The sequence below is a fragment of the Crocodylus siamensis genome, chromosome 14 (assembly GCF_052110815.1).
Source record: "Crocodylus siamensis isolate JL-2025a chromosome 14, ASM5211081v1, whole genome shotgun sequence".
Taxonomy (NCBI): domain Eukaryota; kingdom Metazoa; phylum Chordata; order Crocodylia; family Crocodylidae; genus Crocodylus; species Crocodylus siamensis.
Window position 1 is genome coordinate 2,432,508 of NC_143408.1, and position 109,873 is coordinate 2,542,380.

Here is a 109,873-nt window from a genome sequence, read left to right on the forward strand (position 1 = left end):
TGGCTTCCATCTTCTCCACCAGGGCCATGAGGTGGCAGTCGTCCCACACGGGGCCTTTCCCTTCAGGCCTTGCAGCTGGAGCCTCCATTGTCCGGATCTCAGGCTGGGCCTGTTTTGGCCTCTCCAGTACCGTGCATGGAAAATGGTCTAGGCCTCCCACCAGGCTTTGCAAACCACCCCTTGGATTCGTTTACACTTCTGAGCAAGTCCCATCACTAAGGCTTCAAAGGCAGCGAGGGTCTAAAGACATGGCAAGACCCATAGCTGGCACGCAGAACTCCCACTGGTATGGAGGAAACTCTCCTTACCCATGGAAAATTTGGCCCTCTTAGCATCCATCTAGCCTTGGCAGGGAAGGCTTTTTGGGTAGACTCAGTATCTCTTAGACCAGTTGGAAAAAAGTTCTTGCAAGCTTTTGGGCGCAATCACCCAATGTCACCTTGACCTGCCTGTGTCCTTAGACCAACGCGGCTATGACCAACGGCCCAGATCAATCCTTGGGAATTCATCTGGATTAAAACCGGACACAGGCTGAAGGCACAGCAGCTATTCCTCATGAGCACGCAAGCCCTTCACAATTCTGATTTAACTGGGAGGTTTGCTTTTGGGGCCCAAAAGCCAGTTCTACTTCAACACACTCTAAACTGCAGTTGCCATCAAAAATCAATATAGTTTTCATTAGGGACGTAGCACAGACAGCAGCTTGCTTTCAGGATGAAGCGCTGTACATGCTGTTTTAGAAAGGCTTAATCTTCAATAGGATTTAATCTGATTAGCAACTGCAGTCCCATAAGCAATTTCCTAAGCAGCATACAAGGAAAAAGCCAGGGTAAGATCATTAAATGCATTTTTGCTGATGATTAAGGGGAGGGGATGTTAACCTATTCGGGGGGGATAGTTTGAGAGGCTTAGAAATCTTTCTTCTTTCACTCATCACCTATGTAGAAACCCCTCCTGCCAGAAACTCTCTGTAACTGGAGTCAGTATGAGCTAGTTCCCAAAGAAATGAGCTAAATTTTATCAGCAGTAACAGGCAGCAGAGCCTTTCAAGCACCCACCCAAGCTTGCATGTACAAGGTGCTTAGCAACTCTAAAAATAATAAAATAGCCTATAGCTAATAAAGAACCTAGTGTCAGTAGAATCATTTTAATCTTAATTAATCCATTCTGGAGTATGGATACTGCGTGCCCAGAAGCTTCTGCTCAATGTAACTTGGTACACAGCAGTAACTAGCCAGCTCCAGCTCTTGTTGACAACCCGAAGCCCATAATGCTGGTGTAATGCATCCATGAAGGCAGACTTTGGGTTGAATTACAGACTGGAAACATTCATAGCAGGGTGTACAGTGTTGCAGGTGTTTGAAAGCCAAAGGCTGAGTCCCCCAGCCCTCATGAGGCAATTCTAGATAGTTGTGCACAGGATAATTGTGGATATAGCAAAAATAAACTAAAACTAGTAAAAGGGAATGAAGATTTAAGGAGCTGATTTTAGTTAACCACAACTGGACCAACAGGGAAGACCTGCAGTGAATGAAGTGCAAGAGCTAAGCCAGAGAAATAAAATAACAGAGGCAGCCAAGGCAGATTCTGGACTTGATTGCAAAATATTGCATGTTGACAGTAGACTTTTGCCCAGTTTCAAAGTGCTTGGCGTAAGTTTATGCACTGGGAAAAGATAAAAGGGAACTGTCATAAGGGAGTAGTGAAGTAACAAGGGAAGGTGAAAATGCCTCTAGTAAGCACTTTCATTTTGCAGTTAGCCTGAAGTCATCTGAGACAAGGTAGTTGATTATCAAGGTGCATGCAAGTCTCCCCCTTCTGCGTTATTCTAGAGGCAGCTCTACAAATGTTAGTAGTTGCTCAAGAGGTTGGTCATTTACTCTTTAGAAGGCACCACCCTCCTTCAAAGATTCCAAACATGAGGCACAGATTTGGGTAGTACCTGCACATGGCTGCAACCTCATTAAGTCTTAGAATGGTTATTTGAAAGCTCTCTTAAAATTTTGCTTCCTTCCTGCTCAACACCAAGCATTTACTTTCTCCCATCTGCAATGCATGCCTCCTTTGAACTTTGTGAAGCTACTCCTGTTTGAAGCTTCACTGTAATACCTTTTCAGCATCTTGTCCTATGTAAGGGGCCACTCCACCTGACAGTCCTGTTGCAGGACATCTCATTTTTCTGTATAGCCTGTGCACCACTGTAAAATACACTTAACAGGAGAGGTTGTATTGCTGAACCTAGCACTCCTAAAAAGCCAATGTATTTACAGTGTAAAAAAAAAAAAAAAAAATTGAAAACCCTCATTCAGCACAGCAAGCTACATAAGCTCCAGTATAAGACTGACAGAAGTCCATCCCCTTCTACAAATGTTTCTCCTAGAAATCTTGTTTGGAATGCTCAAGTGTTGGGGATGGGGGAGCCTTATTGTGCTACTTGAAGCTTCATTGTTAGTCTTAAGTCAACCTGACACAGGCTAATTTCCCTATTGCTTATCAGAAATCACGACTGGCAGAAAAGGCCTTCCTAAAAAAACAGCTCTATTATTAAATACCTTATGCAGCTGTCCTCACAGCAGTATAGCTTATTTTACTTTATTGGGCCACACTGGCCCAAAACAAAACACATTCCTCCCAAGTTCATATAGCAGTTTATCAAGTCTGCCAACTAGATGCTCTCTTCTTGCATAGAAAGCTTCTCGAAGTAACAAGCACCAAGTAGGAGACAAACTTTTTGGCCAGCTTGTATTAAAAGTTACTGGGGATTAGTTTTTGGATTTGGGGGGGGGGGGGGGGGGGGGGGGGGGGGGGGGGGGGGGGGGGGGGGGGGAGGAGAAGAGAGAGAAACATTTGTGGGATAAAAAAAAAAAAAAAAACAGCTTCTCATATGGAATAAGCTTCCAGAGAGCAGCTTTTGGATGCCAGACCACTTTGGGTGACAAGCTTTACTTTGTATTTTTTACCAAACTTGTTCAGTATTCAGAAAAACAGCAAAGAAAAATGCAAGTTACTCAGCAGCAAACTAAGCTCCAAGCCAATTTTTTTTTTTTTTTAATTTGGACAATAAAAAAGCAGCCCCAGCATTAGATGCGAAGTTTTCAGACCATATACTTGTCATCACTAAGCACTCAGCTGCTTATGTGGATCACAACTTTAAAAAAGTCAACAGTAATAATTCTGCATATATGAATCTGCAGCATTTTACCTGCCTTGCCCAAAAAACAAATAAAAATTGGTTAATTTGCCTTGCTTATGGTGTTGAGTTACAAACCCAGTACTTCTATCCAAGCACCAGTAGTTTTGGAAAAAAAAAAATAAAAATAAAAAGCAGCTTTCACCCCCTGCCCCAATCAAATCACAAAGCCTTCTTTAAAAAGAATGCATTGATGACTTCTGCTCAATCAGCCATTCCCTTGGAAACAAAGCCTTCTACTGTGCTGTTATTTCAGATAACGCCACACCTGCATTAAAATGCATCCATCACTCAAGGTATGTGTACAAAGTTACAAGGATTCAGTTTTTTCACATTCTAAATGTTTATTCTAGCCATCATTAAACCCATATAAGTAGTCAGACTGTTCAGTTGATCAACTATTACATTGCCCAAAACTCTTAACTCCACTTCGGTGAACAGCTGTCCTTGCTCTTCCTCAATGCAGTTCATTGCTGAAACAAAAAGAAACATCAACACTTAAGTACTGCTGATCCTCAATTCAAATACATGTATTGTACAAATGCTGCAAGTATTTTTAGTTAAGAGACTTGGTGTATAAGTGGCTATATATCTTATTGCACAGCAGCAGTTACAAATATGCAGTTATTGGGCAACTGCTTAAAGAGCGCCAAACCTAAAATACCAAGTTTCTCCAACAGCTTCCCCCCCCCACTTTATTTCAGTCATTTCCTGCATCATAAATCCTTACCTGCTATAGGGGAAAAAAAACAGATGGCCAATTCTGCTTTCACGGAATGCTCACTGCTCTGTAACGTCAGGCTCAAGCATTCATCTTCTCTTCAACCTGCCAAATAAAGCGTGCGTTACTAACCATATCCAAGCAGTGATTTTATACTGCCACCCACCTCCCAAAACACAAAAGTCACATCATATACGAGGGTTTCACAAGCCATTTGCTGAACCCATCACATCACAGAAGCAAAGTCTGGGAAAACTGTTCCAGGGCTGGCTGATGCCTTTGGTATACCAGCCAATATATCATTGGATCTCTAAGTAGAGACAATTAACCACTTTGACATGGTTGCTTAGGAATAGGTGTGGGCTATGGGAAAAAGTTAATGGCAACAAGTAGAATGGCAGAGAAAGCTACAATTAAGTGAGCAACTTAATGAAGTCTAGGAAGATTCTCAATAGATGAGCACAAAAATCAAAGTCAGGGAATTCTGTTCCTCATCTTGCTTCCATACCTACTAGCAAGACATGATTGCATGCCCAACTCTGATCTGTGGAACTGAAGTTGTGCCACAAGCCAAAGATTGCAAGAGGCATGGGTTCTTTTTTTTTTTAAAAAAAATTTCCGTCAGTTGACCAAAATTGTCAAAGGACTGTTTCACAGGTACATTAGACTTTCAAAATGGAGCTCTCAACAAGAGGAAGGATGCGGACATGAGCAAAAGGAGTTACCTCGAATTACAGGACTATTTCCACATATGAACTAGCCAAGAGAGCAGCTTTCGTCTCAGAGGTTTCTGTTGGAGGCACAACACTTCTTTTCTCCAAGGACACTGCAGTTTCCATATGCTAGCAGAGAATTCTTAGAACTTGTAAGGCAATGACAAAGCTAGCTAGTCATGTCAAATTTACCTACCTTGGAACACTGTGTTAAATTACTAACGAGTCAGTCCAATACTGAAGGACTTATTCTTAACAACTTTTCCATGTCTACATATTACATCTTCCCTGACTGAGCTAAAGCAGCTAAAAATTTCCCTCCTCTCTCACCTATCTTTTGCCCTTGAAGAATACCCTTGGGCTCACTTGCAGTAGTCTCCCTCTACAGAGGTTTGACTCTTATGTGAATTCTGTCAGCGTAATTGCACATGTCAAGACTGGTAAGATTACCTTCTTTCCACTGGACAATAAGACTGGCTTGGCTCTACTACTCCTCCTCCTCCTCCTATCACTAACTCTTCTCTGGTGTCCTCTCCATTACTTAAGCTTGTTCTGGATCTTCAAGGATTGTGTTGTGCAATGAAATGTAAATGTCAGGAGCAGAGTTCATTTCAGACGGTCTTTTAATAGGCTTCGTAAAGCCAAAGAAAACTGTATACAAGAATCCTTTACCACTTCAAATACAATATCAATGGAATATGCATATTTCTTCCAGTAAAAAAGGACAATATAAATAAACATTTTCAAGAACCTCTTTTTTATGGTAAGTTTTGCAAGTCTATTTCTGGGTAATTTACATCATACAGTAAAAATACCGTTATGCAGGTTGAACATACAAGCAAGTTCTCTTTAGATATATCAAGGTGGTTTGCCTTCCCATTTGTACCCAGGCTGCATTCCTACCTTGCTACACTAAAGGAATGTTACAAGAGACGAAGGTAATGCACTTTAAAAAAAGTCCACAGCTTGTTCAGCTTCTAGTGAACATTGAATTAAAGGTCCTTTCTAGCAAAAAGAAACTGAATTGGGGCCCCAACTTCACAACTTTATAAAAAAAAGTAACCTTGGCTCATCACAAAAGAAAATAAAATCTGAAGTGCTTTCAAAAAAAGATTAAAAACACTTGAAAGCAGAGCTTTCTTAAAGAAAAGTCTAATTAGACCATCTCATAGCAGAAGCTGTCAGGCTGTGTTTTGACAAGATCAGAACTGATAATACTACAAAAGTGGAAATACAAGTAGATGTACTACACAATAACGATTTCAGCGAAGCTCCAAAAATCTTTATAAATACAGCCATTGGAAGGACGATCTTGAGTCAGGAAGGATTTTTACTCGTTGTGTGTAGCTGAGGACAAGAAGCAGGCACAATTGTAAAGGCACTGAAGCATAGACAAGTTCCAGCAATTCACTCCCTTGTATTATTTCAGAGGCTAGTGCTACTTCATTATGGTTTTAAAGAGAATTTCCCCCACCCTTGATAATGCTTGTTAGGGCATTGGTTTTGCCGTTTTCTCCAGTTTGAGGAAGGTGAGCATTTAATACTTGCTTTGCCTTAGATCCTAGCAAGTCCTACACATGCATTACGATTAGGAACTTAAAATGGCACACCACATCCAAGGCCTGACAAATAGACTGGTTCTTATGGGCAAGAACAAAAATAGCGATATGCGCCGAACTGAGCCTTACAGTATTTCCAGACTTCAATATGAGGTCAAAAGGTCGAGTTCCTACAGCATTGTACTTTCCATTCCCTTTTGAACTAAGACTTACCATAACTGTCATAGCTGTCTCTATAGGAGCCTCCTGAAGATCTGTCACCATATCCACCTTGACTTCTGCTGATTGAAAAATAAGCACCTGTTTTTCAAGAGTCACCTGAACTGTTGCATATTAAAAACCTATGTTATTTTGTCTGGAATAAGTTTACATCCCCACTGAAGTTAATTTTACATGTGCTTAGGACAGTTGTGGCCTTCCACATGCACTTACCTGCTGCTGTAATAGTCTCTGGAGCCACTGTATCCCCCACTTCTGGAGTCAAATCTGCTTCCACCATAGCCTCTGTCTCCACCTCCTTGAAAACATGCAAAGAGTAGTATTAGTACCTTGAACTCGGCACTTAACAAAGTCAGTTGCTGCAAGTCAGCAATACTGACTCACCCCTAGAAAAACCACGGCCCCGACCTCTGCCTCCACGGAAAAAGCCTCTGCCTCCAGCTGAACCCCCTCTGTATCCTCGAGATCTGTTTTCAGATGATTTACCGGCCTGGTCCACTCTGATCTGGCGCCCATCAACGGACTGAAAATAGAAAGACCCCAAATCAGTACTTCAATGTCTTGCAACACACTTTGAAGGCATCAACTGCTAAATAATCTATTATTTTTATCAATAGATGGCTCTTTCACACAAAGTAACCAACCAACTGGTAATCAAATTAAAAAAAAAGCCAAGACACTTCTTGGAAAGCAAGCAGGACTCATGTACAATTTGCACATTTGTTTTCACACCTGCAGTAATATTTAGTTCTTCAAATCTAATTTAATTCCAAATTCACATCTTACAGGACAATTTAAAATATAAAATGGTTAATAGCTTAAAACAATAGAAAAAGCAGGAAAACAGATGCAGGCCTCCCAAATTTTGCCCCCACTCCATGTCAGGGAAAAAAAAAAAAAGACACAAATCTATTTACCTTCCCATTCATAGCCATCATCGCATCTTTAGCATCATCTATGTTCTCAAAGGTGACGAACCCAAAGCCTCTTGATCTTTGGGTTTCTCTGTCTTTCACCACCACAACTGAAAAAAGGGGGGGAAAAAAAATTACATTGCACAAACCCATTATACCATAGAAAAAAATTAAAGTTCTGAGCTGCAATTGAAGTTGCAGTTTTATAGTTTAATCTTACCTTCAGATATCTGTCCGTATTTGGAAAATACTTGTTCCAATGACTGTTCATTAGTGTCGAAACTCAGTCCACCAACGAAAAGCTTTCCCTCATCTGATGCCATTTTGATCTGCACAGAGAAAAAAAAAAAAGTGTCAATCAATCTTGGGAGGCATATCACAAGTTAAGTTCCGGCAGGCTCTACATGCCCTCCTCCCACAGAGATTAGCTCTCCTGAGAAAGTGAACACTGGCTCAAAGAAGCCTATTAAGTCTCCAGTGTAGATGGTCTAAAAGGTGCAACTTCTGCCTGATTTCAGTCTAAAACTAGATCTCTACCATGACCCCAGCATCAAGCCATTACCTCCGATTCATAAAGAACTAAAGCTGAACAAATCTAATCACAAGCTTTGTTGACAAGTGTTGTAAATGGGCAGTCATCCTGCCAAGTGCATAAATAGCAGTATTTCTATAACCATGTTTTTCTTAAAATAAAATTAAGAAGCCACCCAGGGCCAATCAAACCAGACATTATAACCACAGCCCCCGATTTTCTCCAATTAAAACAAATTGCCAGCTTTTGGATTTAAAAGAGGAACCCCAAATCCACATTTTCCTGCTATTAAAACAAAGCAGCATTAAAATATAGACAGATATATAGCAACATTTCCTTTTAATTGTGGAAAAAAAATTGTATGGGGGCAGCCGGTTTAGTTCAAAAATTGGGCTGGCTTTTTTTTTTTTTTAAAAACACATATTAGAGAAAGCCAGGATCCCCGATTTCCCAACCTATGCACTCCAAAAGCACACCTCTGATGGAGACAGGGATCCCAGAGATCCTCATGCCTCAGCAGTCCAAGCAGCTCCCAACTTCATCCCAAACTGTTCAGGCTTTAAGTCTAATTTAAAGGTGACAGAGCACTCCAGTCTTCCCTTCGCAGCACTTGACCCAACCATACCATGGCCCTAGGACCCAACCAGAATCCCAGCCCACGGGCACAGCATACCGTCTTGTGCGCGTGCGCAGCACCGCTCCCCCTCAGGCGCATGCGCCTTGTACGCAGCCAAGCCACGGTCCCACCCTCCTAGCCCCGCCCACTTGGCGCATGCACACTGCGGCGCGTGTCCCATCCGCCATTTTGCGCGAAGCGAGTGCAGCCGCCATTTTGTTTCTAGAACAAACCTTCTCCCCCACCCCCACCTCACCCCCACCGACGGTTGGGACTGCGCGGCTGGCACTGCGCGACTGCCGCACCGCCGCCACGGGGAGGGGAAAACTGAGGGCAGAACTTAGGCCCAAGGGCCCTCACAGATGAAACCAGTAGTTCGCACGATGCAACCTGCCTGCCTGCCTCCCCTCACCACCCCCCTGTCTCCCCTCCCCTCCCCCTACCTGTATCGGCGCAGACGCGGACTACTCGACACCTCCAAACCCCAGCGCGAAGTACGCCAAGGCAGATTGAGCCGCTGTTTATATATGCCCTTCCCTGACCCCGCCCCTCTCATGAATATGCAAACGAGTCCCGGCTGTGTTGCGAGGCAGCGGCACGCCCCGCCGCCCTGATTAGGCAGGGCTATATTAATATTCATCAAAAACCCGTACCCTCCCCACGTGGGGGCGGAGTGCGGCCGGGAAGCGCTGATTGGGTGGGAAGGGAGGAGGGCGGGGTCCCGTTGGAAGAGGGGAGGCGGGGAAAAGAGAGCGTTGAGTTGCGATTGGCTCCGACCGGCGCTGCAGTCCCCTCGAGGCGGGAAGGGGGGTGGGGCCGCGCTGGCCTAGTTTCGCGCCTCCTCAGCAATGCGGCTCCCGCCACTGCTGCAGACAAAGGGCCGGCTGAGGGGGCGGGCGCCATTTTGGATCCAGGCAGCGCCTGCCCGAGGGCCGTGCCCACCCCACCGGAGCCCCACACAACCACCCTGGACGTGTCCCCAAGCACCGTTCCCACCTCGCTGCCGTGGCCCCTCACACGAATCACGTTATGCACCCACCATGCTTCTCCCTGCGCCGCTGTCTCCTGTCCTCATGGCACCCCAGCTGCCCCATGTTCCCTCTGAAGAGACCCGCCCTGTTCCCCAATGTATCTCCCACACGAGACAAGACGCAAGGCGGGCCGGGCCCTCAGGCCTCGCTGGCCGAACCTTGTCCAGAGTCTCCCCCAAAACACAACTGTCCTCGTGGGTCCGATCCCCCCCATGGTGCCCCTTTAGGTGGCCATCGTGGAAGACGTTCCGGTTTCCTGCCGCTGCGTCCTCGATCAATACAGAAACGTCCTCCATTTTTTCAAATAAAGGCATCCGGTTTCGTATCAATCAAGGACAGAAGACAACCGGGCTGTCCACCACAATGGCTGTCCTAGGCCCCGTACATCGAAGGATGGTTTGCTGTGGCGGGGAAGAGGGCCGCCGAGGGATTCACTCGCCCTTCCAGCCTCCGCTCTCAGGCCCCTGCATGCTGTGAGCCTGGGCAAGATGGCAACAGCAATGCTCATGGCATTTGAACCTGCGACAGGCGAGGCAGGTTGGGAGGGGAACGGTCACTCGGGACGCCTCTGTAAAGCAGGCCTCCCCCTCCACGTGGGCCCAGCGGAGGGAGCTGATTTACAACGCAGTGCCGTGTCATGGCGGCGTTGCTCCGCCTGTAACGCTGGTTTGCGGTGGGTTTGCCGAGCCCAGGGAAGGGCCTGGTCCGAGCATTACGAAGCGACTGCGGCAGCACCAGAGCAAATCGTTCCTAAAGCCAGTCCCTTCCAGCAACTTGTGCGGCGGTAGCTCCACACCACGGCCCTTACACACGCATGTGCAAGCCCAGGCGGATGCCCCCCTTCCCTCTCCCCAGTGCACAGCGTAGGTAATGTGCTAACAATGTCGTCCTGGCTTCCAAACAGGTTTGCAAAGAAAGGATTTTTTTCCGCCAGGTTTTCAACGAGGCCTCTCAAAAAAAAAAAGCAAAAAAACCCCACTTTCTTGCTGAGAGGAGGAGTTTTGCATGGGAAAAATTCCCATATGCAAATTGTGGAAACCAGCTGTCCTACACACACACACACGCACACATATCCCCCATGGGAATGCACATGTATAACACACGAAATAATAAATAGCTTGATGTTGTACTCTCTCCTACAGCGTCCTCTGTTCAAAACGCAGCAGTGCAATGCGAAGCCGCGGAGACGTCTCGCAGCCAAGGGGGAGACGGTGCCTTCAGATGAGGTTTGCAATTCAATGGAGATGGCTATTGCGAAAGAAACCTCAACCTCGTTGCCTTCACAGTTCAGATCACTCTCTCTGTCTCTCTTCCTCCTCCACCCTCGGCTTGTTATATTCAAAGCCGTTAGGGGTCAAAACTGGAGGGGAGAAAAACAACTGAGGGCTTCCCTATGCACTTTCAACGTGTTTATTCTCAAATGTCAGAGCTGGCTTCCTAAAGGGTACTGAAACAAAAGCAGCAAAAGGAACTGTAGGCATATTCAAATAAGTCTTCTGCCCACAGCTGTTATCTAAAATAACGGGCATTCATTTTCTGTATTCATCACGGGAGGGAAATTGGTCTTTTCTTCCTTGATTTGACATTGTGCATGTGTGATCTACAAGCAAAAACCCCCCCAAAAACGGGGGATGGGGCGGAAATTCCTCTCTGCAAACTTTCTCCGTCTTACATGCTTGCGAGCGGCTTCTCCATGTAGGTACGGTAGCAAAACGCTGGAGAAACTCTTCCCCAAACCAGACGCGCAAACATGGTGGTTTCACTTCTTGACAAAACTTCCCCGTAGAAACCAATCTGCAGATCTCGTATCGTGGGTACCAAGGGATCGTTTCTCCTGACAAATGCACGGCCAAAAAAACCAACAACCCCTATTTGACAGTAAAGTAGTCTATAAAATAATTACAGCTGAAGCAGTTCTCTTAATAAACGAATAACAAATGTGGGGTGATGCCTGCTCATTATTGTGCATGTTTGCTTGCTGCTTCATTTGCAGAAGTCATTCATTTCCCTTCCCCCGCCGCCCCCCCCCTCCAGTCTTGAGTGCAAATTAGCAAGGGCATGTCATAAAAATAACACATTTTATACACATGCTGTTGGGACTTAAGTGTATCTGGGAAGTTTTGCAATAAAACAAAAGATTATACAATAAAAGGTCTTCACGCAGTGATTTAAAATGGCAAGCTACTGTTAAAGGGCAGCACGACATGGTGCACTGCTGCAAACAGTCCACTTGTTTGCTGCTGATTTTAAATGCCAGGTATATGTTTTTAACGGTGATATCAAATGTGGGCGCATCGTGGGTTATTTTTAATCCCCCCTGATACTGCAGCAGGTTTCATGGTCCATGGTTTTAAAAAAAAAGGACAGGGATATCCAGAGCTTGCTTGGAACTGAAGATCAATTTTTGTCCTTGAAGGAGGAACAGAAGGGGGAAAAAAAACCCAACCCAGCCACCCAGCCCTGAGCCTGAATCCCTAGCAGCCCTGCTTTGATTAAATTAGAGAGGCATTAACATAAGCATTTCTGGTTCACAATGAGGCCAGATAAAGTGACCTTGAAGTGTGGAGCCATTTTAGGAGCAAGGATAAAGAACAAGTCACTGGCTGGGAGTGCAGAGCCAGAGAGCTGTGCTGCATCTCTGGCCAGGGACAGGGGCAGTATGAAAAGGAAGAGGCAATTTTATTTTATTTTTAAAAACAACTTTTTTTTGTTGCTGTCGCTCCTGGTAGAAAACTGACCCGGATTCAATTCTTCTGACATGCCTGATGTTTACTTTACAACTACAGCTCATTGCCTGGCCTTCAAATATTTGCTTTGTCTCAGGTTGCAAGGGGTAGATCCTCAGTTTACATAGACTCATAGATGTTGGAAGGGACCTTACAAGATCACCGGGTCCAGCCCCCTGCTCTAAGGCAGGAAAGACCTCACTCCATGAGCATAGCTGGACATCCACACCTTGCCATGTGATTCCTCTCCTTTCAAAGCCAGTGCAAGGGGGGCTGCATCAAACCCCCAAAAATGAAGGACCTGATTCTGCTCTCCCTGATGTGCAAATGAAGACAGTTTCAGGGTCACGGTGCTAAAACCAGATCAGCCAGACCGCATCTTTCCAGGCCCCATCCTTGTCTTGCCCCTGTTCCTGTATTCCCAAGAGGCTTCATTTGTTCTACATCCTCTTATTCCCATCTAGCTGATCCAGGGCATTAGTAATAGCATATGTCTCCTGAGCTTGTAAACAAGTAGGTTGCAGCAGTCATATGCTCTGAGCCTTCACCTCCTCGGCACTGCAACGAGTTCATGTTTCACACAATTGGCACCTGGAGCTATTCGTTTCAGGAAGATCTCTTAATACATGTCAGGGCTGCATCACAAGACATTGATAGATCTCTGTGACATTAGAGCTGACAGCAGCACCGGGAAAGCATCTCAAACATTTGCCAGCCCCGCAAACTTCCCATAATGTCATGGAATTAGCTACCTGCTGAAAAGTAACATATGCGCCATTTATATGTAATTAGTTAATATTTCTATAATAGTGACTGACATTTACACAGCAGTTTTCAGCCCCAGATCACAAAATAGCTGACAAACTAAATGGCAAATACATAGTGCAAAGTTAACTTTACCAGCACTGCGATGCATCTGTCTGCGGTGGGCACTCTGTTAAATCTAACTACCAAACATTTTAGGGCTTGGAGGATATTTACCTTCCCCGGCTGAGATAAATTCTAATTACCAGTTGATTGCCCAATGAGAAATCACTGCAGCCACAAGACTTAACGCCGTGAAAGAGCCACTGGATCTGTCATGAATAGAAACAGCCTTCATAGCCTATCAGCGCTTCAGAGCAGAGACCATATCTTCCTATGTGGTTGCACAGCACCTGAGATGATACACCCTGATAATAAATCCACTGATAACACCACGATTGCATTTGCACCTAAAAACGTCACCCCTGATAGCACATCGGTCCTTAACACCACAGTGGGTGGGAGATGTCATAAAGGCGTGCTGGGATGATCTTTATTTCCTCACCTTTGTCACCTGCCCTGGACCACGGCTCCGCAAATCTCATGAATACCCCAGCGCCCACTGAAGCCAGGGGCTCCTTGTTATAAGGAAGAGCATGAACTATTGAATCATAAACCCAGATTCCTGCAGCACTGTAGCTTTCCTCAAGGTATCTCTCCTTTAGAAATATTTGCCATTTTACATGGGGGTACCTGCATATGAAGATACCAGGCATCATTCATGTCTATTTTACAGCTGATGGAAGCACGTGGCCATGTCTCGCTCAGTCAATCATTACTTCTTCCATTAGCCCATGCCGCATCCTCACTTAAGGGCTGTCTGTACTCGGTGTTTGGATTCAAGCTTTGGACAGCCAGAAGTTTTCACGGCTGTAGAGAGGTGGAAAACATAGTCAGCTGATACAGGTTTTCTCTACACTTTCAATCACAGCATCTCTCAGCCGTATGAATTAAACATGCCTAACTTTAACATCTCCCCCCCTGTAAATATAGCACGTGGGCTCACTCTTGGGATGGGAGACTAAGAAAAGTGCAGAAATATACCTTAACTGGGTAGTACATGAGAAACACGTGAATAATAATACAGCCTGTTTTCCCCTCTTGCTTGCCCATTAATGACATTTGACGGGCAAACCGGTAGCAGACCAATGATCCATGCATGCAGTCCCGTATCCTGCCTCTCACAGGGATCAGTACCCAATCCCCCTAATAGCTGGCCCCCCTGCACACTGGAGAAATTTGTCCCTGACCTCCATCTGCCAGAAGCTGGTTGCTGCTCTGAAGTATGAAAGCTTTCAACCCTTCTGCGGCCATTCTCCTTTCCAGCTTTGGATTCAGAAGCAAAGACATCACTATGGATTTGAGAGGCACAGATTCTTGTGAGTGCTATCTTTCATTGGCCCAGCTGCATATTAAATTAGGTATCAGGTTAGTTCTGGAGCTGGCTGGTCCTAAGCACTAAGAAATCTTGCTTTCCCCTCCTCCATCCGCTTAGGGATCTGCTTTGCCAGCCTCCAAAAGCCCTGACACAGCCTGAGCAGGAAACCTTGCTGCTGTATGTCCTCCGTGATTTACTGCGGTGCTTGACTAAGTTACAGCACAAAGCAGCAGTTCAGCAAAGGATGCAGTCCTTTAGCATCGCCTAGAAGAAAAAAAGGCTGCAAAAGAATGGGAATTGGACTTCCTGGTTTCAATTTTTAAAAAAGATACCATGCTTGCAACTTTCTCCCTAAGGATGGGAGAACAAAGAGCACAGGGCATTGGCATGCAGAGCAACATGAGCTCCAGCTTTCACAGAGGCCTACTGGGGATAGATGCACAAAGCCCCAGCCCTAGTCCATAAATATGTTTCCAATCAATCCCAAGATCCCGTTTCTTCTACCAATTTCTGGCTTCATGCTGATTTCCCCACTCTCCCTGTCACTGCAAGAGGCCTCCCCTGGCAATAAGGGATTTCAACTGGAATCCCAGCCCTGAGTTCTCCAGCAAGTCATATGCATCCAGGCAGGAGAAATCCAACGTGGGCATCAAGGCCTACGATCCTGATTAAGCAGTGTTTCCACTTACTTTGCACTGCTGTAAGCAGCTGTACAAGAGTTAGGTCGTGACAAAGTCAGAACCATAGATCTGAAGACAAAGATGATGTGTTATGAGTCTCTAGTGCAACAGTACTCAAACTTTTCCTTATGGTCGACAAACAAAACTACTTTTTTTTTTTAATATGCTTTTCCATTTCAACAACCCAGATATAACTGTCCCCAAAGAACTTTTCCACACTACTTAGCAAGGTACTTCCTTTGTGAATCACTGCACCTGCACAACTCTGGTTTCTCACAGCATTTGGGGCAGATATTCCCATGGGGCAATGTCTCACCAGGCTCTAGTAAATGTTCCAGACAGCTAGAGAGGGTGCCTGGATATGGTCCCACACCAGGAAGGATGGCATTAAAGAGTTCCTGTTGGCACAAGCAATGGCTACCCTGTACTGCAGTGATGCTCTGTGTGCCATCATCTTTAGCACTGGGTGCTATTGGGGGAGTGGTACCCCAGCCAAAGCTCGGTGCAACTGCAAATTGCTTGATGCCCCAAAACACAGTGGAAATGTTAACATGGATGGAACGGTGATCCTATGGGACACGTTTCTGTACTCCCCTGTACAGAAGCTGGTTGTACTCCTTGGTGAGAGCCCATCATCCGTTCTGCATCATTTCATAGTTGTTAGGGGCTGGAAGGGCCCTTACAGATCATCATAATACAAACCGAGGAGTCTCCCCCTGCCTCTGGGTCCCATGCTTGAGTCTCGCCTGGGGCTTTCTAAAGGGTGAAGGGCCAGTGCTCTTGGCTTTTGCCAGCACACTGCATTCAGACTTCAGATCCCCTTGGGATCCTTGGAAACATCTGGCCGGCTCGAAGCTTCATGCCAAGCCTGATGTCCTCTTACATCATCTCAGTAATGAACCCTCGCTCTTTTTCTCCAGAGCTGCAGGCGCAGTAGTCACTGATGCTTTGCAACACACGCAAGCTCTGGTGCGAAGACATCACCATGCGTTGCATCTGTCAGTCACTCTGTTAGAAGTGCCAAGGTGTATCCTCGGCTGCTATACCTCCTGGGCTTGCGTTGCCTGCGCAACAGTGCCCTGCATTTATATACACAGCACCTATAAGCTCGAAGGAGTCTTTGTGGCTATACACAGAGCTCCCGCTGAAATGCAGCTACCTCTGGTGTGACGGGGAGCAGTCAACCAGAGCCAGGCATGGCCGCTAAGACAAAGAGACTTTGCCCGAGAGCAGCAGGCGCAAACTTTGCCATGAAAACCATCAGGGGGATTGTTTTTCTTGTTTGGGCAGAGCAAACAGGATTTAGGGTTTAGAAGGTCTTGTCTGAAATCCGCATGCACCAAAGTACAAGGGACAAAGCTTATCATTCTTGGAAAAATAAAGGGCTGGGGAAAAAAAGAGAGGCAGATTCCAGTGTCTCAGGCCCGCTTAGGGGTCTGCTTCCTAAGCCTTGCCCTGAGCAGTCACGTCCACCAGTGCAAAGCAGGTGTAGAGATCACAGGGCCGACGTTCCTGTTCTGATCTGGCAGCGTTGTACGTGCGTGTGGTCGCAGTGGGCCTAATTCCCCCTTGCCCTGCAAAGCCAGCACAGCATTGTCTCCGCACGGAATTGGGTCTCCAAGGTTTTTCAGGACGCTCGAGTTCTATTTCCAGCTTTGCTGCTGAGTAACCTTGGATGAGCTACTCATCTCTCTTATGATTCAGTTTCTTCATCTGTACAGCCAAGGTAATGAGATTTCCTTGCTCTGTAAAGCACTTGGAGATGAACAGATAAGAGACAGGTACCTTTATCGGGGTTTATTACTCAGGTCACGAGTATGAATGATGACCTGAGGTGCAAACTGAGCCCTGAGGTTCTGCAGAAAAGCACCGCCGTTGCAGAGGGGGCATTGGACTCCAGCGTCGCACCGTCCCAGTGCCCTTGCCATAGTGCAGTTGTTCCAGACATTATCTCAACCTGCACTGTCCCCATACCTGGCTCTCCTTGCTCTTCCGGGAGTCAGATTGCACCTTATCTCCCTGACTTCTCCTTCTTACACCAAAAAATAAATTAAAAACAGCAGAGGACCCCGTGCTGCGCTGCATGCCCTGTCCTAATGCCACCCATTGCTTCATGGCGTTGCACTAAACATCCTGCCCCCCATGCCTTTGAGGAATGAAGATGGGGGGGAAATGGGCAGGCACCCTTAGCCACCCCCACCCGCTTCCCAGGTGCTTAGCAGCTAGTCAGGGATGAATGGACACAAGCCACTTCAGCCCAGGAAACCACATGGCAACAAAAGCTACATCCTGATGCTGGGTTTGAAGGGGGGGCTGTTACATTGCATGGTGTCACTCCAGATGTGCTGCAGGGTGGAGAGCAGAATCCAGCCCTTCAGGCAGGGACAATCCTGGCTTGCTCTGGGCAGTAGGAGTAGCTCTGGACTGCCTGCTCTTGAAGCATTCCCCTTCCCCGGGGCCTGGTTGTCATTGCCTTGCACTGCCTTCACCGCTGCAAAGCCAGCGTCACCCATCAAGTCACACGTGCACCTGGCGTGGGACAAATCCAGCTTGTATACCTCCCGGGCTGGAACAAAAGCTTGCTGGTGCTGAGTGGTGTAGCACCTTAGCAAATGAACACTGCCTCCCCTTCTGAGTCGGTTTCTCCCCCCGCCCCGTTTCACTCTGGTGTCACAGGATCCCTCTGGATTATGGAGGCCGGCACTCTATCCTCCTCCCTGCAAAGTGTGAGCTAAATCCTAAAGAACCAGACGCTGCGCCCTGGGGATGCGCAGCCCCCCTCTTCCTGTGGCTGTTTCCATGGGAATCGCCCATGCACTTAATTCACCAGCGTGGAAATCCAGCTTTTGTCACCGCTGAGGACCCTGCAGATGAGCCGGGCCCCAAAAGCCCAGCGCTCCCTGGCTAGGGCAGCCCTGGCTCCCAGCCCTACGTGACCTGCATAACAATCCCCTTTGAATGGGCTTGGGGAAGTGGGGGGGAAATACCTGCAAAGGGTCCCCATTGGTTAGCACTGCTCTCTCCCCCCCTTCAGCAATGGTCACCCTGCCTGGAGGCTTCCCTGCCTGGATACAAGAACCAGCCGCTGAAAGGCAGATGGGAGGAAAAAGCTCTTCCAGCGAATGCCTTCCCTTCCCTGCCCCCATCCCAGGCTGCAGCTGAACAACCACACACACCAGTGATGAATGCAAGCCAGACCAGGCTCTAATTCCAGCTGCAAAGGGAGGGGGGGAACAAAGGTGGGGGAAGGAATGCATTTGATTTTGAAAGGCATTTTTGTAGCCAGCCTGCTCGGCTCCCCTCCTCCTCCACCCCTGCAATCCTGGGGTGGTTTTGCATGGATTAGGTTTGACTATATATGGCATTAAGTAGGTCGGCCATGAGCCAGTCCTGGAGCTGGGCGGATATGGGCTCTCAAGCTGTTTGCCTTTGCTGGAGATGTCTCTTGGCAGCAGGGAGGGCGGGTGTTGTTTCCCGAGACAAAGAGGGGCCCTGTTGCCTGGACAGGAAATCGAAGGTAGCAGGATCAGTGGGTAAATCTGCCCTGGGAGACAGGAAAATGAGCCGGGCTCCTGCACACATCGCTGTGCATCTCCTTCAGCCCCTTCCCCTGCAATTAATCCAAGCAAATCCCCCAGAATACAAAGGGGGGGGGGGAGGCTAAGGGCCCTGGTTGATGTCAGCCGCCAAGAATTTTTCAGCTGCAGGCAAAAGTAATAAAACCCGAACCATGGGCACGGCGGAGGGAGGAGAGCATCAGACACTGTGCAGCTTCAGTGTCAGCACTGTCGTGGAGGAGGGTGGCAGAAGGAGAGTTTGCACCCCCACCAGGTAGCTTTGCTGCTGGGTGAAGTGGCAGCAGCACGGTGCACCCATCCCATGCAGCCCAGTGCCCCGAGCTGTCCTTGGAGCCAGGGACTGGTCTGGATTTCCAGGCATGATTTAAATATTTCTGTGGATCATGGGGAAATGTCACTGCTACTGGGGACATGCGGGCACAAGCACCCACCGCGTGGGGCTTCAATCAACCGCTGCCTGGGGTTCAGAAGAAGTCTTCCCTAGAGGCAGGTTAGACCACCTGTTGCCTGCTATGGCTCTGGCCCTAGTCCCAGTGAGAGATCATAGACTCATAGAGAAGCAGGGTTGGAAGGGACCTCCAGGGATCATCTAGTCCAAACCCTCCACCAGAGGCAGGACCCGCCCTGTCCAAACCATCCTATACAAGTCCATTGCCCAACCGATTTGTAAAATGACACGATGCAACACGCGAAACTCCTACAAGTAAAGGAAAGGGGACTATGGTGGGCGATTCGGGGAGATGGGTCCTGCTGCAATATGGCCACGCGCAGCTGGAAGCTGGAGCGGCTTGCAGAAGTATTTGTAGGGGGAAGGACACGGCACAGGCCTTTTCTGTGCTGGCACGGGTGCAAGGGGAAGGGGTGGAGGTTTCCGAGGTCCCAGCAGGAAGAGCATCCACAGTGTCAGCACCATCTTGGCAACAGCCTGTCTGACCCATGGTCACTGGGGTGCAGCCAGTGCAGGGCAGGGCAGCTCATGGCCCAGTGTGGGGGGAAGTGGAGACCTGGCCATGGGAGACAGGGGCAGGGGGGAAAAGCACCACTTGACAGCCGGGAAACACGGCAGGGCAAGGGTAAGAGACAGCTGGCGGGATGAGTACAGGGCTTGTTGGGACACAGCAATGTGCGCGCTGCCTTTGCCCATCCTGTTGTCGGCTGCAGGATGGGTCAGAGACTCCTTGGAGCCTCCCTGGTGTTACAGGGAGCTCTGCCCCTAGCCTTGCCTTCATACTGGCAGGGGTCAGCCTTGGAGGGATGCTGCAGCAAGGGGCTTCCTCACTGCACATCCTCCCCCCCGTTCCCACTCCACCTCCCATCGCCCTGCTGAATATGCTGGGGCACCCCATTCCCTTTGCACTGGGCCCAGTCCCTGCCATCTACTGGGGTCCCATTTGCAATAACCAGGTGACACAGTGAAGGAAGGGGTAGGGGGGTCATCAGGACCTGGGCATGGAGCAGGTTAGTGCCTCCCAGTAAGATGAGACCACACTGGCACCTTCACCTTGGCTCTGCAGGATGGATGGGAGCAGAGTAGTGCTCCCTCCAGACATGGCCTCTGCAAAGCCGGGAGTGTGAATGAGGGGCTGCCAGGGTCGAGACATGTAAAACCAGCCTCCGTGAACTGTCAAACCAGCTGTAACCCAGCACTTCAGGCAATTAACCACTGCCGCTCTCCACAGACCTGCAAACAACCAGGAGAGCCCTCGCTCGCATCCCCGGCTTCAGCCCCCAACACTTCTGAGTCTGTAGGCAATGCAGCAGGACCCTGCTGAAACCTGCCTCACTCCTTGCACACAAGCCTAGTCCAGCTGACTCTGGGCCTGGCCAGAGCAGGGCCACAGCACGGATCCATCCCCAGCACCCAGGCAGTGCTGAGCCCAGCACCCCAGGGCCCAAGCAGGGGCTGTGCGTGGCAGGCAGGGTGGGTCTCCCAGAGAGGCAATGGCAGCCAGCAAGTGCCACCTGGTGGGCGAATGCCAGCATTGCCCTTGGTCTTGAGGGCACCCGGGGCTGAACACCAAATTTCTGGGGAGAGAGAGAAATAGCCAGGGCCCCGCTTGCACCCGAGAGCCTCGGAGATGCCACTGGGAGTCCCTGCAACAGGCCAAAGGGTGGCCCTGGCTCCAGAGGGTCCATATACCTCCCCCCTATCTTTCCTGCCATGTCTCAGTGCTCTTTGTCTCTTGATTAGGAGCTGTCCCTGAGCCCTGGAGTCATCTCCCTGGGGCCTGATAGACTTGAGGGCAGGCAAGGCTATAGACTCAACCAAGGTCTTGGTCTCCAAGCCCTCCATCGGCTAACAGAGCCTCTCCCATCCCCTGCAGGCAGCTCGTGCACCCTGCAGCTGTGGGGACAGCTCCTGCCCTGCTGGCACTACTCAGCCTCTGGTCACAGCTCATCACCCTAGTGACCCTAATTAAGCCTTAAGGGCTCTAATCATGGTCTCCAGTCCCCCTCACAGGTGTGACTTATCATCCACCTTTGTGTACAGGCTTCAGCCGCTTTGGCCATAGCCCCCTGGTTACTCTGACTGCAGCTTCTCGCCTGGCTCTAGCCCAGCTTCTCAGCCCCTCTGTCTCAGGGTACTGGGTCTGGCCATCTCGGTTGCAGCCTGCCCTTGTCTCCCTCCATCTTGGGCCCCTAGCCCCAGCAGGGCTCAAACCCTGACATGCCCCCCAGGCACTCCTGCATGGGCTCCTTAGCACCCCTACAGCCACAGCTCAGTCCTCTGGTAAAACTGGTCAGACCACACAAGCTAACTGCTTTCAGGAAAACACTCAAGACTCCCTCTAAGTCACCATATGGCTACAAAACCCCACTCGCTGGCCCTCCCTGAGCCCCTGGGATTTATCCCCTGGGCTCTTCCACCAGGTGCTCCCCTGACCTGGTACAGGTGGGTCCTCTCTAAGCATCAGCAGCCTGATGCTGTTTCTCTGCCTGAGCTTCACTTGTTCCCCTCCTGCCTACTAGGGGCTCCGTCCTGCTGTCCTATTGCTACCCTACTTGCCCCACAGTTGGCACCCACAGCCCTTTAGCCCCCTGGCTGCCCTTGTGCAGCTGCCTGTGGATATTCCTGCTGTAGTTTCTCTTAAAAGTAACAGGCCCCTCTTCCCCTCCAAACCGAAGCCCCTGGGAATGAAACCAGTTTCCTGAAATTCAAGCGCACATGTGCTCCCCACATCCCCTTTGTCTAGGTCCCTAGAGGGACATCCTCTGGTTACTGCAAGATCAAGTTGTTCCCCCAACACAGGGGCTGCTGTAATGTTAGGAATTGTACCTTTAAGTGGCAGGAATGGTGTAAAAGACCCTGGCCTGTTCTGCTCACTGAATAAGAAGGCTTCCCTCCAAGTACCTGGGGCTCAGAGTGATTCCTGAACACCAGGGGAGGTTGAGGAGTGGCTACTATCGCATATTTTCCAATGCAGGATGTGTCAACTGGTCCCTGCAGTACTTCCTGAGAGATGGGATGTGTCCTTGTCCAGAGCTTGGCACCCAAGTGTTCACCTGGGAAACGCAGTGCCTTTCTGGCAGTTCAAGCTGTCTGCGAAGGATGGTCTGATGCTGTGGAGGGGAAAGAGCAGAAGAGCAGGCCCAGGGCTGTGGGCAGCTCTGCAGAGAGCTGGAGTTGCAGGGTGAAAACAGAAGGCAGCGTGATCGGTGTCTCCCCTTCACCACCACGATGCAGCAAGCGTCTCGGGTGCAAATCGCTGGTGGCAGCTCGGTGATCTAGGATGTACCCCAGGAGCGGGAAGCTGCAGTTAGGGCACGGGCTGAGCCATTGAGCCCCCAGACCTCCCAGAGCCAGCACAAATGGACTCGCCACCCCCAGAGAGCAGCAGCACTAATATCACAGGGGAGCGGGGCAAGTCCAAGAAGCCCCAGGCAGGGCATCTCGGAGGTTAACGACCTGTGAAATGCCCTGTAGGAGTTGAGGGTGGCTGCGAAGGAGGGTGGCCTGTTGGGAACCACACCTTTGAATGGCTTTGCTGCATGGGATGCCCCCAGGGGGGCTGAACAGCTGCAGGGGGATGCAGCAGCTGGATTAAGGCCCAGAGCGATGGCTGCTGCAGGCAGAGCCTGTCTCCTGCTTTGTACAAAGCACCTTGCAGACCAGGACATGGCTCTGACACTAGGCCTGAGTCTCCACTCTGAGCAGACGGTGCGTAGCGAGTTGCTGGGGCCCACTGAGCTCAGCCCAGATGCCTGGTGGAGGTCGGGCTCAGCCCCTCCCTATGTGCATTTGTTGTGGAGCAAAGCAGGGGACAAGGAGGTGACCCACAGCTGGGCCCTGCTGCTGCCCTCCCCACCCCCTCCTTCCTCTCCTGTGCAGTGTTTTGGAAAAAAAAAATAACTAGTGCTCCGGGAAGCTGGTGCGGCGGTTTCTGCGCTGACGCCCACTGCTTCAGCAAGCAGCAACCCCCCACTGCCCCCGCTACCGGGGGGGAGGAGGGGAGCACTTCAGAGGAACTGGGAGCCCTCACGCCAGCAGAAATAGCGCCTAGCCAAGGGGCTTGCAGAGCCCAGGCTGTCTCTTGGGGCTGTCGTCCCTGTGTGTGCACCCTTTGTGGGGGGGGGGGAATGGCTGTTTGCCTGGCTGGTGCGAGTGTGCAACAAGATGCTTGTGGGCATGTGGGGGAGGGGTGTGAGTGGTGTACAGGTGTTTGAGCTGCGTGTGCTGCACATAGGTCTGTGCAGCATGGATCAGATCACGCATGGGGAGATGTGTGTCTGAGGGCATGTGCAGGGGTCTGGGTGTGTTATGTTTGCAGGGGATGTGTGCACACACCTGGCTTGGTGGACACAGGTGCATGGGTAGGAATAACCACACTCGTGTGCAGCATACTAGGGGCGCGTAGAAGAATGTGCTGATGCATTTCTGTGTGCACCGTGTCCCCGTCAGGGGCTGCCCAGGGAAGTGACATCTCCCTCCTGAGCCCCGAGAATGAGCAACTTCCCCCAGCTCTAGCCCCTTCCCTAACTCCTGGGTCCCAGGAGAATCCTACAGGGTCTGGACTGCTCCCTCGTACACTCAAAGGCAGAATAATCCCTCTCTGTGCGAGCTCAGTGGGCAGACCGCCGTGGTGCCAGCAGCTAGGGCTGCGGTGTCCAGAGGAGCGGCTGTGATCACCACCAGCCAGCACAGCTCCAGTGCACGGGGGCCTCCATCTGCTTCTGCTGCCCACACTCCCCTGACCTGGCCCTCACAGCGCTACGAGCCCCGTCGCCTGCCCGAGCCCCCACTCGCTGCACCCCGCCTCTGCAACCCACACGGCCTGCCACAAAGCCCCAGCTGGAGCCCAGACCTCCAGGACACCACTGGGGTGAGCAGCAGCTGGAGCTACTGGCTTGCAGTACAGTCTGCTGGGGGGTGGTAGCAGAGGGCAGTGGTCACAGCAGCAGCTGGCAGCATTGCTCCCCGGTGCAATTTCCAGCCCTGGCACTGGTTCAAGCGCTGGGCTGAGAACCATGAGAAGGTGGTTCCCCCCCACCCACGACTCCTGGCGGTAGAGGAGCCTGGTCTGGTGGTTACAGCAGCAGGTTCAGTCAAGATGCCGGGTTCCTCTCCTTGCCTTGGGTGGTGAAGGGCGCTAGCTCTGCGACAGCTCCCTCCACAGTCTCGCTTAGCCTCTGTCCATTTGCTTTTCCCCTCCATCCATCCCTCCAGACCCAGAGATGCAAGGCTGGTCTGGTCACTAATCCCGGCTCTGGGTCACCTACACTGCCGTGGCCTGGCCAGCAGGGCGCACCCGTGCATCACTCAAAGCCTTGGCTTCTTGCTGCACACACATGTACACACACACAGATGCACACACCCCCAGGCTCCAAGCAGCAAGAGGGGGGTGTCCACAGAGATGATGCTTCAGAGTGATCCCCCATGGTTAAAAAACAGGGTAAATCTGTCCTTCCTGTCAGCCCCAGCCTCATGGACAGCAACCGGCTGTCTCCCATCCGGTCCGGTGGAGGGGGCTCAAGGTTGGGGCGCTTGCTATGCACCCTCTCCTGCTGGGATGTGCCAAGTCCTCCCCTCTCCTGCCAGGACCCCTGCCCCAAGGGCCCTCAGTTTGGATCCAGCCTAGCAGACAGCCAGCTGGGGGATAGTTACCGACTGCCACAGAGAAAGGCCAGGGGAAGTCAGGGCTGGGCTCCATGCAGCCACAGCACTCGGCTACTTGCAGCTGGGCCGGCTTTGGCCCTTTGGGAAGGAGGCCGGCGGGTGCAACCGTGTGCACATGCAACTGTGTGCAGACACCTGGGTGCATGTGCATACCTGTGCTTGGGTCTAGTCATGCATGCAAGCCTCCTGGAGCTCATGGGTGAGAGCCAGCCCAGTGGGTGCTGGGGGCAGTGTGGGCGCAAAGGCAGGAGCTGACAGCTCCTCCCGATTGTGCAGCTGTAGATCAGTCCAGAGGCTGCTCTGTCTCCCCCAGTCCCAGGGTGCCCTATGCAGCCTCATTCATCCTGCATGGCTGCTCCAGCTTGGGCCAAAAGGAGCTGCTCCGAGCTGCCAGACTGGCCCAGGAGGTGGCAGGGGGTGTCCCCATAGAGATTAGCACCCCCATCCTCTCCCAAATCAGGCCCCAGCTACCTCCCCACGGCACCCCCACAACTATCCTTAGCAGCTAATACCCGCTGAGCAGCACCCCGTCCTCTCCAAACAACGTGCATATGTCTGCGGAGGGACCAGGCACTGGCAGCAGGAGGGTTAATGGGAGCAGCCTGCAGCAGACAGGAGGCAGGAGCCCCCCCACGTGAATCACTCATCATCATTCATAAAAACAGGTCCAGCTCCTGACAAAGGTGGCTGGGCTCCAGTGCGCCAGCGTGATCCTCGCTGCCGGGAGGGAGGCAGGCAGCGGACAGGGGAGAGCACATCCCAACTGCAGATGTGGGGGCAGGGGTGGAAGGGGGGGCAGCAGGACTCGTGGGTTCTGGACTGTGCAAATGGGGGTGGGGGTTGGAGCACACCCAGGGTAGAAGGGCAGCAGGCAGGTGGCTAGGCCAGAGCACCAACACGCATGTGCACACACACACGCATGTAGAATTCCAGGATTCTCAGCCCTGGGTGCAAGGTGAGCAAGTAAAGCAGGGTGGCGAGACTCATGCATGCGCACACGTGTGTGCACATGCAGGACCCCAGGCTCTGAAGGGTGCTGGCTAATGGTTAGACATGCATGGGGGGGGGGAGAGGCGGGGGAAGTAACCGGCGGGGTCCTGGGTCCCCTACCCAGGCCTGTGTGGGGTTGGGGAGCCCTCCCTGCCCCCATCCTGGCAGCTTGCAGCAGGGCTGGCGCTGGGGCCTCTGCAGCAGGAGGGGCTGTAATTACAGTGCAGTGGCTCCCTGCCCCACCCAGCCACGAGGCATTGGGAGGAGATTGGGGGTGGGAATCCAGCCCTGGGCTCTTGGCTTAGGCTGCAGAGGGGAAGTGCTGAGCCCTGCAGCTCTCTGACCAGCACCAGGACTTGGGGTCGGGGGACATCTAGTCCTGGCTTTGCCAGGAGGTAGGAACCAGCCCTGGGGGGAGCAGGAGCACCAGGACGCCTGGGTTCTCTTCCCAGCTCTGGGAGGGACGTGGTGTCCAGCGGTTACAGCGGGGCAGGGCTGGCATCAACACTCCTGCTGCTACCCCAGCTCTGCTCTTGTGTAGGCCAAGAGGGATCCCAGGCTCTGGTACCTCCTTGCACAGGGGGTCACCCCCACCAGCTCCGTGCAGCCCCTTCCCTCCTGGCCCCACTTCTGCAGAGCCCACCTGGACGAGCAGCACAGCACCCATGGGGATGCAGGGCCTGGCCCGGGCCCAGCCCCCTCAGCTCACGTACAAACCCTCAAGGACCCCTCCCCACCCCCATGCATCAGGCAGGGCCATGACAGCCACATGCACGCACCATCAGCCTTAGTCCTATCTATTGTGGGTGGAGGGGTTTGCTGTCCCCATGAGACGAGGGTGCTGCAAAGTCCCCCCTCCCCCCAATTTTACCTGTAGGCTGCTGAACACCCCTCCCCACACACACACACACACACACACACACACACACACACACTCTCTCTCTCTCTCTCTCTCTCTCTCTCTCTCTCTCTCTCTCTCTCTCTCTCTCTCTGCAGTCTGCTCTGCTCTGCCCCACGGGAGCCCGGCTGCCAGCGTGACCCGCTCCCCTGGGCTCTGCGTGGGCCGGCTTGTTTTTGCCTTTGGAGCCCAGCGCCGGTGGAGGAGCCGTTCCGCTCCAGAGAGAACAGGACGTCAGCAGGGGAACTCGCGGGTGTCAGCAGCTCGCCCAGCGCGCATGCACACGCACACATGCACGCACCCTCCCGCAGCAAGCCGGCTGCGGCCGCCTCGCTCTGCCCTCGCCGCGTAGCAACAGAAGGGGTGATCCGGGGTGAGAGCGCTGGAGAGGCAGGCGCACGCATGTGTGTGTGCACACGCACAATCACGTGCGTACATCTGCCCAGGTACTTGCAGGCCTAGGACTGGAACACCAGCTTGTCACCTGTGCCCTACACCTTCCCCACCCAGCCCGTGCTCTTGCATGCCAATAGGCGCATGCACAAATGCACACTCACCCTTGCACACACATCCACCCCTTCCCCCACCCCCACAGGCTGTCTTCCTGGCTGTCCCTGCAACCGGTCCCAGAAGAAACCGAGCAACCGAGACACCTGTAATGAAAATGCATCCATGAAAGTCAGCCCCTGTCCCCACTGCCACCCCAGCTGCCCTGCCCTGCCCAGCCCCTCCTGGGAGCCAAGTGGGCCCCTCTCTGGAGATGGGGCCTGTGCACAACCCCAGCTGGGAACCCCTGAGGCTCAGAGCAGTCTGCGTCTAGACCTACCTTGTCCCACGAGCCTCCCTTGGGTGCCACAGCTGCTCCCAGCCCTCGCGGGCACCTGCACCCATCTCGATACCACCTGTGCAATGGGGCATGTGCACAGGTTCCCCTGAATGCGTGCATGCAAAGCCACCCCCTCTCTGCCCCCCACCTTGCACATTCAGTCACGTGTGCATGCACTTCTGCACACCTCCGTGCCCACTCACCTGTGCACATACACATACACACAGATGCACCCCCTGCCTCCCTCCAGCCTTACCCCTTCCCCGGACTCTCCTCTCTGCCCAGGGCTGCTTGGCCCCAGTTCACTCTTCCAGGTCCTTGATCCACTTCCCCAGCCCGAGCCGCTTCATCTCCCCACCTGTTGTTCCCGAGACAGCTTATTCCTCCTCTCCTTCCCCTCCGGTTGCCAAGGAAAAAGGGGTCTCCATGGAGACAGCTCAGATTTATCAATGGAACCGCAGAAAAAGAGCGCTCCCCAGGCAGGAGGGGAGGAAGAGGAGGAGTCTGGCTGGTGACCGGGGTCTGGGGCTACATGTGCCCCAAGTGCTCGGTGCCAGCCGGGACCCTGCAGAGGGTGCAGGCTGACATCCTTCCCCCCAGGCCGGGTCCGTGTGGAGGTGGGCGGGGGCATCTGCCAGGCAGAGGAGGTGAGGCCAGGCCCAGGCGTTTGCCAAAGGGGGAACCACCCTGCCTGGGCTTCCTGCAAGCCAGATCTCGCAACCACAGCCAGGCAGGGTGTGGAGAGCAGTGGCCACCCCCTTCTGCTGCTGCTACCAACCGGCACGTGGCAGTCCTTGGGCAGGGCGTCATGGCATGCATGCCCCCCAAGCTCTGGGAGCAAAGCCGTCAATGGCACCAATCCCGGCAAGAAGCTCACAAGGCCCCGGGGCACAGGAAGGACGTGCGGTGGGGGTGGGGCACAGGTTTGCCTGGGGCGAGTGCATGCACACTCACAGCGGCATGGGCACAGGGAACGCTTGCCTGCCCCTGCAAGTCACACCGCCCCAGTCGAGTCACCCAGCGTGGAAGACTCATGTGCGCGCACACACCCTGAGAGTCACCCGGCGTGGCAGACTTATGCACCCCCGCTTCAAGAGAAGCACACCCTGTAGTCGCACACCCACACCTCAAGATACTCACACAGCCAGAGGCACATATATCCCGGGATATTCATACCCCACCAGACACTCACCGCTGCAGCCCCCAACATTCATATGCCCTGACACGGTGCACATCCGTACACACACTGAGACACTCATGCACCCCAGACTGCTCACCAGCACATGCATGTCCACACCCTGCAAAACACTCATGCCTTCACACACCATGGGACGCTGACACAAAAACACACACACACCCTGTGACCGGCTTAGCGCTCACTGTGAGCTGTGCCCACACCCCAAGCCCTGATGCACACCCCATGACAGAGACGGGGAGAAATCTGTGCGGGCACACTCGCACTGACATGGACACATGCACTGGCATGCCCCGAGACCCACACTGACTCACACGGGCCTCCACTGTGACAGTCCTGCCTGCACACACCAATTCACTTTGCATTTGCACACGTGTGCCCTCCCAGTCCTGCCTGCACATGTGCACCCTCCCAGCCCTGCCTGGCTGTACCTGCCTCCCCGCTGCACCTCTCCCGGCTGTTCAGCGCTTCCCTCTACCCCAGCCAGCACCTCCCCTGCCTGCGGCTGGGACAGCGGGGGTCTGTCCTGTGGGGCGGCGGGGGTGGCCACAGTCCCAGACACCCTGACCAAGGGTCCCAAGGGGGCCCAGGAGGCAGCTCTGAGAAGGTCTCTCTCTCCCCTGGAAATTCAGAGGTTAAAACTGTCCTGCCCCCCTCCCTGCAAACCCCAAGACCCACCCCCTTCTCCCCCCTGAAGGGTGGAGCATCCTGGTGAGACTAGCCAGGCTCTGTCTCCTGGAGCCAGAGGGACCCAGCACATCCCACATCCTGCTGCCCCCCCCAGCACACACCAGCTGCTTTTCCTCCAGGCCCCTGCAGACTTGCTCCAGCTTTCCCTACCGCCCCTGGTCCCTCCCCAGCTGCTGCTGCAGGCATCAAGCACAGCTCACCCCCACCCCCCCAACACTGCCAGTGCCAGCCAGTGCCCCCCCCACACACACACACGCAAGGTACTGCTGCAGCTGTGCAGCCAGCTGCAGCTCTGGCAGAGCTAGCCTGGGAGCAATCCTGCCTCTGGGCCCAGCACAGGCACTGCAAAGGGGCATCTCCTGGGGAGCAGGCCCAGCACCCATGTCTGGGCAGGGGGCACAGGACACACATGCAGGTTTCCAGCTGGCTCCTGCAGCATGCGCAGGATGGAGGGCAGCTCATGGGGGCATCAAATGCAGGGTGGCACCTCCCTACCATGTGTGGACAGGCTGGTAAGCTCCTGCGGCCCCTCCACTTCCCAGGACAAGTGCAAGAGGCATGTGTGGACAGCCCGGAAATGGCCCCCCTGCTGCCCAGGGGGATGCAAGAGGCACCAATACCCAGACACCCTGTTTGCTTGCGGGCAATCGCATCTCGCCAGCCTCGCAGGGGCCCTGCGGAAGCTGCCATCGCTGGTTCCTGTGACCTCCGTCCCAGCCCAGGGCTGGTGCAATGGAGCAGGATATGGTTGGGGCGGGGGGTGGTGGGAAGTGGGCTTCCTGCCCCAGGAGCTGCCCCCGCCCCAAAGCCCGAGTGCGGGGGCCTGGGAGCGGACGCGGGGGATTCCTCCAAGCAGGCAGGAAGCTGGTCCCTGACTCACAGCAGGCAGGTGTTCCTCTTCCTCCTCTGCAGTTCTGCTGCCTTGGGGGTTGGGGAGGAAGTCAGGACGCCTGGGCTCCATCTCCAGCACGAGGAGAGAGTGGTACTGAGTGGTTAGAGCAGGAGACTAGGAGCCCAGGACCCCCTGGGTTCTCCCTCTGGAGGCAGGTGCTGCCTCAGGTCTGCTCACGGGGCGAGGAGCCTGGACACCTGGGTTTCATGCCGTGCTCTGGGATGGAGCGGGGCGTACCAGCGCAGGCAGGAGACCGGGCACCCAGGACTCCCGGGTTCTTTCGCTGGAAGGAAGTGCTATCTAGTGGTCTGCCCACATGGGCTGAGTCAGGACGCCTGGGTTCCCTTCCAGGCTGTGCCACTGACTCATCCCCTACGTGCCAGGCAAGCCCAGGAGCTCCCCAGCAGCAGGACCAGCAGCAAGGAGAAAGGGAAGGGTGGCAGAGACATCCCTGCTGGCTGGGAGGGGTCCGTGTCAGCACACAGCATAGACAGATAGACCCAGCCTGGTCTCCGCCCCAGATTGCAAGCTTTTTGTATACTGTACCACTGCCCTCTACTGGCTGGGATCAGAACTTCAGGCTGTGTGTCCTGAGCCCTGTAGTGGCGATGGGGAGTCTCCTTCAGCCACAGCAGGTGGGTCCAACCTCCACCCCCAGGCAGTTCCCTGTGGCCCTTGAGTCACTGCAGGCTCTTGCCCTTTCCTCCAATGCTGCCCTGAGCTGCTGCCTTGCAGGGTCCCTCGTAGAGGTAACCAGGATCAGCTCTGCAGGGCTGGCAGAAGTGGTGCAGCCCACACACGGCCGTGGCACCGGGGGGCTCTGCTGACCTCCCAGCACCTGGCTGCAAAATCTAGCCCCTAGTAGCTGGGTACAACTGGCATGCACCCTGCCTCACAGCTGGAAAAACTCCCCGGCACAGCTGGATGATCACCCTGCCTTCCCTTTTGGGCAAGGTCTGCCCCGCAGCCCACCCGCCTGCACAGCTGGATTGCCATTAGGCCTTCCCCCCCCACCCCCTTGCTGCACAGCTGTAATCAGCTCCCCTCCAATGGCTCTGGCACAGCTGGAGCTCTCCTCCCCGCAGCAGACACAGGCAGCACCCAACAGGCCTTTTCCTCCCCATGACTCACCCCAAACAATTTGCACTATAGCAACCACACTTCAGCATCAGAGGAGCTTCCCACCTCAGCATGGGACGAGCCCCTGACAGCAGGTGACAGGGGCACTACAGGATGCGCTGCCCCATGGAGGATAACAGCCTACTACTACTGCCCTTGCCAAATGGAGCTGCTCCTTTAGCTCAACAAGCCAGGCCGGAGGGGGAAGGGCACCCGTCAGCTGGGAGGTGCCAAGCAGAGGTGGTTGGGGAGGTGGGGGGCACAGGTTAGCTTGGTGCTCACTGCATGATGTCATCCTCTTGCCATAGCAACGCTTGCTATTTAAAGTCCCCCCCCAGGAAACAACCCTGAGAGATGACAGCTGCTCGATGAGTCAGCGCAGCCCCAGCATCCCCGACCAACCGGCCCAGGTGCCTGTGGCTCGACAGGTCCTCCCAGGGTGGAGCTGGGTGCAGGGAATCCAGGTCCAGCCTAGGGGGCTTCAGAAGGGCAGAACTGGGTGCAGGGCACGAGCCTGGCAATCAGGACACCTGGGCTCCATTTCAGACTGCCACTGTCCTGCTGGGGGCATGTTGCTCCCCCTCAGCTCTGTGCCTCAGTTCCCCCCCACACCCCACGGTTGCCGAGCCGGCCAGGGCAGGGGCTGCCTCGTACCGTGTCAATGCCGCAGTACAGGCGGGATACTACAAGCTGGAGAGGCACGGTGTGTGGGTGTTGCACTGCCCCCCAGCCTGTTTGACTTAGTCCGTGCTGGTCCAGACCAAATCCAGCTCACAGAGAGGAAATGCCAGGTGGAAGGGCTAGAGCAAGGCCCCAGTTCTGCCTCCAGCTGCAGGCAGGCAAATGCACACCCTCTGCCATCTGGGACCCCGTACCGTCCCCCACCATCTCCCCCTCCCCAGCCTTGTCCCAGAAGAGCCTGAGGGGAGCAGGGCACATCTTCTGCCTCCATACAGCACGTGCTGGCCACACACCCTGGGGATGGCACCTCTGGGATGTGGCATGAGCTGAGCCCGGTAAGGGTTTGTAGGCAGATTTCCCCACTGCTTCCTTGCTGCCTGGTTCCAGCAAGGGCGGGAGCCTGGAAGAGGCAGCATTGGGGCATGTGGGGCTAGGGAGTCCCAGCAGCCCTGCTTGTGGCCTCAGGCACTTTGCAAACCTCACAAACACACTTAGTCACTGGCAACTGGTCACATGCTGCTTAGCGCACACGCACCCCACTCCTGGAACCTGGGCCAGACCACAGCACCAGGCACATCAGAAACCCTTTCCTGTCCTGCATCGCCACAAAGTGCGTCTGACACTTTGGGCTGGGAGCACAGCTGGCCATGCCCATGCTCCATCATGCACACACATGCCATCACACGCACACACACACACACACACAGATGTCTCAGGGCAAATGCTCCCATAAAGGGAACCTCCTCCAGGTAGGAATCCCAAACTCAGGTCTCCTCCTACCAGCCTTGCCCACATCCATCTCTCTGGCCAGGTTTCCTTTACACCAGTGCCCCCCAACTCCCACCACCTGGGACAAAGCCTGGCTGAGGCAGCAGAGGACCTGCTGCAGGAGCTGGAGCAGCTGAGGAGTCACCTGCAGACGGAAGCCAGGTCTAGGGAGAGCAGCGGGAGCCAGCGGCCTGCCTGGGAGCACAGTCAGTCTGGGCCTGCAGCGAAACCAGGGGGTGATGGCCCAGCTGCAATGGAGAGAGCTTTTCTAACAGCCCCCACCAGCTCCAGCCCTCCTGGAGCTACTCACAGTTCCCTCTCCAGGCCCTGGTTCTGCTTCATACACAAGGAGCTGCTCAGCCAGGGTCAATCTCCAGCCCCCCCCCCCCCCGTGCTGTGCTCACAACAGCACCAAACCCCTTATCCCAGCTGCACCCAAGTCAGACTGCCCTCTACCCCAGGTGCAGGGCTTATATAGCTCCTGGCTCCTCCTTCCACCCTGCAGGGCTCCAGCAGGCCATTATCTAATTAGCTGCCAGCTGTTCTTATTTGGGGCTTACCTCTTACTAATTTTACTAGGATGGCCCCATTAGCAGTGACAGGGCTCGGCTCCTGCGTGGCCTTGGCCAGCTCTTGTACAACTCTTGGATGTTGACAAACCCGCTGTCTTCTGGTGTTTCAACATCTCTGTTCTTGTTACAGCAGGAAGTATTTAATCACCCTCACATGACAGGAGCCCTCCCCCATCTCATCCTTAAGCAGGGATGAGGAATGCCTCACGAGTGCCCCAGCGCTGTCACTGACCTGGCCTCAAAGCAAGGGGATTGGCAGGGTCAGGATGGGTGGGGAACAGGGCAGGGGGCTTTAGGGTATTGGCCCTGATCCAGCCCCTGGAGGCAGCCTGGGCTCCTGCCAGCTCGATGGATACCCTGGGTCTGATCTGCAGCCCTCCGTCCATGCTAGCCCGGGCTCCACGCACACACAGTATGTTCCTCCTCTCGCTTGCGCTGCAGCAGGGCCCGGGATGAGTCAAGCTCGCTGCATCTCGGCTCAGAAGAAAACACTGTGGGCTCACATGTCCCTACCGTGGTGGAGCCAGGGGAGCCAGGGTCACAGCACGGGGTCCAGGCTGGCAGCTCTGGCACACTGCAGCAGTGGCATGCACGTGTGTGACACGTGTGTTGTTTGGTGCTGTATGTGCGGAGCAAGGAGGACCCAGCCTGAGAGTCAGCAACCTGCTACCCTGCGAGCACCGGTGCCTTTCCCGTCTTGAGCCCGGGGCTCAAACACCAGCTCCCTTGGCTGAAAAATGCCAAGGTCCCTTGGCTCTATCAGGAGAGCCCACGTGGCTCTGTGGGCCAGGCCAGGGCCAGGGACATTGGCACACAGGGGCGTGCACACACGTATCCCCCTACATGACCAGCACGCCTGTGCATCCCCGTGAACACGTGGGCCCATGCCAGTGCTTGCATGTGTGCAGAGCCACGCGTGGCAGCATGGTGACACGCACACATGGGGAGGGAGTCTGGCAGCTGGGGGGCGGGTGTGGAGAGGAGGCTTAACTGGAGATCAAATATTTGTTTATTGGGCAGATGATTCATCCCCAGCCCCCCCAGCCCGGCGGTGATTCACCCTGCCTGCCTCTGCAGGACCCCCAGCCCCTGCGGCTCCCCCCAGCTGGGGCTGGATGAGGGTGGGGACTGGGAACTTGCTGGAGCTGCTGGGAAACACTGTGCCCAGGGGAACTCCCGGCAGCTGGCCTAGAGGAGGTGACTTGCCCAGGGTCACGGGGCGAGCCAGTGGCAGAGTTGGGGAAGGACCCTAGTTCTCCAGAGGCCAGGATTGGGCCTGCCCTGCCAGACCACGCTGCTCCCTGCTGCGGGACATGGGTCTGGTGGGTTTGATGCCCAGGCATGGCACGGGGGATGGGGCTTGACTCCTAGCTCTGCCACTGATTCCCCATGGGACCTTGTCTGAGTCCCTCAATCTGCCTGGGCCACAGTACCCACCCCAGGGGTTAACAAGCCTTCCTGGCCTGCAAGCCCTGAGTGGCAGGGGGTGCAAGCCCACGGTGCATCCCAGTCTCAGCTGGGGGCTTGCAGCCAGGACCAGGAGTGGAAGGAGAAGCAAAACCTGCAAGCAAAGGCCTCCTGCGCCGTGGGCCAAGGGGACCTCAGGCACCGCTCCCCCAGCCCCATGGACCACCCAGGCCAGGGCAAGGGGAGCATGGCAACAGGGAGGACAGAGCCAGAGCAAGTCTTGTGGGCCAAAAGAGAAAGATCAGCAGGAAGAGAGAGGCCCAGTCATCCTGAAAGTGATTCTCGCGCGCGGGGCCTGGGAACCTCGCTGCAGCGCGGGCCAGCGAGAGGGGGGGCTTCGCGGCCACCCTCTGAGTCAGAACGGCCTCCCCAGCGCCTTCCCGGCTGGCGCGGGAGCCGGCAGCAGCTGCTGCTCACTGGTGCTTCGGGGAAGTGACGGCTGCGCGTGTTCACAGCCTGGGCCCTGCGTCAGCCGGGGCCGAGCACCCGTCCAGCTTCCGGTGCGGGATCCGCAGGGCTGGGGTGACGTCCTGAAGTGAGGGAGCGGAGGGGTTTCCTTGGAGCCCTGAGACATCCCAATGCTGGGTACAGCCTCCCTGCATGCTCCCCTGGGAGGTGGGACCTGAGGCCGCGTCTTTCCGCACTCACTGCCCTCCGCCGCTGTGCAGGGCTCCTGGCTCCCAGCCCAGGACAGGTGCAGCGATGGCTGCAGGAGCAGCTGCCGGGTCACACCCCAGAGGCAGCAGCAAACCCATGGTGGGCGGAGGGATTTTTTTCCCCCCATAATCTTCCTGAGAAGCAGTGTGAGCATTTGCAGAAAGCTTAAGCCAGTCCCCTCCAGCTGACACGTGGGGAAACTGAGGCAGGCGAGGGAGGGAGGATTTCCAAAGCGAGTCAGAGCTGGGGATAGGACCCAGGCGTCCCCTCCCCGTCTCCTCCCCCACCCCGGAGGACGCGCCTTGCCCTGAAACACTGCTGCGATTGTGAGCTGCCTTGGCAGAGGGACGGGGTTTGTCCCGGCGTGCGTGCGACATCCTGTTCCGCGTTCCCTCTGCGTCGCTCTTCACCGCCGGGAGACAGACGGCGTCTCCCACCACCCAGCAGGCACCCCCCTGGCAAAGCCTGGCCGAAGGCAGGGGGCAGGGGTCCGGCCTGCCACCCACCCACCGCCCAGGGTGCTTGGGGCTGGGCAGAGGGCACGATGCCCTGCAGCTCTGGCCGTGTCCTCGTGGCTCAGAGAGCTTCCAGGAAGCCAGCGCTGCCAGGATCCTCCCCCGGCGCAGGGAGCAGGAGGTTGACCTCGGTGCCCTGCGCGGCCGTGACTCATGCCGTGCGCTCTCTGGGCTGCAGTGCACCCGCCACGAGGGGCTCCACGCTCACGTGCTCCTGACTCAGCACTCGGGCGGCGGGCGGGAGGAGCACGAGAGGAGAGGCGGGGTGGCACCCCACGTGCCAGCCCCATCTCTGCCAGCAGGGCCTGGGCACTGTGCCCCTCACTGCCTCCCAGCCGGTCCCTGGGAGATGGCCCGTGTCCCCAGGGGGACAGGGGAGGGATGCACCCCGCCATCACTGCCCGTGCACCCCTGCGAGCCAGCTCTGGGCACTAGGGCTCCTTGGCCCAGCACGGTGCCCTTTGCAAAGGCAGCCCCATCCCCCCTGGGGGTGTCCAGCCCCCTCCCCGGTGCAAGGAGCCCGAGCCTCCACGTGGCTGAGTAATGGTGCAGAAGGGCTGGTGTGCAGAGGGTGGGGGGGAGGCCGGGAGCCAGCACTGAGTCACCACTTCCTCTGCGCGCCGTGAGTCACGCACAAACAATGTGGAGATGCAGGAGCCGCCGCACCAAGGGGCCTCAGGGGAGAGGATGCGCACGCTGGTACATGTGAGGGCAGCCCCTCGGCACATGTGTGCACATGCAGGCACACACACGCTGGCGAGCGTGTGTGAACGCTGGCGCAGGCCCGCGCACCCCAGCCTGGAGCACACGCGAACACACAAGCACACAGGCGTGTGCAAATGCCATGCCACGTCTGCACGCGTGCTCGCATACCTGCACGGGAACACATGCACACACATGCATGTGCATACATGCAGGCAGGCGGTTCATTCAGGAAGGGCGGCAGGAGCAGGTGTTAATCTGCAGTGCTGGCAGGAGCCGCTGTCGCCTGGGCCAAATCCAAGCGTCTCAGCCAAATCCAAATCCTGCTCCGCACTGGCACGGTGTTGCTCGGCAGCTGTGCAGCAACCGCTGCGTCCCACCCCAGAGGCAGCTGCATTTTGGGGGTGGGCGCAACGATACCCTGCTTGTATTGCCAGGATTCAACATGCTACGGAGGCATCCGCTCCCCATGCACGCATGAGTGCATGCACACACACACTCCCCCCAACATGGGCACAAGCCTTTACTCCACTTTACGGGGAGTGACAGGCCAGATCCTGCCCAGTGCATGGCCAGGTAGAGGTGCCCAGGGCCCTGAAGCTGCTGCACAAGCTAGAGCTGGGTAAGCAGGGACCTCCATGGCCCCTGCCTCCGAGCTGACCCCAGGGACACCAGCCCCTGCCCCGTGGCTTCCCACCTGGTTCACTTCCCGTCTCCAGTAGCCGCTTTGGTGACCTGGGAACCCGGCTGCTGATCCTGAGCAGGAAGAGTTAGTGCCGCTCCCCTGGGCCTGGTCTATCATTGAAACCGCCCTACCGAGGGTTGGCCTGGGCTGGTGCTTGCAGCCCTAGGCGAGGGGCTCCGCAGAGCAGCCGTGCGTCCGAATGGGCTCCTCCGCACCGGCGCTGGCACCAGCGTTGCCTGCCCCAGGTACAGCTGGGCAGGCTGCCCCTGGCCTGCCCACCCGGCTCCGGCTCCGGCTCCGGCTCCGGCCCCAGCGCAGAGCAGCACCATGGGCTCTGAGCAAACATCCCCCGGGTCCCAGCTGGGCAGCTCGCAGCCCGCCCTTGGCTTGCCAAACTCCTGGGTAAATAGATGAGAGCCCCACCCAGCCAGTGTGGCACCTAGCACTGGCTGGCACAGCACCTTGCCCCTCCTGCAGACATAAGCACCCTCCTGAGGACACACCCCTGCACACATGGACACACATGGAGCCGGTGACATGCCAAGCAAATGCAAACACACATGCATCTAGGAAGCATCCATGCACACTGTGCCCGGTGCTTAGAAGGGGCGCGTCTATGCCCATCCAAAGCACCCACACACCTGCAGGCGCCTGCAAACATGCGGAGTACAGGTGGGTGCCTGTAGACGCTGGCAAATACTGGAGACATGCATGAAGCATGCATGTGCTTGCACATGGTACCTATGGGTAGGACGGATGATGCTCCCAGGACGAGCCGTAGTGATGTACATCCATTCCTTCAGCCCCTGCCAGGCAGGGCAGTGCTGGTACAACCACAGGACCAGTAGCTAACCCAGGCAGAGAGAGGAGTCGGGACCCTCGTGCCCCTCCCCTGGCTTCCTGCATCTGAGCCTGAAGCTTCATTTCACACAGCTGGAGCTTCACCCAGAGAGGTGGTGGCATCTCCATCCTTGGAGGTGTTTAAAACCCAGCCCCACAAAGCCCTGCCTAGGGTGATGGAGTCGGGGCTGGCCCTGCTCGGAACAGATGTGCCTCCCCCCCCCCAGGTCCCTTCCACCCCCCTTGTATGATTCTATGAAATGCTCCCGAGCCTGCCCTGACCCCCGGCCCCAGGACCCCCAGGAACACATGCCTGCCACACAACAAAGTGCCCGTGCACAGGGCACACCCGCCTGCACACCCAGGGCACCTACAGGCACACGTGTGAACACCCAGGGCAATGCAACAAAGGTGCCCGTGCACAGGGCACACGCACGAGCACGCAGGGCATCTACAGGCCCGCATGAAAGAAACACGGCCGTGCCAGGGCGATGCAACAGAGGTGCCCGTGCACAGGGCACACACATGAGCATGCAGGGCGATGCAACAGAGGTGCCCGTGCACAGGGCACACGCACGAGCATGCAGGGCATCTACAGGCCCGCATGAAAGAAACACGGCCATACCAGGGCGATGCAACAGAGGTGCCTGTGCACAGGGCACACACATGAGCATGCAGGGCGATGCAACAGAGGTGCCCGTGCACAGGGCACACGCATGAGCACACAGGGCGATCCAACAGAGGTGCCTGTGCACAGGGCACACGCACGAGCACGCAGGGCATCTACAGGCCCGCATGAAAGAAACACGGCCGTGCCAGGGCGATGCAACAGAGGTGCCCGTGCACAGGGCACACACATGAGCATGCAGGGCGATGCAACAGAGGTGCCCGTGCACAGGGCACACGCACGAGCATGCAGGGCATCTACAGGCCCGCATGAAAGAAACACGGCCATACCAGGGCGATGCAACAGAGGTGCCCGTGCACAGGGCACACACAATGAGCATGCAGGGCGATGCAACAGAGGTGCCCGTGCACAGGGCACACGCATGAGCACACAGGGCGATCCAACAGAGGTGCCTGTGCACAGGGCACACGCACGAGCACGCAGGGCATCTACAGGCCCGCATGAAAGAAACACGGCCGTGCCAGGGCGATGCAACAGAGGTGCCCGTGCACAGGGCACACACATGAGCATGCAGGGCGATGCAACAGAGGTGCCCGTGCACAGGGCACACGCACGAGCATGCAGGGCATCTACAGGCCCGCATGAAAGAAACACGGCCATACCAGGGCGATGCAACAGAGGTGCCCGTGCACAGGGCACACACAATGAGCATGCAGGGCGATGCAACAGAGGTGCCCGTGCACAGGGCACACGCATGAGCACACAGGGCGATCCAACAGAGGTGCCTGTGCACAGGGCACACGCACGAGCACGCAGGGCATCTACAGGCCCGCATGAAAGAAACACGGCCGTGCACACGCACGAACACCCTGGGCATGCAACAAAGATGCCCGCGCACAGGGCACACCCAGGGCATCATGGGCACCCCTGCACACCACAAAGGTGCCCGTGCACAGGCCAGGCGTGTGAGCACCCGGGGCACGAACGCGCCTGCGTGCACGGGCCCGGGGCTTGCAGGGCTCTGCCCCCCCGGCGGCGCCGCCCCGGGAGACGCGGCCGTCGCCCCGGCAACCGGCTCGGCGTGAATGAGCGAGCGCGGGCATGAATGGGGCCGGCGGGCGCGGCGGCGGCGGCGGCGGCGGCGGGAAAGCCCGGCGCGGCGCGGCGTGCGGGCGGGGCCCTGGCCCCCCGCTCAAGGCCCGGGGGCCCACGGCGGCCTCGGGGCAAACGGAGGCCGGGCAGGGGCAGGCGCCTGCGGGTGTGGGGGAGGGGGCTGTGCCCCAGCCCGTGTTTCCCTCAGTGGGACGTGCTGGCTGCGGGCTGCCTCCGCGCGCCCCCGCAGCCCCCTCCCCGCAGCCCGCCAGGGGCGCGGCCCGAGGCCTTGTGGGGCCGGGCCCCCCGGGGCGAAAGCTCCCAGCCCGGTGTGTCACCCCCGAGCCGCGCGCCCCGCGCCCGGGCAAGGCCGCGGGCTTGGCTCGGCGGCGCCGCGTGGAAAATCCTGCTGAAGGCAGCGTTCGCGGGCTCGGGCCGGGTTCCCCGTGGCAGGGGCTGGAGGGCCGAGCGAGGGGGCTCCCGGCTGGGCCTCCGCAGCCGGAGCCGAGGGGAGGCCTGGGCGGGGCGGCGGCGGCTCCTCGGATGCCGTCATTGCCCACCCCTGCCCTTGGCCGTCCCCGACGGCAAGGCCAGGCCCGGAGCGACGGCCTCCCTGCTCTGAGCCAGCCGCCGTGGCCCTGCGCTCTTCTCCAGGCCGGTCGCAGAGCCTGGGGTGGGGTGGGGTGGGGCGGGGGGCCGGGAGCCCGCAGCGGGCGCCCCCCCAGGGCTGTGGCGGTGCCCAGGCGGCTCTGAAGGCGGAGGGGGAGCATCGCGCCTCCTGGGAGGGGGCCCAAGGGGGCGAGAGCGGGGGCTCCTGGAGGGGAGTGGGCAGCCCGGACGGCTGCGTCCTTTCCCCAGCCCCTTGTGAGCCCCCGCGCCCTGTGCCCGGCCCCTCTTCTCCCCGTCCTGTGACTCGGGGACCCCCACCTCCGCCTGCCGGGCTCCCCAGCTGCAGGGCGATAAGCAGCGCCCAAGTTCCCAGAAGCAGGGGCGGGCCGGGCTGGCACCAGTGTTATCTCCCCGGCGAGGTCCGGCAGCCTCGCTCGGCCTCTCCCCAGGGCCAGCCCGGGCGGCAGGCGGGACGTGGCGGGCAGGGAGCTGCCCCCTTGCCTGGCAGTGGGGGCGACTGGCAGGGGCCAGCGTGGGAGTGTGTCCGCACACGGCACCAGGGCTACAGCCCCACTCAGGGGCTACGTGCAGCACTCTTGCCTTGGCCCCTGGACGCTGGGGATCTGGCCTCTGCCTCAGCCCCCAGTGCCCAAGCTGGACGTGGGGGGCTTGGGGAGGTGGCACTGCCACCCAGGCATGGGCTCAGCCTCTGGAGGGCAATGCACCGGGCAGCTGCCATGCCCGGCCCAAGCCAGATCCCGGATCGAGCCCCAAATCCACCTCCTGATCTGAATCCCCATCCCCAGGCTGGCAGGCGCCTCGGAGCCAGCGTCTCTCCCTGGACGGCGGGCTGCGTCACCGGGACGGTGGTGTCGGCACTGCCCCGTGATGCATCATTACCTGTGGGTCCCCGCTATATATAGCCCGGCCCTCGCGCCCCATCTGCTCATCTGAACGGGAGCAGGCAAAGGGAAGGATGGAGGGGGCAGCTGGAAGGGAACGTGGGGTGGGGGCCAAAGGCAGGCACCCCCCATAGCGAGAGCCCAGCGCGGCTCTCCCGAGCGGCTCCAGATGCAGGGAGAGGTTTGCATCCCGGTGGCCGGGTGCCAGCCCCGTAAATCACCAAGGTTAACAAGCCGCCCTAGCGGGAGCTAAAAGTGTCATTGGCGCAGCACCAGCTGGCAGGGGCGGCCTGGCAGGGGCCGGCGCGGACGTCAGAAGGCTCCTGAAGGTCCTTGTAAACACTGACGCACCCGCTCTGACCTCCACCCCCCTCCCGCCTCGTCCAGGGCCCCGGGGCTGGCGCGATAGCCCCTTGCAGAGACGCACGGCCCTGTGTCCCGGTGCCCCCGCACGCCCGCCTCTTCCTCTGCCCTCGGCTCTCCGGCCCGGGGGCATCAGAGCGCTAGGAAATGCCCATCTTCTTTGGTAGCAGCAACAGGCACCCAGCGACAGGCCTTGGCATGAGGGTGGCTTAGCTTCATGGGCGTGCCCTCCCCAGAGCCAGCTGCACTGCCAAGCGCCTGGGAGATCCCTTGTGAAACCTCCTTCCTGCTGCCCTGTCCTACTGGAGGCTCCAGCCGAGGCAGGGGGTGATCTCACAGCTGGGCTGGAAGTGGGGGGCAATGCTCTGAGCCTCTGCCGCCAGCAGCCCCCTGGACGTCTCAGTGGACAGCTGACTCCACCCCAGAGCAGGTCGCATCCTGGAAGCATGGGGTGCAATAAGTGGGTTGTACTGGGTAACTGCTTTCCCAAAGGTGCGCAAAGTGGGTGGGTAAGCATCTCCACCCCTCCCCCATCCCTGCCTATCCACCTGGGGCAGTGCCAGGGCACCATCCTGCCCCCGCTGCCAGCACCACCCCAGCGCCCCCCAGCCTGGCAGCATCAGGCCTACAACAGCTTCCTGCTGGGCTCCGCCTGGCCTAGCACTGGGGCTGAAGGTGACACAAGGGAGCTGGGGGGGAGCGGAGGCAGCTGCCTGCTGTGGGGAGGTGGGGGGAGAGCAGAGCCGGGCGCAGGGGAGTGGTGGGGCGGGGGTCCCACCGCAGCCTGCCCAGCGGCCCCGAACCCGTCCCTAGCGGGTAGGCACAGAGCGGGAGCCCTCCCTGGAGCCGGGCCAAAGGATGATGCTGTGCGGGTGCAATCCAGTCCATGCAGCCCTGCCGGCGGGAGTCGCCAGCCCGGGCAAGTGCTGCAGCCCGCTTGTCCCTTGCACCTTCCTTGGGGGGTCCAGTTCCCCCCTGCCCCTCACGCTGGACCTCTAGCGGCCTCCATACCCCGCGGGGTCTCCGCACCGGCGTGTGTGCAGCACGGGGAGCGGGGTGGGCAGATCTGGCCACGCCTGGGGCCTCGGGGAGCCCGCATGCCGGGCCCTACAGCGTTATATGGACCGGGGGAGGAAGGAGGGTGTTTTCCAAGCCCCCTGGGCTATGCCTGCACCTCGGCACTCAGCACCCTGCGGGGGGGGGTGCTGAGTGGGGTCCCTCCTCCCCCCGCCCCGGCAGGCCACGGAGGCGGTGGGAACGCAGCCCACGCCGGCAGCCGCGCGGAGCCATGTGCCTCGGCGCCGTGCCTGGGCCCAGCAGGTTGGAGCTGCGCAGCCTGGCTCCCGTCAGCCAGCGCCTCGCGCCCACACACCGAGGGGGTTCACGGCAGTTCAGCCGCAGCAGACGCCGCGCAGGCGCTGCCCCCCCCGCGCCACTTCTCCGAGGGAGACCCCCCCACACCCCTCGCAGGGTTTAACCCTCTGGCTGCCAGATGCAAGGCCTGTGCCTGGGGCCCAGATGTGCTGCAGGGGGTGGGGGGTACTCTGGCTGGAGGAAGGGGGGGTCTTCCCTGAGATGAGTTGGAGGGGGGTCTCAGCTGCCTGGCAGCTGTGGCCAGGTGTTGCCAGAGCCAGGGTGCAGCGAGGCCCGGCTAGGAGGTGCCCAGGCAGCCGCTGTAGGGGACAGGCTGTGAACTAGGAGCCCCCGGTGATGCAGGGGGTCTCCAGGCTGGGGGAGGCTGCGTGAGACCCCGGGGTAGGCTCCCCTGGTCCTTCTGGCTCAACTGCCCCGCAGCTCCACCCCGAGGGCAGCTGTGCCCGCGGCCCTCCCCCTGCGAGCTGCTGCATGCTGGTGCGGACCCCCTCCCGACTGCTCTGTCCCCAGCCGAGGAGCAGCTGGGCTTGGCCGGACCAGGACGCCGGTTTCCCAGCGCTGCCAAGCCCCGTGGGCCCAGCAGTTCCTGGAAAGGAGGCACCCGGGTCGCCTGAGCCAGAGGCTCTGCCCCCGCCCTGCCAAGCCCCCGGCTCCTGGCCAGCCCTGTCCCCCCAGGCAGCCACCCCGGGCCCCGCTCCGCCAGGAGCCCCCTCCCCAGGGGTCAGGAGGGGGCCTGGGGGCCACGGAGGACGCTCAGGGCTGCACGTGCAAGAGGGGAGGCAGAGGGGCAGTGGCAGAGCTGGGGGGGCCGCCCAGGCCTGGGGGGAGCCGGGGGGGGGCTGATGGGTTCACTCTCTCCAAAAACCACCAGCGCTGCCGGCCAAGGGCCTGCCCGGCTCTGCCTGGCAGGCTCCTGGCATGGGCGGCGGGGGGGGTCTGACATTCCCAGGGCAGGGCACAGAGCAGAGGAGATCCCCTCTGCCACCGCCTGCCTGGGGCACGGATGCACACGGGGGCAGGCAGAGCCCCCCGCCAGCGGGGGCTGGGGCAGCCCGTCCTGCCCCACTCCCTGCAGCGCCCCGGGCAGCGGATGCCAGCAGCAAGCCCCCCCCCCCATTAACCCCTTAATAAGCCTCCTGGTAACAAAGCCCGGAGGATGCTGGGGCGGCGGTGGTGGTGGGGGGGGGGGGGGGTTGCTGCTTGCTCTGCGCGGCCTGTTGTTTGGGTTCTGGTGCTGCCGTGGCAGGGAGCCGGCGCGGGGTGGGGACTGGTAGCCGGCCTGGCACGGCACCAGCCTCCAGCCTTTGCCAGCTGTTGCTGCTGGCCCCCCGCCACCCGGAGCCGGCTCAGCTCCACTTCCCCAGCGCCCCTTGTCTGCCTGCACTCTGCCCCCTGCTCTGCCCACCCCTGCAGACCCCTTCATACCGCCCCTGACCCCATCCCACCCCAGGCTGGCCCCCGCAGCTCCTCTCCCCGTGTTTCCAAGCACGGGGCTTGTCCGGTGTGTGGTCCAAGGTGGCCGGGGAGGGGGCCACCAGCCGGCTCTGCCCCCAGGTAGGGCAGGAGGGATGGGAAAGGGGGTCCTAGAGCCCTCCCCCCACCCCAACAGACCCTGGGGTCGGGTAGGGGGGTGGACAGTCCGTGCCCTGCCCCAGTGCCCGGAGCTGGCCCCGGTGGGTCGGGGTGAGAGCCGGGGGCTGCTGGCACAAAGAAGACCCTGTTCCCAACACAGCAATGACCTCATGGCCGGGCAGGCGGGGGCTCTTGCGCGAGGCCCCACCCGGGCAGGCCGCCGGGCCGAGGTTTCGCGGCTGTCCGGGGAAGGAGGGGGCCAGGCGGCTGCCCTTGGCTCCGCGCTCCCCCATGATCTCACGGCACAAGCATCCCGGGCCGGCCTCTCCGCCCCGCTGGCCCCCGGCCATCCCAGGGAGCCAGGCCGCAGGCGGGGATGGGACAGGGGATGGAGGAGGGGAGAAGCAGCTGGACCTGCGGCAGGGGGTTCGGACCCCGCTTGGCTGGGGAGGTCCCGGGAGCTTGGCGCTGGTGCCAGGTGCTCATCCTACTGCCCTGTACCCTGGGGGTCTCACCGGGCACCCTCTCACCCAGTGCTATGCACACACCCCAGGTACTCCCAGCCTGCACACAGTCCCGGGGCACACCCCCCCGCCCCCCAGCAGGTCATCCTAGCAAGCCCCAGTCACCCCCAGTGCAGGGCACATGCCCCTTGCACGCTCCTCCCTCTGAGCCACCCCATGCCCAGGGGCCCTTGCACCCGCTTTCACAAGCAGACTGCCTTCGTCCCCCCTCGTGCACACAAGCCAGGCATGGGAGAGGGGGCAGAGTGGAGCTGCCGTCCAACAGGCCTGGGAGCTGCTGGCCCGGGCTGGCGGATGCCACCTGCCTTCCCTTGCCTGGCATGGGGAACCAGCTGCTTGTGCCAGGCAGCAGCATGGCTGGGGGGCAGGATCTGGCCCGGCTACAAAGGGAGCCCGAGAGACAGGGAGGAGGGAGGGGAGGAAGGACAGGGGTGCAGGGTGGAGCAGAGACAAAGGAAGGGGCAGGATGCGGGGGGTGCTGGCTGGAGGGGGGCAGGCGGTGCTGCCGGCGGGGGGGGCAGACATTCCTGGCCGCGTGTTTGTTATTTTATCTGGTTCAAAGGCAGTTCCTGGAATGTTTTTAATTCCACGATCCTGTCCCGCGCCCGCTGGCCCTAGCGCTCACGGCCATCGCCCAGCCCCCACCCAGCACCGTCCTGAGAGCGGGGCGGGCTCTGCCCCGTCCATCCCTGGCATGGCCGGGGCCCCGGGTCATGCCAGGACAGGCAGGCTGGGCCAGAAGGGTTGGAAAAGCAAGCCTGGGGACTGAGGGCACCCCCCAGCTCAGAGCCTGCTTCCCCCCCAGCACCTGCCTCTTGCACCCCCGGTCTGTGCTGCCGCCCCCCCAGCCCCGCGGTGCCAACACCGAGCCTCCTGTCTCGTAGGCGGGTGGAAGGGAGGGAAGAAAGGCAGCAAGAGATTGTCTTTTCCCTCCAGCGCCTTCATGACCCTGCGCCCCTCTCAACATGCCCCCTGCCCTCCGTGTGCAATGGGCATCTCCCCCCACCCACTCCGGAGACAGCCCCCCAGCTCCACGCTCCCCCCCAGAGCTGGGCACAGCGCCCAGGCGCCTGGCTCCCCCCACGCCAGCCCCTCGGCTGGGCGGGCGAGTTCAGACCGGCTCCAACATCTGATAGCGCATACCAGCGCCCCACGCCCAGGCAGGCAGGCAGGGCCGCGGGGCTCCCAGGCTCACGCCCCCTCCCTGGCCCCCCTTCCCGGGCCCTCTCGCGGGGGCTGCCATGGACGGAGCAGCTCCAGGACCCCTCCGGACCTAGCAAGGGGGAGTGGGGGTGCAGCCAGGCCTGGGCTCAGGACTCCTGGGCTCTCGCTCACCTCTGGGCAGGAAGGGTGGCGCAGTGGTTAGCGCAATGGGGGGCTGGGCAGTAGGACTCATCTCCCATTCACGGGGCCGGCTGGCTGCACTGGGAAGTCCTGGCCTAGACCCACAGCCCTTTTTGGCCTGCACCCCCCTCCCCACCCTGCAGGGATCGCCCACCAGATGTGGGAGCGGGGAGCAGGGCAAAGGCAGGGCAGAGAAGGCGGGGGGGGGAGGTCCAGTGGATGTGCTGCTCTGCACCCCTCTCTGGGCCCATGCAGAGCTGCGAGCTCCCACATCCCAGTGGGAGAGGCGCTGCCTTGCCCATGTGAACGGGCAGGCTCAGGGGCGTCGTGCTGGGAGCGTACAGCGCCGTGCACGCGGGCCCCAAGCAATGCCGTGATGCACCCTCCTCCCATGCCCATGCCAGGGGATCCAGCATCCCTAGCTCAGCCCAGCACAGCCCCCCGGGGTGAGGAGCGGTACCCCCAACCTGCCTCTGCCCCCGGCACCGCCCCCCCGGGATGCACCAGGCTCCCCGCAGCCCGGTGATTTTCTGAGCTGCCGAGCAGACGCCGCGTTCCCTGCTCCTGCCAGGGACATGCTGGCAGCTCCGCCGCCCACCCGGCGTCTGGCAGCGCCGCGCCAGCCCGGTCTCTCACCATCGCCCGGCGCAGACGCCAGGTGCCCGGGCAGGCGGTGCCGCCATGGGCACGGTGAGGGGGGAGCGATGCTGGCGTGGGAGGTGGATTCTGCCTCGTTCGGGTTTTGCCTTAACTAACAAATTGTTAACCCCCGAGGGGAGGGAGGAACCCAGGTGGCAGAGGCAGGGGGTCGCCCTGACGGGGGTCCCCGGCATGTACCAGCCCCCCGCTTCCTGCAGCTCAGCCTGTGCTCAGCAGGGCCAAGTCCCAGGCTTGGAGGAGACACCCAGGTCTGCTGCGGGCGCGGAGGGGATTCTTGCCCCCAGCCTCATCTCCCAGCCCCTGCCCAAGGTCCCGATGCCCCCTCCCTTTCCCTTTGATGTCCCCAGGGGGTCAGAGGTCAAGCTGCTCCCACCCAACTCCTGGAGGAGGCGAAGGGCCAGGGTCCCCACGGCTGAACAAGGGCGAGGGGAGGCTCGTAGCCTGCTGCCCATCCCGGTGGCCTCTGGGCATCTCCCGGGGACAAGCCAGAGCGAAGCCCCCAGGGGATTGCACGCCACATCCAGCGCCTGGTGGTCCAGGCCTGGTCCCCCACCCGGCACTGGGATTATAACAACCCCCCTCCCCAGGATTGCATGAGAGCTGCTGGCTGGGCAGATGGTGGGGAGTGGAAACCAACCCTCAGGGCCAAATCCTGCACCCAATTACATCTTCTTCCTCCTTCTCCTTCCTGCCCCAGGTCCTGGCCAGGGTCAGGCCCTGCGGGTGCTGAGGCTGCTGCGCAGATCACTGCAAAAACCAGCCTGGCCCACAGGACCCCCCTCCCTTCCCCTCCCTCTGGCTGTCCCCCACTGCTCCAGCCTGCCCCGGCGGGGGCAGGATCCTGCCTGCAGCCGTGGGGGGGTCAAAGGAGAGGGAGCCATTGGCCTCTTGACCCTGCAGGAATTTGGAAGTGGCGGAGGCCAGAGCTAATCACCCGGGTGGCAGCTGGCGGGCCTCACCCTGGGCTCTGCCCCAGCCTGTGCTGCACGGGCCCCACCTAGCCCCGCTCCTCCCGAGAGCCTGCACGCGCCCCTGCCCACACGTGTGCATGCAGGTACATACACCAGAACGTGTGCCCGCGTGGTGTGCACAGGCGGTGTGCAGGCTCGCCTGTGTGTGCACGAGTGGACTCAGGCCATGCCAGCCCCACTGTAACGGGGCACGATGGGGGCCCCCCCAGGCTGGGATCGAGAGTCAGAGCAGCTGCCTGGGGAGGTGGAGGGGCTTGGAAGAGGCCGTGGCTAAAGGCATTAGCCCTGGCAAAGGCTACAAGGCTCTGGTTGCATCAGAGCTGCCCGGGCTCCGGCACGGCCCGTTTCGGGGGGGAGGCAGTGGCTGCGTCAGCATGGAGCAGGCTGAGTGCCCCCCCCAGCCTGGCCGGGTTTCATGTGGGCAAAGGAGCCCGTCCACAACTGTAATTACCCAGGGGCTGGCGGTGGTGTGCGAGACGCCGGAGAAGTTAAATGCAAGGCCCTCTCTCTGGCTGCCGCGTACATGGAGCTGCAGCCCCAACAGCCGTGGCGGGGCACAAGCGGCCTGGGTGGGGGTCCGGGGCCCCCGCGGCCTCCCTGCAGGGCTGGCTTTGGGACACACAAGCTCTGCGGGGCGCGAGCTGCCAAGGCGCACATGGTCTTCCGGCCCCGTCCTCGCAGACATCTGCCCCAACTCAGTCCCAGGGGGTCTCTATGCTTTCCCCTCCAGGCAGGCCTAACAGCACTTGCCGGGGCGGGGGGGGGTCAGCCATCCCAGCCTTGCCCCTTTTCCTCAAACCCTCAGCCCCGATCTGCAGCCTCAGACCCGGGTCTCGAACTGCGGTGGCCTTTGCACCCGCCCATAGCTACTACCCAAACCTCTGATGAAATGCAAACACAAAACACCGACCCACGCGGCTGCCCCTCAAATGCAGCCCCCTCCTCGGGGCCCAGCGGGCTAGAGGTCTCCTTCCCTGGGGGTGGCTCAGTCCCCGGCCTCGCAGGTATCTCACCTGGCCAGCCGCGCACCTCCTGCAGGCAGCTGCACCCAGAGCCCCAGGTCCTGAGCAGCCAGGGCCAGACAGCCCCCTCCATGCCCAGAGCCTCAGCTTGCGTGCCCCAGATCTGGGCTCCTTCCGGTCATCTGACCCAGGTCGCTGCTCCCACACCCAGGGGCTGCTGGTTTCCTCCTCAGCAGCCTCCAGGTGCGTCGTGGTCCCAGGAGCAGCTCACACCTCCGGCCACGCACTGTCCCTATTAACACAGCTGCAGGCCAAGCAGCCAGGTCCACCGCATGCCACGAAGGTGTGTGCGAGCCAGACGCGACCCACGTGTGCGTGCAAAGTGCTCTGAGGGGCCACCTCTGGGTGCGTGCCATCTCTGGGGGGTGTTTGTGTATGGAAGGGGGGGAGTCAGCCACACGAATACACCCCAGTGGCATCAGAGGAGGGGCAGGGGCTGAGGTCTAAGTGACGTGCCCAAGGCCACGCAGTGCATCAGTGGTGGAGCTGGGGCTTGGGGGTTCCTACCCCTTGCCTTGGGCCGGCCCCTTGCAGATGTGGCACACCTGGCCCCCGGACACAGCTGGCTGTGAGCCCCTTGGAGGCCGTGGGGCTGGGGGAGGCGGGCAGCGCGGGTCCCGGCTGCACGGTTCACAGCCTGGGAGGCCTCTCCCTGCTCCCCTGCGCTGGGGATCCCCCGCCTGCCTCCACCTGCCTGCAGCAGCTGCAAAGACACCTGGAATGGGACCCCCCCCACAGCCCCCCTCCCCTGCCTGGGGGCAGCGTCCGTCTGCTGCACGACAGCTCGGGCGCATGGCATGCCGGGGCCTGCTCCCCCGCCCCGCAGCTGCTGTCACCCCCTGCACAGGTGCACGCATGCCTAACCCCAGCGCTGCTAGGCCCATCGGCACCCCCCTCCCGCCGTCACCGGCTGGGGAGCAGGGTCCTAGCCCCGCCACCTCCCCGCAGCCCAGCCCAGCCCCCCTTCTACTTCATCCTTTGGTCCAGCTGGTGCTGCCCCTGTTCATGAGCAGAGCCCCCACCCTGAGCACCGCAATGGGGGGGGAGGCTGGGGGTGGAGAGTTTCCATTCCCTCCTGGCATCTCCTCTGTGTCTGGGCATGAAATGGATCCACTGATCCCCTCCCCCACACCCATGCCAAGGTGAGACCCTCATGCCTGGGCACCTGTGGAGGGGAGTGAGGGCCACTGGTTAGAGCCGGGGGGTGGGGGAGGGCAGACACCCAGGGATAGGGGACAGGAAGGAGGACATCTGGGGTCTAATGCTGGCCTCATCCTTCCCCCTCAGCCCTTTCCTCCACAGCTGCCTCCTCCTTCCTGCCCCGTGGTAGGGCAGCTCTGGCCCTGGCTCACCCGCTCCCCATGCAGATGTTTGCTGGGGGGACTGAGCCCTTCATGGAAAGTGGGGCAGGTGCCCCCCCCCCCAGCCTGTCTGCCCCAGGCACCTTGGGGAGCTGGGCACCTGCTCTGGTGCTGGGTCGTGGCAGGGATGGGGGAGGTCTAACTGGGGAGGAAGGGGTTAACCCTCTCCTGGGATCGGATCCAGCTACACCCCCTCCCCTAAACCTTGCACCCCCACTTTGGGGTCCCCTCCTCCCTGCTGCTAAGTCAAGGCAAGTCCCCAAGTTTGGGGACTTGCCTTGCCAGGGTTGGTCCCTGTGGCAGGAAGGGACCCAAGGGCTTGCAGATGTGTGTGGGGGCGGGGAAGGGCGTGGGGGGCTGAGTAGGGACCCCCGGACTGGGGAGATCCGAGGAAGAGGGGACCCTGGAGCCGGAGCTGGGGCCCCGCGTCCTGTGGCTGGGCAGGGAGGCGGGAGGAGGAGGGCCCTGCCTGCAGTTTGGTGGAGAGACTGCTGCGTGGGCATGTGCGTGTGCAAAGGCAGGATGTGTGTGTGCATGCATGTGTGTATGTGTACGCATGCATGCGTGCATGTGAGTGCAGGTGTGTTGGTGTGCATGTGTGTGTACCTAAACAAGGCATGTGTGTGAGTGTGTGCATGTGTGTATGCATACAGGCAGATGCGTGCACAGGCAGGTATGTATGCGTGTGTGTGCACGTGCATGTGTATAGGCATCTAGACAGCTGTGTGTGCACAGGCAGGTGTATGTGTGCGCATGCATGTGTGTGTGTAGCATACGCATGCATGCGTGTGCACAGGCAGAGGCAGGCGTATGTGCATGTGTGCAGGCACAGACAGGCAAGTGCATGTGTGCGCGTGCATATGTGCCTGTGCACATACAGGCTCTGGCTGGCATGTGCACGCGTGTAGAGGCAGAGCCCAGCATATGCACGTGCGTGTGCACAGACGGGTAGGGATTGCCTTAAAAGGCCTCTGCCAGGGGACGCGGGCCTCTTCCCCTTGCCAAATTTGGCGTGACTCAGGCCGCGGGGCTGGGGCGGGGGGAGGGCGGAGGCCCCGGGGCTCTACTCGAAATGACGTCAAAGGCAAGGAGCTGGTAGGGAGGGCCACAGGGCGATGTCACCATGTCACCGCGGGAACCTGTAGCCACTTCCTCCCGAGCTGCTTCCTCTGGCACCGCTCCCACCTCCAGACGCCCGCACGGGGCCGGGGCTTTGCCCGGGAGGTGATGCTGCACGGCGCTGGCGGGGCTCCTCCCGCGGGGCCGCAGTTAGCCCGGGGGAAAGGTGCCCAGCGAGGTCACCGCAGCGGCTAGAGCATCCGCACGGGCCCGGGCACCGCTCGGTGCCAGCACCACGGGACCAGGGGCCCTGATCCTGCCATCAGGTCCGGGGGAAAAGTCCCCCCCGTGCCAGTGTTAAGCACCACAACAGGGGCAGGGGCAGGGGCAGGGGCAGGGGAGGGGGCATGTGGGGGGCTACTGGGGTATGTGTGGGGGGTACTGGCTAATAGACATTGCACAATGGAAATCAGCAGTGGCCGGCGCCCGCCGGGGGCCTCGGGACACCTGGGTTTTATCCCACGACCCGTCGCAAGGCCTCGGGCCCAGCCACATCCCTTTACGTGCCTCGGTTTCCTCCCTGCGCCTTGGGGGCCTGGTCTCATTTGACTGCAAGCTCTGTGGGGTGGCTCTGACGGTGGCCACCCGCGTGTGTGCATGCATGTACGTGTGTGTGGCTGACCACATAGGCTGAGGGGCACCCATCGCGGAGTCCGGGGGCCTTGCAGGGCGCCTGGCTCATGCCGGCCCCACCAGCGCCACGCCGTGGCCCGCTGCCCAGGGCGCCTGTGCCCACCACCTGCCCCTTTGCCCGGCGCCGGCTTCCCAGCATCCGCCCCCGGCCGCCAAGGGCCCAGATGTGGAGCCAGCGATGAAAGCCGGCGATTCACAAGCTCGCAGCATCCCTGGAGTGGTGCCAGCCACCCCCCCACAACGGCCGCGGGGGCACCGTGGGCTGTGGGTGCCGATCACGCCCCCGCTCAGCCGGCCCCCGCCCCAGCCCAGGTGCACAGAGGAGGGAGGGGAATATTTTCAGCAGTGGCAGGAAGAGCAGGGCCTGGCTCGTAGGTGGGGGGGCCGGAAGCTGCGGCCTCCCCCGCAGCCGGGACCACGCCTGCCGCCCCCACGCCGGCCGGGCACCGCTCAGGCGAAGACGGCGCCCGGCTCCGAGGGGCCACACGGACCAGAAAGCCCCTCTGGGTGGGCCTGGTGCAGCAAACAGGGGTGTGGGGTGCCCCCCCCGGGGCAAGGGGCTGCCGGGAGGGGCAGAGCTGACGTCTGCCAGGCCAGGAGGGCTGGAAGAGGCAAAACAATCGCTTCTCCATCCGTGGGCCCGGGGCTGGGAGCAGGAGGGGTGTCCATCTCATGCCCCTCGTGGCACCGTGCACGCGGGCGCTCTCTGCACGAGCTGCCGAGTGCCCACCAAGGGCAGGACGAGAGAACCAGGACGGCCCCAGGCTGCAGCCCCCCATCAGCCCCCCCCACAGGCTGCAGCCCCCTCCTGCTGCCTTCCTGGCTGGAGCTGGGGGCTGCGGCGATGGGAGTGTTGGCATGAGCGGGGCCCCGTGGAGCTCAAGTGCACGCCAGGGTTGGCCTGTATTCCCAGAGCGCCTGCAACATCCCTCCTTAGACACGCATGCACACACGCGTGCACGTGCACATACAAGGAGGCGCAGTGGAGATGCCAGCCGCCTGGGGCCGGCTCCCACCTGCTAACGTGGGCTGTGGGGCAGCATCAGGGTGGGCCCCCTCCCCAGCCCGCTCCCAGAGCCTGCGTCACCCACGCGCGTGCCACTGCCCGCCTGCTGGCTGCAGGTCAGGCTGGCCAGGGCCCCGCGGGCTGGCCGCGCACACGTGAGCACGCACGCCGCACTTCCGGAGGTGAGCAGCAGCGAGCGGAACGTGAGCTCACACCCTCCCCCGGCTTCCTGCCCTCTACCAGGAACACGCACCGGGCCTGGCAGACGCGGGGCGTGCAAAGGAGGCCGCGGCAGCGAGCGCTCCTCGATTGCAGCTGCCTCCGTGCGTGAGCGGAAAGGAGTTCAGCTTCCCTTCCTCCCTTCCCCCCTGGCCCGGGTGGCTCGCAGCCGGCGCTGGGGACTCAGCCGCCCGGGCTACGCGAGGGCTGGACTCACCCCAGCACGGTGCCCCCGGACTGGCACTTCTGCAGCGGCCTGCCAACCCCCCGACACGTGTTGTTGATGGGGAAACTGAGGCACGGTCCAGTGCAGGCCACGCAGCAACTGGCAGGGCGTCCTGGGTCCTGTGGAGGGGGCACAATGAGACCAAGGCAGGGGGACGGGACTTGGGCAGGGCTCCTGAACCCCTTGGGCTCGGAAACCTCCCTGCCAGGAAAGAGGTCCTGGCCCCTCCAGCCCTAACGGAGAGGGCGCCCGGCGGCCAGGACCTCAGGGCAGCCGGGGCTGGGAGCGCGCAGGCACAGGCTGGGCCGGTATAACCAGAACCTCCCGCCCAGCCCCTGGGAGCAGCAGAGCAGGGAGAGGTCAGCGGGAGAGCAGGCCGGGGACTGGTTTGCCCAGTTTGCTCCGTACTGGTTCCTGGTGGGTTTCGGGAGCGGGGGGCAGCGCTTTGCAGCCACCCTCAGCCCCACGGAGCCCGCGACCGCTCCTCTCCTGCCCACGCTTTGCAGGGAAGGGCAGCCGGGGCGGTGCCCGGACAGGGGCCCGGTGCCGCCCGCCGGGGCAAAGCGGCCCAGCCCGGTCTCGTGGGCCCCAGATCGAGGCCGCACGCAGGGCCTGCTCCGCTTTCGGTCTCTCCCTCCCTCGAATGGCCATCGACCCCCCAGTCTCTGCCACTGCCGCACCCCGACGACCCGGGGCACCTCCCCGCTGCGCTCTCCTGGGGCTTTTTGTGACGACGGGGCTGCGGCTCCAGCTGGGGCTCGGGGAGGCCGGGCGCGTGGGATGGAGAAGAGCCAGGCCAGCCGCGGCCCCGGGCACCACCTGCGCCGTGACAGCACCCGCCCGCACGGGGCCCGGGGACCAGAGGCCGGGCTGCCACGGGGGGAGGGCAAGGCTTCCCCCCACCAGCCCTCCCACAGGGGAGGAGATGCACAAAGCCTCTGGGAGTTTCTCTTCCTCATGCCTGACCCGGCCAGCGGCTGTTGCAACACAGCCCCTGTGCGGGCGGGCATGGGGACGAGGAGCTCGGGCTTTCTCGGCAAGGCGGCTCCAGGATTTCCCTTCGCCCCTTGGGCCTCGGCTCATCTCACGCAGCGAAACCCGCGCTGTCACGCCGCCAGCCCACGGCCCCTTCCTCAGCCCCGCGGGCCCCCGGCAGCCTCCCACGGGCGGCCCGGCGGGGGGCCAGGGCTCCGGGCACGCGAGCAGTGGGGGCGAGGGGGTGCTCCCCTGGCTTTCGCCCCATCAGAAGGCAACCGCAGCCCGGTCGGCAGCCCCGGCGATGCCACGCCGCGTGGCAGGTCCCCGGCTGGCCCTTGCCCACGGGCCCCTCCAGAAAGGGCCGGGTGGGAAGTGCTGGGGGGGGCGGGGGAAAACCCTGGCCCAGCGGCGCTGACGTAGGGAGAGGCCTCTTATGCAAGGGTTACTCACTCTTTCGTGTCAGTGCCTGGGTGGTACCGAGCTCAGCGCGTGGAGGTGGGAGGCTGAGCCCGGGCGCAGCGTGTGCCTATGCGAGCGTGCGTGCAGAATTCACACGCTGGGCCGGGGGGGCCTGCTCGTGCCTTCTCCTGGATCGTGGGGCGCTCGCCTGCCTTGGGGAGTCCGGGCAATGCACGTGCCAGCCGCGCCGATCCGCTGGGATCTAGTTTGCGCTGGCTGTCGGTCACAGTCGGTCACCTCTCGGAGGCTGTCCTGGCGGGTGGGACACCTCCCATCACCACGGCAATGCACGGTGCCAACGGCTTGCACGGCCCAGTGCCCTGGCATGGTACAAGAGACCTGCCTTGCCCTCAGCAGCATGGCAGAGGGGGCCCGCCGTCACTGGCCATGGCCTGTGCAGAGGGTAAAGCCTCCTGGCATCTCAGCTACAGCAAGGGATGCGACGATGGTGATGACCCAGGTGATCCCAGCTCCCCCGGCTCAAGTCAGAGCCCACGGGCTCCACAGCCCCCAGGACAGGGACTGGGGCAAGTGCCAGGGGCTGGACGTGCCAGCCTGCCTCTCCCAGATGTGGCAGCCGCCATCTCAGCCGACGCAGCTCGCTCGAAGCCGTGGGGTGCCGCGAGCAGGACCCAGGCATGGAAATGTGGGGCCAGGAGAGGCTGTACCCCCCCAGCATGGGGCATCAGCACATGGGCCCTGCGCATCTTGCAAGGGCAGGTCCCACTGCTTCAGCGCCTCTGGCTTGGTCCCTTGCTCAGCTCCACACAAAGATCAGGACGTCCCGGGAGGGGGCACGGCGAACCCTGGGCTCGGGGCGGGCAGTCGGGCAGAGAGCTCAGCTTAGCGCTGCCACCCCAGGGGAGAGGAGAAGGGCCCTCAAACCTCCACCCACCGCTCGCCTTCGGGTGCCCTGGCCGTGCCCTTCCCACCCCGCTCACACGCACCACCTGAGCCTTCAGGTTTCCTGCCTTGCCCCCGAGCGCGGCGGCCCGGGCTGAGCAGCGCGCAGGGAGGAAGTGAAGTCGGGATATTCCCTCCTCGTGCCCTCCCGCGTGGCCTCGAGGCTGGGAGCCGGCCAAAGTTTCGAGGCGGCCCCCTGCCCGCGCGCCTGCGGAGATGACGGGTCGCCCCCCGCCCCCCCGAAAGGAGCACGCGTGTTTTTCTGAGCCGCCCTGGCCCCGATTCACTGCCGCGCGGCCCCTTCTGCCACCCCCACCGCCGGCTCCCCGGGGTGGCACGCGGCCCCGCGCCTGCTGGATCGCGGTGCCTCTCCGGTGGGCAGCGACTCCGGCCCCCCCCAGCATCCCAGTGCCTAGCGAGGAAGGGGGGCATGGGGCAGATTTAGCGACTCAACCAAGTCTGAGAAACAAGGCCGTATCAGGGATGCCATCCGGGCCCTGCCACCCTCGCTCGCAGCCGTCGCCCTGTGGCACACTCATTTGCACCAAAGCGGGCAGATCAAAGCAGCTCCCACCATCCGCCTGGACGAGCCAGCGCGCCCGCCCTCTCCGGCTGAACGGGCGCTCCCGAGCACGCGGCTCCGGCCAACACGCGGGGACGGAGGCACACTGGGTTTATTCTGCGTTTATTATTTTTTAAACCATGATTTTTTTTTTTAATCTTTTTTCCGTTTTTTAATTACAGGTAACTTAAATGAGGTGATATAACATGGACACCCTCCCCACACACACACACGCACACACACTGGAGAACGTTAATGCTGCTTTGCCTTCGTTTTCCTCTCATTTTCCCACCCCCCACATTTATATATATATGTGTGTGTATATATATATATAGATCGCTTTTTCTTCTTTTTTTTTTTCCCTCTATTTTCTTTTTCTTCTTCTAAACCAGGAGAGAGAGGAGGTGGAGAAGGGCGGAGGGGCCCACGCCCATGCACACGCGCCGTACAAAATAGTACACTTAAATAGAGAATCCAAAAAATTTTTAAGAACCAAACCAAACAAAAAAAATGTTTGAACATAAAAAATAAAATAATAATAATAATAATAATTAAAAAAAACAAGAGAAGAACTACAGCAACACGTACAACAAAGGGAGTTCACAGCGAGGGGAAACGGGAAGTGTAATGGCATTGGGTGACCAGAGGGCAACGCCGGGAACGGGTCCCAGGACGCTGGAGGAAGGGGCAGTGCTGGGGGGGGATGCTTTTTCGGTACGACGATCCACAACGGCTCTGGGATGGATGGGGGTTTCTTGCTACACGTGATTGGAGTGGGATTTGGGAGGGGTGGGAGCCCCCAAATCCTGCCCTAAAGCGGGATAGATATATGCTACACAGGGACACCCAAGGGTGGGGGGGCAGCCCCAGGGGTACCGCGCAGCCCCTCTGCCCGGGAGGGGAGGGGGCTGCAGAAGGCCGTGATACACGAGTGGCAAAGTTGCTTCAAGTGTTTCCTTTGGGCCGAAGGAAAAGGCAACCACAGTGGCACTGGGGGGAGTGGGGAATACAGCAGTATGCACCCAGGCGAAGCTGCGCCAGCCGGACCCTGGGCACACTCCTGCCTGGGACGAGCCCACCTGCCTGGGAGGCGAGGGAACGGCTTTTTGAGGGCAGAAAAACAGGGGGAAAAAGAAGCAACCCGTGTTCCTTATTTTTGCTCTTTTCTCCCTCGAAAAGCCCGCTGCATTCAGCCCGCCAGGGCCTTTGTTCTGCAGAGAGGGCTCCAAACAAGAGCCCCTTTGGCAAGGGCTGCGGCGCCCTGCTTCCCACCGGCTTCAGCCGAACATCACGCGCCCGCCTGCCTTGCTGCAAGTTTGGATTTAATGCTAAGGAAGGAAGGAAGGGGAAACAACATAAAAAAAAACTGAATAGAAAAAAAAAATCCCAGAAAATCTGCATTGGTTGCTACTTTCCTTCCTGATTTTTTTTTTCTCCTGATCATTCATGACTTTTTGTATTTCAAAGGAAAAAAAAGAGGTGTTTATTTCCATCCATACTGCTGGAATTTAAAAATATATTTATATATATAATGAAGATCAAAAGTCCTTGATCTCCCATACCCTCCCCTGTCCACCCCTCTCCGAAAAAAAACAACAACAACAAAAAAAAACCACACACAAAAAAAAAAAAAAAAAGGACTTTTACGGACAAAAAACACGTCACATGGGGGGTTTCTATTTGCACAGGTCTCCCGACAAAGGGCGGAGGGAAGAGGGGGGAAGTCAGACAAGGAAAAAAACCAAACAGGAGGACTTCTAAGTCAGTATTGGCTCAGTCAGGTAATTAATGTCTATAAATATTAGCCCCAAGGCTTCCAAAACAGCCATTACCGAGTACTGGGTCTGCTGATTTTTTTTGACGGTTTTTGCTTCTTCTCCTTTTTAAGTTAAAAAAAAAAAAAAGGAAAGAAAAGAAGAGGAGAGAGACGATCAACAGCTGAAATGATAACGTTGGCCTCTACGGCAGAGGAGAAAAGCCTATTTCTTTTCCCTTCTGCGGAAAATTTAAAAAAAAAAAAAAAACCCAAATCAAACCCCGTTTTTGCTGCTACAACCAGTCAGAATTAAAGATGCCCCCCCCCGCAAAATAAAACGTGCGAGAGAGTCTCTGCATTGTCTGCTCAATGCAGAAGAGTGGAGGCGGGGGACAGAGGCCCAGGGCCAGCGCCCGGACCCGGGAGCCCATCCCAGAGAGCTTGGAAAGGGAAGAAAACCCAGCCGCGAAGCTGTCCTTGGCGCTACTTCACAACTCAGACCTGTAAAGTGCATGTGGTTCTTGCGACCTAAGAGCATGGAGGTGGGAAGGCTGGATTTATTTTGAATAAAAAAACCAAAAAAACAAAAAATAAAATAAAATAAAATAAAAATAAAATAATAACAACCCCCTCCCCACCAGCTGAGCAATGCTACATATAAAGGGAAGGAAAAGAAACAGCCCCCCAGAAGTATCTGGGTTCCCCACACGGCCCAAGAATGCACAGCACGCACCCCAGAAACACCGACCCCCCCCAAAGTCCGACCCCGGATACTGCGAGCTCCAGGCTCTGAGCCCGTGGGGGGGGCCGCCGGCGCTGTGCACGCTTGGGGCTTTCACAGCTAAACGAGCAGCTTTGATCCGCCGCGGTCCCCCTCGCCCCTCCGGCCGGCCGGGCTCTCCACGCCCGCCCCGGCGGAAAGCGCGGCGCTGCGGGCCCGCGGCAGGCGTGTTCGAGTCCGCTTCGGCAGCAGCCGCGCCGTCCAAGGAGCCGTCGAAGCTGGGGTGCTCCGTCCTTCCCTCCCGCGCAGCCCTCCCGCCCACCCCCAAGTAGAAACCAGGAACAAAATTAAAAAGGGGTCTCGCCCCCCCCCAAAACTCCATCGCCCGGGGGCCGCCGAGACATCCAGTTCCAGGAGGCGGTGGCGGGCGCCATCCACCGAAGGGCCGAGCGTCCTTGCTGCCCCCCGGGTGCGCCGCGGGTCCAGTCTGCTCGCAGGGGGTCTATGCTACGACAAACTCCGATTTCAGGTCTGCCTTGACCTCCGGTTTCCACACCGAGTCTTCGAAGTCCAGGTCCAGGCTGCCTTCGCTGGACACGCTGCTGTTACTATTGGTCCGGCTGGACTTGCGGTTGGGCAGCCAGTGGTAGGGGGCCCGGGCGTCCCTCCGCGCCTTCCGACGTAGCCGCTTCTGGTGCATCAGCATCTGGAGGCGCTCCACCTTGCAGCGGGTGGCGCGGTTCTCGGTCTGCCGCAAGCGGTCCCCTGCAACGGAGAGAGAGAGCGCCGCGGCTGGGGTCAGGGCATGGGCTTGCTCAAGGGGCGGTTTAACAACACGGGGGGCAGCGCCGCACGGGACAGCCCCCAGTCCAGAGAGGAGGATCATCCCCACCGGCCCGGAGAAGCCGCACGCAGAGCCTGCGCCCCCCCAGCTGCAGAAAGTGGCAAACCTGGGCATGGACCCCAAGGCTCTCAAGCCCCAGGCACCGAAGAGGCACGTATTACAACCCAAGAGACCCGGTCCTGCAGTCCCTCGCCCTGCTGGTCCTGCAAGGCCGGGGAGAAAGCCCGGGAGCCCGGTGCTCTGCCGCCCGGAGCTAAACCCGCCAGGGGTGGCAACCGTCCTCTGGTCCTCAACTGCAAACGCCCCTACGGCAGCCCCTCCACCACCCCCAGCATCCTCCTGGCAGCCCCTCGGAGGATGCTCTGGACCGCTTCAGGCCCAGACGCTGCCTGCCCAAAAAGTTGGGACATCCCCATTCCCGGACAGCCCGGCTTTTGTTCGCTCGCCAGGGAAGCAGCAGGGGGGTGGGAAGAGGCAAAGGGCAAGCGACACCGGAGCGCAGCCCCAGCCGCCGGGAGAGCACGCGTCGTCTGGGCCGGGAGGAGAAGCCATTTTGTACAAGCGCTTCCAGCTCCAAGAATCTGCTGCCCGTTCGTCCTCAACGGGACGGATCCCAGGGGAAACTTTTTCGCCCCATCACCTGAGCAGACCTGGGAGCCGACTCGGATACGTTCTCCCCTCCCCAGGAACTGCTGAGTCGCCCCGGCACCTCCTCGACCTGGCCCTCACTGGTCGGACAGCAGGCAGGGAGCAAGGAGCAGCGACCAGCAGGGGAAGGGGGAGAGCCAAACTGAGGGAGCGGGGCCGCTTCGTGCCTCCAACCAGCCTCCCGGGCGGCTGGAGACGGTCCCACCCGCACGCCCCGAAGCGGAGGAACCAGCATGGAAAAGCCCGTAGGAGACGAGGCTGGTTTCCGGGCACAAGACAGCAGGAAGCGTCCTCCCCCGCCATTTCCTGGGGAGCCAGGGAGGGGAGCAAGGGCACAGAGGATGGAAGGAGTGGGCCGGGAAGATGCGCCCGTACCTAGGGAGGCAGCGATGGCGCGGTTGCCAGCGGCAGCGTTAATAGGGTGCGTCCCTTGAGCGAGCGGAACAGAAGCGCCTGGCTGCTTCCCACCTCCTCCTCTCCATGGCGAGCAAGCGAGCGGCGGGGAGAGAGAGCGCGCGCGAGCGCCCCGGCCCCGCTTGCTTTAGCAGCGAGTGGGAGGAGGAACAATTGAACATTTATAGATGTGGGCTTCAGCGCCGGGGAAAGAGGAAAAAAGAATCCCACTCCATCATAAACTTGGCCCTGAACGCTGCCGTCTCCCTGCAGCGCCGCCGGGGGGGGAAGCACGTGGCACCGCCGTGGGGGCGGCGCGGGCCGGAGACGGGCGCTGCAGCCTGGCGCAGAGGGAATTCCAAGCAGCCGGGTCCGAGCCAGGCACGAAGCCCGAGCGGCTCGGGGATGCTGATGGCGGGGGTCCGACCCGTCTCCCAAGTGCCCCGTTCCCTCCGCCTGCGAGTGGGCAGGCCCCTTCCTACCCCCCGGGGCAGGCTGGGAGGATGCAACCTGCGCGTGCTTTGGTCCCAAGCCGCATCCTAGAGGCGGTCGGGAAACCGCTCTCGACGACACCAGCAGCAGGGCCAGCTGGGACCGAGGAGCCCAAACCCCTTGGGCACCACGTGCCCAGGCTTCGGGCTGCGCGTGGAGCCAGTAGCTATTGCAGCTGATCCCCAGGCTTGCGCAGCGAGGCCTGGCACGTGGGGAAGGGGCTCCCGCCCGCATCCAGTGCCCCCACGCAACCGCCCTGCAACTTCCCTTCCCCCTCCCTGCAAGGCGACAGCTCTCCAAAACCCTCCCACCTGCTCCCCCTCCGCTCCCCCTGCCGAGACCCTCTCCGAATGCTACTAATGCCTGGGCCCCCTCCCCGGCTGTCCAGCGCTGGCCCTGTGGGCGGAAAGGCATGCAAAGCATGTGTGGTGCAGAGAGCAAAGCCCTGTTCCTGCGCCTCGCAAAAAAAAAAAATTAGGACCCCCTGCGGGGGGGGGAGGGGGGAGCCTCGGTGCAGATACTAGGGCTGTTTGTCTGGCGCGCGAGCCGGCGGGGAGGCAGCTGAACACAAGCGGCAGTGTTGGTCGCTGCGCCTGCCCCTTCCCCCCCACCCCCCAGCCCCCTCCCCCCCGTGAGAGCCCTCGACGCGACTTCCCCTCGCAGCCAGCGCCAGTCTGGGCCGGATCCGTCCTTGCACAGCGCCGCTACTGTTCCTGGGACCTCGGGGCGGCTGGGTACGCGGCCAGGTCACCCAGAGGGGAAGTGCGGGCTCCCCCCACACCAGCTCTCACCGCTGATGCCAGCATGGAGGGGGGCGCGAGCCTTGCTACACAACGCCCCCGCCCCCCGTGCAAAGCTGGTGTTACGCTGAGCACCTGCAAAGCCCATGCGGGGCTGAGCCCAGCCAGAGGGACCGGGGCCTGACGGCAGTGACCTGCCCCGGGCGTAGCTCCGTCCTGGCCGCATTAGGAGCCGGGAACGCTTCCACGCCAGGGAAGGGGGGGATAAAGAGGTGCTAATCCCACCAAACGCTGCTCGGGGGCTCCCCGGCTGCACGGCGTAGGCGAGACCAGCATCCCTCCATCATGCCCGTGGCCTTTCTACAGCCCAAACAAGCCCTTCAGAGCCAGCGCGGCATCTAAAGGGGCAGCTCGGGAGCCCCAGGGAGAGCCAGCCAGCCCTTGGCCCCAGGCGAGGGGACCCCCACGTGCAGACCCGGGGTAAGGGGCGCTTGTTTACCCCCCAGGCAGGCGCGGATGGCAGAAGCCTGTTAGAAGAGCCACCCGCACGCAGCTCCCCCCGCCCCCAGCCCTCGCAACAGCGAGCCACTTGGGTTTCACTTCTTGTCTCTAAGCAAATGGTTGCAGAGCAGGAACCTCAGGGCAGCCAGGAGCCCCCCCTGCCCTTCCTGCGCGGGGCCGTGCAGGTGTACGCCAGGCCGCGGCTGTGGCTAGGGCGGGGGCAAGCCCTGCTCGCGGGAGCGGCGGTGGCAAGCGACCCCCTGCAGCCGAGGGACCGCAGCCGAGCCCCCTCCGCCCCCGCTGCAGGACCCCCCTCCTCGGCGCGCAGCCCACCCACTTGCCCCAGTTTCAAAACCCCATCGAGTGCCGGGAAGCCGCCTGGCCTCTTACAGACTCACATCCTCTTCCTCCAAGACCCAGCCCCACCAGCCAGCCCTTGACCCCGGGAGCAAGGTCCGACCGCTGTCCCATGGCTCAGAGGGCGCGGGGGGCTGACAACAGCTCCGAGTGCCCCAGAAAACACCTCCCACCCACGCAATCCCTGGAGCTTAAGCAACACAGCTCTGCCTGGGGAGAAGCTGCAGCTGGGAGCTTTAGGGCATGAAGTGTGCAGAGAAGAAAGGGGGGGTGCAGGGACCCCGTTGCAGCCCGGGGGCGCAGCACAGGGAGGGCTCAGCCCGTTTGCAGCCTCCCGCCTGGCGCGCGAGGCTGCTGCCGCGCTCCTCGCCCTCCCCCCCGTTTCCTTTCTCGAGCTCCCACCTCCCGGAGCCGGAGCCAACTGCACAAACACGGCGCAGGAACTGGAATGTGGCGCTCCCGCCCCGCCGCCGCGGCCCCCCCGGCTGCCTGCTGCGTGGGGGGGCCAGCCAGGAGAAGGGGGTCAGGAGACCTGCCTTGCAAGGAGCATGCACAGGCCTGGGGTGGGGGGGATGATGGAGGAGGAGGAGGATGTTGCTCTTAGCAGGAGGGAGGAAGGAGGCGGGTGGGCTCAGCCACCCAGGCCCACCAGTGTGTGTGTGTGTGGGGGGGTGGTAATTAAAAAAAAAAAAGCAGCAGTGATCCCTGCCAGAGCCGGGGTTCAAGCCTGGGCAACCCTGAGGACATGGAGGCACAGCCCCCCACCCCACCCCGCACCCCAGGACCCCGCACCCCCCTGCCACCGGCGCCTGCCAGCCCTTGGGTGGCTCGGAAGCGGGTTGGGTGCCATGTCTGGCTTTCCTCCCCCTTGCCAAGAGCTGCTTCCCCGCCGGCAGCAGCTGCCTGTCTCGCAGGCCCGTGACGTCGGAGGAGGAAGGATCCGGCTAAGCCCCGCTCTGCCGCTCGGGCGTCATGAAAGGACGAGAAGGAAGCGGTGGGGGGGAGGAAGGCAGACCGAGCTTTCGGGGGAGAGGAGGGGAAAGCACAGAGCCCGGGGTGGGGGGACGAGGCAGCTGCTCCGTGCTTCCCCGCGCCTCCATCCGGTGCCCGTGGCTTACGTGGCCTCGCTGCAACCCCAGCAGCCTGGAGCAAAGCGGAGAACCCAAGGGTCCTGGCTCCCCATCCCCCGCAATCTGGGATTCTCCAGCCCCCTCCTGCTCACCCATGACCCTGGGGGGGGGGGGATGCCCACCACTGCTGGGCTACCAGGTATCTGCTCTTCCTCCTTGTCCGCATGGACAGGGCAGGGGGTCAGACAGGATGCTACACCTGGCTGGAGGCCAGCAGGCAGCGCCCCGAAGCTTGGCACCCTCGCAGGAGACTCTGCCCCTTGCCCTCCCCCGCCCCCGCAGCAGCTGGGACCTGGCCTGGGTGTGTGGTGGGGGGGGGCTGGATTGCACCAGGAAGAGAAAAGCAGAATTGTGCTGCATCCGCCCCGCAGAAACCCTCCCCCCCCCACCCCCACAGCTATTTCTGCCCCTGTCCCAGCCTACAGCTTCCTCAGGCCAGAAACACCAGCTCGGAGGCCAAGTGCTTGGCCCCCCCCACCCCAGCACCCGCCCTCCTGGGCAGTGAATGGGGCCCTTTGTCTGGCCCTGGGTTTAGACAGAGTGGAGAAGGGGCGGGTGGCACAGAGGCAAGCCTGGCAGGGGACAGAGAGGAGAGATAGGAGGTGGCACCGGATCAAGAACAGAGTCCGACCTCCAGGGAGAGGCAGGGCGAGGGGTGGGGGACGGTGCCCCCCCAGTCAGCCTCTTCCCCCCCCGGCCCCCATGCAGGGCCAGCAGCTCAGCCCAGGCGAAAGGCAGCAGCCAGGTAAAAAACAAAATAACAAACCCAGGGCAGATGTGCCCGTGTCCCCACGCGTGGGGCAGGGCAGGGGGAACGCACATGCCCATGCGTGGGCATCGTACCCCAGCGCCGAGCAAGGACAGGGTGAATTACGCCCCCCGTTGCAGGGCCCTGCAACGACTCTCGTGCCCCTTTCCCAGGCTGGAGGGGGCCTGGGTGCTACCTATGGCTGTCGCCGCTCACATGCTGGGAAAGCCGCATCCTGCCTCAGTTTCCCTACATAACCCCCTCTGAAACGTGGATAGAGATGCTGGCACTGCAGAATACCCAGAGCACCAGATGGGCCAGGCCTTGCTGGAGATCAGGCCTCCAATGCAGGCACAAGCCATGCCCCCACCATGCAAAAAGAAAAAAAAAAAAAAAAAAAAAAAAAATCAAGAGCATCTCAGCTTTGAACTTCAAAGCTTCAGCATCTCTCTCACTGCCTGGACTGGTCCCCTCTCCGCCCCCATCAAAACCAGCCAGCCAACCAGGAAGAGAAATCAGCCTGACCGCACAGGTTTGGGAGCCCAGCCGGAGGCGGCAGCACCTGAGCAGGCTACGGCCAGGCAGGAGGGGAAGGGGACGGATGAGGACAAGAGGAACCATCCCGGGGCAGGGCAGGGGCACAACCCGGGGTCACCCCCGAGAAGCAGGGAGGAGGGAGAGTTTAGGAAAAGCTGAACGGCATGGCTTCAACCTCAGCCCCCCCATGGCCCACCCGGCGCTGCAGGTGCCAACAAGCCTCTCGGCAGCCCTGACTTGGTGCCTTTCCAAATCAGTGTCTAGACTGGAAAGCCCAGGCAAAGTGGCTGATTTCAATATGCAAAATCGCAAGCAGAGGACCTGAAAATGAAGAGCAAACCCCGCGGGGCTTGCCACCCCCAGGCCGGACCCCCTTCCCCCAGCTGGGCTCCGACAACCCGGAGACCCTATGGAGACGCCCCAGCCTCCATCCCGTGAATTATTCTACTCGCTCGCCGCCACCAATGGTCCGCATGGGGCCAGGAGCCCGGGCGCGGAGACCGGTGGTACCAGGGGCTGGGTGTACAGGCTGGGCTCTGCCCCGGGTGCTACATTAGATGCTTAGGACCAAAAAGCCGCAGCAAATGGGCACGCGTTACAACCCCAGGCTCGATTTACTCTGCAGCGTACGGCAGTACGGGTCTGAACGCGGGCAGTTCCACCCGGGGATTAACCCTTTGCCGGAGGCGGCCAGGTTGGCAAGGAGGCGCCTGCTCCAGCCTCTCTGGCTCTGCTGGGCGGGGCTGGGGGGCGGCCTCCTCAGTCTGCTCCCCGCAACCTGGGAGCACTCGCACCTGGCACCCGCGCCCCCCTCCCGCCCGCCGCCAGCTGGCGTGGAGGCACCGCGAGGACAATTATAGAACAAAGGAGCCGACGGAACCGGATACGCAGGGGAAGCAAACCGGAGCGGGCGAATCCCAGCGAGCGCCCGTCTCCTTCCTTCCACCCCAGCGCCCCGGCTTCCTCCCCATTGTCCGCGGGGGGCTCGGGCAACCCGGGCTGGGGGCTAGGAACCTGGACGTCCCTCTTTGCCCCGTGATCAGCACCCCGCCAAGGCCATCAGCCCTGGGGAAGTGGCATTCAACCCTGGGTCGGCCTTTGAAGATGGACAGGACGCAGCCGCCGGGCTTCCACGCGGCAGGCCGGACCCCCGCTGCAAGTCGCAGCCACCCCAGCCACGAGGCTTGGGACAGACCCAGGCCCGAGACAGGCCGCGGACCTCAAGGCTTTGGGGCTGGGGGCACGCAGGCGAGGCTTACCGCTGGGCTTGCACATCCGGATTTGGCTCTGGCACTGGACCACGGAGTGCAGGGGCTGGGAGGCCACGGAGGTCGCCGTCGTCAGGGTCTCTGAGGTAGCTTTGGCAGCGAGCTCCGGGGAGGAGGGGGCCGAGGGGGAGCACTGGGTCTGGCAGCGCAGCTGCGTCAGGGACTGGGGCATGCCCTGGTAGTGCCGCGTGGCGCTCAGCAGGTCATTGAGGATCTGCAGGATGGTGCCGATGTCGCGCCGCGGCCGCCCGCTGCTGTCCTGGCAGTTGGGGTGCAAAGTTCCTGCAGGAGGCAACCAACAGGTGAGGCCGATGCCAGCCCACGCCAGCACCCCGCCTTTGGGAGCCCACTCCCAGCCACCCACTGGCGTTACTCTCGGGGTGCCCAAGACCACGGCAGCCACGGGCTTTGAGACCAGCCGGGCCAGAGCGTCCCACCCCAGCCAGCGGGAAGGCAGAGAAGAGAGCCAAAAACCTCTGCCCCCTTCAGATCACCCAGGATGCTATCGCCTGGCAACACCTCCTGGTTACCATACCAACCAACAAGGGCACGGCTCTGGTCCCCATCACCCCCGCCCCAATCCTCCGGCCACTCGGCCGGAGAGGAAGGGGAGATGAGAATTAGCACCCCCCCATTGCTGCAGGTCTCTCGTACCAGAGAAGGTCCCTGAAAAGACCCCGGGAGCGTGGTTCACAAAGCTCTCGATGACGGCGCCGGGCTTGCGGGATCGGGGCGTCGGGGGTCGGGCTGCTGCTGGCGCTGGGATTGCTGCTCCGGGCGCTGCAGTCCACCTGGTGCGGGCGAGGAGGCGTCAGGAGGGGGGCCCGGGACGCCCCGCAGCCCCGCTCCCAGCACCCAGGGACGAGAGGCCAGGCCAGGCTCCTGGCTCATCCGGGCAGCTCAAAGCCGACAGCCAGAGCGGATTTGACGGGGCATTGAGGCTGCTGGAAGAGCCCCCCCGCTGCACCCGCCCCGGGGAGAGAGCGGGATGGGGGGGGCAGCCGCTTGGGCATCAGCGACCGGCACTGCAACGCCAGCTCAGCGAGCCCTGCCAAGGGAGTCCCCTCCCTGCCTTGCGCCTCAGTTTTCCCACCAGAGCAATGGGGCAGCCCACGGACTGCAGCCGGCCCCAGCGGCGGGCACCCCCGCCAGGCTCACCTCTGAGCAGGAGGAGACCACGCTGCTGTTAACCGCTTGTGCGCTGGCGCCGTGCGACCGGAACACCCCGGCGGTGACGGGGGCGGGGTGGGCAGCGTTACAGTACATGGGCGTCGCCTGCGCGGCGGGGGCGGGGCCGGGGGCGGGGCTCTGCTGGCACGCGGGCACCACGGGGATGCGGGCGAAGCCGGAGCCGGGGCCCCCGTGCAGCGTCCGGCAGTGCGAGGCGGGGCTGGCCGCGGCCCCGGGCTCGCCGCGGCTGGCGATGACGTGCCGGTGCTGGAGCTGCCCTCCCGCCTGCTGGGCCGCCAGCTGCAGCTGCACGAACATCATGTGGTCGCCGACCCGCAGCGCCAGGGTCAGCGGGGACCTTCCCGAGAGGAAGTCGTTGACCTGGGGAGGAGAGGAGAGGAGACGGGGTCAGAGCCCGGCCCCCGGAGGAGGAAATCCCACCGGCCTTCCCGCTCGCCCCGCAGCCCCCCGCGCTTGCAAGCCACCCCGGGCAGCCTGCAGGCCGGGCAAGCCGGCCTGGTCTGCAAGCCGGCGGCCAGGGAAAGCTGCCCGCCTCGGCCCTGCCCGGGGGCCGGGGCTGCCGCTGATGGAGGGTGTTTTTGGCCCCCCCTGCGATAACCCCGCCCGCGGGGAGGGGAGGGGAGGGGAGGGCAGGGCGGTGCTGCCGCTCCCAGGCGGAGATTAGCAGGGTGGGCGGCGGGAGGGCAAGGTCCAGCGGCCACGCGGCCCCCACCCCGCTCACAACCTGCCCTGCCCCGGAGCCTCCCAGGGCGGCTCTCGCCCCCGCCCACCTCCGCCCAGCCAGCTGCAGGGGGTGGGCAGACAGAGGCGCTGCCCCCTCCGCTCCCTTGGCACGCGGGAGCAGCCCGGGCCCCAGACTCGGCCTGAAGGCACCGCGGCCTGGCCATGGCCTCGTCCAACTGGGCCCGAAGGCTTTAGGAGCCAGGCTAGAGAGACCCCAAGCACCAGCCGCCTAGCTGTGCGGCTACTGGAGAGCCCCTGGGCCTCCCCGTCCTCGCTAATCCACCCCCACCGCCCAGGGGGCCTCCGCGAGGCCCCAGCTGGGGGAAGCCGATGGAGAAACCTCGGTCTCCGGCCCCTGCCAGCTCCCGTCACATGCCTGCCCTGGGGCTCTAGGGAGGGAGGGAGGGGGCGGGCAGGGGGCGAGCCCCGCCGGCAGGGCAGTCTCCAGCCAAGCCCTGCTCCGCCCGCACCCGGGAGCCCAGCTCGCACCCAGCCCGGGCAGGCGCAGCCCGGCGCGGGGCAAATCCCGCTGCAAGCTGCGGGCGCCGAGCGTGCGTCGGGGGTGGAGGGGGAAAGACGCCCAGGTCGTGTGCCACCCCCGCCAAGCCTGCTGTCACCCCCTCGCCCGTGTGCCCTGACCTTCGCAGCCGAGCCCCGGAGCCACGTGTCGCACCGGGGCTGACCGCAGAGCACCTCGCACGGGACGTGCCCCTGCCCCCGCCCCCAGACACCGTCAGAGCCACGTGAGAACGGGGGTGCTGCCCGCAGGCCCCCGGCACGAGGACGTGGGGAGGGGGCAGCCCCCACCCCGAGCCAAGGCTCCGAGGCCTGGGGCGGCCGGGCTTCCGGAGGCGACCGGAGGACGGGGAGGGGGCAGGCGGGGACACGCCGTGCAGCACGGCAGGGCACGGCGCTGGCAGGCGGCACCTCTGCAGCGTGACTCAGGCAGGGAGCCGCAGCGGGCCCCGCCACCTCCTCCGGGAGGGGGAAGAGCCCCTGCAAGCAGCACCAAGGATAAGGCTGCACGCCCAGCCCCCCCCCACTCATTACTCATGCCAAAGCCCCCGACATCTGCGCTGGGGCGGGGGGGGGGGGGGGGGGGGGACACAAAGCATCCCCCCATCCATGGGCTGGGGCTACTTGGTATTCCAGGCATGCGGGACCCAGCTGCCTTAACCCTCACAAGCCCGCCGGCGCCCCTTTGTCTCAGCTCGGAGAGGCAGGGACCCCCGCTACCTCCGCCCCGGCAGGCGGGGGGCCCAGTTCGGCAAGGGCCCTTTAAATCAGCAGCCCCCCCGGCCCCCTCCGGCTGCTTGGGGAGAAGTGGGGGTTACGCTGCAGCCGGCTGTGGGTGGGGAGCCAGGCCCAGGCAATGCTACTGAGGTGGTGGAGACCCCCCCCACCGCCCCCCTTCACCAGCACACGTGACCCCAGTGCCGGGTGGAGCCCCCAGCACGTGCAGCACCTAGCGCAGCCAGCCCGATGCAGGGGGAGGGGCCCGGGGAACGAAGGCTTCACACCCAGCTTCTGCTCGGGGACGAGAAGGGCGGATGGGCCAGGTGCAGGAGCCCCAGGACGGGCACAGAGACCAGAAAGGAGCCCCATTCTTCGGCTACCCCGTGGCCCCCACCTGACTTCCAGGACTGACGTCACCCCCGCAGCCAGAGGTTTCCCAGCTGCAGAGCTCAGGCAGCCCTGGCACCTCCGTCAGCAGTGCCCAGCCCCCCCACGCCCCCGCACCCCTTCCAAGAGGCCGCTCTGGTTCTGAGAAGCCGTGGGAAAAAGCAGCTTAAAAATACTAGCAGCGAAGCCTCGAGCGTGTCAGCGTGTGGCGGCAAAGGAAGGGGTGGGCGGGGAGGAGAGGCCACTCTTCTGGACACCCAGGTTCACAGGGAGGGGGCGGGTTGCCCGCTGTGACCCGGGCACGGCGGAGGGCGAAGGCAATGCAAAGAGGGGGAGCCGGGAGGATAGCCCCGGCCCCCTGCCCTGCATCACATCCCAGCCACTGTGGCCGAGGGCGGCACCGAGCTTCAGTTTCCCTCCTCTGTGCAAGGCTAGGGCAGGGGAGGCAGCTCTCCGCCCGTGCCAATGCCAGGGGCCAGAAGGAAAAAAATCCCCCCCTCCCCAGAGGCAAGGGCCCGTGGGGCCCTTTGGCACCGAGTCACGATTCCCCGCGCTCCAGCCACAAAAGCTGCCTGGAATCAAAGCCCGGCAGTCACGACTCCCGCGCCCGGCGCACGCGCTCGCCCCCGCAGCGCGGAAGAGGCTCCCGAGCGGGAGGGCACAGGGTGCCCCAGGCCCCGGCCCCGCCACCCGCGGCTCATTGTTCCCAGGCCCGAGCCAGCACAGATGGGAGATTAGCATACGGAGAAAGGCCTGGCTCCCCAGCTGGGGACAGCGCCCAGAGCCCCCTGCCCAGCCCCGCTGGCACCAGGCGGGCTGCAGAACAGGTGCAGAGGCGGCGGGGGGTACCCAGGCCCTGCCCCCCGCAGCGAGCTTCTACCCCCCAGGATGAGACACCAGCTGCCCCCAGCCCTGCCCCATCACAGGAGTCGCAGCCCCCGCCACTCTAACCACTACCCGCTGCTCCCTTTCCTAGAGGCACAGGGCCCAAGCATGGCTGCTCTGGCCTTCGGACCCTGCTAGGAAAGCCACCAGCATGCCAGCCCCTCCTCAGCCCCGTGCCCGGGGCTCTCCGGGGCCTCTTGACGTCAGCCACCGCCTGAGCCCCCCCCGCTCTGACTCACACCTGCCTGCGCTCCTGCCCCGACCCCTGACCCCTGCCCGCTGGGAGCCGCAAGCAGAGCCCCGCACCCCCCTGCGGCGCTGAACACGGCCCCCTCCTCTGGGTGGGGGAAGAAATCAATCACAAGCTCCCAGGGGCGCCGGGAACGGGGGCACAAGGACCAGAGATGGCTCCCCCCCAGACGAGAGCCTCCCCTGCACGTCTCCAGGCCAGCTGGGGTCACTTCACTCATCCTGACCCCGAGCGCCACCCCCACCAGGCACGCAGGAGATCCGCCTGGCTTCACCCCCACCCGGCTCTGCCCACCCCCCTCCCAGCCGCGGCCAGGAGCCTGCAATATAAACACGGCCCGCCCAGCCCGGCCCTGGCCGGAGGCTCTGCCGCCCACAGCAGGGAGGGCGAGGGCCCGAGCCCCGTGGGATCCCAGCCCTCCCTGGAGGCACGGAGGAGGGGGCCTGGGTCTCACGCCTCCGCCCGCCATCTCCCCCAGCCAGGGGCAGGCGGCTGCTGAACCCGGCGAGCTCCTGCCAAGCCCTGGAGACCTGGGAGGGGAGAGCGGGAACGGCTCCGGCTCCAGCCCTGGGGACACGGCAGCGCTCGCCGGTTCTGAGAAACGCCGGTGACTCACCGCACGCCGCGGTCCCGCCCCGCGCCAGCCTGGCCCCGCGTAACCCGCCCGCCGCCCCGCCGAGCACAGGCGAAGGGCAGGGACGCGGCGCGGTGGCAGAGGTCCCTGCCCCAGCCGGGAGGCGCCGCGGGTGCCAGGCGGGGCCGCGCCGCCGAGCCCCCGCCTCGCTCCAGAGCAGCCCCCGCGGGGAAGGGGTGAGGGGGTGGCGGGGAGGCAGCGCCCCCCCCAGCGCAGAACAGGCCTCGAGCCCCAGCGCCAGCTGTGCACAGCTGCAGCAGGCAGCTGGAGCCCCTGCTCAGGGGAAGGACAAAGCACCGGCAGAGACCAAAGAAACCTTCCACCACGGGGAAAGCAGAGTCCTCCTGGCCCACCCCCATTCATGCCAGGATGTTGCCCCCCCCCCCCCGAGATCTGCTGCCCCTTTCCCTCAGGGCCCAGAGCCATTCGGGGCAGGGGAGGGTCTGCCTGCCTAGCGAGGAGCCCCCACTCTCCCGGCCAGCTTTTCTGAGTGGGTGGGCACGACTCGGAGCTCCACTGGACCTCGGGCTGCAGCCCCCCCATGCCCACAACCGTTTCCCCGAGGGTGGCGATGGGGGGAAAGGCTCACAGGACACTTCGCCCCCCCCCCCGCCCCCAGAGGAAGCCAGCGCAGATCTCCCCGCTATTGTCAGGAGAGAAATGACGCAGGCACGAGCAAGCGAGAAGCATGAATGAGAGGCGTGGTTTCCTGCCCCCCCGCCCCCCCCCCAGGTGCTGCCAGCTCCGCTCGGCTCGCGCAAGGCTTCCCGAGACGCAGGCCCCCGTCAACAACCCGGGGCGGGGGGCACAGGGAGGGGCCGACTCGATCCCGGGAGGGCGGGCTGCCCTCCCCTGCAGAGGGGGGATCCCGGGGGTCTCTGCTGCCGGGGCCACTGGGAGGGGCAGTGTTGCCCCTCCGCCCCCTGCAGAGATCTCCCCTCCTAGTGCCGGCCGCGACGCCAGCCCTGGGCCGGAACCGGCCCCCCGGCGCGAGCCCTGGGCTGGCCCCAATCCACGCGCAGACCCGGGCGCCTAATCCAAACCAGCCCCGCGCCCCCCCGCCCAGCTGCAGACGCCGCTGCCTGGAAAGCCTCAAGGGCAGCTCCCCTCCTCCCCCTCTGCAGGGGGACCCTGCCCCCTCGGGCTACTCCTGCCAGGCAGCCCTGGGGCGCTGGTGCAGGGAGGGCGGCTGCCCCTCCCCAGCAGTGCCTCGTCCCCCACAAAGCCACCGGCTTCCCGTGGGAGCGCCCTGTGCCCGCTGCAGGGGCGCGCGGCGCAGTCCAGAGCCAGAGCCAGTCCAGGGAGCCCTCTCCCAACACCCGCCGCCGCTCCGCGGCTTGGCCGTCACCCTGTCCGAAGGCTGCCCCACGCCGCCCGCACAGACCCCCCTCCAGGCCCACGCCACGGCCAGAGCTGGCTCTGCAGCAGCCCAGCGCACGAAGGGTCAAAGCGACTGCGCAGAGCCAAGGTCACTCAGGCAGCCGCGAGCGTCAAGGTCAGCCCGGCAGGGACACCTCCTCCCGCTCCGGCGACCTTCCCCTTCCCAGCGCGCGGGGCCCTGCCAGCCCCGGAGGGACGTGGCAGAGCGCGCAGCCCCCGCACCGCGGGAGGCGGGTGCTGCAGAGGCCCCCGGCGCGGGGAGGCGCGAGCAGGGCGCAAGCCCCCCCGGGCCCTTCACAGGACGCAAAATTTAAAAAAAAAAAAAATTTTTTTTTTTTTTTTTTTTTAAAAAGAGGGGTCTGAAAGCCCACCACCAAGGAGAGCAGAGACCGGGGCCCGCACGGCAGCGGGGAGGCAAAAGGTGAATCCCAGCCTGCACTGTGCAGCGGACCCCCCCAGCCCAGACGCACACAAAGGCCGGCCCAGCTCCTGCCTTGCATCACTAGCCAGGGGAGGAGAAAGCAGAAGCACCCTCCCCTCCCAGCCTGATTAGCAACCTCTTGTTTGGGAGCGCCTGGCAGTCACCAAGGAGCTTCCCAGGCAGCTGCCCCCCCAGGAAGCTGGGCCCCTCCTGCCCCCGGGCAGCCCGGCCCCCCCGCCCTGGCGGAGGGCTGCGCGGGGAGCTCAGACAAAGCTGTGTCATTGTATAATCCACCTGCACACACCCCGGCTGGCAGAGCCGGCCTCCGCGCACACAGGGGCATTGTTCCTGCCTGCCGGGGAGGCAAAGGTTAAGGCCCGAGGCTGGCATTTGTTTTTATATGCGGATGGGAGGGGTGGGGGGGCGGAAAACCAGTCCCAAAATACACACAGCAAAGACGGCGACAGCCCGGATGGCTCCCTACCACCGCCCCCCCGGCTCAGCACAAGGGGCAGGACTGAGCAGACCAGAAACTCGGGCATCCGAGGCTTTGCAGCGCGCCCGCTCGGCCTCCCAAGCTGCCCCCCCCCGACCCTTCTGCCTCCTCCGGGGCCAGGGCCCACCCCCGCCAGCCCGGAGCCGGGGCCTCCGTCCAAGGAGGCGTGCGACCCATTTGCGATCCGCAGTGCGGCTCCTGGCTCCTCTGGGCCGGGGCGCGCCCCAGGAGGACGCCCCTGCCCGCATCGGCGCTTTGCGGCGGCTGCTCCTCACCTGAGTTTCAGTTAAGCTCTCCAGAGCCTGCATCACTGACTGCTCTGGTCTGGACGCCTGAGACTGAAAGAGAAGAGAGGGGGCGTGTGTGTGGCGGGCGGGGGGCGGCCAGCACGGCGTGTCACTCTCACTATTTATACACCCGGCTTCGGAGACGCCACTGAAATATTAACCAGGCTGCCGTGCCCGGGGCCCCGCTCCGCTCCCGGGGGCCTGCCGCGCCGGGCAGCGGCCCCCGGCCCCTCGGAGGGCGCCGCAGGCCTGCTGGGCGAGGGGGGGCGTGAAGAAGGCTGTTTACCATCAAGCCCGCTTCCACCGTGGGCACCAGGGTCAGCTTGCTTCCTTCCACCACTCCCAGATCCTGCAGCTTCCCAGAATTCAGCCGGCTGCAAAAATAATGCAGGAGAGGACAGAGCTGCCATCAGTCAGCCGCGGGCATCGAGGAGGGGGGGCTGGGCATTCCCAGGGACCCCCCCGGCTGGGCAATGCAGCCCCCAGCCCAGGGAGGGGAAACAACCCCGTTCGTTGACGGACGGTGTCCAGCCCCGAGCCCTCCGGGGCAGCCCCGCCCCCCCCCGGGGTTATTCTGGGACCCGGCTAGGCAGGGGCAGGAGGCTGCTGCAGTCATCCGTCAAGCAGCCATTGCCGGCGCCCGCCCGGGAGCGCGGCGCTGCCTTTTGTGTGCAGCAGCACGCTCCGCGAAGGAGCGGGCAGCAGCGCAGCCCAGCGCCGGCTGGGGGGCTGCGGGCGGCCCCACCGGCTTGGGGAGCGAGGGGGAGGGGTGAATCTGCCCCCCCAGGCGCACGGGCAGCCCCTCTTTCTCGCAGCCCCTGCCCCACGCTGGCTGCTGCTTTAAAGGTGTGGGGGGGGGGGGCTCAGCCTTGCGAGCCCCGCTCCGCTCCCACCCCCGCAGCCGGCCCGGGCGAGCGAGACAAAGGACCCCCCAGTCCTGCGGGAGCCGGGACACGGAGGCGCTGGGGGGAGGGCGGGGGTGCTGCTCCCACGCCCCCCCGAGCGCAGGGGCAGGGGCCGGGCCGCGGGGGGGTCCGGCGGAGGCGGGATGAGAACAAAGGGCAGGCGGAGGCATTGTCCACGCCGAGTTGGAAGCCGGCCCGGGCGGCTCTCGCAGGGGTGTCCCGACCCCGCGCCCGTCTCCCGCGGTGCTCCGCACGCCGAGCCTGCGCCGCGGGCCCCGGGGGGGCAGGGACCGACCTTTCTTTGTGCAGCAGAGCCAGCCGCTCCTTGGGCACCTTGAGGCGCTGCGAGAGCCGCCGCTTCAGCCCCTCCACCGTCTCCTCGCCGGGCACCGAGAGCTCATAGCGGGCGCCGGTGGTCGTGTGGATGTAGAGGTTCATGGGGGGCTCGGCGGGGAGCCCCTCGCAGGCGGGGCCGCCGCGGCTGCAGCTCCGGGCGCCGGGCTGCGGGTCCATTCGCCGACCTGGCGGGCAAGCGGCACGGGGGTCACGGCGGGCGGGCGCAGACAAAGGCGCCCCGCGCGCGGGGAAGTATCCGAGGTAAGTCCGGAGCCGGCCCCGAGCCTCTGCCGTCTCGGCCCCGGGTGGGAGCGGGCACGCGGGGGCCGGGGGCGGGAGTTTAAATGGGAGCCGCGCCGGCTGCCGCCTCTTTTAGCCGCGGGGGGCGGGGCGGGCGGGGGGGCGGGCCCGGCTGCTCCTGCCGCTCGTCCCCGCCTCGGGGCCGCGCCGGGCTCGGGCCGCTCCGCTCCCGCCGCCGCCGCGGGTGTGGGGGGGGGGGGGGGGGGGGTTACATTGTAGCAACGTTCCAGAGGGGCGGGGCCTCCCCATTCACTTCTTGCTCCTCGGGCCGCCTCCAGCCAATCGGAGCGCTCCTCCCCTCCCGCGCCGCCCAATCCGCGCCGGCCCGGTGCTCCCCCACGTGGAAAGGCGGCTCCGCCCTTCCCCAGCCCCCCCGGCGCATCCTGACCTATGGGGGGGGAAGATTCCTCCCCACCCCCGCGCCGCCCCCCTCCCTCCTTTTCAAGCCATTCATCATGTGTCCGCCCGGCAACAAAGGGCTGCGCCTGGAGCCCGGCCCGGGGGGCAGAGGAAGCCCCATTGTTCTGGGGGGCCCTGCCTGCACGGCTGGGGGGTCAAGACCCCCCCCAGCTGGATCCGGACTCCGGGGGGGCACGTGCGGAGTGATCCGGGGGCAGCCCCCAGTGAGGGGGGGTGCGAGGCGTCTGTCCGGGCCCCCCGGATCGAGCCCCTCGCTGGGTCGCGGCGGGTGCCGCCGGGCTCGCATGAGTCAGCAGAGCGCGGGCGCCCCCTGGCGGAGCGCGGCGCCGGGCGGGGGGGGGGCGTGGGAAGAGCCCGGGGCAGGCGGGCGGACACACGTGCGGCTCCGGGGGGCGGCCGCCGTGCCCCCCCCCGGCCGGGCCGGTCTCGACCCCCGCGGCGCCAGGACCCGCCGCGGGGCTGCCGGCGGCCCCGGTGCTTGGGGGCTCCAAGGACACTGCCCCAGCGCGGGGCCACACGGCCCGCAGTCTCACCCCAATGCGGCGCGACTCCGGGGCGGCCGTGTTCGCACTGCGCCGGGCCGAGATCCGTGCCTTACCGCCCCCCCCCCCGGGGCGCGACGAGACCCGGCGGGGACGGGCTTCAAACGCGACCGGGGCCCCCGGCTCCACTCACCGCGTCCCGCGCAGCTCCCCGCTCCGGCGGCCCCGCGGCAGCAGACTAGATCCCGGGGCGCTCGGCGCGGAAATCCCGAGGGCGAAGCGGGCGGCGGCGGCTCCGAGCGCAGCCTGGTGCTGAGCCGCTTGGGAGGGGCCGCAAGTTTTTATCCCGCACGCCCGGCCCGGGGTGGAGCCTGGCAGCGGGACCGGCCGCCCGCACCCGGCCGCCTGCAAGCTCAGCACCGCCGGCGCCGCCCGCACCTGCGCGGAGCCCGCCGCGCCCGCGGCCGCTCCGCTTCCTGCCCCGGGACAGAGGAGCCCACCGCGCTGCCCCATGCCCGGGGCTGGTGCGACCCGCGCTGGAAGGGGGGGGTCCTCAGTGCCCCCAGCCCCCCGCTGTGCAGCGGGGGGCCCGGCTATTCTGTCGGGCTCTGGCAGACTCCGGTAGCCCGGAGCTGGCGGGCAGGGCGGGCCCTGGGGCTGAAAGCGGCCGGGGCGGGAGGGGCCGCCGCCCCTAGGGAACCGGAAAGTGAAACGGACCAGAAACGGGTGAAACTGACCGGCCGCGGGGCGACGGGCCGGAGCGGTTGTGAGTGCGAGGGGAAGTCAGTCTGCTCCCGCAGATGCGGAGAGTTCCCGGTGCTCGGTGCTGTACAAAGACAGTACGGCCTTGCCCTGCCGGAGCCTGCAATCCCAGCTGGAAGCAAGAGGCAGCAGGCGGGGGGGCCCCTTGCTTGGGGCTTTTCAGGGTAGCTGTAAACCCTTTAATGGCAGGCTGCCTGCCTTTGTGGGGCTCGCAAGGCTGTCTTACCCCGCGGGATATGCAGGCCCCGTTCCACCTGGCTGCGGGTGAGAAGCCGGCCCCAGGCACGTTGTTTGTGCCCAAGAAGAACTTTTCCAGCTATTTAGTTGGTCTAACAAAGGAGATCACGGTTGCCTGAAGGGCCCTAGGGGTAGTTCACCTGCCTGCGAGGGCAAAGCATCCCCGTGCTCAGCCCCGGGAACAGGCCTCTTGGGCCAGGCAGCGCCCGGCTCGGCCTCTGCCGGACTCTGTTTTCTTTTCTGTTTCTAAGCAAACGGCAGTGGGTTTACCAGGAAGATGCGGCAGCGGGGCAGGGGATGCACTGGAAGGGGGGGGGGGCAGCCTGCGGGCTGCTTCCACGGCTCGGTGCCCCAGCAGGACCAGGGAGCAGGACTCTGCTTTCCTTCGAGGGTGCCTTTTGCAAGTCCTACAGCTCCCCCACCCAGGAAACTCTGGGTGCTCCCTAGGACCCGGGTGCATTCACGCCAACATGCACGTGCGTGTGCGTACGCACAGGTGTGCGGGGCTGGGGAGGAGGAGATGCTATGCTGGCTGCGGACCAGTGCATTACTAGGTTGGGAGAGCTGGGCGCTTTGCCCACAGAGTCTCTCCTCGTTACCAGCCCCCCTTTCTCCCCCCACAACGAGGCACCCAGCACCCAGCAGCTTCCATTGTTCTCGGTGGGAGAAAGGGGATTTTCTCCATTGTTCCTGGGTGGGGGAGGGGATTCTCCATTGTTCTGGGCCAGCCCGGCAGCCGGGGAAGTGGTGCAGGGAGCCGCTCGCTGCCGTTGGGGCCCTGCCTGGGATTTGCCGTGGGTGATGGGGGACGGAGCTGCCCTGCTCCCTCCCCACCTCCAGTTCCACCAGGGAGACGCAGGAACGGACTGGACGCGGCTCCCAGCACAGAGGAGCACCTGCAAACAAAGCCAGGAGCAAGGAGGCGGCAGCTAGAAGAGCGAGGGGCATGGGGGGAACGGGCGGCACGTGCCTTGGGAATCTGACTTCCCAACCCTCCGACTGGCTCCCGAGCCCCCGGGGACCACGTCGCCCCCCTTCCTTGCCTGCCCGGACCGATCGGAGCGTCGTTGCCTCGTCTAAGCAAAATCCGAGGCTCTCCCATAATCCCAGGACTCCAGAAGCTGGGGCTTTAGGCAGCTCCCGGGGGCCTGGAGGCCTCCGCGGGAACAGCAGGGAGGTCCCTGGGTGCCCGCGCCCAGGCTGTGTGTGTTTAGCTGATCGCGCCCCCCCCGGGAATCCTCATTAAGGAACAAAGTGAGATCGGGGCATATTGCTGGCTCCGGGGACGGCGTTCCCCAGACCCCGCGTGGCGGAGGAGCCTGGGGAGAGAGGATCTGGTGAGCAAATGCCTACACAAATCCCACTGTAGGCTGCGCAAAGCCGGCTGCAATCCGATTATCTGACCTGGGCGGGGGATTATTCCCGTGGCCGGTCACGGGCAGCAAGAGGATTGTCGGATCCCCGCCGCCGGCATGCCCCGGGGCGCCCGGCGGAGGGCTGGGGCATTCCTGCCAAGGCCCCCAGCTCTTCCCACGGGGCTCCGGCCCTTGTCGGGTCCCAGCGGGATCCCGGGGGTACGCACCTTGGCGGCCGCTGTTTTGTGGGTCCCTCCAGCCCCCACCCCAAATCTCTGTGGAGCACCGGGGAGCACGGCGGTCCCTTCGGCATCTGGCGTTTTGGTGCCTCCAGACTGATTGCACAACTGTGCCGCGGCCGGCAATCTTATCTCCTCAGCGTTTTCCCCACGGTCACGGGACTATGGGAGAATCATCGCCGCGTTCATTAACAACAGGAGCGATTTCTTGCTCATGTGCTGCAGGAAAGAGCAGAACAGGCCCCGGGTGCGATGGCCCCAGCCCGGGAAGACCGAGACCTACAGCCGCTCTCGTGGCTGCTCGGCCAGGCCTCACGATTTGGCAGGGGCCCGCTCGCAGCCCTCGCTGGGCCGCGTGGGAAAGGGGCAGGCCTGGCCTCGTGGCTGCCCCGGGCTAGGCACAGGCAGGGCATCAGCCAGGCTCGCGCCCCCTTCCCCCACCCCGGGAACCTCGCAGCCCTGAGCAGCACCAGCCATCGGGCCCCATCCAGCGCTCGCCGGAGTCCCGGGAGCCGCCCGGCGCCTGCAGCCTGGGCTGGGAGCCAGCCCCGGCGATTTCCCCGCACACGCCCCTGGCACGCATGGCGGGCGAAGCAGCTGCCTCGCCGCCGGCTTTTTCTTGGCGTGCCAGGCCGGGCACGGCCCCCCACGCTCGCCCGGGCCCGGTCGGGGGCTCGAGGCACCTCCGCGCCGCGGCCCAGGGCAGCGGGCCCCGCGCCCCGCGCCCCGCGCCGCAGGTGAGCCATCGCTCTCCGCCGTGAGTAAGAGGTTTGCAATCCGGCGCCGTCCCCCGCCATCCTCCGCCCTGACACCTACGGCGTGGGGCGGGGGGGCTGTCACGCCGCCGGGCTGGGCCAGCGTCCCTGCTCCGCCAGCGGGAAGCACGCGGCCGTGGCCGTGGCGATGGGCAGTTTACGCCATGTTTCCTGGACGGCAGCACGTGTTTGGGCGGCTCCTAGCAGCGGGGCTGCAGACCCAGGCTGCTGCCCCTTAGCCGCAGCCTGCTCCCCCGCCCCTGCAAATGCCCGGGGGCCCGTCCTCCAGCCCCGTCTCGGCGAGGCATTTCCCAGGGCACGGCGCCGCCCCGTCCCCGTCCCCGTCCCCGTCCCCGTCAGCAGGTGAATCGAGGTCAGGGAGGAACTGGAAATGGAGTCACAGAGGCAGGGTGAGTCACGGAGCAACAGGCTACAAACAACCCGCCCGCCGGCAGGGCAGGCCCCGGGGTCGGGGGGGCATGGGAAGGCCCCTCCACCCTCGGGATGCTCTGGGAGGGGGCTGCCGAGCGCAGCTGGAGTCACGAGAGAGGACACACGGGGGGGCTTCGCCGCAGCAGCCCCCACCCAGAGCACCCTGGGCTGGGGATGGAGACCAGCCCCAACCAGCTGCGCCCCCATGGCTGCTGGGTGGGGTCGGGGTCCGCAGCCGGGAGGCAAGTCGCTGGTGTCACTGGGGGCTCAATGCAGCGGAGCCCCGGCACGCGGGGAGCCCGTGGGGGGGGGGGGCCGTGCCCTTCCTCCCTGCCTTGGCCCCTGCCCCCAGCGACCTGCGCTGGGGTCTCCCCTTCCCTCCAGCCCAAAGCGGGGGGAGGCAGCTGTTGCCCCGTGACGACAGGCCCCCTCCCCTGTGCCCAGAATAGGGCCTGGTGTCAGCGTTGCCTCCGCAGGGCCTGCGCCTCCCCCGCACTCGCTGCGCCAGCCATGGGGCGGGGGGGGCAGGTATTTTTCTCTCTGGGCTTCGGGATGATGCATCTTCGGGAAGGATGCTGCACTGTGACGCGCCGCCTGGGAGGAGCGAGGCACGGCTGGGCTCCCGGCCTGAGTCACCATGGCGATCCCCAAACGCCGCAGCCCACGGCGACTGTCACCACTGCGCGGGTGCGGGGGGGGAGCGGGGGCCGCTGCCTTCGGCCCCCCGCTCGTATCTTCAGCAGGCCCCGTCCCGGAGCCCCGCTCGCCCCGGCCTGGCTTCTCCTGCCCATCGCGCCCCCGCACTGCTGCCCTGACCCCCAGGTCCCAGGACCCCCCCCCCCCGGCAGGCCGGGTCTCCTAGAAAACGAGGGAGCAGCCTGGGCCCCCGCCCCCCCCGCCCGGAGCAGCCGGGTCCGGTCTCGCCGGGTCCAGGGCCCCTTCCCCGGGGCCGCCTGGGCTCTGCCCCCCCCGCCGGCTAAGGGGGCACGTGCCTCCTGCTCCGTGCCCGCGGCCCCCCCCGACAGACCCGCGCAGGGGCAGCACGTGCCCGGGCTCGACCGCGCCCCAGCGCAGGGTCCCGGCCCCGCGGGGGCAGTGCCGGGGCTGGGGGCCGCTGGGCTGCGACTGGCCCCGGGAGCCCAGCCCGTACTTGGCCACGCCGGCCCGGCTGCCCGGCGGGGTGAGGCTGGGGCTATTCTCAGCGCTGTGAGGTCACCGCCCGGCTTAGGAGCCTGTTTCCATCCCGCCGGCGCGGGGCGGGGGGGTGGGCCACGCCATGCCTCTTCCCTGCAGCATCTACCTCCCATTCGGGCTCTGCCTCGCGGCCGGAGCCGGGGTCTGCCCCGCTCGGCCTCCCGCTGCCGGGCGTCGGAGATGGCAGGAGGCGGCCAGCATGGGCTGGGGCCTTTCCAGCTGCCTGAGGCTAGAAATGGCCTGGCCCCAGCTCCTGTGTTGGGAAGAGACCCAGGTGACTCATTGTCCAGCCCTTCAGCCCACAGTGACCCCCGCCCACGGGTGCAGGCTGAGCTGCCTGGGCAGGGCAGGGCAGGGCAGGGCAGGGGGTGCCCCCCAAGTGCCCCAGCCTGCCCGGGTGTTGCAATCCCAGCAGCCACGGGCCGGAGGAGGCCCCAGCTCTTGCAAAAGAGCAGCCGTTTCCTTCCCCGTGTGCCCTTCCTGGCTGGGCAGGGGAACGGGCTCCTGGCTCCTCGGCCAGACTCTGGGCAGCTCCTCCGGCCAGCCCGGCCCCCGGGCAGGGATTTGCTGGGGAAGTCTTACGCCCGGCTCCCGCAGAGGGGAACGTCCCTGGCTCTGCCGCACCCCGCGGAGCGATCGGCGCCACGCAGCAAAGCGGCCGTGACCTGCCCCTGGCCCGGGGGCCCAAGAGCCTGGACCCCCAAGGCCCTTGCTCTAGCCAGCCCCCCCCCACCCCTTCCCCGCTCTGCCACCGCGCCCGCCGGCCTCGCACCCGAGCCCGGCCTGTGTCCCACCCGGGGCTTCCCTGGGCGCGTCTGACTCGCCGCTTCCCCCTCGCGTGCGGGCTCTCGCTAGTGCCTGCGGCTCCGCAGTGGCGTGGGGCTCCTGGCTGCCACAGGGACTCTCTGCTCCTCCCGGAAACCCCCGGGGCCCGGGGAGCAGGAGGGGACGGAGCCCAGCCTGAGCACCAGGATCGCGGCCGGGGCGACCCCGCGCCCACGCTTCCTCGACCCCGCCCCGTCGCCCCGCGCTGGCCGGCCTCCCGCACGAGCTCGCCCAGCGCCCATGCGGTTTCTCCCAGCGTCGCCTGCCCCGCGCCCGCGCCCGCGCCGACCTGGGCCGGGCTGCCCCCGGCTTCGCAGCCGCGCCTGATCCTCCCGCCCGGGCCCCGCGGGATTTGCTGCAGCCCCAGGAGCGGAGGGGTCAGAAGCGGGGGCGGGAACGCGGGGCTGGGGTGGGGACCGACAAGACCCCTACATCCCCCCAAAACTGGAGCGTCCGGCCAGTGACATGCAGCCGCCGTACAGCACTGGGGGGGCGGCGGTTCTGACACCACCCGCCCGCCCCTTGGGCTGGACCTCCAGGATGCACCAGGGTCCTTTTGGTGGGGAGAGGAAGCAGCCAATCGTGAGCTGCTTGGGGATGTGGTGCCTCATGGGAGCTGTAGTCCAGGCAGGGAGCATCAGGGGAGCTGCAGGCCTCCCACGGAGCCCTGCTCATGGCGGGGCGTGGGAGCGCGAGCCGTGGGGCAGCGCTCCCCGCGATCCACGGGCGCGTTCACTGAGAAACCCCCGGTCTCCTGGCTGGGCACTGCAGAGGCCCCGGGGCACTGAGCCTGGGCAACTTGGGGCGGGGGGGTAGCATTTCTCTTTGGGGGACTCCCCCTGCCCTCCTTGGGCCCTGCGTCCACATCCCCCAGGCCACTCATTGCCGCCCGCCCACTTCTAGGGTCCAAGAAGGCAGCGTCCCGGGGTGGGAAACCGGGATCCTGAGTGCTTTTGATACTGCTCCAAAGAAGGAGAGTGCTCGGGCCCCATCCCAGGGGCCTTGAAGACCGCCACCAAGTCCCCATGCGTGGCAGACAGCCCAGATGCCCTTGTCCCTGCACCAGGCCCCCCCAGTGGTGTGGCAGCAGGGGCAGCTGGGCAGGGGGCTGCCCTCCTCCCAGCTCCTGCCCGTTCCCACGCAGCGTGGCTCTGTGGGATCCCAGCTACTCAGCGCCACGTGAAGGGGCTGAGTCAGCAGCACTCACCCCCGCCCGTGGCCGGCTGGTGACACGCAGCGTGTCCCGGCCCAGTGTGCTGGCAGGGCGGCACACTCAGAGCCCAGGCATCCCCCGCACCGCCCCCGCCAGGGCTTGCCCAGCTCCACTTGGAGCCGGCTCAAGAATGCAGGGACTGGCCTGCCTGGCCGGGGCAGGAGGTGAGGGCGCCTCCTGGGAGGCAGCCGGCTCTTGAGCAGCTGCCGCTGAGGCCAGGCCACTGTTGTCGTCAGGCAGGTTTGGGCGCGGGAGGCTGGGAGTTGTGGAGGGGGGGAGCCCTGTCACCCCCTGGGGCATGCTGGGCTGTGCCCCCCACAACACAGGGTGGCAAGAGGAGCCAGCATCTGCACCCCAGAGACCCCCTGTGAGGGGGCTCAGGTGGGGCTCAGGCAGGAGGGAGAGCTGGGGGTGATGGGCACAGGATGGATGCACAGCCCCCCCCACACCCCGAATGCTTGCACTAGTATGTGTACACACACATGTGCACACATCCCGGCATCCCCCCTCCACCCCATCCTTCAATGACACCTGATGGGCACCAGCCTGAAGAGCACAAGGAGGCAAGGGGCAGCCGTGACTAATGAGGCCCTGGCCTGACAGGGCTGGCCATGTGGTGGGCAGGGTCTCCTTGAGCCCCTCCCCGGCCTCCCTCAGGGATGCCACGACCTACGTGCCATGTGCACATCCATATGTACACATGCACACACGGGTATACACCCCCACCCACAACGTTCACACGCGTGCAGCTCCACATACACTTATGCCTAGGTGCACGCCCATCGCATGCATGCATACATGGTTATGCGCGCACACTCGCATGCGCACGTGCCCACGTGTTCACACTCCCATGCTAAATCCGGCACGTACACGCCCGCTCCCAAGTTGCCCCACATGCACACACACATACATGCTCAGGCTCCAGCCCGCAGTCCCCTGGGCCCCGCCAGCGGCGCGCGGTAAGTGGCGGTTCCTGTTTACGGGAACGGATCCTGCTGATTTTGTCACAATCCCTTCCTGCCCCCCCGGCTCGTCCGTCCTGGCCGTGCGCCGGTGACTCATGCCAGCGAGCAGGAAGGGGACAGAGGTGATGGTTGTCCCCGGCCTGGGCACAGCCTGGGCCATTCCCTCGCCACTGGGGTGACACGGGCCTACGGCACCTGGGCCGCCTTGCTTGCAGGACCCTGGGCACTGGGGAGGGGACAGCTGCTGGCAGCCTGGGGGGCAACAGGTGGGTCCCAGCACCAGTGCAAGGGTGGGGGTGGGCACTGGCAATCCCAGAAGGAGCCCAGAGCCGGCCCAGACGCAGCTGGAGGCACTGCCCAGACACAGGTCAGCACCACCCACGAGCTGCCAGCGGCACCAGTAACACTTAGCCTCATCCTGCCTCCTCCCCATGGCGCCATTCTCCCCCTTTCCACATCAAAGCCGGGCGTGGGACCCAGCAGCCCTGGGCCCTCCCTGCAACAACTCATCTGTCCAGTACCAAGTGCCCCCTCCCTGGGGAGGGTCAGGCTCATTACGCCCACGCTCCCAAGAGGGGGGAAACTGAGGCGGGGGGAGGGGAAGTGACTGCCCGAGGTCACGGGGTGAGTCAGGGGCAGTGCCGGGAACCATCCTGGAACGCCAGCCCCGGCCCGGGGCCGCACCCGCATTCCCCAAGCGCCAGACCTGGCGTCCACGGTGAGGGGAAACTGAGGCAGCGCCGGGGGAAGTGACTCACGCCAGCCAGGTGGACGGAGCAGACTGTCACAGGCGCCCGTCACAACACGCAATTACTACGCGGCCCTGCACGCAGCTCGGCCGCCCTGGGCCCTCCCTGCCATTAGCCCTGGTCCCAGAGGCGCGGGCTCGCCCGGGTCACCTGGGCGCCTATGTGAGCGCCCCGGGCACCACCTGCCTTTTCTTGTGGGGCAATGCTTCCGGTAGTCACCCTGCTTCCCCACGGGGCTCGTGCCCCTGCTCCCGGACCTGCCTGCAGGAACTGGAGGTCCCCCCAAGGACCTGGGCGCTGCGTGGATAGTGGCACCTCCTGCCTCAGCCCAGAGCTGGGGGCACAGAGGAGGCAGCGACAGCACCCAAGGCGGTCACCGATCATCAGAGCTACTGGTGCAAAGAAATCAGGTGTGGAGGGGTCAGCGAAGGCCATGCCCTGCCCCAAAGGACTGGAAATGCAGAGCAGGAGCAGGAGCTGCTGCCCCAGCCCCGTTTAGCTCCATGCAGGACCCGGGACGCGCCAGACTGACATTTACTGAGGCAAGCTGCAAAATGGGGATGAGCTGGTGGTGCAGATCGGGACGGCATCGGTGGGAGCTGGCGTGGACATGAGACGTGCTCCCCCCCACGCCTCAGGGGTCACAGGGTGGGGTCCGGAAGGAACAAGTCCCAGGGAGCTCAGTCAGGGGGTCTCCACTGGGGAGGGAAGCATCATCCGCACAGAGCAGGGGGACTGAGCCGTGGGCTCCTGGGTCCCAGCCCCGTGCCTGACCCTGCCTGCTCTCCCCAGGGCTGGGAGACCCATAGGCAGCGTCACTTAGGGGGGTCCTGGCACTGGGCCATGAGGGCAAACCCAGCTGCCCTTGGGTAGGTCGGTCCTTGGGCTTGCCTCTGCAGGGAGTGGGAAACCCAGGAACCAGCGCGTGGGGCTGGCTGGGAACAGGCTGGGGATGTCTGCAAACAGAAGAGGGGGAGTCCTGATGTCTGACACTGCCCTCTCCCCCCCGTACAAACGGACCGTGGCCTCTCGAAGCGCTGCGCCCAGCCCGAGGCCCCACGTGCCCCGTGTCACCCCGGCGAGCGCAGGGCCTGCCCCAGCTGCCAGACAGGATGGGAGAGGGGAGGGGCAGGGAGATAATGGGGGGAAGCTGGGGGTGCAGCTCGGGGCACGCCGATCCTGGCACACGCGCGGCAGCTCAGATCCAGTCTCCTCTTCGCCCCCCCACCCAGCCCCAGACGACCCCCTGCCCCCCAGGCTGCTGGGATCCGGGCTGGAGGTGGGTGGGCCTGTGGCTTCAAAGCACCTCCTGGCCCGGCCCTGCCAGCCGCCCGCCAGCTCCCTGGGTGGCAGAAGCCGGAGCAGGGTCTCCACCCCGCTGCATGCGGGCGCACCCTGTTATTACGGCGCAGCACGCCCCGGCGCAGCTGCTGCACTTTGCCCAGGGAGAGGGGGCAGAGCATGACGGCCGCAGCCGGGGGTGGGAGGTAAGGGTCGGACCCCCTCCCTGCTGCAAGCAAAGCCCCTGCCCCTTGCACCCAGCCCTCTGTGCAAGGCAGTACGCGCCCACCTGGGCACAGCAGCCCCATGGATGTCCTCCCCCCATGCCCATCCTGGGGACCCCCCAGTCTGTCTCCCATGCTCTTTTGCAACCTGCACTCCCGGCCAGCAGCAACATGTGTGCACACATTTTAGCCACACACCGGTGTTGTTGCAGCTACACAGACGCGGCCCAGCTGCTCCGGGTGGGGGCAAGGGGCTGGGTCAGCACAACCCTTGCTCCAGCTCCCCACGAGGGCAGCGGGCGCAGAAGACGCAGGGTGGGGTGGCTCTGACCTTAAGAGTCATCCCAGGCCTCCAGCCCGTCTATTTATACCAGCCCAAAGTGCTACAGTGCCAGGCTGCTCGGAGGCATCCACATGGCTTCCCCGCAGGCACGGAGGCAACCCCCCACCCCAGAGCCAGCTGCACCCGCCTCCCAGCCCAGGGAGCCCAGGCCTGTCCCAGCGTGGTAGGGAGCGACCAAGGCGAACCTGGGAGGCTGCAGGGTAGGGCAAGGCCATGCTGGGGCTGGGGGGGCGGTGGGAAGAGCAGGGCAGCCCCAGGCCGCTGCAGGGCAGGGTGTGGGGCGCGGTGCGGTGCAGGGAGGAGGCCGCCCCGGGGTGGCGCAGGGCTGGGTGCCAGGAGGCCGGGGCTCTATTCCTGGCTGCCTCCGCATGGCCCGGCTTGATCCGCGCTCAAGCTGCTGCAGCCGGGGACAGGTCCGAGCCTCCCAGCTTGGCCACGGGCACCGTGCGGGGAGCACAGGCCCCGCTGCAGCATGAACTCCTGGAAGGAGCCCACGTATCCCTTCCACGTGACACGCGTGTGCATGCACGCCCATGCTGCCACCGCCTTCGCCGGCTTGGTGGGGGGAGCAGGGCCCTCCGCTCCGTGCCCCCCGCCCCGAGTCCCTGCAGCCGCAACTTGGGGGCCGGGTGCACCTGGGGCACCCCAGCTCCCGTGGCGCGGCACCGCCAGTCGCCAAGGCAACCACCAGCCGCCCCGGCTGTGTTTTCTTAACCGGGGCCGCCGTGGGAACCTGGCCGGCTGCCACCTCATTCCGCGCGGTCCTGCCGGGGAGCGGGTGCTCCAGCCCCGTCGGCCTCCGCTTCCTCCTCGCGGCTCGGGGCCCCCCTATAGCGCCCCTGCCCTCCCCCGCCAGGCAGCCACGCACCGCCCGGCTACCCGTGCCCTACCTGGCAAAGGCCACGGCCTGAGACGCCCAGATCCCACGAGCGGCAGCAACGGCTCCAGCCACCCCCAGCCCCCACCCTGGATCCGCAAGCGGGCTGCGGGGGGCCGCAACAAGCCCCGGCGACCCCAGGCCTGACCCCCGCCAGCTCTTCTGGTGCCCCCCCACTTGCCAGGCTGGCACGGGAGGGGGTCTGGAGCATCAGTCCCTGCACGGCCGCCCCCAGTGCTCGACCCCGAGCCCCTGCCCAGCCCGGAGGCAGCACCCACGCCCGTTCCACTCACCGCCCCTTGGCCAGCGCGGTTGGCACCAGGCTTGGAGACTTTGCCTGCCAGGGCTCAGCCCCCCCCCGCCTGCCTGGCCTCTCCCCAGGGAGTTGCCTCCTCTCTGCCCTCGCCCTGTGGCTTTGAAAGGCTGCGGCTGCGGTACCACCTGCAAGCCAGAGAGAAAGACCCGTGGAAAAGCAGGTCCGTGCCAGGCCCTGGAAAGTCCGGGCAGGGCAATGACAGCAGCAGGGAAGTTTTTCCACAGCAGGCGCCTTCGTTCCCAGGCGCCACAGCCTCGGGGCCCACGGGAGGCGATGTGGGCAGCACTTCTCAGAGCCATAGGAAAAAGGCACAGGGGCCGGAACAATTAACGCACAGCAATTAATGATTAAAAGACCCGAGGGCCCAGGGAATAGCAGGGTCACCACGCTCCAGCTGGAGGAGGAAGTGCGAGCACATGGCTTCAGACCCGCCACAGGGCAGGGGTGCCAAGGACACGGATGGGGGCGGACGGGATGTCACCTGGCCCTGCTGGCCCTCAGGTAAAAGTGTCCAGAGAGACGCTCACCTGAGCCTGCTGCCTGCCCGTTTGGGGCACAGGGGGTCCCACCCCCAGGAGGAAGCAGCACCTGGACAGGACGCGTGTACAAAGACAAAGCCACATCCCTCCCCCGAGCAGCACGGGGCACGCACATGGGGCCGTCGGCAGCCCCCTGGCCCAACTCTCCTCTCACACTGGGGCATCGGGGTTAGGGGGGGCCCCATCTCGCAACCCGGCACGGCGGCGATCTGCAGGGTCTGGAGCGGGGATGGGGCTCTGCCCAAGTCCACCCAGCGTCCTGCGAAAGCTGCTGGCAGCCCTCGAGGGGCCGGCTCGCCTCCCCCGTCACGGGAGGAATGTGGGTGGAAGCGTCAGCGCCCTGCTCCCTCCGGCTTCCCGGGAAGGGCACCAGGAGACGGGGGGAGCGGGAGCCCAGCTGGATCTTCCCCCTGACGTCAATCATTCCCTGTGCGATGAGAAAAGACGCCAGCTCGGCTGCTACCAGGGCCGCGGAGGCCTCCCTTCCCAGGCAGTCCTGCCCGTAGCCATCCATCAAGTCCCGACTGAAAGCCCTGCATGGAAATAATGCCGCGCAGGCCAGGCTCACGGCACATTCCTGCCCGAGCTCCCGCCCCCGCCGGCCTTGTTCCAGACAGCTCGGCCTGCCTCTGCCCCAGCCTTTCCCTCTCACGCACCAGCACCCTGGCCTGGGGCTGATGAAAGCCTGCCAGACAAACGCATCCTGAGCCAGCCCGTCACACGGCCGCCTGCCTCTCTGAGGCTCGTCAGCCCTGCAGCCACTGTCCTCCCTGCTTCAGATGGGGAAACTGAGGCACAGAGAAGGGATGGGACTGGGGTAGGGGCAACTTGCCTACCCAGCGTGGCAGCTGCTAAGATACCCCACCCCTTCCCAGGGTTGGGCCAGAGGCAGAAAGAGAACCGAACCCTCTCCCACCCCAGATCTTACAGCCACTACAGACCACAGGCGCCGTGGCGCTGGCAAGAGCCACCATCGAGGTGGACGCAGAAGCCCCTCCGGGGCAAGGATTCCTCGAGACCCTTCACACTCCAGCCAACACCCTGACCTCCCCCGGGGCAGGCACGAGTCGTCAGCCCAGGTGCCCTCCAGCAGGACGGAGATAGGCTGTCCCCAGCTGCCGTGCCAGCCCGCTGATCCCAGAGCGCGTGACCCACCTTTGCCCCGTTTACCCAGCCCGGGAAGCCAAGAATAGACAAGGGAAGCACGGTCAGGTTTCCTGCTGTGCCCCCACCCCCCTGCGAGCAGCTCAGACTGGATCCCTGGAGCAAACAGGCAAGAGACTTTCAATGGCAAAAGGGACAGAGCGATCTTGGCTGCCATTAGGGTGAGCAGCTGGAGAGGGAGGGGGAAAGGATGCTGAATACCTGGAACAGCTAGCAGCAGGCACGGAGGGACATGCGGCGTCTCCACAGCCTGCGGGACCCTTCTGGCTGGGACAAGGCACCTTGCTTGGGGAGAGGCGGCTGCTGGGTGAGGAAGCCCCAAGCCCAGCATGGCCCCTTCAGCTGGGGGCAGGCAGGTAAATGGTGGGCCCCAACTGGCTGCAGCACTGAGCAGCCCAGGCCCCTCATTACAGGGCACTTTTGGGAACTACAAGTCTCAGCATGCATTGCCTCACACAAGGCCTGAGCAGAGCACCCCGATTCAGATGCGGCTCTTTACTCCCCCCCAAGGACAGACATGGCTCCTTGCAGGCTGCCGGCACCCATCCCCTGCTCCAACCCTCCCCCTGGAGCTGGCGGGAACAGCCTGGGAGGACTCTGACGAAGATGCTTTTCCCATCCTAAGAATAGCCGCTGGCCGCCTCCCCAGCCACGCCAACGCGCTTCCACCAGCTTTAAAAAAAGAGCCTCAGAGCCTTTCCTCGGGAAGGGAGGCTGGATGGCGGGCTGGGCATGAGCTGCAAGGAGCTGCTGGGCTGAAGGAGCAAGCACTGCCCAAAGTGACTCAAAAAGCACCTGCCATGGCTCGGCGGCTTTGCTCACGCCAACAGTGACACCTGACCTCAGCAAGGGGAATAGAAGCCATGCAGCAGGGGCACAGGGGCAGGGACATCCGCACAGCTCTGTGATGGGTGCCGGGAGGCTTTTAATAAACACCAGAGCGAGAAATGTAACACCCCGGGCGCTATTTTGGATCGCTTGTCAGGAGGGGGAAGAGAAGAGGGAGACGCAGCGCGGGGGTAGAGGAGGCGGCAGCCAACGTGACACCAGAGGTAGCAGCACTGAAAATAGCCACATTGCGCTTGGGCTGCTTGGAACCAGTATCGCTGCCCTGCGGCGGGGGCAAAGCCCCGCTGGCTCAGCAGAACTGCGGGGCCCTTAGGCAGCCACTTACAACTATGGGGGGAGGGGGAGCAGGGCAGGATGTCCAGGCAGTGGAGTCGCTGTCCTCTCGTGCCTCAGTTTGCCCAGCTGCACACCTCAACATTCACCAGGCAGGGGGGCGTGTGTGTTGCAAACGGGCTGGAGCCTTCCGCGCAAGGTGTCCAAGGCACAGGTCCCCACAGATCCCAGGGCCAGATGGTATTGTTGGAGAGATGCTCTGCAAGCCCCTGAGGGCAGTTCCTTTAACAAGGCAGGGTGGGGGAGTGAGAATTAGTTAGGCCTTCCTGGAACTGATAAGCAGCTCTCACACCCACTCTCAGCAGGGTTGGGGGGTGGGAAGGAGAGTACCGGAGAAGGAGATAGCATCTGTCCAGCCTCACTGCCCACTGCACAGAGCTGCTTGATAATGATGAGCCACCAAAGCCGCTGCGGACAAGGATCCCAGGCAGCATAAAAGGCCCAGCCTGAAGCCCATGAGGATACCTGCACATGCCCCCAACCCCCAAAACAGAAGCTCCCTGTGCTGGGAAGAACAGCCTCTCTGCCTCAAGCCACTTCAGCATCTCCAAGGAGTGGAGGCATGTTTGCCCCAGGCCCTATAGGATCTGGCAATGGGGTCGGAACATGCGGGAACAGCAGGGGCAGGGATGGGGTGGAGGCTAGAGCCTCTTATTTAGGCTCCAAAGACGTGAGCTTGTGTTACCCTCCAGGCCCAAGCTCCAGGCAGACCCCAGCTCTACCTGGCACCAGGCTGGGACTCACAGTTGAAAGCAACACTGGCCACATGCTCCCTTGTGCACTGGGTCAAGCCACACACAGGCAGCACTCTGACTAGCGGCAGGGAGCCCCGGGCTAGCCCAGGCCACGACCCCCCTACCCACATATACGCAGCAAGGACATACGAGCACTTCCCAGGGACATCCTGGGCGCATGAGGGCACTTTGGCCCTAATTGTCTTGGAAGCCCATTGCCAGGGCAGGGGATGACTCAGGGCTAAAGCTGCTCCCTCAGCCTGTCAGCACCGACTGCAGATCCGTGCTAATCCTTCCGCTTGGGCGGATTATACCAGAAGCAGGAGTGGGTGCCACAGAAGTTGGGGAGCAGAACAGGGGCTCCCAAGCGAGCCGGCCTCAGAGCCCTAAGGGCATGGCACAGCCCCCCATCCCCTCTGGGGCAACTGCTCCCAGCTCCCCGCAGCCAGGACCACCCCCATGCAGCCAGCTGCCGCCTGCCTCATAAGAAGGCCATGGTCCACAAGCCGGGCTAAGGTTTGTCTTTTAATGAATCCAAGGGATTTCTCTGCCACCATCTCTTTGCCGTCTGCAAGCTGGGATGCGTTGCCCTCCCTGAGGTCTCTGCAGCAATGGGATTCCTGCAACACATGCACACAACCACGGGGGATCAAAGGGGCACAGTGGCCAACTTCAGGAGGTGCAAAGTGGAGTTTTTTAGCTGCCGTTCTCAGTGCCCATGGCCGTCAAAAGGTGCCTCAGTGTTAGCGCAGGGACCATCCTCAGACTCAGAGCAGAGCAGAGCAGAGGCCTAAGGTGAAGGGCAAAGGGGTCACCATGCTGCACCTGCCCGAGGGTGCAGACACAGGCCAGATGGCCTAGCCCAGCAAGGGCAATCATGGCCCAGTGCAGCTGGGATGGGACAGTGCAGAGCCCAGGAGACAGGAACTATTTGCTTTTGTGGAACAAGTGGAATGGAGAAGAGCAGAGGCACAGCTGTCCATCTGTGGGTGTGATGTGCCAAGCCCCCTCCAATCAGCTACAGCCTCACCCGGCCACCCACACCCCCAGGCTTGCTCTGCAGGAAGCCACCAGACCATCCCTCCCCCGCACCAGGCCCACGAACATGGGAACAATCAGAGCACGGCCTCCCAGTGCCAGAGCCCCAACGTGGCCAGGCATCAGCTGCTTTTGGTACCTGCCCAGGCACGGGGCTAACTCCACCCCAGTGCTGGGATCAGGATGGAGCTGGCCCTGTGCTGCCATCTCGCGGCAGAGGGCTGCCACAGCAGGCACATGCCCCTCGGCTGCAAGCTGGGAACAAGGGGGCATTTACAGGGTGCCAGGGCCTCCAGGGCTTTGTGCTCTCAGGCACGGTCTGGGAAGCCCCTGCCAGGCCGTGCACAACCCAATGCAGCCTTCCCAGGTGGGGCTGAGGATGTGAGGGCTGGAGAAGGGGCACAGAGCAGCAGGACGGAGCCACTTACCCCAATCACTCCAGGGCCTTGACAAGTGCCTCATTGGCTTCCACTTTGATCTGGGCTTCTGCTTTCGCCACTTCATCCGGCGCTGCTGTCAGCTCCGACAAGGCTTTCTCCAGGTTTGACTTGGCTGCCTTCAAGGAGCAGGGCAAGATGGAGGGAGGGGGTCACCAGGGCAGAGGAGGGAAGCACAGCAGCCCTGCAGGGGACACCTGGGGTAGGAAGGGCTGCGGGAGGTGCCCTCAGCTCTGGAAGCTACTGCCCTTATTCCTTTCAAGGGAGGCAGCGATTAGGGGGAATGAAGAGATAAGAGCAAGAAACTGGGTCTTAATCTGCATAAGCTTTCCTTGGCCACAAGAAGCTCCGGAGCCAGGCAGCCCACGCTGAACAGCGAGTCCCCTGCAGAGGCATCAACCAGCTGTGAGTGGGAGCCTGAGGTGAGCAGGGCTCGGCCTCATCCATCCCCCTGCCACCCCCCGGGTGTGCTTGGGGTACTCACGGCCAGATCCAGCATGTCCATACTGGCCACCTCTTCTGCCAGCAACTGCACAGAGGAGTCTGCGTTCACCGTGACGGAGCCACTGCTCACTGCAAGCACAGGACAGCCATGGTGAGCCGCTTTACAGGGCTGGGACCTGCCCGGCTCACAAGGCCAGGGCAGGGGATGGCTTTGGCATGGAGGCATTCCCACAGCACCGTGGCCCATGACGGGCTCAGCCCTCCCCTGCTGCAGACTTGCTGTGAGGCTGGTCCCTGGTTACTCGGGCCCCCTCGCTGCCAGGGGAGGTGGTCAGACCTGCCCCCACAACAGCGTCCCAGTGGGGACGGGCTGCCCTGTTCCCCTGCAGACCCCAAACCCTTGCTCCGTCTGCTAAACAGCCGCACGGCGGGCAGCTCCCACTCCCGTTAGGCCATGCTCCGGACGCACCCTCAGGGCCTGAAGCTGCCCTTGTGCTCGGCCAGGGATGCCCGGGGCGGGTGGCGTCGCCCCCGCAGAAGCCCCCTGCCCCGGGCCGCTCCCGACTGCGCCACACGCCCCGCGCGCACCGAAGTACTTGGAGGCGGTGCCGTCCTCGGCGTAGACCGTCACGATGCCAGGCCGCAGCACCTGCAGGGTGGGCACGTGGGCAGCCAAGATGCCGAAGGAGCCGGTCAGCGTGGGGACGTCCACTTGCTTCACGTTGGCCCCGTTGTAAAACACCTGGGGGGGGAGGAGCAGGGTGTCGAGCCAGGCCACCACAGCAGCCACCAACTCCACCCCGCCAGCCCCGGCTCCCAGCCCCCCGGGCCGCACCTGCGTGGGCGAGGCGAAGGTGAAGGCCATCTGGACGGGGCCGGCGGCCGCCTCGGCGTACCCGCGGGCCCGGGGCGGGGGGCGCAGGGCGCGGGCCGCAGGCCGTAGGAGAAGGCGGGCGGGCAGCATGACCGGGCCGGAGCGGGCGCCAAGGGCGAGCGGCGCGGGGGAGGCTGGGAGCCGGGCGGACTGCGAGGCCCACAATGCCCCGCGCGGACGGGCCGGAAGGAAGCGCAGCGCGCGGAGGATGCTGGGTGATGTAGTGCCCAGAGCGAGGCTGGCCGGCCCGCGGGGGATGCTGGGCCGTGCGCGGGGGCTGCTGGGGGCTGTAGTTCCCCGCCGCCCGCGTTATTGTAGGGTCGCCTCTGCGGGCCAGGCAGCGCCCCCCAGCCCACCCCGGGCCAGGAAGGAGCCCCTGGGCACCACGGGTGCCCATCGGATCTGCCGCCCACGCCCCGGGACGTGGCTCCCGCCAGGCCCACATCCCCCCTCTTGCCCGGTGCGGGGCAGAAGGAATGGGAAAAATGGGGGCGAACCCCCCGCCCCGTTCTTCCCACTCGGCTGCCCCACCCGGGGCGCTCCCCGTGCCCCAGGCCTCATGCTCGGGGCGCCGCAGCAGGCCGGGTGTGGGGGCGAGGCGCGGGAGGGCCCGGGACACGGCGGCCTTCACTAGGCTCCGCCCAGAATCGGCACCGTGCCCGGGTGGACGTGTGCCCGCGCGCCGCTGCGGCCGGGCACGTGGAAAGCCCCGCGGCGCCAGCAGAGGGCACTGCGGGCCTGGCGAAGGCAGCCCCGGGCACGGGGAGCTCCGCCACACGCCGCGCGTCCGCGGGCAGAGAGGGGCAGGCGGGCTCCTGCGCAGGCGCGCCTCGGGCCTGCGCCAGGACGCGGGAGTGCCCCGGGCGGGCCCCTGCTCCTCCCGCCACGCTTTGGCCCCCCGGCCAGCCGTGCCCGGGCTCGGGGCTGCGATCCGGGTTTGCGGGGAGGCCGAGCGCGCCAGCGCGGCCGCCCGGGTCCTGGTGCGCGCGCTCGGGGCAGCCTGCCTGCAGCCCGCGGCACGGTAGAGCAGCCTCGGGGCTGCTCTGGGTGTGCTCGCTGGTGCCTTGTGCTGCTGCGGGTGCTGGGAGCGGAGCCAGGCGCACCGATTCTGCCCGGCAGGCGGTGCCAGGCCCTCACCCTGGGCCTGGAGCCTCCTAGATGCCCCAGTGCTCCCGGTTTGGCTGGGGCTGTACACAGGAGGCAAGATGCTTGGAGTAGGCGGGATCTAGGACACGCGCTGGCCCGAGGGGAGTGCAGGGAGATGGGCCAAGCCCCCTGCCCGTGTCCGTCGCAGGCCGGGGGCGACGGCCCCGATTCGGCGTGGGAGCTGGGCAGAGGCATGGCTGAGGGCCAGGGCAGGGTTACCCCCCATTCCCTCCGGGCTACGGGGAGCCTCCCTCCCGGCCCCCCGCCTGTCTGCTCCTGGCAGCCTCTTAGCATTCTGCTCAGCCCGGCTCCGGCTCCGGCTCCGAGGGAAGGCATCCGGAGGTGTCAGGAGCAGCAGTGCGTGGGCGCCAAGCGCCAGGCTGCCCGGCAGCTTCTCCCTTCACCCCCTCCACCCGCTCCTATCCACCCCGAGAGGACCCCCCACCTCCGTCTCCTCCTTCCCTCTGCCCCCCCCCCCCGGGAAACTCCTCCTCTTCCCACTGGTGGTCCCAGCCAGGCTCCTCCCTCCCCCCCTATCCCCCAGCCCAGGCCTACCCTCCTTTAATTGAAGCTTGGAGATGCTTTCCGTTCCTTCTTCCCCCACGGAGGTGATGGGGGGGCTAGCTCCCCCTTCTCCCCCCCCACATTGCTCCCCCTTTTCTACCCCGCACAGACACAGAGCACCCCCCACCCCCACCCCAGAGCCGGGGTTGCATTGCAGCTGGCATCTCTGTGCCAGCTGCCTCTGCCCAGGTCCGACACCCCTGCCCAGTGCGGGAGCCGACTGCAGCCCACGGACTGGGGCTGTCTCGTGTGCCCCAGGGAGGGGAAGGACACAGCCCAAGCGGTGTTGGGATGTGGTAATGGGCATCCAGCCTGGAAGCCCGGGCTACTGGTACTGGGCATGCTGGGGGTGAGGCTGGAGCGTGGCCCCATGGCGCTGCCCGCCAGCTCCCCAGGCCATTCCCTAGGCTGGGGCCCCTTCCCTCAGAAGGGGTTGAAGTCACTTCTGCCCTAATCCTCCGTGCTTGGAAGGCAGCACCCTGCCCCCATGCAAGGGCACGTGCCCCTCATGCTGTGCTGCCCCTAGGGGGAAGGAAAACCCTTCCTGACCCCGACATTAATCCCTGGATGTCCTGACGCCTGAGAGTTGGCTCCTCGCCCAGCAGGATCCTGCCTCTTGCAGACCTGCAAGCCCCACAGTCCCTGATGTCAACGGGAACAGCTTGCACAGGTTCTTCTAATAAAGAGACATGTTCTTGCAATGCAAGCGGAGTCCCTTTATTATTGCACCCAGCTCTGCGCCTGAAACCCCCGGGAGCCTCATGGAGACATGCCCTGCTCTCTGCATCACCGCGCACGTGGCCTGCGCTCCCCCAGGGCCGCTCTGCCTCACAAGCGCTGGGTCTATGTGGGGTAGGACGCACTGCAGGGCCCTCTGGGGGGAGGGTGTGACCTGCCCGAGAGCTGCTCAGGCCCGGGCCGCTGCGTGAGCACTGCGGCATCTCACCCCCGGACACTGCCCGAGTGAGAGAGCTCAGGGTCAAGGGAACAGCGGCCAGCTCTGGGGATGTCTTGGCCCTGCAGGCACCTGCTAATTATGCTGGAGGCGGGTTAGCAAAGATGCCACCTTCCGCTCCCAAACATCCCTAGCAGTGCCCGCCTGGGGCCACGAGCAGGGATGGGACCGGTAACCTTCAGCCTAGGCCTCCCCCACTTCAGCTAATAAGCAAACTCCACTGGCCTGCAGCACTAGTAGGCTGCTACCCTCTTCCGCAGGGCTCAGCTACCCACGGCCGGGCCACACACAGCGCCATGCAGTCTCAGGCAGATGGGTTTGGCTCAGCATCCCGAGTGCTACCCAGAAGCTGCAGCTCCAGACGGCCCCGGCCCACGCAGGGATGCGTGATCTGTATGTGCTGGTCCCCGTGCCCCAACCCCAACCCTGTGTCCACCCCCGCGGGTCCTGCATCTGCCAACAGCCGCCAAGAGGCATCTCTTCCCTGCGGAGGAGCTCGGACCATCCCATAGTGCTGACTCCCAGCCCGAGCTGGCCAGCTGGCAGCCCCTGCTCCATATCGGCAGCTCTGGGCTGCTTATTTTGCAGCCGGGAACCAAAGCCAGCAAGGCTGCCAGCCCAGTCGAGGGTCCCCAGGGCCTTTAAAACAGACTCCGAGCCTTGCTTTCCTCGAAGGGTTAAACATGGCTGGGAATGTGGCCCTGGCCCTTAGTCCCCTGCATTTGGCAAGGGGGGTGCGCTTGATACCCCCCCTGCACTCCAGGGATCTGGGCCCGTGACAGTCTAGGGCACAACTCGGAGCCCGGCCAAGGTGGCTGCAACACACTCCACTGCCCCCTCCCACTAGGACGGAGGGGGCAGTCCTAGTGCCCCATGGCCCTGCTACCCCCCTCTGTGTCCGGGCCTGGGGGCACAGGAACCCAGCAGGCCTGGCTGGTCAGAGCGTGGAGCTGCACTGGTCTCGGTGGGGCAGATGGCAGGACAAGGAGCAATGGGCTCAAACTGCGGCTGGATGTTAGGAAAAGCTCTCAGGAGCCGGGTGGGGAAGGGCTGGAAGGGGCTGCCGGAGAGGTGGTGGCATCTCCATCCTTGGAGGTGTTTTAAGACCCGGCTTCACGAAGCCCTGGCTGGGGTGATGTAGCTGGGAATCACAGACAATGAGGACTGGAAGGGACCTGGGGGGGGGGGCACATCTAGTGCAACCCCTGCTCCAAGCAGGACCAGCCCCAACTCCGTCACCCCAGGCAGGGCTCGGGCAGGGCCGGTGCTGCTCGGAGCAGCGGGCTCCCGAGGCCCCTTCCCACCCTCATCTCTCCGACTCCCATCTCATCGCCCCAGCCGGGCGCACCCAGGGAGCCCCTTGCCCTCCTGCTGTCCCTGACCAGCCCTGCGTGGAGCGGGGCAGCGGCCGGGCCTGCCCCCTGGGCCTGGGGCCGAGCCGGGGATGGCTTTGCAGGGGCTGTAGCGGAGCGTGCTCCCCACTCCTGCCTGCATCCCGGGGCATTATTCACCCCCCCGCACCCCCCCGGCTGCTGTTGTATGAGCCGGCGGCCCACGTGACGCCCCAGATCCCGGGTGGGTGGGGCCCCGTTCATTCATAAATCCTCTGCCTTGGAAATCCAAATTAAGGAGCCGGGAACCGTCGGGAGCTCCTCGGCTTTCCCCGCAGATGGAGCCCGTGGCCTGAGCCCAGGTGAGCCGCGCCCCGGGCCGGCGCCGGGACCAGGGACCAGGGGCCGGGGGCGGATCGCGCCGGCTCCCTCGGGATCGGGGCCTGGGAGCGGCGCGGGCGCGGGGCCGTGCGGGCTCGGAGCGGCGCGGCGCGGCGCGGCGGGTGCGGCGGAGCCGGGAGCCGGGAGCCGCCGCGGGCAGGTGAGGCGGGACCCGCCGGGGCCGCGGTGCTCGTGCCCCGGGCGGGGATCGGGATCGGGATCGGGGCCGGGGCCGGGGGCGTGGCGGGAGCCGACCCCTCCGCAGCCCCCCCGGGCTCCTCCCGCCCGAGCCATTAGTGCTACTGCAGGCCGGGGGCTGGGCTGGCCCGGACCCCCCCCCGGACCCATCGGGTTCGTGCCTCCTTCAAACCGCCGGACCCTGCAACCCGGGGCGGGGGGGCGGAGATGCTGAGATGCATCATCCCGAGGCCGGAGATTTGTGGCGGGGGGAGGGGGGCACTGGTTAATGCGGGCGAGCCTCACGCGCACGGACACGCGCACGGACACACCCACCCGGGGATGCGCTCCCACCCGCACCCGCGCGGCACGCGCAGGCACCCAGGCGTGCCCCGCACACGCGCACGACGCCGCGGCCCCCGGGGCAGCGCCCCGCACGCCTCTCCGCTCGGGCCGGGCGCGCCTGCGGGGCAGGTGCCGCCCCCCCCGCGGCCGGAGGCTGTGGCGTGTCCCGCTCTGACCCCTCCACCCCGCTCCCAGCGCGGGCCGCCGGCTCCCGGGGTGCACCCGCTGCGCCCCTCGCGCCCTGGCCGGGGGGGCAGATACCCCCACCCCGCATCGCTCGCAGCCCAGATGCCGGGGGTGGCCCAGCCCAGCCCTTCCTGCTTTCCTCGGTGCCCGGCTGGTGGAAGCAGCTTCGTGCCCGCCTCCCAGGCTCCCCGCACGCTCCTCCCGCCCGGGCTCCGGGCTCCTGGGAGGCGCCAGCCCAGGGACCCGTGCTGGGCCAGGACAATGGCAGCCTTGTGTCCCCCCCGGGGTCGTCATGGCGATGAGATTCCTCCGTGATGGGAGACACAGGCCTGACATTCTTCTCCTGGGCCGTGGCCACCCCCGGACCCTCGCCCCACTGCCCCCTTGCCAGGAGGACACAGCGGGCAGCTGCCAGGGGGAGAGCCGGGTGCCACCCCCGAGCCCTGGGTTCAGGAGACCCCTATCAGAGGTCCCCCATCCGAGGGCGACACTTTATCTCCAAATAAAATGCAGCGATCTCTTGCCCCAGCAGATCCCCCAGCCTGGGTGGTGGGAGCCCAGGGCTTGGGGCAGGCCGGGGAAGGGGCACCGGGAGAGAGGTCGCAGAGCAGCTCAGTGGCAGAGCTGGCCCCGGCCCTGGGGCTCCTGCCTCCCCTAGGACGCCCCTTACTGCCTCCCTCATCCTCCTGCTGCCTCTCCCCGAGCCGCCTGCCCCGCCGGTGTCTCACGCACCTGCCATCTCCCCGTGCCCTCCAGAAAGGTCCCAGGGCACGTCGTGATCTTCCTGACAGCTGCCCAGGCCTGAGCACGGGACACTGCCCGCGCGAGCGAGCGAGCGAGCGAGCGAGCGAGCCCTGCTTTGTCAGGCCGCGAAATGCAGCCACCTCTGGGGCGGAGCAGGGCGGCACCCAGGAGCCGCGCTGTGCGGGAGCCTGTTCCAGAAGGAGCCGCCTCACGCCGCGCCGGCCCCGGCCCCGGCCCGGGGGTCCGCATGCAGACCCGCGGCAGCAGGCCCTCGCCTGAGCTCCAGCCCGAGTCATGCCAGGCGGCGCCCCCCACCTGCGGGCGCCCCCGCCCCGGGTGCCCCGGCGGGGCAGGGAGAGAGCGGCCTTCGCCCGGCTCGCGGGGCCGCCGCTCCCGTGCTTGCCCGGCCGGGGGCCGGCGCCCGGGCCCACCGGGGCAGGGTAGCGCCGGGGGGGCAGGGCGCGGGGCGGCCCCGGCCCTCGCCGCCGGCGGCGCCGGGCTCCGCTCCCTCCCGCGGGGGCTCCCGCCCCGCCCCGCCCCCCGCGCGGGCCGCCCCCGGCTCTGAGTCACGGCGCGGCGCGGGGCGCGGGGGGCGGCGCGCGCGGGGGGCGGCGCGGAGCTGCGGGCGCTCGGCGCCCCGGGCCCAGGCAGCCCCGCCCCGCCGCCCGCCGCCCGCCGTGACCGGCTCTGCTCGCCCCTGCCAGGACCCGCTGCCGCCGCGCCGGACCATGAGCGATGACTTGACCGCTTGGGACAACAGCACGGCCAGCGCCACGGTAGGACCGGCCGCGCCGCGCCGCGCCGCCCCCGCGCCCGGCCCCGTTGCCAGCTCGCCGCAGGCGGGGGCGGCAGGTGCCGCGGCGGCGAGAGGCGTGACCGGGCGGGGCGGAGCCGGGCCAGGCCCCCGGCAGGGCGGCCGCCGGGCTTCGCCCTCTGCCAGCCCACGCCGCGCCCCGGCTCCCCGGGCCTGCGGGCCTCCGCTGCAGGTGCCGTGCCCCGGAGCGCCCGGCTCCAGCGCCGCGCCCCTGCCACTGCCCCTCGGCGCGCAGCCCGTGCCCCGCACATGTCCCCGGCCCCGCACAGCCCGGGGGCAGGGCGAGGGCTCCGGGGCTCTGCCCGGGACCCGTTTCCAGCTGAATCCCAGGGAAGAGAAATCATCACGTGGCTTCGATTTCCTCCTGACATCAGGGTGCGTTGCCATGGCAAAGGCTGGCACGTCACGTGATGCACTGACTGTTACATCCCCCCGCTGCCTCCTCCCCAAACCCCAGAGCCCCCCCACTCCCCGCCCCGTGACCGGCTGCGGGGTGGGCAGTGCGGGCCTCCCAGGAGGGCCAGGGGCGGGGGGCGGGGGCTGGCAGGGGCCAGGGCAGACCGGGCACCCGGGCCCAGGTGAAGCAGGAGGGCCCGGGCCCGGGGCGGGCAGCAGGTCGGGACTCAGCGCCCGGCTGCGCCCGCAGACGGTGCCCAGCGAGGTGACGACGCAGGATGGCTACGTGCTGCTGCTCGTGCTGCTCTCCATCTTCATCGGGGGCACGCTGGTCCTGCTGTCCGGGATCCTGATCATCTGCCGCCGGTGCTGCGAGGCCGACCGCAGGCACGCCAGGTGAGGCGGCCCCGCTGCCCGTGCCCCTGGCTGGGAGAGGCGGAGGTGCCCCCGCGCCCCATGCCGGCGGTGCCCGGCCCAGCTCAGGCTTCTCAGTCGGGAGCCGGGTGCGCAGAGGCGCCGAATGGAGCGGAAGGATTTAACCTCCCTGATCAGCGGCTCCGTTTCACCTAGTGATGAGCAGCCCGGAGCTCCCCTCCACAGGGCACTGCGCCTGACCCCCCGCCTGGCACCGTGCCTGCCCACACCCGCTCTGCCCCAGCACCCGCGTGCCCTGAGCTGCTCTGCCCCTGCCTGGTGCTGGCCCAGCCCTTCTGCTCTGTGCTGCGCAGGCCACAGCGCGGGGGTGCGGGGTGCATCACTGCAGGGCCCAGGGAAGGGCCAGGGGCCCTTGGCGGACTGGCACGGGGGTGTCTTGGATGGAGCAGCTGCCCCGGCCTGCCCCCTTGCTCCGTCTCGGCCTTCCCCCACGCGCCTCCCTCCCCTCTGCAGAGCCAGCGATGACCCCGAGAAAACCAACACCACCTACCTGGACGACTCCCAGCCTGCACAAGGTGAGTGTCCCCGGCCCAGCCCCACGCGGGGCAGGAGAAGCAGCTCTGCAGGGGGCCCTGGGGGCCCTGCACCCCCCCCGCAGCACCTCTGACCCCTCCACGGCCTCCCACCCGCTGCTCTGGACCCAGGCGGCAGGCGACGGTCCCTGAGGTGGGGCGAGTTGGCCAGGCCCCAGCCCAGTGCCCGTGTCCTTCCCTGGCCTTGAGGGGAGTCAGGTCGAGCTCCCCCACTGCTGACCCCTGCCCTGCTCCCCGCAGAGATCACCATCAAGGTGGACGACCCCGACTGCCTGTCGTCCTCCAGCTACCGGGATGTGGAGACCGAGCGTTTCCTCTCGTCCAGCTCCTCCACCGGGCGCCGGGTCTCCTTCAACGAGGCCGCGCTCTTCGACCAGAGCAAGAAGACCCAGGAGAAGGGGCGGAGGTACAGCCCTGGAGGGGCTGGCTCGGGCTGGGGCAGGGGCTGGGTTCGGGGCAGGGCACCCCCGGCCCGTGGCAGCCAGCTCAGCCCCTGCCCCGTGCCAGGTACACGCTGACGGAGGGGGACTTCCACCACCTGAAAAACGCGCGGCTGACCCACCTGCACCTGCCGCCGCCCGCCCTCAAGATCGTCACCATCCACGAGTGCGAGTCCAGCGAGAACAGCCTGGCCATGACGCCCCGCCTGCCTCCCGCCAAGCCGCGCCTCGCCATCTTCCAGGTGAGCCCCGGGCGGGGACGGCCGCCCCCCGCGCCGCGACTGCAGACCACCCCCACTCCGATGCTGTCTCCCCCGCAGCCCCCCGCAGGCGCCCTGCCCCAGACGGCTCTCACCAGCCACGCCATGTGCCCCAGCTCTGCCTTGCCCGGCGACACCTACAACTCCACCGTGGACACCAGCTTCACGGAGGCCAGCCCGTCCGCCTCTTCTGACTCGGGGGAGGGCCCCTCGGTGCGTAGCCACGGCCCCCCTGGCTGGGGTGGGGAAAGAGGAAACATCTGTTGTGCTGGGCAAGGTTTGGTCCTCCCCAGAACCAGCTGCATTTCTACAGCACCAAACCTGGCCAAGGTCCTTGAAGCAGCTGATGGGCCCCAGCATGGGTCTCAGAATGGGATCTCTGGGGGGCGGTCACTGAGAAAAGGGGGGCTCCCCCTACCGCACGTGCTGGGGGGGCCGTGGAGCCTGGCGTCGTGCTCCAGGAGCTGCACAAAGGCACGGCGCCCGGCGGGCATCAGCGAGTCCAGGGGGAGGGGGCACGTTCACGGCTGGCCGCCCACCGGGCGAGCTGGCATTGTCCGTGCCCACTGGGCCGTGCTGGGCCCGCCCGGCGCCCGTGGCTCACGGCTCCCCCTTCCTCTCCCCGCCCAGTTCGAAGGCGCCGCCCGGGCTCCAAAAGGTGCTGGAGCCGGGGAGCCCCCCCCGCCCCCCGCCCAGGGCACCGTGCTGCAGTTCTTCACCCGCCTGCGCCGCCACGCCAGCTTGGAGGGCACCAGCCCCTACTTCCGCATCAAGAAGTGGAAGTTTGAGAGCAACCAGCGAGCGTCCAGCCTGGACACCAGGGGTAGGTGCCCGCCGGGCCCGGGCCCGGGGCCGGGGTGGGTGCCTGGGCCGGGGAAGGCAAAGACCATCCTCTCCCCTTGCCCTGTGCAGGCAGGAGCTTAGCGCAGCCTTTTCCCCTGGGGTGAGGAGGGGACCGGGGGTCTGGGAGCCCACCTGCCCCACACGCCTGTCGTGGCCAAATCCCAGCCCCTCGTGGCTGCAGGAGCCCAGCTGAGTCGTGCCTGGGGCAAGGGAGACTGCTCTGCATTCAGCCTCGCTGCCAGCTCGTTTCCCCCGTGCCGTGAGCAGGGCAGGAGAGGTCCCCAGGCTGGCTGCAGTGGGGCAGGTCCATCTCTCATGGCCCCGTACGGGGATGCTGCTGTTATTCACCGAGCCCCTCGGCAGGGAAAGCCAAGGCAGCTATGCTTCTGGCACGGAGTGCATGGGGAGAGACCCCTTCCCATAGCCCTCCAACCCCCTGGTCCCTACCAACTGACTGTCCCCGGGGGGCTCGCAGGGTCCCCCAAGCGGCACCAGTTCCAGAGGCAGCGGGCGGCGAGCGAGAGCATGGACCAGGAGGACCGGGACCCCCACCAGACCGACATCATCCAGTACATCGCACGGACCGAAGACGTCACCTTCCGCCCCGTGGCCGGGCCCTTCCTGCCATCCCCGGCCAGCCCCCCACCCTCTCTCGGCAGGTATTTTTCAGTAGATAGAAGGGCTAGGGAGGCTGGCCGGGGCCTCAGCTCTGGCCCGGGAGCCTGGGGGCAAGCGTGTGCGAGCCAGGCAGGGGCATTTCCCAGTCTCTCCCCCAGGAAAGGAGGGGGCTGAGGCCTGGAGCCCCCAGCCCTGTTCCCCCTGGGAGGGGTCCCTGCCAGGCGTTGCTTGTCTGGGGGAAGCTGCCCTATGCCCTGATGCAGGAGGTGCCAGCAGCAGGGTCCCGGCTCCGTAGGGCTCCGGCCCCTCCAGCAAGGGCAGCAGGGCTGGGAGGAAAAGTGGGGGGACTCAGATGAGGGGAGATGGAGACGGGATGGAAGTGACTGGAGCGGATCGTTGATTTGCAAAGCTCTGCAGCGGCTTGAAAATGTCCCTGCCCAGTCCCAGCCTGCCCTGGGTACCGCACCTGGGCAGGCTGGGCTGGGCCAGGCCGGGGTGAGCTGAGCCAGCAGCCCCGGACCAGGCGCTGCGCTGTAATGCCCGCGGGTTGTGCCCCCAGGCTAGAGCCGGCCGAGGCAGGTGGGGGGGCTGCCGCGGAGGCACCCGGCGCGGAGCAGCAGAGCATCTACCACGACATCTGGAGCTTGCGGGCGTCCCTGGAGCTGTATGCCTCGTCTGAGCAGAGCAACGACCGGGACTCCGTGCGCAGCGAAGGGGGCGACAGCGTGTCCTTGGCGGGCGGCGCCCCTGGCTTCTCCTCCTCCCTGGACGAGGCCGAAGGCCCCGAGGAGCGGCCGTGGGGCCGACCCAAGCAGGACAGCACCGAGTCGGAGCCGGGCACGCGCAAGCTGCTGCAGATGGACAGTGGCTATGCCTCCATCGAGGCACCCAGCCGGGTGGGCGAGGACGGGCAGCCCCAGGACCAGACCGCCTCGGAGAAGCGCATCTGCTTCACCAGCGCCGGGCGCAAGGGCACCATCTTCGAGAGCTTCGAGGGGCGTGAGCCTGAGGAGGAGGAGGAGGAGGAGGAGGAGGAGGAGGAGGAGGAAGAGGAGGTGGCAGCAGGCGGCGAGGCGGCGGTCCCACCACGCAGCCCCCTCGCCTGGGCTCCCTACGGGCAGATGTTCGCTAGCCGGGAGGCGCCGCCCCGGCGGGACTACAGCATCGACGAGAAAACGGACGCGCTGTTCAATGCCTTCGTGCGCCACGACCCGCAGTTCGACGACTCCCCGCTGCGCGCCCGGCACCGGCCCCGCGCCCACCTGCGCAAGCAGTGGCAGCGCGCCAAGCAGTACAGCGACCCTGGCTTGCGCTACCCGCCCGCCCTGGAGCGCCACCGCACGCCGCTGCGCCGCGGGGACAGCGTCAACTACCCGTTGGACAGCCGCTACCACAGCACCCTGCCCCGCATCATCAGCGCCGGCGACGAGGAGGTCGGCGAGGGCGCCGAGGCTGCTGGGGACGGGCCGGAGCCTGAGGCCGAGGCTGAGGCCGAGGCCAAGATCCAGGTGATTGAGGAGGAGCCGGCCGATGCGGCCGCCGAGCCCCGGCCCAGCCCGGAGCCCCTTGGGGAGCACTGCTCGGGCTCCGGCAAGTGCCTGGGCCTGGGGTCCCAGCCCCTGGGGGTTGAGCTGATGGACAAGATCATGGGTGGCCTCGAGGACCGGCTGTACGGGCACTTGAAAAAACCGAGAGAGAGCGTGGAGTGCACCGTGGCCGTGGCGTCCCCTGACCGCAGCCCTGTCTAGGCCGGGGGGGAGAGCACCGGGTTCACCCCGACACTGCATCAGGGTTCAGGGCTTCAAACCCTCCCACTGCTGGCGCTGCTGCCAGGCCTGCCGGGTCCTGCGCCCCGGGGCGCGAGGGGAGCCCGTGGCAGCCTCTCCCCTGGGAAGGGGCTGGGAGGGTGGGGGCGAGCCCGGCTGGAGGCGCCGGGGCGGGGTCCTGCTGCACGGACCCCTGTCCATCGTCAAGGGCTTGGAGGGGCCGGGTCGGTTGGGACGTCCAGCCTTCCACGCGGGGGGGGCACGGCCCCTCCGCCCGCGCCAGCCCTGGGGCCCAGCAGCCGGGGGGGGGTGGCGGGGGCCAGGAGCAGGCGCCTGCCTGCGCAGGCCTTTCTTGCACGGCGGGAGGTTGGCTCCACGGGACCGTTTTCCTGGTCCGCACCCCCAGCCTGACTCTTACCTCACGACATAGAGCTGTGTAGCAGATACGAGACCCCCCCACCGCCCCCTCCTCTCTCTCTCTCGGATTTTTTACAAGCAATAACGCGTCTCTGCCTCTGCCTGGAAACATCCTGGCAAAGAAGGGGCCGGGGCTGGGGCGCACGGTGCGGCGGGGAGGCGCAGGGCGGTTGCAGTCCCCCAGGGCCGGGGTCCGGAGCTAGCAGGAGTGGGGGGGCCCCAATCCAGGGGCTCCCTGCTCGAGGGCAGGCTGCTCCTGCCACGCGCCAGCTCTCCTGCTGGCCTCGAAACCCTGGCCGGGATCCTGGGATCTGAACTGGAAGCGGGACCCCCAGGGCAGGGGGAGCTGGACCCCGCAGGGATGCCCATAGTGTGTGCGCGGGCGGGGGCATAGATTGCGTTTTCAGGCAGTGCCTGGGTGTGATAGGACACAGACTCCCCCCCCCCACGCACACAGGACAGCACCTGCCCAGTCCCTGCCATGGGGCTTGGCTCCCTGGGGGCGAGCCGGTGCTGCACCCCCCAGCCTGGGGAACAGGGGAGGTGGAAGGGACTTAAGCAACTGCTGGTAGGGAACAGTGTAATGCTCTAGGTGCCAAATCAGGGGTGCGGGGACGGAGAGGACGCCCCAGATGGGCTGGGACCCCGAACCCATCCTGAGAACCCACCCCTTCCCAAAGAGGGAGGCTGCTCGGTCCTGACCCCCCCAAGCCAAGCTGTTCCCCTCTTTCCCCGTGGCTACAGGCCCCGTGGGAAGGAGGGCAGGTCAGCCTTGGCGAGGCTCCACCACGGGCTGGGGGGGAATGAAGGGGGTGGGCAGGGGCAGCCGCCAGGTCCTTGCAACTGGCCAGCGGCCCCCGCCCCAAGCGCTGGTCTTTGTTATTATTTATTGATTTTTATAGCGGTGGATGGATTTGCTGCTCCGCGGCGAGAGGGGAGGGGAGGTGGGAGGGGAGGGCCGGGTTAAGCTTTGTATTGGTTTTTATTCGTGTTTCCAAGGATGAGAAGCAAAAAGATTTATTACCCGCGAGACTTGGTCAGCGCCGGGGGAAGGGGGCACGGGAGGCAAAAGGCTGGGGGGACCAGGCGCGCCAGGTCTGCCCCCCGCCTGGCCTGCCCCCGGCGACCCCCAGCTGCATGCGACCCCACAGCCCAGGTCCTTCCTTTCCGTTCGCAAAGTCTCTGTCCAAAGCACTCACCTGAAACTACGACTCCGCGTTTTTAAGCCTATAAAGAAAGAAAACCAGCCCAGCGCCTTCCCGCACCTCCTTTGTCGCTCCAAACCTGCCTCGCTGCTTCGGGGTCGCCCCAGCACGCGGACGGGCCCCGCGGGGCTGGTGTGATGGGCTCCCGGCGCCTCTGGCTGCAAGGAGGGATGACATGAGGGCTGAGGGGGGCATTGCAGCTGGGGCTGGGGTGGACTTGCCCCTGTCTGGGGGCCCCAGAGGTTGGGTGCTCCATGCTTGGGGTTTGAGCCTGAGAGCTGGTTGCGGCAGCTCTGCCCTGGGCCCCCTTCCAGCCTCCCCTGGACCCTGCTGGTACCAGAGCATGGAGGGCTCACTGGTCCCAGGCCAGCAGCTCTGCAGGGAGACCGTAGCCCCAAGTGCTGGGGAAGCGCAGGAGTGACAAGTGACACTGGGCACCGGGAAGGAGCAGGGGCACACGTCCTCTTGGGCTGTGGCACCTACCTTGGGATGACCCTGCAGGAGGGGCTGGGCAGCTCTTTCCACCAAGGGACAAGGCACACAGCAGCCACGTTTGCCCCAGCTGGAGGGGGCATGTGCAGGCTCTGCTGTGGAGCTTGGAGGGAGGCCTGGTACCAGGGAGCCAAAGCTCCCCTGACTCCAGCCATGGGATGGGCTCCACCCATCAACCTTGTGCCAAGGAAGAGCAGAAATGAGCCCACAGGGCAGCGGGTTCATTCAGGGAGGTCCAGCTAGAGCTGGCAGGCAAAGACTGCAAAGGGACCATTGGCGCCCATCACTTGTCCCCCTGCTACTCAGCAGGTGGTGGAGGCATCCCCATAGATGCAGCCTGCAGCAGGGAGAACAGGGCAGATCGAGGGACCTACACCA

At 63.6% G+C, this 109,873-nt stretch overlaps 5 protein-coding genes across 11 annotated transcripts in view; 1 reads left to right on the plus strand and 4 right to left on the minus strand.

Moving 5' to 3' along the window:
• FAM174C (family with sequence similarity 174 member C) overlaps positions 1-805 on the minus strand; it is a 7,111-nt gene extending 6,306 nt beyond the window's left edge. The window contains exon 1 of the mRNA XM_090027641.1: positions 1-805. This exon is cut by the window's left edge and continues 1,065 nt beyond it. The gene's annotated coding sequence lies outside the window, so the exon portion shown is untranslated.
• Positions 806-5,229: 4,424 nt separating this feature from the next.
• Positions 5,230-9,064, minus strand: CIRBP (cold inducible RNA binding protein). 4 transcript variants are annotated; one of them, XM_090027318.1, is made up of 7 exons: positions 8,908-9,064; positions 7,537-7,645; positions 7,320-7,426; positions 6,811-6,925; positions 6,616-6,700; positions 6,397-6,461; positions 5,230-5,971 (listed from the first exon to the last, which is right to left on the minus strand). In XM_090027318.1, exons 2-7 carry the CDS (start codon positions 7,637-7,639, stop codon positions 5,955-5,957), a joined length of 492 nt encoding a protein of 163 aa, XP_089883444.1. In that variant the 5' UTR covers positions 7,640-7,645; positions 8,908-9,064; the 3' UTR covers positions 5,230-5,954. The 4 variants fall into 4 exon arrangements, with proteins under 4 accessions (XP_089883444.1, XP_089883443.1, XP_089883442.1 ...); XM_090027317.1 differs by having other exon boundaries at positions 6,397-6,464; XM_090027316.1 differs by having other exon boundaries at positions 6,787-6,925.
• Positions 9,065-56,907: 47,843 nt separating this feature from the next.
• On the minus strand, positions 56,908-76,406 carry MIDN (midnolin). The gene is given in 8 exon segments (XM_090027256.1): positions 56,908-60,042; positions 66,927-67,217; positions 67,590-67,665; positions 67,667-67,726; positions 68,094-68,486; positions 74,814-74,876; positions 75,112-75,199; positions 76,026-76,406. Coding segments are annotated over 8 exon segments (1,452 nt in total). The 5' UTR covers positions 76,244-76,406; the 3' UTR covers positions 56,908-59,779.
• Positions 76,407-93,160: 16,754 nt separating this feature from the next.
• On the minus strand, positions 93,161-95,604 carry ATP5F1D (ATP synthase F1 subunit delta). Of its 2 annotated transcripts, none has more exons than XM_090027760.1 (5): positions 95,409-95,604; positions 95,162-95,315; positions 94,614-94,702; positions 94,121-94,248; positions 93,161-93,274 (listed from the first exon to the last, which is right to left on the minus strand). In XM_090027760.1, exons 1-4 carry the CDS (start codon positions 95,535-95,537, stop codon positions 94,126-94,128), a joined length of 495 nt encoding a protein of 164 aa, XP_089883886.1. In that variant the 5' UTR covers positions 95,538-95,604; the 3' UTR covers positions 93,161-93,274; positions 94,121-94,125. The 2 variants fall into 2 exon arrangements, with proteins under 2 accessions (XP_089883886.1, XP_089883888.1); XM_090027762.1 differs by lacking the exon at positions 93,161-93,274 and adding an exon at positions 93,281-93,444.
• Positions 95,605-98,552: 2,948 nt separating this feature from the next.
• Positions 98,553-109,042, plus strand: CBARP (CACN subunit beta associated regulatory protein). 3 transcript variants are annotated; one of them, XM_090027781.1, is made up of 10 exons: positions 98,553-99,805; positions 101,981-102,052; positions 102,737-102,882; positions 103,375-103,436; positions 103,695-103,860; positions 103,962-104,136; positions 104,215-104,367; positions 104,785-104,977; positions 105,473-105,656; positions 106,175-109,042. In XM_090027781.1, exons 2-10 carry the CDS (start codon positions 102,005-102,007, stop codon positions 107,361-107,363), a joined length of 2,316 nt encoding a protein of 771 aa, XP_089883907.1. In that variant the 5' UTR covers positions 98,553-99,805; positions 101,981-102,004; the 3' UTR covers positions 107,364-109,042. The 3 variants fall into 3 exon arrangements, with proteins under 3 accessions (XP_089883907.1, XP_089883908.1, XP_089883906.1); XM_090027782.1 differs by lacking the exon at positions 98,553-99,805 and adding an exon at positions 99,905-99,984; XM_090027780.1 differs by lacking the exon at positions 98,553-99,805 and having other exon boundaries at positions 101,547-102,052.
• The last annotated feature ends 831 nt before the right edge of the window (positions 109,043-109,873 follow it).

What these genes read in the sequence shown, in the direction of transcription:
- CIRBP (XM_090027315.1), bottom strand. Translation starts at nt 7,639, where the DNA reads ATGGCATCAGATGAGGGAAAGCTTTTCGTTGGTGGACTGAGTTTCGAC. An exon ending in ATACGGACAGATATCTGAAG is followed by an intron (nt 7,427 to 7,536) that starts GTAAGATTAAAC and finishes CCCTTTTTTCAG; the next exon opens with TTGTGGTGGTGAAAGACAGA. An exon ending in GGGCCGTGGTTTTTCTAGGG is followed by an intron (nt 6,701 to 6,786) that starts GTGAGTCAGTAT and finishes CATGTTTTCAAG; the next exon opens with GAGGTGGAGACAGAGGCTAT.
- ATP5F1D (XM_090027760.1), bottom strand. Translation starts at nt 95,537, where the DNA reads ATGCTGCCCGCCCGCCTTCTCCTACGGCCTGCGGCCCGCGCCCTGCGC. An exon ending in CCTTCGCCTCGCCCACGCAG is followed by an intron (nt 95,316 to 95,408) that starts GTGCGGCCCGGG and finishes CTCCCCCCCCAG; the next exon opens with GTGTTTTACAACGGGGCCAA. An exon ending in TGGACATGCTGGATCTGGCC is followed by an intron (nt 94,249 to 94,613) that starts GTGAGTACCCCA and finishes TGCTCCTTGAAG; the next exon opens with GCAGCCAAGTCAAACCTGGA.
- CBARP (XM_090027781.1), top strand. Translation starts at nt 102,005, where the DNA reads ATGAGCGATGACTTGACCGCTTGGGACAACAGCACGGCCAGCGCCACG. An exon ending in ACTCGGGGGAGGGCCCCTCG is followed by an intron (nt 104,368 to 104,784) that starts GTGCGTAGCCAC and finishes CTCCCCGCCCAG; the next exon opens with TTCGAAGGCGCCGCCCGGGC. An exon ending in GTCCAGCCTGGACACCAGGG is followed by an intron (nt 104,978 to 105,472) that starts GTAGGTGCCCGC and finishes GGGGGCTCGCAG; the next exon opens with GGTCCCCCAAGCGGCACCAG.